General features: G+C 42.0%; 1 protein-coding gene across 2 annotated transcripts; it reads right to left on the bottom strand.

Annotated features, from left to right (window-relative positions):
* Positions 1 to 48,541: 48,541 nt before the first annotated feature.
* ST3GAL5 (ST3 beta-galactoside alpha-2,3-sialyltransferase 5) lies at positions 48,542 to 115,530 on the bottom strand. 2 transcript variants are annotated; one of them, XM_075194121.1, is made up of 8 exons: positions 114,900 to 115,530; positions 101,330 to 101,375; positions 79,942 to 80,075; positions 72,786 to 72,891; positions 57,182 to 57,525; positions 55,576 to 55,762; positions 54,264 to 54,422; positions 48,542 to 53,810 (listed from the first exon to the last, which is right to left on the bottom strand). In XM_075194121.1, exons 3-8 carry the CDS (start codon positions 79,989 to 79,991, stop codon positions 53,526 to 53,528), a joined length of 1,131 nt encoding a protein of 376 aa, XP_075050222.1. In that variant the 5' UTR covers positions 79,992 to 80,075; positions 101,330 to 101,375; positions 114,900 to 115,530; the 3' UTR covers positions 48,542 to 53,525. The 2 variants fall into 2 exon arrangements, with proteins under 2 accessions (XP_075050222.1, XP_075050223.1); XM_075194122.1 differs by lacking the exons at positions 101,330 to 101,375; positions 114,900 to 115,530 and adding an exon at positions 81,220 to 81,441.
* Positions 115,531 to 144,179: the final 28,649 nt, after the last annotated feature.

Below are 144,179 nucleotides of genomic sequence, written 5' to 3'. Positions count from 1 at the left end.
GTACTAAATAAATGATAGCTAGAATCTGATTGGTTTTTCAAACCCGCCGGAAAACTCTCAGCTTGATACATTTACCCCAAGATATAAGATACATTAATTAATACCAGCACATCATTGCTCTTTACACTATGTTATTAATAAACCAAATGTACCCAAAGAACGATGCCTTACATCTAAAAATATTTATTCTTCCTGAAGAAATATTTTCTAGAAATTGGACAAATTGTGTTTTTAATTAACAAAAACTTTTTTTTTTCATACATCCAATGGCTATCCCAATTAACCCAGGGTTAGGCGACCTGTCTCGCTCCATTTGTTGTTGAAATGCAACACCCAGCATGTGCATAATTTGCACGCTGGTTGTACTGTTAGAATTTTTAAGACATCTTCTGCTCCCAAACTGCCAGATCTGTGGGGTGGAGTCGACTCCACGCCAGAGACACACACAGTTCAGGAGAAATCACTGCGCTAGTGCTGTAACTACAGTGATATTGGAAGCCCAAATCGGGACAACTGCGCATACAATGGCCCCATGAATGGCTACATTTCTATTCTCAGGCACTCTGCACCCCCCACTCACTGCTTACATTGTGTGAAGTGGTGGCAAGGTCAGACTGTGAGTCTGGCACTAGGTGGTGACACCATAGCCCAGCGCCAAACATCTCATACTGTACTTGGCCTACACTTGCCCATCCCCGTTCCGTCTCTCCAGGCATAAGAAGATGAAAGTCAACGATACACAAAGAACTATGTATGAAGCATATTGTATGCATATTCATTTTTGGTACACAGAAATGCAAGTCCCTCCTTATTTGTCTTCCCAGAATCAGACTTTCACCCCTACAATCTATTTTGCACACAGCGGCTAGATTGATTTTCCTTGCAAATAGTTCTTTCTTTGCTGAGTCACTCTGTCAGTCTACATTGGCTGCCTGTTTCTCACCAAATCCAATATAAAATACTTCTACTAACGTATAAGGCCATCAACAAAATTGCACCAACATACGTCTCACTTGCCTCAAAATTTCTCCCAACTCGACACTTCCATTCTGCACAAGATCTGTGTCTCTCTTCCACTCTCATCACTTCCTCCCATTCCCGATTACAGGACTTTTTTTGGACTTTACCCTTTTTGTGAAATTCCCTCCCTTGCACAATAAGACTTTCCTCTAGTCTACAGACCTTCAAGGGTTCTCTGAAAACCCACCTCTTCAGGCAAGCTTATAATTAGAGATGGTCACTGAACCCCGTGTTTTGGTTTTGGATCTGGATTACCTTCGTGTTTTGGTTTTGGCAAAACCGCCCTTGCGTGTTTTGGTTTTGGTTTTGTTTTGCAATTTATTAAAAAAAAAAAAATTTTGGGGGGCTAAAATAACATAATTTAGGTATTATTTTGAACCTACATTATAATTAACCTCTCTGACACTAATTTCCAGTCATTTCCAGTCAATTTATGTTTGCACAGAAAAAAAAAGTGAATCCTGCCATATGACTTAGAAAGTCTATCCCACGTGACTAAACTGGATGAGTAAAAACAGCTATGATGTGTTAGAATTAATAGCACAACAAACTTTTTTCTTTTAATTTTTTATAATGTTTTTATATCAAATTTAAACAAAAGACATTAGAGCAAAGTAATGCCATCTTTGTGCAGTATCAACAAATTTAAAAAAAAAAAGTCAAGAAAAAAAAAGTCAAGATAACTGAGCTCCAAACACTGGGAGCCAAGCCCAAATGGTTGCGAGCCATGCACAATTACCTGCACTCAAAAAACAAATGGCTGAGAGTCAACAACATATCTTGTCAAGCTGTATATTAATATTAAAGGCATATCTTTAATCCACTAGTGTGTCACTGTCCTATGTGAAGTGGGAATTTTAAAATGAACACTGTGTTACGAGCCGCGGCGGTGCCCAGCCGTCGCTATGGTGACCGGGACATCACTTCCGGGGCCAGGCCGACCGTTGCCGTAGCAACGGCCGGACGCTGAGTAGTTCGGCGCCGCGTCCCGGCACTGTGGGCAGCCGGGCGCGTGCGCTTTTTTGCAAATAGCCTGTGGGCTAATTAATTTTACTAATTAATGTAAGTGGCACAGTCTGGGGGCAGTTTCAGAGCTAGGCGCTGATTGGTCACTCTGTATATTTCAGGCAGGGAGGGCTTAGCCTCCCTGCCGGTTATAGCTTCCAGATCCCTGTGTTGCTGCCTGCTGCTGTACTCCTGTACTCCTGGTGTTAGCCTTTGGATTGTTACCTACCGTGTATGACCCCAGCCTGTTTACTGGATTTGCCTTTTGCCTGTGCCCTTGACCTTTTGGCCTGTACCTCCGTTTCTGCTGATTTGCCCTTGACCTCGACCCTTGGCGTGCTTCCTGACGATTCTTCCTGGCAAGTGACCCCTGACCTTGGCCTGTTCGTTGGATTTGCTGTCTGCCATTACCCTCTGCTCCTGGGTTCCCCGCAGCTGGTACACGCCACACGACCCTCTGTAATCTGCAGCCAAGTCTGTCCCCACCACTAGGGGCTCCAGCGAACACCTGACTATCAGAGTAGACTCCGGGTGGTGTTGTACTGGTTGGAGGGGTTCCTGACACACTGTGGGACCTATTTATTGAACATTATTTTCCCAAAAATCATATGTAAATGGCTGTTTCTGCATATCTCAAATTTAGGCAACAGGGCTATTTAAGAAGAGTTTAACATAGAAGATATTGCAGATATCTTCTGTATTAAACAAAGTACAGCTGAATACTACCGTCCTCATAGTCCTCTATGGGAGCAGTGCTCTTGTCCAATTTAACAAGCTCTGAAAAGGCTAGCTCTTCACAGCTTGTCTCTAATAGTTAATGCCACCTGAGGAGGCCATCGGAGGGTGTAGCGGGATCTCCTACCCTCTTTACTATTCAGCGTTGGCACATGCACTGACTTATGGTTGCTCATGTCCAGTGGAAAGGTCACGGAAGTGGAATCTTTCAATGTTGTGATCAGCAGAAGAGTAGTTTTTTATTATTTGCCAGGACAGCTGCTTATTGGAAACATAGAAGTGCCAGCATAACTTGAATGAGTGATGAATGGCAGCAGATGCAGTCTTGGTGTGGTGGTAACCATTACACTTTATGTTATGATAATCCCCCACAATAGTCCTACAGTACTTACCCTTCAGCCGGCCGCGCCGGGTCCTAGTGCCGGGTCTAAAACTCGCGAGATCCGACGACGTTACAATGACGTTTTGCCTCGATTTTGATTCCGAATTGGCGCGAGAATACCGAGCCTGCTCAGCTCGGTACTCGGATAGGTGAGGTTCGGGCGGGTTCGGTTCTCGGGGAATCGAGCCTGCCCATCTCTACTTATAACATTCCTCAACCACCAACTTAATCTCCCTTGGTTACCCTATTACCACCCTTTACCCAGTTCACACAAGACTACAACCCTTTGAGCCCCTGACCAACATGACTATGTGACTGGATCATGTGCCCCACTAGGCACTGTTTAACTTTGCCCAAGATGCAATGGGTGGAACTTGACCTTATGTATCAGACTCCCATTGTCCTATAGAGTGTAAGCTTGCGAGCAAGGCCCTCTTACCTCTCTGTCCGTATTACCCAGTATTGTTTTATTACTGTGTTTGTCCCCAATTGTAAAGCATGATGGAATTGCTAAATAAATGTTGACGTTGATGATATCTTATACAAAAGAAATTGATGTATTTTTGCAATAAATTACAGAATCCGGCACATTACTGCTGCTATCCCGCATTCACCAATGAACACCTATGCTAAAATTCTGCTCCTAAAAATTGGCGCTATTGAGATCAAGCAGCCGCAGCACAGATTACAAATGTGCTTTTCGTTGTTGGCTCACATATTTCCGCCTTGGTGAATGACCTTTGTCAAGGTGGAGGTAATGCTGCAAATGCTGTACCCACCAGAGGGTCTTCTGACGATGTGTGGGCGCTGTCATGTACTTAGTTACAATAATGAATTCCCCTAGAGACAGCTCAGTTTTACAGTGCACAGTCTGTTTTCCGTTGGCTCTTGTGGTAGAGACCGTGCAGACCACACATTTCTGGAAGCAGTTCAAGCTCTCGCAGTCCTTCAAATTGGATCTGGAGCCGTAAAGGAAATACTAAGATTATTGCATATACACAAGCCCTGTCTGCATGAGATGCGGGTTCCATGGATATGAGACACAGCACAAAGCGAGAGTCAGTATTACATCTCTTTACCATCAGACAGCTCAAGGGCGATGGGAGGATGAAATATGAAGCCCGTTACATTTTATTTGTGATAGGGAAGTTGAAATATGCCATGTGCTATGTTTTATAATGTTGCCTAGATACAACAGAACACATGGGCATAGGACAAATACACAGAAATAGATTTTACCTTTCATCTATAGATATTTCATAAGTACACACAGCGAGAAAATGCATTAGACTTCCCCGCTAATTCATATTTTAAACAACATACAAAGTTAGCTGGCCAAAAATGGTATCCATTGTACAAGTTATATACATAAGGCCTGATCCATTAACAAACGCAAAAGGAACGCAATGTGCAGAACAGATCTGAAAATACATCTGTTGATGAATACGGGTCTAGGTACGCTCTGCTCTAACAGAAAAGACACAGCAGGATTTATCCAATACATGTGTAGAGTATAAAGTCACAAAAAAGAACGCACAGAAAAACAAAAAGTATTCCAATAATGTCACCTGTTAATAATATAGGGCCTGATTCATTAAGGATCTTAACTTGAGAAACGTCTTATTTCAGTCTCTTGGACAAAACCATGTTACACTGCAAGGGGTGCAAATTAGTATTCTGTTTTGCACATAAGTTAAATACTGACTGTTTTTTCATGTAGCACACAAATACTTGATAGCTTATTTGTACACTGAAATTTAAAGTTGATATTTGTGTGCTACATGAAAAAACAGACAGTACATAACTTATGTGCAAAACAGAATACTAATTTGCACCCCTTGCATTGTAACATGGTTTTGTCCAGGAGACTGAAATAAGACGTTTCTCAAGTTAAGATCCTTAATGAATCAGGCCCATAGTCATTAATGGCAAAACATTAAAAAATAAATGAAAGCGTTTTTCCTTTAATTTTATTTTCCATAGAACACATTTTTTAGGATGTACTTAATGTCTACTGTACATAAAATACATTTTTACAGTTGCCCCTGATTACAAACACATGTTCTAGCTGTATACACAGCCGTCATCACTAGTAATCGGCACTTACACCAGACCTGTAGCTGGTGCAAGTAATAGGACAGAAAATCCCGTACCTAGAGCTTGAATCAGATATTGCTGCATGGCACTTGAGCTTGGCACGCCCTTACTGTACAGTGACTACGTGCATACGCCCAGACCCCTCCCTGTTACGCCCATAAAATCGTAGGCTGTTGTAAGCGGCCTTTGCGCTCAAAGATTAATCGGAAGCTGCTGCGTTCTGTGGGGTATAGTCAAGTTCTGACCATGGGCAGAGTAATTACGCACATTATACGCAGTGTATCACCACCACGTAATGAATCAGGCCCATGATGTTTGATTCGTACTTTTGAAGAATTTTCATATAAGCAACAAAGAGAACAAACGACAAATTTTTCACAAATATAACGATACACAATGAACACTATAAACAGACGAAATAGATCCAATGGTGCTTTTTTGTGAGAATTAAGATAAATGGTAGTAAACTAAAATTATAAGCATTCAATATATGTTTTTTTATTCGGTTCATATGAAGATGAACTGGATAAAACATAATTGGCCTTTGTATGTTTTTTCTCAACAAAATGTTGTGTGACTGGTAAACCAGAGAGTTAATTTTTCTTTAAAGTTGAACGCAACCCTTTTTAGTGGATGACCAGAAGTCCTCTTTATAAACTTGCTGCTAGTTTTACCAACATAAAGTTTGGCACAAGTACATTGTGTTATATACACAACATACTCAAGCCTATATTTGATATGAATAGAGAATCTTGAGTTGGAGTCTATAAATGTTGACCCTGGGCTTGATTCATTAAGGAAAGTTAAGTGAAAAAATTGAGTAAGTAGTCCTCTGAACAAAACCTTGTTACAATGCAAGGGGTGCAAATTAGTTTTTTATTTTGCACATAAGTTAAATACTGTCAGTTTTTTCATGCAGCACACAAATACTTGATAGCTTATTTGTACACTGAAATTTAAAGTCGATATTTGTGTGCTACATGAAAAACAGACAGTATTTAACTTATATGCAAAATAAAAAAAATAATTTGCACCTCTTGTAATTGAGACTACTTACTCAATTTTTTTACTTAACTTTCCTTAATGAATCAGGCCCAACTGTCTTTAGGCCAAGTCAGGACACTGTCTGCCCTCTTGTTTGTGGCATTCTGTCAATATGTACAAGTTTATCCAGGATGGATTTCTGGACAAGCCTTTTTAAGATCCAAGAGTGACACCTAGAGGCCATCAACGAGTACCTGCTACACTTTTCCCGAACGAGCAGAGGACATACCGAGTCATTGGGCAGTACAACAAAGGATAAAGACTCAGCCAACTGCTCAGTCTCAACACTTGATACCTAGAAAGTTAAAATCTGGCACATCGGTAGATTTCAGGTCACCATTGACAGGACAAATCTGAAACACCTTGGGTGAAGCTTAGGTTTAAGTCTCCCGGAATATTCATTATGGAAATAAAAGGATTTGCTTCACCTGCAGCTAAACCACTCAGGTCTGCACGCATTATACCATCAACATGTGTTATAATACTGAGTGTCACAGCAAGAACCACCTGCATAAGCGTCATGTGAGTATGAAAGAGTTAAACAACACAAAACCACCAGGTCTGTCTAAAAATGACTAAAATTGCCCAAAATTATATTTCACACTCACTATGAAATACAAACTCCCGCCACCAATAAGATTTAGTTTAAGAGCTGACCCTCTTAGGAAGTCTTTGCCTTGAGAAAGCTAACATGAGCGAAACGCGTGGTAGAATTTGCTAGTTGTGTTGTATGTTTGGGTCCCATCCTAATATAGCAAATTGACTTAATAAATGTTTGCTGCTCTATAATAGTGAATAACAGGGTTTAGAATCTGCCCATACAGACAGAAGGGAAAGCATAGCTTATATGAATGAATGTGAAATGTGGATGATATGAATGGATCTCCAGCCACACTTAATATATAAACTGACTAATCTAAGACTAATCTTAGGTTCTTCTTGGGGAACCTTAGCCACATAAAGGGGTGTGGTCACACCAGGATGGTGGCTCCTCCTAAAACACAAAGGTCCGGGCCCCAGAACATTGTATCTGCTCCCCCCCTTAACACTCGGGGCCCCCACTCAGGCCTTTTTCTGTCTAATGAAGAAGGGGTCCCTTGGTAGACTCTGGGTTATTCAGTGTTATGTGACCCTATTAAGTATAAGTGAACTAGGCTGTCCTGTGACAGGGTCCCTATAGGGGGACATTAGTTACCTGTTCTCTATAAGTGTAGTGTAACGGGTGCTAGGGGAGACAGAGTCACACAAACTGCAATCCCCTTCCCGACACCCCAGGTACTCACCCGATCCTGAGGGACCACAATGAGATGAACCGTACCTTTCTTCTCTACGAACGGAAACCACCCCTCACGCCTGCTCACCTGTCCTAGGCCACCTGGTTCTGCCCGAACCCAACCGCTCCGCAGGCCTCCACCCGCAACCTGAACCCCAGCTGTTAAGCCTGATTTGTTTTAGGGCTCAGAACTTTAGGTGTCCTTTCGGACGGGTAGAAGTTCCTTATATGCCACGCTCAGCAACCTAAACATTTAACTATCAAGGGACCAAGTGTCCCCTGCACTACAAAGGGCCTAACGCGCTGCTAAACCAAGGCCTATCGCCCTGCTAACAACCGAGACCTACTGTCCCTCTAACCACAAGAGCCTAATACCCTTCTACATTATCAGGGTCTAGCGCCCCCCTAACAATACATGGCCTAGCGTCATCTACACTAAGGACCTTGCGCCCTAAAGTGACTAAGGGCTTTGTGTCCTGTGAACTATTTAAAGGGCCTTACGCCCTGAAACTAATGGGCCTTGTGCCCTGAGCTGACTAAGGGCCTTGTGCCCTAAACTGACTAAGGGCATTGTGCCCTGCCTCAATCTAAGGTCCTTGTGCCCAGTCTAACCTAATGGTCTTGTGCCCCCTTACCTAACTATGGCCTGAAAGCCCAGCTACTTATGGGGCCTAGTACCCGGATAATCCCTACTATGGTGCCACGGGCCCTGTGCTCAAATGGTGCCCACGGGCCTTGTGCCCAACCTAACAGAGTATTCTATACTCACCTGCTCCACACAGGATACTCCACTTACCCTGGCGTCTTCAGGTCTTCCAGACCTTCCAACCAGCAATGCCTCTTCTCCTCTTCGGCGCTGCTCCCCGCTGTCTTCTTGGTGGAGGTGCTCTTAGCCCTTACAATGGTTTCCTGCTGATGATCTCTTCTTTTCCTTGATCTCGGTGTCTTCTGACTTGTGTGCCATCTTCTTCTCTTGCAGCGCCGTCTTCTCCGTTATCTTCTCGTGGCAAGGTAGCTCCTATCTCTTAAAGTGCTGACGTCACTCTGCATCGCCTCGAGCCCTGATTGGCTTGTCCCGGAGGTTACCCAGGATTGGCTCACCTATCCGGCCGCCGATTGGCCAGCAGGGGAGGGTAAACCTGATTGGCTCTCTCGCCCTCTGCTGCCGGGACCTGCAGAGAAAGAAGAGGAGTACTCATCGCTGGAACGCAGGACTGGTGAGTAGTTTCCATCTCTTCTTTCTTTGCCCTTTTCACAGGAATTTTCTCAGGGTACGTCTTCTTCGCCCTCTTCCTGGGCACCACCGTGGCTGGGCACATCTCCACATTAGTTTGTTGAGTTAGATAATACCTGGAACTCTGAAAACTCTCTATATATGTATATGTATATTTAATCCCATTCTGAGAGCTCTCTGCTGCTACACTACAAATTATTCAGCACTAAAGTTTTGGACCTGAGACAGGACAATCCACACGCTCCCTCTCTCCTGTCTCCTAGTCAGAAAGTTCTCTGACATTGTGATACACTACCCCTCATTTCTTTTATGTAGTTGAAACACTTTCCTGAGTATAATATCTGCTGTCTGTCTTTCAGATGGAAGTCCAGGACAAGCCACAAAGTGGTCCACTTTGATGGTTGTAGACCCACAATGAAATCCTTGGAGAGGGAAGAGGACGTTGTATCAAATATTGCAAGATGACACAAACTTTTTAACATTCTCTCTGTATTTAGACCTCCAGAAATAACAAGACAAAAATTTGGAGGTCTTATTGATCTCCTTGTGGCCTGCCACTTTAGAGCCAGGAACAAATTTCAATACATTTAAAAAATGCTGCTGCCAGTACATATAAACAATGTCCAAACTTCCATATATTATTTTGGTAGACAATTCAGATTCGTTCTGTAACTTCTCTTGATGACAGACAGCGACTCACCTGTGCATACAGCTCTCAGAAAATCTCAATTGGATAGATAGATAGATAGATAGATAGATAGATAGATAGATAGATAGATAGATAGATAGATAGATACACTGTATGAACAAAAGCATTTGCCCACAACTGTTAATTATTGAATTGAGGTGTTTCAATCAGACCCGTTGTCAGAGGTGTATAAAGTCAAGCACCTAGCCATGCAGTCTCCATTTGCAAACATTTGTGATACAAAATGGGTCATTCTGAGGAGCTCAGTGACTTCAAGCATAGTAGCACTGTGATAGGATGCCACCTTTGCAATAAAACGGTTTGTGAAATTTCATCCCTGCTGGTATTCCATGGTCAACTGTAAGTGATATTATTAGAAAGGGGAAGCGTTTAGGAACAACAGCATCTCAAAAATCACAGAGCGGGGCCAACGACCGCTAAGGCACATGGTGATTCCATAGATGAAGAGTTCCAAACTGGCATTGATGTAAGCACAAAAACTGTGCGGCTTGAGCTTAATGGAATGGGTTTCTATGGCCAAGCAGCTGCATCGAAGCCTCACATCACCAAGACCAATGCCAGGCGTTGAATAGAGTTCTGTAAAGCACACCGACACTGAACTGTAGAGCAGTGGAATCATGTTCTGTGGAGTGACAAATCACGCTTCTCTGTTTGGCAGTCAGATGGGTGATTCTGGGTTTGGCGGATGCCGGCAGAACCTGTCTGATTGCTTTATGCCAACTGTGAAGTTTGGTGGAGGAGGAATAATGGTATGAGGCTGTTTTTCAGGGTTTGGGCTAGGGCCCTTATCTCCAGTGAAAGGCACTCATAATGCTTCAGCATACCAAGTCATTTTGGACAATGCTATGCTTCCAACTTTGTGGCAACAGTTTAGGGAAGGCCCTTTTCTTTTCTAACATGACTATGCCCCAGTACACAAAGCAAGGACTACAAAGACGTGGCTTGATGAGTTCGGTGTGTAAGGCTGGCCCACACAGAGCCGTGATCATCAACCCCATCGAACACCTTTGGGATGAACTGGAACGGAGATTACGAACCAGGCCTTCTCATCCAACATCAGTGCCTGACCTCATAAATGCTCTACAGAATGAATGGGCACAAATTCCCACAGAAACACTCCAACATCTTGTGAAAAGCCTTCCAAGAAGAGTGGAAGCTGTTATCGCTGAATTAGGGGAAGCAACTCTATATTAAAGTATATGTACTTGAATACAATATCATTACAGTCCCTGTTGGTGTAATGGTCAAGCCCCTGAATACTTTTGTCCATATAGTGTAGATAGATAGATAGATAGATAGATAGATAGATAGATAGATAGATAGATATAAGATAGATAGATAGATAGATAGATAGATAGATAGATAGATAAATATAAGATAGATATAAGATAGATAGATAAATATAAGATAGACAGATATGAGATAGATAGATAGATAGGTAGGTAGATAGATAGACAGACAGACATACATACATACCGACATACATACAGACAGACAGACAGGTAGGTAGATAGGTAGGTAGATAGATAGACACACAGACAGACAGACAGACAGATAGATAGATAGATAGATAGATAGATCGATAGATAGATAAGAGAGAGATAGATAGATAGATAGATAGATAGATAGATAGATAGATAGATAGATAGATAGATACATATGAGAGAAAGATAGATAGACAATATTTTTAGATATCTTTATTATATATTTGTAATCTTAATTTGATTTACTTATTTACTTACATAGCATGCCCTTAAATGTTGACATATTAAAGGTTTGTCTTTGTTTAATAGATAATTTTACACATAAAAGTACTGTCACATATATTTATTTTACGATGTAATTTTGAATGATTGAATTTAAATACCCTGGAGAGTTCCTGGAATCTGGACTTGTCATGTCTGATTTCCGTAAGTGTCTTCATCGATATATTAGGATGAATGTCTTCATTTATCAGTGTTGTTTAAATTGTGTTCATTTAATTATAGCCAGAATACTGAACTTGGCCCATGCCCAGAAACTGTGCATTTTACTTACAGCTTCAATTGTTTATGCAACTTTGTTTGTTGTGAATTTTAAATGTACTATACAGACTCAGGACTATAAGCATTCATTATCTCTAATACTATTAATATTAGCAGAGGTGTGGAGGAGGGGGGTCAGTTATAAAGTACATTTTTTGGCGGCATGGCAGTGGCAGGTTATGATGGGGATCCGCATCCGCAACCCCAGACAAGCCACATATAAGGCAGGGCAAAGTGACTGCCAGGCCAGCGTCCTATTGGTCTACACAGTCACACCCCTCCTAAGCTGTGTGCGTATCATTGGCTCCCCTCACCAGTCTGAGATGGGCCTGCAAGAAGCAGCTTTAGGACTTGAGAGTACTCTCAGCGCCCTGATAACCACCTTGATAGAAATGGTGTACTAATGTAATGCCTATGGGGGAACGGAACAGACACACAGGTGTCTTACCTTCTAAAGGATGACCGCCTACCGTCCACATCAGATTCACCCCAGCCGCTATCAGCCTCAGTGAAGGCTTCAGTGAAGGTCTGACTCCTGGACCCTGCAGCGGAATACACTAAAGGAGACAGGTGCATACAAATAGCAAACAGTTCGGTATGCTACTTGCCAGTGCTCACCTCACCAATGATGACCAGCTACTTACCTGGGAACAGACCGATACTGTTCCTACTTACCTGCTCTGGGCAACCCATGTCCGCCGGAACTCAGCCGCTGAGCAGGCCTCCACCCACGGCCTGAATTTCGACTGTTAAGCCCGCTTTGTCTTGGGGCTGAGAACTTTAGATGCCCTTTCAGACAGATGAGAGGGGCCTTATATGCCACTCTCAGCAATCTAAACATTTAACTATCAAGGGACCAAGTGTCCCCTACACTACCAAGGACCTAGCGTCCTGCTAAACCAAGGCCTATCACCTGCTATCAACTATAATTGCCTACTGCCCTGCTAACAACCGGGAGCTACTGTCCCTCTAACCAAAAGGGCTTAATGCCCTTCTAACAAGGACCTATCAACCTTCTTATAATCAGGGGCTGCTGCCCTGCTACCCAATCAGGAGCCTTGCGCCCCACTAAACTCAGAGGTCTGTGCCTTTCTACACCTATGGGCCTGGTGCCATGCCTCAACACTATGGACCTTGTGCCCAGCAAACTATAGGGGTCTAGTGCCTCAGCAACCTATAGGGCCTTGTGCTCTATCTAAACTTAAGGGCTCTTGCGCCCACTCTACCTCTAAGGGCCTTGTGCCCTGTCTCTGCCCAATTGAACCTTCTGCCCAAGTTCTACTTATTGGGCCTTGTGGCCAGAAGCTACTATTGGGGCCTTATGTTGCCTCCCTAACTATGGGGCCTAGTGCCCAGATAAAACCTTTCTATACCCTAACGGCACCAGGGCCTTATGCCCAATATGGTACCACGGGCCTAGTGCCCAAACTGTGCCCACAGGGCTTGTGCCCTACCTAATAGCAGGAAATATATTTACCTGCTCCGTGCTGGATTCTCAGCTTGTCCCAGTGTCTTCAGGTCTTCCCAACCCTCCACCCGCCGGTGCCTCTTCCTCTCTTTGGTGCATTGCTCCCCGCTGTCATCTTGGCGGGGGCGCTCTTAGCCCTTACAAGAGCTCCCCGCCGACTATCTCTTCTTTTCCTTGATCTCAGCATATTCTGACTTGCGCGCCGTCTTCTTCTCTTGCCGCGCTGTCTTCTCTGTCGCCTTCTCGTGGCAGGGCAGCTCCTAGCCCTTACAAGGGCTCCCTGCCACTTCCGCCAGGGTCCGTCTTTGCTTCTGCACGTCCCACGACGTCCTCTTCCGTCGACTCCGCCGCCACACTGCACTAACACTGGTGGCGCCCGGCAGCTTAAATAACTTTTAAGTTTGGCTCACTCGCCTTCTGCCTGCAAAAGAAGTTGGACACTTACCTGCGCTGGAATGCAGGTATGGTGAGTTGTCTTCTTTCTTCTTTAGTTTCAGCTTCACCCTCTTGACGGGCACCTCGGCGGCTGGGCACACCTCCCCACTAACAGTCAATCCATCCCCTGAAAAGCTACCTTGGCTACCTTTTCCAACCTTGAGACATATTAGGTCAAACATCATTTTACCGTGCAAACAATGTCCAATGTTAAAGAATAAATGAAGTCAAAACGAAAAAAGACGTTTACAATTATGGAACATAACCACTCTTGAAAAATTATTTACATAGACAAAAAGTATATACTGTAATTTATTTGACTGCTAAAATCATTTTAGGCCTATTGCGTTTAGTTTTCAAACATAGCTTTCACTGCAAATTGAGGGAGCGGACGAAACTTTAAACACTAACAGACATGCACCCAGTTATAAGCTCGCCACCGAAATAAGATATGGAAGCTTTAGACATTTGTTTGGCCGATAACAGCTCTTTAACCTTACTGCAGTAGTATAGTTGACTGCAGGTGCGATCACAGTCAACTAACAGGCATGGCTAAGAAGTCTTTGGTTACTCAGAAACCATCTAGTTTGGATTTGATAGAGCAGTTATTTTCAAGATCTTTGCCATGCTGGCACCTGGCCTTGACCCACCTACATTGTGCAGAATGGCTACGTAGTTTGTTGACGCTCCGGACTGCCCTAAATATTTTAGGAAATGGGAACTTCAAGATTACAGCTGGCAGTAAGTAGATCTCATCCAAACCATCCACGTCTTGGAACACGGTCTTGCATTATTGGAGCACCTAGGCCTAGACTGGTGTGTTTCCTTGAAGATGAAGCATCATTGTCCACAATGAAGAAAGACATTGCAGCAATGAATGTTGTTGGTATAATGGATTGGATAATTGAAGACTTGTGTTTAGGTGGTTTCGGTGTGAAGATGGACATCTTGGATGTTGCTAAGTTTCCAGGCTATGTGCACGACTCATTTCTTGTGCCAGTCAGGATTATATGACTGTTTGTTGGACACTTTGTGATGGCTTCTTGCTTGATAAGTGTTAAAAAACTGCACACCTGCTTTAACCCTTATGGCCCATTCCATAACCCATCCCTCTTTTTATGTCATAGATCTGATGGATTTTCAAGGGAATGTCTACTTCCATAACTGATGCTCCTTCTACCCCATCCCTATGGAGGAGTATGGTGGGTGACCCTTTTTTGCGGCCCATATGATATGTATTGAACAGGCCAGTAGTTCTTAATATAACCACTTGGTGGCAGTCTCTAGACTCTAAATCTCTGATAAAGGAGTAAGATCAGAACGACACTGAGACACATGAAAAATGTAAACACTAAATAAGAAAATGAACACCCTTTGTGTAAATTACATTTATCGGTCCCATAGCAAAAAAAATTATACTTGCCCTCTGTCCCAGAATGTTCGAAAGACTCCCGAATTCCTGGTAGGTCTCCCGGTATCCCGGGAGAACAGGCAGTTCTCCCACATCCTGCCCACTGTGCACTATGAAAGGTATTGTCATTATTAGATCCACTGGAAAAATATAAACCAGACTAAGGACACAAGAAATATCTATATTTCAATCCCTAAATATTAAGATAAATTCAGCTCTAATACAGCGGCAGAAATGCGAGCGTAGGGATGAATTTTCAAGTGTATGCAAAAATCACATTTTTGCATGTGCCTCTAAATCAGTGGTCAGGAAACATTTTTACCCCAAATGGGGTAAAAATTAAATTCCTGGGGGTAATGCGGCCGATTCACATGCTGTCAGTTGGATTGTAGACCCCTTTAAATGTGAAATTGCTGTTGTACCAGAAGAGCCTCAAGGGTTGGCAGAGGCACTTCTTGAGCTTCGATGCAATAATGAAGCACGTATTGCATTTGAAAACAAAGCAGATCTGTCATATTTTTGGATGTCAACAGCTGCAAAGGCATTCAAAATTGCACATGAGGAGGCAGTCAAAAAGTTGCTGCCTTTTGCAACAACCTACCTTTACGAACAAGGATTTTCCACTCTAATGAACATAAAAACAAAGCAGAGAAATCGTTTGGACGCTGAAGACTGTATCCAAATTGCTCTGACATCAAATTGCCCCAATATTGATGCTCTCGTATCAAAAATTAAGCAACATCATTTCTCCAAAACCTGAAGTTTTGAAGTTGAAGCTTTCAAAGAAATTTTGAATAGATTCAATAAAATTTACAATAATTAATAATATATGATTTCTATCCTTTCAAATCAAGGAGGTAACGTCGGCGTATCTAAATATATTTAGGGGTAAATGGTAAAAAAAAGTTTTTTGACCCCCTGCTCTAAATCATGCCCAATATGGATTATCTTGCATGCAGTTGCTACTGTGCACCAGAAGATGGCAATCTGAGCATGCTTATGCTTTGTGTAATACAGCAAACATTTAATAATATTATTTATATTATTATAATTTATTTACATATCTCTAAAATGCTCCATAACACTATATTAATTGAACATGAAACAAATACAGTAACAAAAAATTAAATAAAAAGGTGAATCGGTCCTGCTCACTAATATGCACTTGCAGGTTAAATTAAAGTAAATTAATCTTTAATCACATATAAAAAAGATCAGAAAATTCAAGAAATTTTAATGAAAAACAGTGAAAAGTGATGGAGAAGAGACAAGATTACGTGGCAGCATTCATTAAAAAACCACTATGCAAAACAGAGAACATTCTAGTGACCGCTATACAATACAGAGAAAATCTTAATGAACTCTGTATAATACAAAAAGCCTTTTAGTGACCAATATATATTACAGTGAGCATTCTATTGACCACTGTGCAACAATGAGATCATTCTAGTGACCACTATGCAAAACAGAGAACATTCTGAGGACCACTATACAATACAAAGAAAATTCTGACTTCTATATAATACAGCGAAAAATCTTGTGCCCTACATACAATGCAGAGAACACAATAGTGAACTCTATATAATACAAAAAGCATTTTAGTGCCCGATATATACTATATGGACAAAAGTATTCGGACGCTTGACCATTGCACCAACAGGAACTGTAATAACGTTGTATTAAAATACATATACTTTAATATGGAGTTTATCCCCCTTTTGTTGTGATAACAGCTTCCACTCTTCTTGGAAGGTTTTCCACAAGATGTTGGAGTGTCTCTGTAGGAATTTGTGCCCATTCATTCTGTAAAGCATTTATGAGGTCAGGCACTGATGTTGGACGAGAAGGCCTGGCTCGCAACCTCCGTTCCAGTTCGTCCCAAAGGTGTTCAATGGGGTTGAGGTCAGGGCTCTGTGTGGGACAGTCAAGTTCTTCCACACTGAACTCATCAAACCATGTCTTTGTAGTCCTTGCCCTGTGTACTGGGACACAGTCATGTTGGAATAGAAAAGGGCCTTCCCCAAACTGTTGCCACAAAGTTGGAAGCATAGCATTGTCCAAAATGACTTGGTATGCTGAAGCATTAAGATTGCCCTTCACTGGAGATAAGCCCCATACCATTATCCATCCTCCAGCAAACTTCACAGTTGGCATAATGCAGTCAGACAGGTAACGTTCTACCGGCATCCGCCAAATCCAGAATCGCCCATCTGACTGCCAAACAGAGCAGCGTGATTCGTCACTCCTCAGAACACGTTTCCACCGCTCCACAGTCCAGTGTCTGTGTCCATTTGAAGCTTGGCATTGGTCTTGGTGATGTGAGGTTTGCATGCAGCTGCTCGGCCATGGAAACCCATTCCATTAAGATCCCGCTGCACAGTTTATGTGCTTACATTAATGCCAGTGGAAGTTTGGAACTCTCCGTCTATGGAATCAGCAGAGCGTTGGTGACTTTTGCGCACCATGCACCTTAGCAGTCGTTGACCCCGCTCTGTGATTTTACCTGGTCTTCCACTTCGTGGCTTTCTTGCTGTTGTTCCTAAACACTTCCACTTTCTAATAATATCACTTACAATTGAGCATGGAATATCCAGTAGGGATGGAATTCCACAAACCGTCTTATTGCAAAGGTGGCATCCTATCACAGTACCACGGTTGAAGTCACTAAGCTCTTCAGAACAACCCATTTTGTACAAATGTTTGCAAATGGAGACTGCATGGCTAGGTGCTTGATTTCATACACCTCTGGCAACGGGTCTGATTGAAACACCTCAATTCAATAATTAACAGGTGTGGCCAAATACTTTTGTCCATACAGTGTATATTTCAGAGAGCAGTCACTAGTGATCAATTTACAACATAGCTTATCTTATTGAGCATTCCATAACCCCCTCAGGACCGGCTCTACCGTTAGGAGAACCTAGGCTGCTTCCTAGGGCGCTAATGGTTAACAGACATTTGTACGATTATCTAACTTTCCCGAATAATGTAACATTGTTGATGGAGTGTATTCAGTTCTTATTAGCACACAACTACTTCAAAGATTGTAATACTTTCTTTTAGTAACATCTCAGGGTTGATCATGGGAACTTCAGCAACACCGAGTTTGGCGAATCTCCTCATGGGATTTTGGGAACACTTATACACCTTGTCTATCTATAAGTGTAATAAATACGTTGATGATCTTATCTTCATTTGAACTAGTACCATGACTGATTATGAAAATGTTATTTATTATGTGAATAGTAATAATTTTACTCTAAGTCTCACACCTACAGTGAGTTATACATCTGTTGTTTTTGTAGATCGCTTTATTAAACCTTTGGATTCCATTTCACTTTCTTACATTTTAAGAAAGTGGATGTGGCTACTTATCTGAATACACAAAATAACAACCAAAAACACTTGGCTTATATCAATCCCTAAAATATAGCTTGTGAAGATTAAAATGAATTGTACTCTGGGATGAGACAACCAGACAGAATCCCTTGTCCTTATGGATAGGTTCTGGGAAAATGTCTATGACCTTCTTCTTTTATCTGAAATAAGAAATCAGGTTGATAAAGTAGATTCTTTGTTGACAACTGTCAGGGAAAAGCCCCTCTAGCTACTCCCTGATGAGATATCTTATCATATATTCCAACAGTCATACAATATATCACCTCTATTCTGTCAGGAAACCATTTCTGAACCCATATATCGGTCACAAACCGCCCTCTGCGCACTTGTGACTTGGAAGCTTACTATAAGGGAACACACAGGATTCCAACCCAAATCTCACACTCACCTCTCTCTAAGGCTACAGATTTTGCTGGTCCTTTTCCCAACACAGAGGCACTCTTCACACCTCTCAGCAACTGCCACCAGCTACGTATAAGGCCCGTAGCAAACCTATGACTTAATCACCCAATTGTGCACACTCTGTGCTCTGGTAGCTAAACAGTTAACCCTTCACACACTGGTTTCTAAAGAGTTAATCCAGCCAAGCAATCTGTCTCTTCTAAACAGGCAATGAATTAGTTTAGAGCAATAAGGACAGAACTATTAAAATGTTAGATTTAATATACAAAAAGTACAATGCTTACAGAGAATAAAAAAACAAGTAGATAAAGATTTGACATACAAGTAAAAAAATTGCAAACAGTTATAAAAACAAATGGGATGAAAGTACAGAGCATCACTTACATATAATAATCTGTATGCCTGGAGCAGGCAGAAAAGATGGACAGTCGTTCAATTAGATTGATCCCCAAGAAGCTGATCCCTTGTCCCTTCAAAACACATGTTTTTAAGCAAACTCAAATGGGACAGCATTCACAAAGGCAGTGTGGATGCTAATGTGGGGGCTGAAATGTCCCTTGGGTGTTACCTAAGGCTTGTTCAAAACTATTCCTAAGTTTTGACCTGTCAGCTTTTCTCAGATATCTCCCAGAGACATAACTTCCCCTTCAATAAACCGGTCATAACTTCCCGCACTTTTAAATACCAAATATGATGGGGTTACAACAATATCCGATCTCGTCCTGAAATACTTTGGCTGTGCCCTGTATAGTTGGTATCTATGTTTTAAAACCCTTGTGTGGTGTTTGCCCCTCAGTACAGAGTGGCAAACGGATTTCCCAAAATATGAAAAATTAAGGCATTTCCTTTCAAGTTCATATTTATATATACCTGCATGAAGAGTCTACAGGTTTTAGAGGAGTCTCCAAGATTCTCACCTAAGCATATGGCTCTCTAGTTTACATCTAGTGGTTAGTTTGTGTTTACAATATCTATTGGAAGGAAGTCAATTAGCCAGTGGAATACATGATCAACAACAATGGATGTCTGTGATCTGCATATCTTAAGCTGGTGTCCTCACAAAAGGTTTGCCTAACTTAATTACCTCCTACTGGGATAATTGTTTCCTTTTTAAAAACATTTGGTCACACATTTATCCGAGTTGAAAATCAGGTTCATTTATGTATCAATGTGATGTTTTATCTGGGCCCTGGCATTCAACATTCTATTTCATCATATCAGATTTATGCTCTCATCCTGACAACTCTAGAGAAAAACTCTGAGTATGATGTAGCTTTGTCGCTGGGATCACATGAAAATAGAATCAAAATAGATCCGATTCTTGAGTCAGTATTACTGGAAAAATACACATTGATATTTACTAGGGTCCCTAGTTTGAAGTCAAGGTTGTCCTGTCATTCCCAGGAGAGAAACAGACTACCAATGTTTTACATGAGTGGACGACACATGGGAGATGTAAAATGTGTATTTACTAAGTGAACATGTTTATATTCCATAATATAGGTTGTACCACTTAACATTACCAGTCCTCTTATATAATCTATTTATTACACAAAATGTAGGTAGGACTATTGGGTGTGTATATATGTTACATTAAAATGAAAAGCTCTATACATGCTATATATAAGCACTTTGCTGAAAGGCATAGTGCTGATCCAGTACATATTATTTTTTCGGGAATTGAGAACGTCCCTTTAAATGAGGAGGAAGGGGGATATTTTGGCCACCTTAAGAAAACATTAAGCCTACTGTATATACACACTTGATACCCTTATACTCTATGGGTTTGATGGTAATTTTGATTTTTATGTTTTCCAGGAGAGATAAAAAAACATGTTTATTTTACCGTTTTAAACAAATATTATTTCTTATGATATTTTTACATCAATATATCTTTTACTTGTTGGCTGGGATGTTTTTAACTTTGGAGTCATTTTGTAATATTTCCTGAAATCCTGGGAGTTTGTTAAACGCATGTTGTACGTTAAGATCTCATCCTGTTGATTGAATCACGTGTGGGGCTTCCATTTAAATTGTCCTTGCACTACTGGGCCAGTTATAGTGTTCTCCGTGTGCCTGCTGAAGGGGATCATCGGCAAAACGCGTAACACAGAGGGTTAACCCATTACATGCTTGCTTTATTACTGAGTTTTTGTTTTGTATTGCTGATGTGTATTTTTTATGGTTTTCAATAAATTGTGAACCCACTTGATCTATTGTAAGTTTTCTATCTAAAACAAGTACTCTGCTTTATCTACACATTACAAATCTCACTGTGGCAGTGAAAGGGTGTCCCCATCAACAAAAGCTGTGTTATCCGTCTGTAACTGAATGGTGTGACAGCGCCCCCTTGTGTTGGAGTTACCATAGCCCCCAGAAAGATGGAACAATCCCTTCTTTCCAACTGTTTCCCAATTATTATTTTTTTAATGAATTAATGAATAATCACTTTCCAGAAACTACTGTGCATTCTAGTCTTGGGTTATACATAGCTTAGGAAATGTGCAAGTGTAAATACAGGCACAGAGCCGTAGGCATACGGCAGCTTTTCTTGTGTGTACACAAATAGGGCAATTTGAATCCAATAATAAGGCTGCTGAATTAGCATTGTGTGTAAGATTCAATAACAAGTTTTTAAAACAGAATGCAAGAAGAAAAAATCTGCTTTAGACTTCACTCTAAGCCTGTAACCTACTCCATATGTCTGACACCTGTCTCAGGAAGAAATAACGTCTGCAAAATGGGAACACGTGATATTGTCCAGTTAGTATGTTGGAGGTGATAAGTAAGTTGACCTCCGGACCGGGTGGCAAAGGGGGTATCTGCCCCCCCGGCCCGGTCCCATAGTGGGGCTGGGTCACTAGGACACTTTCATTTTTTTCCTTTAAAATGTTTCTAATAGGCAGCTGAGTCGTGTCTTGCCCCCCCCGGGCTAAAATTTACCAGCCATCCCCTGGTTGTCGCAGCTGTTCTTATTTTGTTCTTATTTTGTGAGGAACCAATGAGAACATCATTGGGCAGGACTATGGTGTTTAAATGGACCCCGCTGTATGTGTCTGCCCGTTGCACATTTATTACTCCCTGAGGAAGCCCCATTGTGACAGGGGTGAAACGCGTTGAGATTTATCTTTCATTTGAAAACTTTCCTTAAGCACTGCACACCCTTACAGGAGGAAAGACCGGACAACTTCTTTTCACTATCCTATTTATCGGCGTACCCCTCTTGCGGAGTAAGAAGGCGAGCCAAACAGCCAGAAACCAGCGGGGACTCCAATTTCATTCTGCGCATGCGTCTACTACAGAGGAGACTCGTAAGCACCTTTTCACTATAGCACCTTCGGCTACAACTGCCCCCCCGTTCCAGGGGTGATAAGGAGGAATGGTTCCTGGAACCTAGCTTTCAAGTGCTCAGACTTTTCCTGGAATATCTGTAAGTACATATTTACAGCAATGTAAGTCCACTTTATCTATACCATATGACATCGTATTGCTGATCGTTTTTATGGACGTTTTTCTGAAATACCGTTACTGACACCAATGTCTGGGAGTTTGTTCAACACTGATGGCGCAGATACCTACATTTGTTTACATGAACCATTTTTTCTGGCGTGAACTGGATTATATTAAAGGGAAGTTATCTACGCAAAAGATGTTGACTATATATCTGGAGGTTTACAACAAACACGCCACACCTGGTATCAGGCTTTGGGACATCTGCTAGTTTATGTGGATTTGTAAGAACTGACATTCAGAGTTTGAGATTACAAAGGATATTGTTATTTGTTTTTGGAATACCATGTTTGGCTTCAGTTGATATAGAGCCATTTATTGTTGTATATATGTAGGACGTATTACATGCTTTTGGTTCTGGCCAGATCCTACTTATTTGATTATGTCTATACTTGTATGTTGTAGGATTGATTTTAATATTTTATTACCATTATAAAGTTACATTTGCATCCAACACTTCTTTATTTTTGCGCCTTGGGAATAGCAATATTATTGTTATATCTTTGGACTTTCTGGAATTCTCCCTCCCCCCCCCCCCCCTGTTCCCTCTTGGCAGCATATACACATCATCTGAGAGCTGCGCTGGTCTCTCTATCCACTGTATTTCATGCAGTGTGCACGCACTCACGATAACCATCTCCATAGAGTTTACAGTCATGGTCTTTTCAGCCGATGTTGGCAATGAACATGTCCCGGTGGCTAAATGTAGAGAGTGCTGTAGATGGAACAATGCGTTTGTTTGTTCTGAGACAGAATATTTAGTGTAGACTTAAAGGAGATCCCATAGAACAAATTACTGAGTTTCCCTCTGTTGAAGCAATCTATAAATTTTCTCTTAATAGAGATATGAGGGGTGCTATCTTGTAACTACAAAATACAAAGGCTGTATATTAAAGAGGAAAGAAAGTATGTGTTTTAAAGATGCACTTCAACTCGCCGGAGTCTTGGGATAATTTTATTCCAAGACTCCGGGAAGTTGAAGTGCATCTTTAAAACACATACTTTCTTTCCTCTTAAATATACAGAATATTTAGTTCCAGAGTCACAGGAATGAATGCACATTGTGCTGTCATTCTCTAAACGACAATATTACCAGATGAAGAGCTCAGATCTGAGAGTACATTGTGTGTATTGTGTACACATGAATCTCCCAATCGGTCGGACTTTCAGTCCTATGTACAATCATTGTAGATAACAGATTGGTTGGAAAATTCTCCAGTGTGTACGTAGTTTAATTCTCTTATCAGTGTTTCTAAATAATCACTAGTACAAGTCAGTACATGAAACATGAAAAACATAAACATATTAATCTCTTGCGAAACCTACTTCATAAAAAACAGGATCATAACGTACATTAATGGCTGCTGGACTCCATTTGGTAACCCCAAATGATTATTCACAAAATTCATAGTCCAGGGTGACACTTATGAGCAGTTTTACATAAAGCCACTTTTATTTAAAGTTTAGCAACACTCATAGATGCCATTTATTTTCTTAGTTTGGGCAAGGGTGGCCAGAAGGCAGCCTCAGGGGGCGTGACTGCTGATCTGGAAATGTTGACCTTTGAAAGCTTCTAATTCCATGGTTGATTTGTAAACAATGAAGAAAATGAGAACACAGTTTTTTGTTTGTTGTTGTAGGAAATCATCAGATTCATATTGACGTTTGCAGCAGAGCCTCCGATTCCATAGATGAATTAAGAATTGATATTTTCCCTAGCACATCATATTCCACCTACAGAGTCCTATATTGGGGTGAAGATGTCGCTATTTATTGATTGATTTCATAAGTGTACCTGACATGTCCTTTTAACCATGAGCTGGTAAATCAGGACTGGTGGGCTGTCCTGTGAGCTGTTAGAGGGGGACTCCACCTTCAGATAATTACTATTATTATGTGAATTCCTGTTTTGAGTGTCCTATTGGAGTCATTTTAATGGTTTATTGTTGTTTCAGCAGTGGGGTTCTGTTTGTTCATGGTTTGGAAAGCTTGTTGTAGACTAGACCAGATCCTCCGTTACTTATACAAACCTGTTTTAAGAGACCATGTCCGTCTACATGTGTGCTGTAATCAGTCTGCAGTGACTCTCACTCACCAGCACCAAACTGTGCTTGAAAGATCGGTGTCAGTGGAGGAATATTTATTATTATTATTATTACCATTTATTTATATCAGCGCTGTACAGAGAACTCACTCACATCAATCAGTCCCTGCCCCCATTGGAGCTTACAGTCTAAATTCCCTAACACACACACACAGACACACACAGACACACAGACAGACTATGGTCAATTTGTTAGCAGTCAATTTACTTACTAGTATGGTTTTGGAGTGTGGGAGGAAGCCGGAGCACCCGGAGGAAACCCACGCAAACACGGGGAGAACATACAAACTCCACACAGATAAGGCCATGGTAGGGAATTGAACTCATGTCCCCAGCGCTGTGAGGCAGAAGTGCTAACCACTTAGCCACCGTGCTGCCCCCAATATTGTCCTGTGATGTGTCACTTATCAGGTGACACATCAAGTCCCAGGGAGCCGCGTCTGGTGCAGAAACCCGTTAATGATGATGATGACGCTCGCCAGCACTAGCTCTGATTGGCTGAATGCAAATTCATCTCTGGAGCTTCTTTGAGCGTAAATTACGACCAACACAAGTCCAGGTCAGCATCAGGCCCTTAGTACCGGACAAAAACACAGGTGCATTTAAAAATGTCTATCAGGTGAGAAAAATAGTGACTTCAGTAGCATAAAATATGTAAAAAGAAAACAACAGGAAAGAAATAAAAGAGGAAAAAATAAAAAACATCACTTATATATAAAATATGAATACAGAACCACGACATTAAAGCTAACACTGGTATATATCCACTGATGAAAGATTATAGCAACCGACGTAACATATCATAATGTATTAAGTATAGAAAATAATATACAAGTAACATTAGAGTGTCTTAATAGGAAAAGCAACAGTACCGGATGTTAGGAACACACAGTGCTGCTCGCAGGGATAAAATACACGGATAGATACATAAGTAATGTAATTAACATCACAAAGAGACGCCCATGCAATGTAATCAGAGTCATAATTCTAGCAACTTGTGTACGCTACATATCCAACCAATACAATACATCAAAGCAACAAACAGTCCCAGGGGCGAACGGAGGATTGTCGGGGGGGGGGGGGGTTTCCCCCCGACCCCCCCAAAAAAACACCCCCCGCGGCGCTGTTCTATACAGCAGCCGCGGCGCTGTCTAAGAAGCGTCCGCGGCGGTGCTGTATACACTACAGCACCGCCGCGGACGCTTCTTTGACAGCGCCGCGTCTGCTGTATAGGACAGTGCAGCTATAGCGGCCACTTAGTTAGCGCAGGGGGGGGGGGTTTCTGGAGACTCAGAAACCCCCCCCTGCATGCGCCACTGAGTCCCCAGGGAGAACGCTCAGATAGAACAAAATGAAAACCTTAGCTACTTAATAATAAAAAAAAAAATTGAAATTGATAACCTCAAGAGATCAAAGACCTCAAGAAAAAAATACAGTGTATAATAAAACATAAATCGCAGAACAACAAAAAACAGAAATAACAAAGTAAGTGATCTGAAAAAAGCACCCAAACCAACAAAACAGAATTAAGAGAAATGGCATAATAATCAAAACATACCACACAAAATGATCTAATAAAAAAGAGGTGATATATGTACAATAATTGAAAAGCAAAAAACAAGACATATGTAATTCATCAACATCATCGTTTACAGATTCTGCAGCGCCGTGCAGTCGGCATACAATACATAAATACAACATAACAAATACATGAATTCCCTTAAGCATATAACAAATATGATCAAGCAGTTTACAGTATGAGTAATGCCCGAGCAATTTCAGGTGGAACAAAGACAAGTACGAATTCCTTGTGTATGAGTAAAGAATCATAAGACATCACAGAGGCAAACAAGGTAGATAGACAGACATGATACGTAGGGCAGAGAGGACACTGCTCTTATTTCTTCATTAAGATCTTTGCGGTCAAAGATACACAGTTGATGCGTTCATTAGGCGTCGTGTTGCAATAACAGTTGACATTAAACAATAATTAGCTAATGCTTAAGTATCACAGATGTTATGAAACTGGTAAAGCAGAGAGATAACCTTTGCTGTATAATTCAGTGCCTTTTTAATGGGTGACTTATTTAAAGTGATCTTTTCTTTGAGCATGTGGATGGATTCCCAACACAGATCTTGAAACAAGTACGTAGCGACATTCCCCATGTAAATCTATGTTTCATCAGAATAGACAATCCCAATTGGCATGTGTAAATGAATGTTGGTCCTGTCTGACAGTTCATGCATCCTATACATCCGCTAGGACCGGAAGCCAAGCCAAAATCCGGAATGCAATGTTGATTGTGGCATTCTGTCAGGATGAACAAGTTAGCCCTGCAGACATTGTCCTTTTATATAGGAGAACTGCTGACTTAGTCAGACTGTAATAAATGTATTCTGGACAAAATCATACAATGTTCAATAGGGAATTGAAACTCAACATTATTATTATTATCTTTAATTTATAAGGCGCCACAAAGGGTCCACAGAGGCGTACATGACATATACAGAAAACAGTGACCCATGATACAGAAAGAACAAAAAAACACAAAAACAAAAACACACACACACAGGTAACATGATAATGCAAATCAAATTATTTCTGGGACAATGTGTGAAAGTGATGGTAGAAATCAGCGAGAAGTAGGCCGAAGCTAAGAAAACAGGGCAAGGAAAGCAGCCAAGAGGTACAGGGGGTGATGGAATAGTAAGAAGGAGCACACAAGGAAAGAGGGCCCTGCTCCTGAGAGCTTACATCCTAAAGGAAAGGGGGAGACATAAATAGGATGGTACTAACTGGGGGAGAGACCCGGGACAAGGGAGTTAGGAGGAAGACTGATAGACTTGAATAAAGAAATGAGTCTTGAGGGCACACTTGAAGCCTTTGAGAGTAGGTGCTAATCTTATGGAACGTGGAGATCGTTCCACAGCTGGGGAGCAGCCCGGGCAAAGTCCTGGAGACAGGAGTAAGAAGAGTGAGGGTATTCTCTTTATAACGCTGGTCGTAACAATGCAGAATCTGAGTTACAATCCGCGGCGGATAAGAACGCTCTTGAAAATATTGTCAAAATAGGCAGGACCAAATCTGCAGCACACAAAGGGGTCAGCTATCTATTTAAACAATGCTAAGCTGCCCTTAAAGCTATCAATTAATTAATTTCATAAATAAACTTATTTACCCCCAACAAGCAACAGCATTAAATTAATTGAATTTCTGCTAAATAAATAAACCTGTTCTCCCCCAAACCACCCTGAAATTAAATAGCATTCACATTTAATAAATAAGTCTGTTTTCCTTCCAATGGCCCTGACATTAAATCAATAGAACCCACATTTAACAATGATGCCTTCTTTACCCCAAACATTATCCTTCCTCCCCCCAACCAGCCACAACATTAAATTAATAGAATTCACATTAAATAAATAGGCATATTTCCATCTAACCAGCCCCAAAATCAAATTAGTAGCATTCAAAAGTCCCATTTCCCCCCAATGATCCCTGACAATAAATTGGTAGCACACGCATTGAATACATATACTCCACATTGCATTAATAACCCCTACAATATATATCTAACTCCCATCAACTGCAAATTACATTATAGGCTCTACATGTTAAATAGCAACCACATAACATTAATACCCCTTCAACCCTCACATTTAATATAAAGCCATCAGAAAATATTAAGACCCCCGCCAGATCCACAAAACATTTATACCCCTGACCAGCCCCACATAATATTAATATTCTAACCAGTACCCATATTACACTAATACCCTCCACCAACCCCCACATAACATTAATATTCCCTACCCACCAACTCCCACATAACATTATTATTCCCCACATTATATTAATTCCTCCAAACACAATTGTTGAATTCCGTGGGAGGCAGACTTTGCACCAGCCATATGTGCGGAGTGGAAGGAAGGGGAGGTGTTGAGAAGGAATTAGAGGAAGTGGGAAAGAGGCAAGGGAAGGAAGGAAGGAACGGATTGCTGATCTATAACGCAGCACATAAAATAAGGTGGCTGGTTATTTGGGTGGGGCCAGACACCAGGAAGCACAGCAAAGGAGGGACTGGTTCCTTTTAAGCCACAGCCGTCCCGATAAGCCTAAAGCATCTGGATAAGGGCCCTACAGACCCTCCTTCAATAATGTATTTTCAAATGGGCAAAAGTAGAAAAAAATGATATCACAGGGGCTGCTGGGAAAACTCCCAAAGAGGTCTATGGTCATAACAGTCCTGATGACTATAATATTTTGAAATTGTGATCTCAGTGTTCCCCAATGGATATAACGGTCCAGTGGTGAAGATCCTTCCTCGTCCTTGGACGGATTTGGATTTCAATACTATCAGCGGGGTTGTTAACACCCCTCCTCTGTGAAGTTCCTTTTGGATTCAATGAGATATTTAAGGACTTTTCAAAAAGATTTCCGCTGCTGGACCGTTGTTATATTAGTGGACCCACCAAATATTGTGATCGCAGAGCACAGCACTTTATATATTAGCATATTGTATTTAATTCCACTCAAAAGTACATTTCTAGTTTTAGATAGGATTATCCTTTACATATGCAATAAACAAGGACTAAATAGGATTTTACATTTTTTTTATCAGTTTATATGAGAAAATGATTCCATGGTTTGCAACGTCATGTTACCAAATAACAGATGACCCCAATAAAGCTATAACGTAACAGTAAATGGACACCAAACAGGTATTATTAGAAGTCGCATGTAAATGACCGTGAGTAAAATTTTGTAACACTGGATCTCATGTAAAGTCCTAGCAATAAAAGAACTGTAATAAACATTCATATGTATAATGAAAAGTTATATAACCATATATAGGTTAATTAATATATTTACATTTTTCAGTTTCCTCTGTGCTTGTTGTTGGCACAGAAGGCAGCAATCTGACTATGAACAAGGCTGACCCGTCCCGTCCCCCCCCCGTCCCCCCCCCCCCATCAGCGAGATATCTGAGTGACAAAGACAAAGCCGTATATAGTAGACAGGGCAGGAAATGGTCATGGGTGAGGTGTGATAGTCAGGGAGAGAATATTTTAAAACAAAAAGATAGTAGACGGCCCACATTTGAAACCATTTTTTCTGCACCTGATGACTATAATAGGGTAAATAGGTGCAGACGCATACGAGTTAGTCTTGTTTCAGACGGTATTTGCAATGGTGTTTTGGGGACTTTTAGAGTTAGTATCTACAACATCTGGGGCGTTGAATTAAAATATGACAAGAAGGAGGATACAATTGTTTGTAAGAGCCACAAGTCAGAAACCGTCAGGGATAGGCAGGTGGGTAACGCTGAAGGCGAATGTGATCATATCGATATGCCTGAAAACAATACCTTTTTGTCTCTTGAGAATGCAATCACCAGTTTTAGACTACTTTTTAAGCAATGTATAAAAGCGTTGGACTAAAAGAACAGGAACTCATTATTTCACGATTGTGCCAGGAACGGCGCAATAGAGGCGGGCTGCTCCGAAAGATGTATAAAATGTTTTTTGTACATGGAAGTCTAGCAGTTATAAGGCATATATCAGAAAGGGTAAAATGTGATTAAAATTCTGTGTTTCCTGCGAGGACTGATCCAGGGTGAAAACCACTCTCCAACGTTGATTGTGGGGACAGGACAGGATTTTCTTATTTTTTCTTCTGTAAAAGGACCCAGATTTGCTGTTGGTCCTAAGGTTTCTGGGGGTGTTTTACCTTCCTCTGTATCCTCTCGTTGGTTCTCGGTGAGGTCACGCATTCTTTACAAATATATCATTTTATCACTGCAAAATCTCCAGTCTAAACCATTTGGGAAGGGGAGAGGAGGACTCCTGTCCCTGGTGCCCAGGGCATCGGGTGGAAGTCCACCAGGAAAAATAGAAAAAAATTCTTAACAATTTTTAAAATAATTTTAAATGGAAAAAAGGCCTTTTAATTAATCAGTGGATTGAAGCAGTTAATGTACTGCAGTGACCCCTCTTAAATAGGCTTCCCCATGCTTTACTGTCACAGGAGGCGACCAGAACAGTGATACCCACCGTTAGCTTTTTCCGACTTCGTGGCTTGGTAAACAGGGGAAGCCCTATTTTCACTGGATAAATAGACCCCTAATTACTAAAGGGAAGGTGTTTTTTTTTTGGCATTAAGAGGCAGGTAGAGGGAATCAACCTTTATGAGACATCACTATATTGCAAAGAATATGATAAGTACTTAAGCTGGGTGCACACTACAGGTTTTTCCCCCAATTATCTTGCCAATCACATGATAACGATCGTTAGGTCCTATATCGCATTAGTGTGTACGCTCGTATGATCATGTTTTATCGTGTCAAAGCTCATCTTATCGTTTGATTTAATTTTATAACCAGATTAAAAATCTCTATAAACCATATAACGATGTCAGACAGATTCTGCAGTGTGTACGTACTCACAGCCAGCATTGTGGGCAGATCTCCATAGAGTCTACAGTATCAATCTGTTCAGCCGATGGTTATGACAGATGAAGATCACAGATCTGAAGGTAAATCTTGTAATACGTGTACAGTGTGTACACATGAATCGTCATGCTGGTCGGGACTTTCAGTTGTTGGTAAAATTGCTAACGATATCGCATTGGGAGAAATTTACTGTAGTGTGTACCCAGCCATGGAATTATCACAAGTGAACTGATAGCCTTGTCTGTACAGTCTTGGGGGCACATTTATCAATATTCACATAAAGTGAAAAATAGTTTTCAATCATTATCGCAATGATAAGGATTGAACTATTTCTCATATTTATGTACAACCCTGCACAGAAACAGCAGTTCCGATAAACTGCTGTTTCTGTGATAAAAAAAAATTCATACTTATTCTGCCTCTTCGGAACACGCTGTCTCCAGATCTCCTCCTCGTCCTCTTCATACTTTTCTTCTTACAGCAATTGCGCATGTGCACAAACATCTCGCTGTGTCTCTGCAACTATAGTTGCAGAGAGCGAGCGGTGAGTGACAGGGAGGGATCATGTGATCCCTCCACACATGCGCTGTCCAGCTCTGCTCTTCGGAGCAGAGCTGACAGTACTGAAATCTTTCATTTATGATAATGTACGCCAGCTGAAAGCGTACATTATCATGACAAGTTTCCGAAAAAAACTATTTTTCGGAACTTGTTAGATTACGGTTGGGAGCAGTCACCATACTATTGAATGGTGACTGCTCCCAAAAACGAAGCAGAATGCAAAGCAGCAGATATCCACGATATCTGCTGCGATGCACCTTTCATAAATATGCGGGGGACACAGAGGGACATGGATTGTACGATAAGTGCACCATCACTATTTCTTAAATATGCCCCTTGGAAACCTGAGCCAAGTTACATGAGAGAGATGAACAAGAAACTTCCTAAAGCAAGACTCTACTGCAACGCAGTGATTTCAAATCATTACAAAAGAACTAAATCTTGACTTGAGATGTTATTAATGGAACATTAATAATAGGTTATTGCTGTGTTCTATTTTTAACAGCATAAAAAACTTTTTTCATTAAAATACATCTGTAAAGTGATCTGCAGACTGGTACAAAATGGCTGTTTGTCGCAACATTACTTAAGAACTTTGGGAAGAAATATAAAAAAAACTTTACAAAAGAGCGTTTTTTCAAAGTAATTAATGTGTGCTTTCCAGGGGAGGGCTGGCAAATTTTAGCCCTGGGGGCAAGACTCAACTCAGCAGCATATTTTAAAGTAAAGTTGCTGACCCCTGTGAACTGGTTTTGGTTTTTGATCTGGATTAGCTTCGTGTTTTTGGTTTTGGCAAAACCGCCCTGGTGCGTTTTGTTTTTTTTTAGAAAAAATCCTAAAATATGCTAAAATCACATAATTTTGCTCTTTTTTTTTTTGTTCCTACATTATTATTAACCTCAATAACACTAAATTCATGTAATTTGCAGTCAATTTTGACCACCTCAAAGATCACAATATTATTTTCATACACTTTCGTATAAATATTGCAGCAACCTGGCTGGATGGTAAGTGACAGAGCAATGACACAAACACACGTCAGTTCCTAGCACATCTAGGACACATTGGAACACAGCAGTAGCAGAAAAGAAAAACGGTGCAAGATGGAATTGTCGCACTCCCTCTCACCCACCGTCATGTTGGATCCTAAAAAGGAATCCAAAAATCGCGAGATCTGAGATCCGACGACGTCACAATGACGTTTTCCTCATTTTCAAATCCGAAACAGCACAAAAGTACCGAGCCAGCTTGGCTTGTTACTCGGATCTGCTAAGTTCGGGTATATTCGGTTCTTGGGAAACCGAGCCTGAGTATCTCTATTTTAAAGGAATAAAAAATACCAATGGCCCAGTGACACAGGTAGCCCACTATGGGACCAGCTGACCCCTGCCCCTGGTACTTTCCAACAATTCACTATTGTGAGTGAATTATCTCAGGCTCTCTATAGGTGCTCGCTGGTGTCATTTTACACTGTAACAGAACAGATGCAATATCGTTGTTTAGCAGTGATCTATTTCTGCTTAAAAATTTCATTTTTTATGTAGGTCACGGTAACATCTGCTATTGTCTTTGTAAACTTCTGCTTCCTGTGCTTGCTTCTACAGTACAGGTGTTAGAAACTAAAACTCTCAGTATTGAAGTACCTCAAATCCACCAGAGGTGCTGCTTTTCTGCCCCCGAACTTTACACCATGCCTGTAGGAGTTAATCTCCCTACCTGATTAGAACTGCACCTGTCTCACAGCTTCTAATACCTGCCTCAATCTGTGCTCTGGGCAGTTCATCATTTATACCTGGCTGCTGCTTGTCTCTTGTTTATCATTGTTCCAGTTTTGCTTTGCTGCTGATCTACCATTGTGACCCTCTGCCTGATTACCGGACCCTGCTTGTTAGCCTGTTGCCCTGACCTCTGCCTGATTACTGGATTATGCTTGTTTGCTTGTGACCCCGACCTCTGCCTGGCTACTGGATTCTGCTTGAACTCTTGTTGCCCTGACCTCTGCATGGTCACTAGACTCAGCTAGTCTGTCTACTTCCCTGGACTGCCTCGTGCCTCTGGCAATCTGGAATCCTGACCCCTGCCTCCTTAGTCTGGAGCCTCGTGCCTCCTGGCAATTGGGTAACTCATTATACTTGTCCCTGCATTTAAACTGTATTTGTCATTGCTTGGAACCTGTTGCTTCTGTGGACTATTCCTGCCATTCATCACACCTGTTCATAATTGTGTATCGCAGTATACCTGTTTATTCTGCTACCTGAAACCTGCATATTCCATGAACTCAAGCAGTACTAGCCAATCAGGGCAGGTGTCAGTTTGAGCTGCAGGTGAGTGGAGTTCATGTGATCACACCCCGAGTGACAACAACACTGCAGCAGCCAAAACAAAAACAGTAGGTACCTGCTATTCCTAACACCATCTGGGAGAATGGTCTCTTCGCGCAAAAGTATTTGCTCTTCTGGTTCATCATTGGGGTCAGCCAGAGATCAATTTCATGGCATTCCGTCCAGGGATCCCGGCGCGAGGTACACGGATACCATGATAATGCCGTGGCAGTATTGTCTGGTGTACTTGTTTCCTGCAATTATCAAGAGCTCAAGAAATTAAAAAGAGAACGGGTAGCCATTATTCCGGTGGCGGGGAGGGGCTGCAGATACTATACAAATACATATACATTGTCCTTAAAACGGCAATGAAGGGATTAATACCCCATACCTACATATAGCACAATGTTTGCCTTATAATTTAAACCTTTGTCAAATGCTTACAGTATGAACCACAGATCACACAAATACTGTACACCCAGAGAAGCACGTCACAATTGGGAGGCTTAGAGAGAAACCACCACACGTCTACCAGGCACATGCACCTCCGCAGGACACTCTGCTTGTGTTAATAATTTATAAGGTGATATAAAAATGATTGACACGTTGCTTTTTCAGTCATTAGTTCACTTACTAGAATGATGTAACGTCTTCTCTAAAAGGGCTTTTTTCAAGTGTTTTAGAGACATTCGGACTCAGGTAGAGTCGGATGCATTGGCGTTAGCAGCAATGGGCGCCCATATTAAAGTAATGCATTTATACACATATGTTCAGTTGGTACACAAGCAGGTTTATATCAAGAGCAACAAGTGAAGCGTAGAGAAAGCAGAGCTTTGGCTTGACCTTGTTAATAGTGTTACCCTATTTGACACATTATAATAATGAAGTATCACACACACAGAAAATATTGTCTATACAGTGTTATTAATAATTGCGAAATTCGCATTCACCATATAAAATATAACTAATTACCCATTTAAAAATTAAACATGAATCTTCTTCCTTGTGACTGGCCAAATGGAAATATTAATATTAATAAAGTAGGGTGAATAGACAGGTGCGACTTCATATAATATAATAACCATATTAATTAATTATGTACCATCTTCTAGCGAGGTCTGTCCACAATTGGCCAATCAGAAGCAACTAAATCGTGCTGGTGATTGTCATTATCATCATTACATTAACCCTCCAGCTCCCGTGAGAGATATGGTTCCTGACAGGTACATATGCCTCAGCGCCCTGGTCTATTTTCAACGCAATCGCCTTCAAGACTTTTGTCGTGCTGCCCCTAATCTTCGGAACTCCCTACCCCGTTTCACTCGACTCTCCCCCAACCTTCAGTCCTTCAAACGCTCACTCAAAGCTCACCTTTTCAAGCTCGCTTATTCTACCGCCTTCTAACCATTGTATACATCACCTCCTCTTCCTTCATGTGCCATTTCCATTTTCTCCCAGACGGTCCTATTGTCTCTCACCACCTCTCCCTCTAGAATGTAAGCTCTCGCTCTTCCTATTGACCCACGTCTGTCCGCTGTCTGACTCCCTTGTTTGTCCTGTCCTGTATTTTTAGTGAATCAGTCCCCTTTCGGGAACCACCCTGGCGCTTAGCAGATGATACAACTTTATCCACCTATAGGGAAAAAGGGGGGGGGCCTCCGTAAGCTTCCCTGCAGCTTAGACCACGGTACACCAGACCGTAACAGTAGCTACAACATACACAAAAGGACGTCTAGCGCTGGGAAGACCTTACTGAATATTGGATACTCAATTGGTAAATATAGTATGGCAACAGTTACAAACTGTGAACTTCATTTATTAAAATAACATTATCACACTGTATAATCCTTCTCTGAGGTCACACATTGATACCATAATATGTGGCAAAATCTAAAATTCAGAACAATACATCCCCATATACAAATTCTACTTTCCCAATCCAGAAAATGGACTGTGTATCTCGTGGCTACCGTGCCACTAAAGAGAGAGACGGCAATAAAAAATTGGTGAGGACAAAAATGACATAAAAAAATGTAGTACATGCATGTATCAGAACATATTAAAAACAGTAAAAAATATATATGTGTGTGTGTGTGGCACAACGTGGAAAGTCCAAAAATGAATCACCACTCAATTCCTATTCTCCTGAATCAAAAAGAGTGTTCCAAGTGGGAGTATGCATCCGTTGTAGAGACCGGTCATACATATGCAATATACACAGTTTCCTCATGTATTTTGGTCAGAAACCTGTATAATCCTCCGTGGCCATAAAGATTAACATGAATGTTCTTCGTAAATCAACTAGCGGAATACGATGATAAACAAATCTTACCGCATCCTAGAACGCCTTGAAAGAGTCATGGAAATAGAAAACATACACCTCTCCGATTTAGATCCTAGTCACAGGAGACGGTTAGTGCACCAAACAATTATTTCGTAGTGGTTCTCCAGAAGCGGGTATCGGAATGTCCCGGGCAACAGTCGTCTATGCTATTCGTTCCCCTTTGATGTAATAGAAAAGTGGGACAGAGACGAAAGCCGCGAGCATAAATAGCTCTTTCTTCTCACACAGCGCTGTGTTGGTTGATGTTTACACTTGCTGACGCGTTTCGTCCTATATCCAGTAGGACTTTCTCAAAGCTCTATTTCCCATACTCTTGGCTCCTATTTAAGCGGTTTTTGGGGGTGTGGTTTTCCTCCAGGTAATTAACTCTTTGGGGTCAGATCATCCACTTTAGACTTCTCCCTTCCAAATACATAGATAACCATATATCCATAGGTCTTTAAATTAGAAGAGAGGGAGGAACGGACCTCCAATTTTAAATACCGCTCTCAATTCTTCTTTGTCAAAAAACACGGACCCTTACAAACAGTTCACATTTTTATATTTTAATGTAGATTCCTTCAGATCAACTTATCCCTTATTCAATGTTTACTACCTATCTGGCACATAAATTATTTCCATAGTACAAACATTCTCATATACAGATTCTTTCTAATAAACCCCAAAAATATATATATAGGGATCTATTTATCCCTTATTCAATGTTTACTTCCTATCTGGCACATAAAATATTTCCATACTTCAAGCCTTCTCATATACAGATTTTGTCTAATATATCCAAAAAATATATATAGGGATAGTAATAATCATACCTTTATAATAGACTTCCACTTTTAATCCCTTTTCTCCATATTTTAAAATTTTTATTGCCATCTCTCTCTTTAGTGGCACGGTAGCCACGAGATACACAGTCCATTTTCTGGATTGGGAAAGTAGAATTTGTATATGGGGATGTATTGTTCTGAATTTTAGATTTTGCCACATATTATGGTATCAATGTGTGACCTCAGAGAAGGATTATACAGTGTGATAATGTTATTTTAATAAATGAAGTTCACAGTTTGTAACTGTTGCCATACTATATTTACCAATTGAGTATCCAATATTCAGTAAGGTCTTCCCAGCGCTAGACGTCCTTTTGTGTCTGTCCTGTATTTTGCAGCACTCCATGTGAGTCCCCATATCATTACTCACACCCACCTGTGCTACTTATGTGTAATCTATTTGTTACTTGCTCCTGTATCTGGCGCTACGGAATCTGTGGCGCCTTATAAATAAAGAAATAATAATAACTACGTCAACACACCCTTACTGCACATGGCCTATGGTTGCCTGCCCTGATCTCCTCTGATCTGCCACTCCAACCGTAAGGAGATGTAAGTGTAAAATGTATCAAAAGCTGTATACGCACGTGCTTACACATTTATGATGTGCATGCCCTGTATGGAAAATCATAATTTACCCCCCCCCCACATCCATTGCTTGTTGACTCTGTTGTCCCGTTAGAGTGATGCATAAATAGTGCAGTACATGTATAGTGTCGGATGTCATATCTTGTTCCATATTTCTTGTATTGTACTATAAAGTATGTCTGATTATGTTTCACGGTGTATTGTGCATTCAGCTGCTTAACCAGTACGCAATGTCTTATGTCTGTTTTTGTGGTATCTTTATGCAAAATAAAAGAATAATAAAAAGAAATGCATAACTTACGCAAATAAAACCAACATACATCCAACTCCACATTGTGTACAGTCTAAATGTTTAACTCAATAGGATTTAAAACAAAAGGTAGCAAAAAAAAAAGGTGTATGCAAAAATGCTGCTCCCCATATGAAAATGTTTATCTGTAAAAGAAAACAAAAAAGGGTATGTAAACCTTTATTTTCTTATATAAATACGCTTCTTACTAGTGTTTATATAAAAAATAAACCGGTGTTGCAGAAACGTTAGGCTACGCGCGGAGGTTTCATGTCTGCGAGGACAGTGACAAATTGTTTGCAAGACTTTTCACCATTTCTACACAGACGTGGAGCTTGGCACATCCGAGACAGCCCTCCTTATGGACTAGAACAGAGCAGGAGATATCACTGGTGAGTCCAGTACAGTGAGTCATCTCATTGGGTGCCCTCGCTGTTTCCCACAGGTGGGCATACTAATGTTATGCTAAGGATTAACAAGCACAAGAGCAGTGTTGGGACATTTGATCCGGAGGAAATCTTTAAATACAAACATGGAAACTGAGACGAGGTCAGAGCAGGGTTACTCCACTATTGTTCTTTGACTTTTTATGCATGCAAATAAATTGCAAAAGGTAAAAACAACAGAAGAGACTGTAAACATTTTATTTATGGCAGATTAGATGAATTAATCAGACATGGCAGGTTCTCTTTCATCATCATCATCATCTATTTATATATATAGCGCCACTAATTTCGCAGCACTGCACAGAGAACTCACTCACATCAGTCCCTGCCCCATTGGAGCTTACAGTCTAAATTCCCTAATATACAGACACAGACAGACTGAGAGAGACCAAGGTCAATTTAACAGAAGCCAAGTAATCTACTAGTATGTTTTTGGAGTGTGGGAGGAAACCGGAGCACCCGGAGGAACATACAAACTACACACAGATACGGCCATGGTTGGGAATCGAACTCATGACCCCAGCGCTGTGAGGCAGAAGTGCTAACCACTGCAGGGGCGAACGCAGGATTTAGAAGGGGGGGTTTCCGCCTCCCCTGAAAAAAAAAAAATAGAGCAGCTCCATTTCTGCGAGTCTGAATTCTACAGCAGCCGCGGCGTTGTCAAGAAGCATCCGCGGCAGTGCTGTATTATACTACAATACAGCACTGCCGCGGACGCTTCTTGACAGCACCGCGGACGCTCCTTGACAGCGCCGCGGCTGCCGTACAGTACCGTTGGTTCGAGGAGGGGAGGGGTTTCTGGAGAACCAGAAACCCCCCCTGCGTGCACCACTGCCACTGAGCCACAGTGCTTAAGGGTCTGCTCATAAAAATATGTGATAAATATAATTTTACCTGCATACTTCTATTGTTCCCATTTTTTTTGCAGCACTTTTATCATGGAGGATCGTTTCTGGCATACGTTTTAATTTAATCTTAACTTAATTAAACTACCACCTGGTATATACTTTTTATTAACTTGGTGTATCCCCTAGCCAGGAAGCACACTTCCTTTTTTTTCCCCAGGGTTCAGTGGTTCTTCTCTGAGAGACTCAGTTTGATTGGTCCTTTCACTCACACCTCTCCTCTGCCACCATTTTAAAATAGTGACTGTATTTTAGCATAATGATATAACAAAATTTTGACTGTATAATCATATTTTAAAAGAAGATACTATTGCGTTATGAGTCGGAGATTTTGAATTTTTATATGGAAGTAGAAATATCCTTCAATAACCTTATAAAACTGTGTTTTAATGGATACTGTTTCCTTAACATCAACAACATTGTGTATTGTCGAAGTCAAATAATTGGATATGGTCATTTCAATTAATATCTAATAACTTGATTGTCTTTGTCTGACTTTATGCGAATAGCACACTACGGCGTGGAGTAGCATAATCAACCACAACGCGTGGCAAACACATCTACACATATTTACACGAACACACACACTTGTAATTAGCTCATATTAATAGTAGCAACACATGGTTATTTGTACTGAAATGTAGCAGAGTGTATGGTGAAATATTATAATGTTAATTACACGTTAGTGAGATCTAAGGTTCAGGATACAAGAAACCTATCATGTCTAGAATCATTCTAATCCCCTATTTATCCGCAGACGTCCGATTCATTCGCCGTAAGATCGCACCTTACTGTCAGGATGAGAGCATAAATCTGATATGCTGAAATAGAATATTGAATGTCAGGGCCCAAATAAATTTTTGCATGAATACCTAAATTAACCTGATCTTCAACTCCAATCAATGTGTGACCAAATGAGCCCAGGAGGAGGTAATTGAGTTAGGCAAACCCTTTGTGCAGAGACCAGCTTAAGATATGCAGATCACAGACATCCATTGTATTTGATCTTGCATTTCCCTAGCTAATTGACTTCCTTTCAATAGGTAGTTTAAACACAAACTAACCCCTGGGTGTAAATTGGAGAACCATATGCCTAGGTGAGATCCTTGTAGACAAATATAGCGTTTGAATACTGCCTATAAAGATATATGGAAATATGGGTTTCAAAGGAAAATGTCTACATTGTTCACATTTGAAATCTGGATGCCACTCCGTACTGAGGGGCAAAAACCACACAAGGGTTTTGAAACATAGATACCAACTACACAGGGAACAGCCATAGGCACAGGTATTTCAGGATGAGATTGGATATTGTTGTAATCTCATCATATTGGGTATTTAAATGTGCGGAAAATTATGATCGGTTTATTGAAGGGAAAGTTATGTCTCTGGGAGGTATCTGAGGAAAGCCAAGACCAGTCAAAACTTAGGAATAGTTTAAACAAACCTGAGGTGACACCCAGGGGACATTTCCGCCTCCACATTAGCATTTACACTGCCCCTGTGAATGCCGTCCCATTTGACTTTGCTTAAAAATCTGTGTTCTGAAGGAAAAAACTGTCAGACTTTTGGGGAAATCAAGTTACATTGATAAGCTGTCCATCTTCTTAGCCAATTCCCCTTGGCCAGAATGCAATTCATGTAAGTGCAAATCTGAATGTAATCCTTTTTATTTTAAACTGTTTTTGCTTGTTATGTCAAATTTATTAATTGTTTATTCATTATTTTTCTTTATATCTGAATGTCCTTTACTTTTGGAAATTAAATCTATAATTTAATAAGTTGCGTCCTTGATACTCTAAAGAATCCATTGCCTGTTTGGAAGAGAGATTGCTCGACCAGGTTAACCCTTGGAATGCCAGTGTGTGATTTGTTGATACATTTGATTAACAAGCTGTGTGTGCTTGTATTTACATTTGTGTAACAGTCTGGAGGTGTGAAGAGTTAACCCTGTGTGTGCTGGTGTGGGTCTTGTTAGTTTGTGGATAACTAGAAGCCTGTGTGCCAGTGTGGGACAGTATATTGGGGTCCTATTGCCCGTACCCAATAGGTGGTGGCTGAACCTTTAAGTGTCTGGGGGGTGTGAGAGCGCTGTGTTTGGGGGCGATTCCGTAGGTCTAGAACCTGTGTGATAGGTGAGAGAGACTGCGGGCTGAAATCGTGTGTGACCTCATACAGCAAACACCCCAACGTCACGGCAGCTGGGAGCGTGTTCTTGACACTTACGTATGCTAGTTATGGATGACAGGGAATAAATGATTAGAATGATATTGTCTGTGTAATGCTAATAAACCAGTTCTTGGCGGGAAGATTAGTATGCATCTTCTGGAGAGTTGATCCCACCCCTGGATGGCATCGTTCGAACTGGCCAATGACCTGCATTGCACTGGACCTTCCTGGAGCCAGAACCTATGGAAGCAAGCCACATCATCTGTATTGTTTTCACTGACTGTATATAAGTGGGAGCTCTGAGACCAGTGTTCAGTCTACTTGACCACAGCCTTCAGACCTGAATGACTGTACACTGGATCCAGTGCTCCTGCTAAAAGTAATGGCTGTACTTATTTTATTCTGACTTGTTATTCTGCTACTTTTAGTTATTAAATTACATTGTGCTTTGGAACCACATCACTGGAAGGTGACAATCGTTATTGGATAGCAACTAGACGATCATAACAGTATATATTACGATGGGAAGTGAAAGCAGTTCCTTTAGTGGGTTTGTGTAGAACTAACTATGGATATATGGTAACTATTGGTGAAGGTTATAGGGTTGGATGTGTCATGACAAGTTCCTTAGGTGATTATGATACATTACAGGTCTTTGGATCTGGGTGGCTGGGGTATAAAAATAAAAAAAATCAGCCCCCCAATGAACCTGTTAAATAAATGGTTGTCCATTTTTGGACAATCACTCCTCATTCCAATTGGTGCTTTGGATGGAGACTTTCTTTCTTCAAAACTTTAGATAACTCTTTGATAGTATTGGATCTGTGATGTACACAGAGGAGACCTTCCTTAGAGGCAGGGAATACCCTTCTTTCTGTCCATAGATTGGCTCAGACCTTGTGTAAAGCACACATAGTTTATACGTCTGTACCTGGGGAACTAGAAGATTACATATTGTAATAAAAGTAATTATGGTAATAAATAAGGTAAAGAGGTTGGGGGGGCTTTGCCTGATAACTTTTATTTTTATTTTGTGGGCATCAGATATATGTTCTATTATGCTACTGAAAGTAATGATTTTAATCCCTCTCAAAAACAGAGTTGCATATGAAACTTGCTTGGCTTAATTAAGCAATGTGGTCATTACGGTACAGAAAACCTCCAGTCTAAAATGGGTTGAAGAGCCAAAATACTTAAGCAGTACTTAAATTAAAAATACAGTGTAAGCCCTTTTTGCTAAATAAAAAAATATATATTTTGCGTCTGAGGAGGGCATTTACAAAAACTATTGTCCCTACAATACATTTCTATTTGCAAAAAAAGTGCCTATTAGCCCCATAGGCAAACCAAAAGGGGGTTTCCTAGTGCCTGGAAACCCCCTCCAAGCCTGGGGCACTGTATACTTGAGGTGGCTGGGCCCTGCCCCCGGTTCATACGGCTCTGCTTGAAAAGGGAGAGCTGAGTGCACCTAATAGTAGTGTACGCAGCATTGCCCATGTATATTATAGGGATAGGAAGAGTTGGAGAGCAGCCAAGCACTGTCTAATATTATAGCCATGCTCCCATGCATGCTAGTCACACCCACTGGTGGCATGGTGTGGAAACCCCCCTCTACAAATCCTGCGTTTGCCCCTGAGCCCCCCATCTATTAAAGTGCATGCCCACAGGCTAGGCAAGCATAGCGATAGGTCAACAGGATATGACCACTGGACATACCCAAAACGTAGCTATATAGCAGTGTTGGCTAACCTGTGACACTCCAGGTGTTTGTGAAACTACAAGTCCCAGCATACCCTTCCAGCAATAAGCTGCTATATATTGGCAAAGCATGCTGGGGCTTGTAGTTTCACAACACCTGGAGTGTCAAGGGTTAGCCAACACGGTTATATAGGATTGTCAATACACGCCTTCAAAAAATATGACAGACGCATAACTTAACCAGTTGGCTCAGTTCCTGAATATGTAACAAAAAACAGAAAGAAGTCTACTACTTGTGAGAAGCACATCTATCAAAATAGGTTGAGTTCAACAGGTTCTGTCAATGCAGGAGAAAAAACAGGAGAATGGGGGAAGCATATCAAGAAAAACAATCACTCATTTATAAAAAAAAAATATTTTTATTAGTCATAATTAAAAACTAAAAGTGAAATATTAAAATATGAGGGATTACCAGGGGAAGAACAAATCCCTTAATTATATAGAAATTAGAGTGGTTTGAATGACAGGTTTTGTTCTCTATATATTTACTGCATATACATACATTAACCTATAGAGGGCGAAGTAGAGAGACTCAGATTATGCCATTTTCTGAATGCAAGTGCATGATAAAGAAGCAATATGAGAATTACAGTCAGAGAAAATCTGATAAGTGTATACGCACCACACATAGGTTCTATCTTCACAGCTTTGTAATTTTTTCCAATTGTTCATGTGGTTAGTTATTCCATTAAAGAAGAATATCTTTAATCAGATATTATGTAACACATGTTATTTTAATAGGTATAATCAAAGATTTCTTCTGTATATGTTCAGATAATTATGTTATCAGGCATATACACATCGCTCCACGTCGCCTGCATTAACTCCTAAGGAGATGTAGTGTAATGTCTTATAATTTACACTTATCCCTTTATAATTCACTAGCTGAATTATCCGGCGTTGCCCGGGTTTAAATCTTCAGGTTATTAAGTTAACATTGTGTTGGATGTAACTGTCAAAAGGTAAAAAATAATGACTAGCTTAGAAGCTCTTCCAACTCACCCATTAGGTGGCTGCCGAGTGTCATTTTTGTTTTTTATATTAAATGTCATCCAAATACATCCAGTGGAAGGCCCGGAACAGGCTCCTCGGGTCACAGTACTGCCCAGCGTACACCAACGGGAGGTCTGACCTGAACCTCAACCCCCTAATGTGTCTTCTGGGATCCACTGTTACCACACTGTGAAGTTTTCGTCCAAATTAATCCCGTGGAAGGCTCAGAACAGGCTCCCCGGGTCAAAGTTCTGCCCAGCGTACACTAACAGGAGGTCCGACCGGGAGCCTTACCCTCCTAAAAACCTGACCAGGACGCAACTGGACCACCTCGCGTTGGTCCATCCCAATCGGTGCAGGGGTGTGGAAGATATTTTCGCCAACAAACAAACTTCATTTTATATATATATATATATATATATATATATATATATAATGTAATCTCATTGTGGGGGGTTCTAAGGCCCCTAGTTATTACCCACTGAATTTTATACACAAGGTATTTTAATCCTCGGCGTAAATATAAGGACTGAAATTTTGTGCATATTTATTAAATGCAGAATAGAGCAGTCCACATAGACATCTAAGGGGACTGCTCTGCAATTCAAAGAGAAATGCAATGCAACAGATATCTATGATTAGTTCAATGTGCATTTGTCCCCCGAAAACAGCTGTTTTGGGGGGATTTACATGAAATAATGACAATCATAAATAGGCCCCTTAGTACTTTAGTATAGAGCAGAAGTTATTTGAAATAAAACCACAATCGTACATATGTCTGACCATTCACATAAAAGGTCGCCGGTTTTCTGTGTTAGGATTTATCAAATGCGCTGGATGTTCTTAAAGATATGTAGAGGAGACAGATCTGTGTGTGTCTCATTTATTACATCATTAACACCCTTTCATTCATTCACTCATGTTTTATTTACACTGCACCTATCTATAAAGTTGACCGATTCAAACTCTCATGTTCTATTAGAAATCATAGATCTACATAGGTGTATATATAATTTGGCAATCCTGTGCTAAATCAGTCTATAGTATGTTCGCTGAAGTACACACTTGGCCTGTCAGTTCAGCCGTGCTAGTAACTTTCAGCGTACTGAGTCAGTGGTGACGCTCAGCTGGATCCCGTCAATTAGCAGTGATTGTTAAGTATAATGCAGCCGCTATTTTTGTTATGGCTTCTGTTGCTATTTCTAAATAAATATTTGGGGCTAGATTTACTAAGCTGCGGGTTTGAAAAAGTGGGGATGTTGCCTATAGCAACCAATCAGATTCTAGCTATCATTTATTTAGTACCTTCTACTAAATGACAGCTAGAATCTGATTGGTTGCTATAGGCAACATCCCCACTTTTTCAAACCCGCAGCTTAGTAAATCTAGCCCTTGGTCTCATTATGTATCCAATTCACCTGCTTACTAGTTTGTTAGTGTACCTAAATCATCTAACAATTTGTTGCTTGCAAATAAGATGTAACAATCATGTGCATTACAGCTGTATTACAGGAATTCCTGAAAAGCCTGATCCATGAAATGTGGTCTGAATATGTTTTTAAACAGATTACATTGTGCGTGGGTAGTTTAAGCCTCTTGTTGACCACAACAAAGGCTATTGCCTGCTAGGAGGGCTGGCAAGGAGTACAGAAGGAAAACTGGCACCAGGATATTCTGGTTACAAATATATATTTATATATATATTTTTTTTGCTGGAGTTAATGTACTGACCCATACCAGCAGCCACAAAGAACATTTTCCCAAAAGGCTTCCAGAGAGGAGAAGTAGTCATCGGAATGTTTCTACTTCAGGAGGACACAACTATGAGTTTATCAAGGGTTTCCAAGTTGTTGTAGACATTGGATGGAGCGGTTGGCTTGTGGACAATTTCTCGCCAGCAATTGGAGAAATTTATATCAACGGAAAGTAAAACACTCTAAAAAGGAAGGAAAAGAAATAACCCATCACTACTGTCCCATCCAAAGTCTGCTGTCCGTGTCCTACCTTTGTCCAACAAGAGACAATCAATGGCCAGTCGCTGTAGGCTGTATGGGGTTAGCAATACAGAGCACTTTGATGCCAGGGCTCCCAGATGTCATAAAACTTGGGTAAATTATAATCCATCAGGCTCAGCAGGTCAATTGAAGAAGGTGGACCAAGTTGTCAGGGACAAGATCACATGTAATTTGCTATAAGGGTCTCTATTGCTACCACTGTCAGACAATACCACCGATTATGTTTTATACACCTACCTGGTGATAGCCTCAGAAGTACAGTAGTGAAGAACAAACTTCTGGATGCCGGTCAAGGTATAATACCAACAGGTTAGTACTTTATAGATGACCTCCTTTCAGTTAACACATTGGGACACTCTCTTTGGGAGCTTGGGATATTTTGTTCCACAAATGCGTAGGGCAGATGATAGTCTCCCAAACCTGTATATATGCGATTGGGCCCCAGATAGCTAATATTGACAATTTGAGAAGAGAAGGAGACCGACACCCTAGCAGTAACCATGAAGAATAACAACATGGGAAAGAAATTGCAATATGAAAAGGCAATGGTAACAGGTAGTCCCAACAAGAGTACATACGAAGAAGATAATGAGGTGGATAATATACAGTTCTGGTAGCAACTGAGGATTAATCACATACCAAGAAATAATGTCCATTTGGTGCTAAGCGTTATTAAATGCTAGGGATGAGGAGAGTAGTCCTGGCAGTGTACAAGACCACTGTCAGGTTACTTTCTGGCAGTGACAGACTCCCCTCTGGGATTGGCAGCTAGTTCTAACAATCAGGCAGCTTTTCTAGATAGCTTGGCAGCTCTTTGGATTTGACTGGCAGCTTTCTCTGTCTGCGAGGCTTGGGCTTGCAGCTATGCCTAAGGCAAAGATTGGTTACATGCTGGCCTCCAAATATTCACCTACTGCTCCCAGCTAAGTCCTGCTTTATGCATCATCTGTCCTTTTCTCAGCTTTATGCTGCACAGATGCCAGATCTTATTCTTTGCGTTTTGCTCTGCTGAGCTTAACCCCTGCTTCAGTTCTTAATGAAAGATGGAGCTGTGAGTGAAGATCTGCGAGTCATAAAACAGAGAATGAAACTGAACTTGATCTTATTTGCCCAGAGCATTCGTAGTACATGACCTCCTCCTCAACACAATTCCCAGCGATCACGCAGCCCTAAGAGCACATCTGTAATCAGAGGAAGGGGGACATGCTGGCTGCACCACACAGTTTCCCTTCTGCCTCCTTGGAAAAGAGCCGCTTGATCCCTTACTTCAGGGCAACTGTAATCTTTTGCTATATGAAGGACTCCTATATGATTGGTGCCAGACCAAAGACAATAGGAATAAACAAATGGAGGTGCACAACAGACAATGAAGAACAAAGGGAGACTGACAATTGTGAAGAAACACTAAGGGGCTGATATGACACAATGAGGGACAAAGAAAGGGAGGCAGAAAATATCATGGTGCCAATTAAAGGAGATGGACAAGACAACAGGGGACAAAAACATGAGGACAAACTAGAGGAAAAGAAAAGGGCGCAGACAGGACACGAGAGGGAGTAGACGACAGGAGGAGCACTAAAAATGGGATGAGACACGAGCTGGGCAGATGTTGGTAGCACTGAAGAGCCTCCACCATCAGGCGAAAGGTAGACATGTGGAGAAACATGGTGCATGTTTTATATTTTTCTCTGGTTTTGTCTCAAAATATTGCCTTATGTTGTCTTAGCAGCTGCCCATGAAGCCTATTTAAGGCACATTTGGATGTGGCTCACAAGCCAGCCTCTGCTAGATGTAAACCGCTATACCTGGGAGGTGAGTGCATCTGATTTTAACTGCATTTTAATAGTGTTTAAATCATATAGGTCAGTGTAGGACCTGCATATAATGAGGTGCCCTTGACGTTGGGATGCAGGCTTAAATGTTTTGATCAAAATATGAACTAATACCTCATGTTTTCATTTTGCTAGACACACACGGTTATGCAGTGGTAAGGATAAGTGCTGTCTTTTTGACATGTTTTATATGTGTCTGTTTTGTATGTGTGGTATGTATTCTAAGCCAGGGAAATTGGGGGCAATGACCAGGGCACCGAATGGGCGGATAGGGTACATAATTCCAACAGTGGAAATGTCGACCCTGCCGGCAGGCTAAATACCGACCCTTCCACTGTGCTGACAGGTGGACAATGTCGATAGTGTGATTGGAGACATTCACAACGTCACCAATCACAGTGCCCACATTAAAAGAACAATGTCCTCGGGTCCTGGGTATGTCGCCAATCACACTATCGACATTGTCCACCTGTCAGCACAATGGAAGTGTCAGCATATTGCCTGCCGACATGTTCATGTTGGCAGGTTAAGTGCCGACATTGCCACTGTCTGAATAATGACAGCCACCGGAATGGGGCCCATCTCAGTTTTTGCACCTGGCCGAAAGGTTTTTTAGGTAGGACACCGCTCACTCGCAGCCTCTGCTGAACCTAGCCACGGACTGAGCGTGCTAGAATCTTCACCTGCTCCAATCATACATAAATTTCATACATGCTATTTATAGAAGTTCAAAACAAACTAGAGAATGACAGCGCACTTCTGCATCCACACAGGGAACAGAAAAATAACCACTTCTCCTCGTCTTTGTTTTATTGAGATTGCACAAAAAAGAGCATTTGTATTGTATACATTTCAGTACAATTGTAGCTTAAACAATTAGCACAATGATACTTCCTGTTCAGCAAGGCACGGCATTGGAAAGGCACTAGAAAGTCAGCATTGTGTCTTACAGAACAAGCAATGTTCTCACAGTTTCAGCAGAGGAGACATGAAGTTGCCAGGAAGTCAAAGGTTATGGAAACTTCCATAGGACTGCAGGAAGCTTATCAGAGGGGGTCACATTGTATGAGGTATTGATCTGGAAAAGGTCATGAACAAATTAGAGAAGTTACTAGCCCTGCCGGAAGCTACTGCTCAGAGAGATAGGAGGCACCCCCCATAAAACACAAAATAACACACACACGTAGGGCAGACTAAATGAACCTGTGGTTTCTTGTCTGCCTCATATTCTATGTTTACCTGCCAGAGATTCCATTTTGTAGTGGAATGATCAAGTTACATTATAGTCAGGTAGCTAAGCGACAGTACAGTTAAGCGTGTTGGGTTTATGTATCCAGTCTGTACAAGGCTCTCTACTGAAAGGGTTATAACTAGTTATTGGATATAGATTTTTTATTATTTAGTTGCAGTATATACCTGCCAGGTAGGACGGTGTGATACAAAGAGGCAACTCTATTTCAGTTCTGATAAACGCTTGTGACTTCCACACTTGTGAATATTACAGGTAGTCAGTGTATATAAAATAAGTTACTTTTTAGGGTCACTGGACTTCGGTTAGAGAACACAACTCTTCTGGATAGGTAGAGACAAATAAAAGACAAAATCCTAGGCCCAATGGAAATCACTTTTTAAGTAGATTCTATTCCTGCCATTAGCCTATATTTATGAAAGTCCAAGTGAATGAACCCAGTACTTGACATAGGAATAAGTGCAGTAGTCATGTGTCTGAGCTTGTAAACTGCTAATAAAGACGAACACACAAAAAATATATTGTCATATAAAAATGGTGATGATTCGTTACAAATATTCTTTAAAAATACATTATGACATTTGACCAATTTACATTGTAGTCAGATATTTCCTTCACATGGCTGAGAGGTCTACACTTGAGTGGAAGTAGTCTTAACATTTTAATTTGTAAGTAAACTTCCTTCCTCCTGGGGAGAGGTCACGGCCTATTCGCCAGCTGTCCTAACCTCCTATCTGGGGTGACTGGGATTGGATCCTGATGACACCAATCGTGTCACTAAGCCCCGCCTCCGCAGGGATTCAGGAGGGTGACTACTTTTCCGGGAGGACTCTCCGAAATTCATGGAGAGCAGGGAAAGTATGGGTAAAGGGGCTGGGTAATAATAAAGTCAGGAGTTATATGCCAGTTCCTGTGCACACTCCTTGTTCCAAACAATCTGTACCTTACCAATGGCTCCACTATGACAGCCATTGTATAACATAGAAGATGGTGACACATTTATTTTATAATGTCCTTTTCCCATCAACAAACAAAAATGACAGCTATCGATTTGCTATCTACTGTCCAAGCATGCTGGGACTTGTAGTTTCACAACACCTGAAGATCCACAGGATGGTCAGGCCTTTCTTACAGTGACTGTTATAGCATCTGATTGTCTGGCAGACGGGTGGCCCCAAGCAGTTCTATACCTATATCTCAGGAACATGTTTATCAAGGTAAATACTCTGGGTCAGAGATTCCCAAACTCAGTCCTCAAGAGCTACAAACAGTTCATGTTTTCAGGATTTCTTTCATCATGCACAGGTCCGTTAATCGATTTTTCTGGGTCAGCAATTATCTCACCTGTTTCTACAGACAGAAATCCTGAAAACATGGCCTGATGATGACTGGGTTTGAGCAGCTCTGCTCTTGGTGTCCCCACGTGATACTGTGACCGTCGATACAAAAGGGGAGCGCTCCCAAAGTTCTAGTCACCTGTTTCTGAGGGTAGGATGGACCTGTTTATTGATGGAGCAGTAACTTAAGCTATTACCGTCTCCTTTCAGACGGGGTTTCTTCTGTTAAAATGATACTGATTTGAAGTTTATAGGCTTCACGTATCTACTGCGGAATAGAAGAGAAGGTACAACATTTGAAATGCCGTTGTGGCCTGCACGGTGGGGGCAGCCATTTGTGGCTCACCCAATAAGCATGAGAATGCTGCCTCTGGGCACACTAGGTGTCAGTGACTGAGGTAAGGAGATTGGCTCCAAAAGCTGACCGACGCACTGTAATATTTGTCAACTGAGGGGAATTTCAGCAAACATGGCGTCCAGGAGCAGAGTTTATGAAGCTCGGAGGGAGGCACCTGTGATAAAACTATACTTTCAGCACGTAACAGAGGTAAGAGTATTTGTGGGTCCATCTTTTCTAAACAACCGTAGAAGATCGACTATGTAACCTGGAATATTCTCTGTATTAAAGGCCATGCTTCAAAGTGCGATGGGGATCTGAATTATAGCATTATTTTTACTAATGATGCCTAGGATCAAAAATAGGGACTACACCAAAAAAAGGTGCTGTAGCCCATAGCAACCAGATATTGACTTTAATTTTACAATCAATACTTGAAAACTGACATACTGTGGTTGTTATGGGTTACAGAACCTCATTTCCCGCCAGTTACCTCTACACTAGTTTAGGTAACTGTGCTCCAGGTGTGAAAGTAATGTACAGGGTTACCAATTCAAACCTTTAATTACTGACGTGTAAAATATATAGCTAAGACAGACTCCAATGAGCCACAGAGCCTGTATAATATATACCTGTCAGTAATTAAAGGTATGCGCTAGTAATTAAATAATTAAAGACAATCATGCTCTACTCACAGCCATGCTTTGTAAGACGGTTTCTGCCTTTGTGCATAATATATAAACACATAATTATTCCTGAAAGACTCGTCTTCATAAACTACCCTGCTAGTAACGACATTGTAAATATGTAATCTACAACACTACATAATAAACGCCACCATCTTCCATAGAACATCAAAAATCAAGTAAAATATAATTTATACCTGTTTAGCACCAGGACCACAATCTACAATATATTTTAATTCATTTGTTTTAAGTGTGGCGGCATTTAAAGACCGACGTCAGGCAGCTATGGGGGTGGTTTTAGAGGCACCTCGAAGGTAATAGTTATCTATCAAAAATAAAGTATTCTGCAACAATTTACAGTCCATGATTACAAAAAAATAATAAATCAACATTCTTGAAAACACACACAAACAAAAGCAATGATGAAAGCAATGTTTAGAAACTGATCAATTAATATTATGGACACGGTTCCCCCCCCCCCCCAGTACTGTAAAGGAAGATGAATTCTAATACCTAATGCCATATGTGGAAAATGGGCTTGTGTACACTCAAATCCCACATTCAATAAAGCCACTTATTCAAACAAATGGATCTCTCACTAATAGCCAAGTGCTTAGTATGGGTTAATAATGAAATAACTCTCTATGCTAGCCAAGATTACCACAAGAGAGCCACGTTTGTGTAATGTGGTAACTGACTGAGTTCATTCAAGTACCACATTTACAATATACATACCAAAGGTTTCCATACACCCTAAATAGCAAGGTTTCGACAAAGGGTAAAATGTAAGTGGTTCAAATAATTGTGAAGATAGAGTGAAGGGGGGGGGCCAATTATACTGAAGCCAACATGAAACAATAAATAAAAATATTTGTGAACAGACGTGATGGATTATATTTAAAAAAGTGTTCAATTGATCGGCGACCGAGATATGCCATCATGTACTGGCTTTTATGGGAACTTCCTAATAAGCGGAGGGGAGAAAACATTTTGCTACACTTCAATACGTCTATACTAATTGCCCTGGAAAGCTAGCGACTTTCTGTAACCAAGCGGAGACCAGAGCTTAATACTGGTACAAAATAATGCTGAACACACCATTGCCAGCAATGGACTGCACATTAAGAAAATAAACATCTTACGTTTCAAATATTTTCTTCCTGAATTTTTTTTTTTTAAAAAAAAAAAAAGAGGCCTGCCGCAGGGTATAGCACTCTGAGACAGAACAACGCACTAAACTTGCAGTTCTAGGGATTGCATTTCCTGCAACAGCTACACATCTAGGCAGGCCAAGGCAGCAGTAATATACGACTCTACAAATAGGCACAGTTACAGTGTGAATCCCAGTCCTTCGGTATAAAAGTGGTTTCATCACATTTACAGTGTCTCTGGGAACGAGATATAGCAGCATCACATTCAAATAATAAAATGCAGCCCTTCTTAAAATGTTATTTTCCAATAGAGGAGGAACAAGCCACCAACGCAACGCATAATAAGACAAGGATTTGCGCAGCCCGTGACTCTGGGTCTCCAAAGATGTCACAGTGCACACAGAAGTCGGAGTTATTATGTCACCAGAGAGGGAGTGTGGCTTGTACCACATGACTTGACAATACAGGGGCTCTACCGGCCTCTTCACCATTTCGGTAGCTTATTTGGAGCAGATAATATCGTTACATTCTCATGATAGAGGCACAGCTCCGGGACACACAAATAGGTGAATTCATGATCCATGAAATAAAATCTGTCACATGTGAACATCAAGTGTAAGCATATCTATTGAGCTATGCAAGTGTTTATTTTGTCTGCACATAGTGGTGGCTTCCATTTTGTGGTCCGTAGCATCCATGTGCCTCATGTTCCCCTGGCATCTCTAAATCCAAGTGAATTCATAGGCTGGTTCACTCTGAATAGGAAACGGGTACACAAAGCAGGAATTAAGAAGAAAAAGTTGACTTTATGTTGGTTTTGCAGCATTTCCAGGTAGTACAATGTGTATTTCCTTCAACAGGTCAGCCATGTTTGTACAGCCTGACAGCTTGCAGATTACAATAGGAGCAGAGCAAGTTCTTGGATAGTTAGAATACAGTTCTGCGCGTATCACTAATACTCCGCAGGGGACTGGCTTCTCTTTTTGCGCTATATGGCAATCCGGAACAACAGAGTTTTATACATTGGTCACGATGTTATCATGATGGGAGGGACAGAAATCACAATGTATGCCTCCGCTGAGGTCTTTCACCACTCCTTCCCGCACCAGTGTCTGTAGCAGCTTCCTCTCCGAAGCGACATCGTGCATCGGCTGCCTGTTCATTGCGTTCATACAAAGGTTGTCGAAGTAATGCAAGGGTATATCTGGTTGACTCAGGTCGTACCCGAAGCCAGCCACGCTTACTTCATCGCATAAATGTGTAGCCAAGACCACCGCTATCACGCCGATCGTCGGCACATTCTACGGAGGCAAGACAAAGAACAAACAGCTTTTAGTGACTTTTACAGCTTTCCTGTAGGTAACAGAGGAAAAAAATGACCTTTGCACTATGGTCTGCAGTTAATTGGCAGTGTTTGTAAGATACCACAGCAGTGCTCCTTTTTGTATTTAGCTAATAAAGTTGTAGAATCAGAAAATACAAGTCTGATTGACATTTCCACTTTCCACAGAAGCTGCAGCCATTTTGATTTCCCTTAATACTAGCATCTGTCATAGAAATTCACCAACACTATTCAAGTCAGTGGTAAATAACTTTGTAAATTGTGGTTGCTGGGGTTAAAAAGAACCACAACACAATTTAGGAGTGAGTTATATTTTTAAGCTTGTATAATTAATCTATAGAACCAGTAGAACTGGGCATCAGAGAGATGTCAATATCCCCTATTAATTCCCACACATCCTCAGTGAGTATACCTTGTCCCAGCCCCACCACTTCTGGCTGGGTGGAGAAAACTGCAGGATATCCATTGCCGTCTCTTTGACAATGAGCGGATTCAGGATCCGGAACTGATGTGATTTCAGAGGTAGTTCTTCAGCCACACTCTTCCAGAAAAATAACCTGTTCCACACAGACTGCAAAGCAAAGTAAAACGGTTTAAATACAGAACTAATTCATCACAGTGCAAAACAATTGTGTGTTAATACATAGCAAGCAGGTGAATATTTGCTTTAGAGGGAACCAGTTGGCTGAATTCTCAAGAATATTGGTTCAGTCCAAAAATGTGTGAAGGTGACATATATACTATATTTCATTTAGATATTAACCCGCTTTGGGAGACCACTACTCATTGTATTAACAAACACAATTAATCACATAGGCGTTGTTGTGACACTGGCTGTATTCTTGCATTAAGCAGGGATAATTTTAGAAAATATTGTCTATATCCGTGGAAAAGGGCAGCAAAACATATGGACATACAGTAACTCTGAGCTGCTTACTCTTCCGGAATGTCCAGGACATTCCGGAATTATGGCGAGACCTCCTGGACTCCCAGGAGAGCAGGCAACTCTACTCTTGGGGACAGTTACCTGCCAGGAAGGTGGGTGAAGACATGCCACAATGATGCAACTAGCATCTTCAAGCCTTGCCCACCTCAGTCATGATGCATTTAGTGTCCTGACCACTCAGACATACAAGTGACAAAATCACGGAGTCTTCTGATTAGTCCTCTGTGGCCATTTTAAAGTGATGAACATAACTTTTCTGCCGCTTGGGCGGTAATGTAGCATAAGTATATAAACGTATATCTATGAGCGATTCTAACAAGTCGTTCCCCTATTGGGTAATCGTTTCCGCAACAGTGAATCAACTTAGAACAGACTATCAAATAAGACTACCAGCCAACACTAGTTTACAGAGCACGGTCTGACATGATTCTAGGAGTGCAGCAGGGGAGAAGTGTCTACACAATGATAGTGTCCTGATATTCATATTCTCCAAGGTTCCTTTACAAGTCTGTGATGAGAAGATCAGACTATAAAGGGTTGCATAGGTGTATTGTGGAACTGAGGGCTAGCATCCGATACATACAATGAGGCTTTCATTCTGTAGGACAAGGTGTTCTAATGAACGTCAAGGGGCGAACACTGCACATTTATGGAGACACTCTCAGTTTTCTAAGAGCCCGCACTTTTTTCAGGCTCATAGATGTCCCTTGCGGACTACACAGAGTTATATAATTTTGGAGACACCTTGCCATATCCAGAAGCCGCACTGCACACTCACCAGGGTCTCCTTCTTCAGCATGGCCTGGAGCCACAAGAAATCCACATGTTTGAAGAGGACAGTGACCAGCAGGCTGTTACTGAGATACTCCTCTTTGGAGACCGGCGCCCCTTCTGGATAGGTCATTCTAATGGTGGTTTTATTCCCAACGTCTCGCTCATAGCCGTGGACTGGGGCATTGTTCAACCTACAATACACACACATATAGTGAGCCAATTAATTCTCATATTTATGTACATGTTAGACGCAATGTAAATCCAGTGCAGGTGCTGAAATTGTGTGTTCTGCAATATCAGGGAGATTGGTCCAAACTAGTGTGGCTTTTTCTTTAAAAAAAAACAATGGTACATAAACATGGGAAAAACTTGCAACAGTACCCTCAGCAAAACCCTCTAGATCCCTGCGAAGCTTCTACAGACTACAACTTTATGCTGGAAATTCCTGTGCAATCACTATTGTTAAGCTGGGTACACACTACAGTGTTTTCAGCCGTTTATCGTGTCAATCGCACGATAAACGACTGTTCGGCCAGATATCACATTGGTGTGTACACTGAAACGATGAAAGATTATTGTTCAAAAGCACATCATATTGTTTGATCTTATTTTTAAACCGAACTAAAAATGATGTTTAATGATGGAACGATGTCGTTCCAATTCTGCAGTGTGTATGCACTCAGGACCTGCAGTGTCCATAGATCTCTATGGAGTGTGCAGAGTCACCATCTTTTCAGCCGATGGTTATGACAGATGAAGAGCACAGATCTGACGGTAAATCATGTAAAATGTGTTTAGTGTGTACACATGAATCGGCATTTAATTGTTGGTAAAATCGTTAAGGATCATTGAGGACATTTTGTATAGTGTGTACCCATGTATTACCGGTGCCAGAAATTGCAAAACTGGCAAAATAAACACACAAATGCAACAGAAAAAATATAAATGCTTGATTTTTCTGCCCTCCTTATGGAAATTTTGCTCAACATGAGACGATCCTACATCACGTGAGTGGCCTGCTCTCAGACTTTTACTGTGAGGCCTTTGGAGAATTTGTATGTGCACAGAAAATATTGAACTAAGGAGAAATAATCAAATTGCATAAACTACAGTTTAGATGCAAACACTCCTCGAGCTATTAAGATAGACTCAGAAGGGCCAAAAATACATCTAAGAATAGAAATGCAAGTTTTCCATATCCGTGGGCTTGCAGTTTAGATAACATGCATGTCTTAGGCACAGTATCCCCTGTACATTTTGATGTCATGTGGGAATTGTGCATGAGGGATCTTGATCAGGGATAATGCAACTCCTAATATCATGAAGATCAGCGCTGCCTTCTCATAGTTATAATCAATCACAACAGGGAGTTGTGTTGTTATTCTATAAAATACACAAATATTTTCCTACTGAACCCAGAAGTGATGTCAGATATTATTTACAGAAGTTACATAAATTAGAACAACATGTGTATTATATATGGGCTAATACACCCTTTCTGTAACGAGGACCAGCCATGGAAGACCAGACAAACTATACACAAATCAGTTGACTTCTAATATGTCCAATAAACAGCAGATGCGACGTAGAGACAGTCCTATCCCATGTACCTGATTGTAACATCAAACTGGTCCACCAGATGTCCTAGTTCCAGACCATGGAGGATCCCACCGCTCCCTAGGACAATGCAGCGCTTGCATTTTTTGGATCTTGGTTCCTCGGGGAGATCATCTTCAGGCATTATTTCCAAAACATCATTAAGTTCTTTAAGGTACTGGTGAAATCCAAATGGAGGACCATATTGGTACAACGATTCGTTGAGCTCTTTGGCTATTTTAACAAAGCTGGACAGGCCCAAGTTGTACCTATTTCGGAACAGTCGGTCCATTTTGGTCCTTGCGAATGCTGGTCTGCACTGCGCTTCGATAACATTCCTGGCAAACGCGTGAGCTCTCTGATGAAACAAACACAACTTTATTAGGACACAGTGGAACAGAGAGCATTCATTAAACCTCATCATTGGGATGGAATATATGCAAACTATGACTTAACAGGCACTGTGCAGATACAATACAACAATATAGTTGTAATTCTATCCGGTCACTAAAATATACTGGATATAACCCAAAATATTCAACTTTTAAAAACTAGACTAAACATTTAAGATGTTAGAATAAAACCTTGTGTAAACATCCATTACTTCACTTCCCCTAGATTTTCCGCACATAAAATAAAAACAAACAATATGAATAGTAATAGTAACATTCAAAAAGGAGTATAAAATAGGCGTTGTTTAAGTACTATAAATAATAATAGATCTGATTAGGTGCACTAAATGTTGGTTATTTATTCCCCCAGTTCCTGAAGAAAAATGGAGCTCAACGAGTGCTCCTTTGGTTGACGTTACTGCCACCACTGAATATCACAAGTTATTCAGCTTTGCTGTTTCCGGTAGCTGATAGGTACACTTTAAATGTTACATGCTTGTGTTTTGCTATACGTGAGAAGCATTAAAGTTGCATTTGTTGCATCGTGGGGGAGAAAATTTATGAAGATCGCCATTTATAAAGCGAGAATAGACCACTGAGTTATTTTACAGGTGTCCAACTACTCTGTTTTTCACAGTATTTCTGTGTGACATTGTTGGCAACACTTTGTGGGAGGTCTGTTTTATAAACATTACTGCCAGGGAAGGTGCACATTATTGTGCAGATCATGCTGGTGGTATGTACCAATAAATAACCTCGAGCAGAATCATCCAACACATGGCAAATGGACTAGTACATTGTGGGGAGACAGGAAAAATTGCATCGGAATATAGCATTCCAGCACCTTCCCTGCAGCCATGAAATAGGGAGACAGAGAAGGAGGGGGGAGAGCGCGCCAAAGAGAGAGACAGTGAGGGAGAGCGCGCCAAAGAGAGAGAGGGAGAGAGAGGGGGGGGGAGCGCGCCAAAGAGAGAGAGGGGGGGGAGAGCGCGCCAAAGAGAGAGAGGGGGGGAGAGCGCGCCAAAGAGAGAGAGAGGGGGAGAGCGCGCCAAAGAGAGAGAGGGGGGGAGAGCGCGCCAAAGAGAGAGAGAGAGAGAGAGAGAGGGGGGGGGAGAGCGCGCCAAAGAGAGAGAGAGAGAGAGAGAGAGGGGGGGGGGAGAGCGCGCCAAAGAGAGAGAGAGAGAGGGGGGGGGGGAGAGCGCGCCAAAGAGAGAGAGAGAGAGGGGGGGGGGGGGAGAGCGCGCCAAAGAGAGAGAGAGGGGGGGGAGAGCGCGCCAAAGAGAGAGAGAGGGGGGGGGAGAGCGCGCCAAAGAGAGAGAGAGGGGGGGGGGAGCGCGCCAAAGAGAGAGAGAGAGGGGGGGGAGAGCGCGCCAAAGAGAGAGAGAGAGGGGGGGGAGAGCGGGCCAAAGAGAGAGAGAGGGGGGGGGAGAGCGGGCCAAAGAGAGAGAGAGAGGGGGGGGAGAGCGGGCCAAAGAGAGAGAGAGAGAGGGGGGGAGAGCGGGCCAAAGAGAGAGAGAGAGAGGGGGGGAGAGCGGGCCAAAGAGAGAGAGAGAGAGGGGGGGAGAGCGGGCCAAAGAGAGAGAGAGAGAGAGAGGGGGGGAGAGCGCGCCAAAGAGAGAGAGAGAGAGGGGGGGGGAGAGCGCGCCAAAGAGAGAGAGAGAGAGAGAGAGGGGGGGAGAGCGCCAAAGAGAGAGAGAGAGAGAGCGCCAAAGAGAGAGAGAGAGAGAGAGCGCCAAAGAGAGAGAGAGAGAGAGAGAGAGAGAGGGGGGGGAGAGAGCGCCAAAGAGAGAGAGAGAGAGAGAGAGAGGGGGGAGAGAGCGCCAAAGAGAGAGAGGGGGGGAGCGCGCCAAAGAGAGAGAGAGGGGGGGAGAGCGCGCCAAAGAGAAAGAGAGAGGGGGGGGAGTGCGCCAAAGAGAGAGAGAGAGGGGGAGAGCGCGCCAAAGAGAGAGAAAGAGGGGGAGAGAGCGCCAAAGAGAGAGAGAGAGGGGGAGAGAGCGCCAAAGAGAGAGAGAGAGAGAGAGACAGAGAGGGGGAGAGAGCGCCAGAGAGAGAGAGAGAGAGGGGGAGAGAGCGCCAAAGAGAGAGAGAGAGAGAGAGAGAGGGGGAGAGAGCGCCAAAGAGAGAGAGAGAGAGAGAGAGGGGGGGGGAGAGAGCGCCAAAGAGAGAGAGAGAGAGAGAGGGGGGAGAGAGCGCCATAGAGAGAGAGAGAGAGGGGGGGAGAGCGCCATAGAGAGAGAGAGAGAGAGGGGGAGAGAGCGCCAAAGAGAGAGAGAGAGCCAAAGAGAGAGCCAGAGAGAGAGAGAGAGAGAGAGAGAGAGAGAGGGGGGGGAGAGCGCGCCAAAGAGAGAGAGAGAGAGAGAGGGGGGAGAGCGCGCCAAAGAGAGAGAGAGAGAGAGAGGGGGGGGAGAGCGCGCCAAAGAGGGAGAGAGAGAGGGGGGAGAGCGCGCCAAAGAGAGAGAGAGAGGGGGGGAAGAGCGCGCCAAAGAGAGAGAGAGAGAGGGGGGGGAAGAGCGCGCCAAAGAGAGAGAGAGAGCCAAAGAGAGAGCCAGAGAGAGAGAGAGAGAGAGAGAGGGGGGGGGAGAGCGCGCCAAAGAGAGAGAGAGAGAGAGGGGGGGGGGGAGAGCGCGCCAAAGAGGGAGAGAGAGAGGGGGGGAGAGCGCGCCAAAGAGAGAGAGAGGGGGGAGAGCGCGCCAAAGAGAGAGAGAGAGAGGGGGGGAAGAGCGCGCCAAAGAGAGAGAGAGAGCCAAAGAGAGAGCCAGAGAGAGAGAGAGAGAGAGAGAGGGGGGGAGAGCGCGCCAAAGAGAGAGAGAGAGAGAGAGAGAGGGGGGGGGAGAGCGCGCCAAAGAGGGAGAGAGAGAGGGGGGGAGAGCGCGCCAAAGAGAGAGAGAGGGGGGAGAGCGCGCCAAAGAGAGAGAGGGGGGGAGAGCGCGCCAAAGAGAGAGAGGGGGGAGAGCGCGCCAAAGAGAGAGAGAGAGAGAGAGAGGGGGGGAGGGAGAGCAAGAGCGAGGGGGGGGGGGGTGTTTGATATCACCAAGATGCCTGAGATGTGTACAGACTGGGCGCAACAAGTAGATAAGTGTGAAAGCGGGACAGGGAGGGGGAGAGAGAAGGCAATTAGGAGTTAGAGAAGCACAAGACATTGAGCAATAATGTACAGATATATAATAAAGCTTAATAATCTATTAGTTTATACTGTTTTAGCAATGTGATGAATGATAACATTGTGTGGCTAGCACTGAATTCCAGTTAATTCCATTTAAGTATATCATATGTTCTATCTTGTTTCTGATCCCTTAAGTTGTGTTTAGGTGACAGGCTGGTAACACCTCAGTTGTAGATTGATCTAGTTTATTCCTGTTGTATGACTGGATTAAAGGGGAAATCCGCATGAACTTTTTTTACGCACTAAACATCTCTGTCCCATTACTAACTCTACAGAAATGGAATTTGCTCAGTCAACTTCAGTTTCACAGCAGGTGTGTGAAAGGGTCGGGGTTATCCAGAGAGGAAAACATGTGGAGAATAACCCCGCAGTAAAAGAGCTGCTATTGTACTTGAACATAAATCTCATAAAACAGAAATCTCAGTTACACACAAATATATGATAAGCCGGTATACAGGGACTCTCACCGTTTTGAGTTAGGCCTGTCATGGCGCTTCTGCTAATAGGGTGGTCCTAACTCTAAACAGTGAGAGCCCCTATATACCAGGCCATACATATATGCATTTTTAAATTGAGAGACAACTAATCAAGAGGTACCCAGGGAACCTCCAAATGGCAGAAGAGGACCAAAGCCCCAGCTCCCCCCATCAGCTACTGATACCAAACATGCGCTCAAACAATACAGAAATGGAAGTCACTCAATCAACTCATAGCTCACAGCAGGTGCTTGAAGCGCAACTTGCTTACTGGTTCGCAGCAGTGTGATGGGGGAATTTTCCCTGTATTTGTGCCCACCATTATTAGAACAGCAAGGGGCTCACTCCCGCAGATGGCTCTCACAGTTACACCCCCAAAGCGGACACCTGTAGGCACTGGTTAGTTGTTTACGCTGCTGATTTTTTTATGTCAGCACCTGTCCGATAAGGTGGTGGGGAGTTATTGGGCAACACAGTGACCTTATCTGTGGGGAGTTTGTATGTTTTCCCCGTGTTTACATGGGTTTCCTCCGGGTGCTCTGGTTTCCTCCCACACTCGAAAAACATACTGGTAGGTTAATTGGCTGCTATCAAATTGACTCGTGTGTGTGTGTGTGTGTGTGTGTGTTAGGGAATTTAGATTGTAAGCTCCAATGGGGCAGGGACTGATGTGAGTGAGTTCTCTGTACAGCGCTGCAGAATCAGTGGTGCTATATAAATAAATGGTGATGGTGACGATGATATTAGAAAAAGAGAAGTTAGAAACGGTCTTCTTTTAATCTTTTAACATTGTAGCCTTTTCTGTATGTCACTAAAGTAGACCTGACATCCACAGACAGCGGAGGCAGCCATTTTGTGTGTCGGACTAATCTTCATGAGAATGCACGAAGAACCAGTACCTCATGAATAAGAGTCCGGAGTTATGGTTAGTCAGGCAGTGCCACAGCATACAGGTTATGTCCACAAGATGGATGCCTCCACCATAATTGACAAGTGTTCCTAATTTCCAGGGACAGTTCCAGGTTTTAAAGATGTGTCCTGAAAAATATTTTTATGTTTTAACATTGACCAACTGAACAATACAACGCCTCAAACTGTATGTAGGTTGCAGTTTTCAGTACTTATTATTCTTGGGGCTTATTATTCAATGGAGTGGAGTATTTAAAAAACAATTCAGTCAACATATCATGATAGGGATTGTACTACTAGAAGACCACAGAGACCACCTGCTCAGCAACTGCTCTTGGAAATTAAACAAAAAAATAAATTATATATATATATATATATATATATATATATATATATATATGTGGCCCCCACGCTGTGTAGGCAGGGCCACTGAGAGGTGTGTGTGGGGGTACTAATTACCCAGGCATGCCAGGGGGCCCGGTCAGGGCCCTCACTGCTGAGTTGTTGTTTTTTTAAACCTATTTTCTTTTTCTTTTTTTTCTGCAGGGCAGGGGACGACTCTGCCCCCTTTCATTGGTGGGGGAGCAGGGTACTGAAAATAAAAAATAAATGTAAAAAAAATACTCACATGATCGCGACGCTGTCGTCCCTCTTCCTTCCGCTCAGCTCCATTTGCACTGAATGTCGGGCGTGACGCCATCACGTCACGCCCTATATTAAGTAAGGAGCGGCGCAGAGAGGACCCAGCAAGAAAACAGAAGAGAGAAGAGAAGAGATAAAAGAAGCCAATACAAAGGTAAGTAAAGGAACGGAGGTAAGGGATGGAAAACAAAGGCATTGAGTGATGAAGGAGATGGGGGAGACAGGATGGCACAGTGTAATGAAGGGGGGGGGGCAGCATGGCATAGTGATGGAGGGGGGAGCAGCATGGCATAGTGATGAAGGAGGGGGGGCAGCATGGCTCAGTGTGATGAAGGGAGGGGCAGGTGAAGGGGGGGAAAAGCAGCATGGAGGGGGCAGTGTGATCATAAGGGGGCACAGCATGTTGATGATGAAGGGGCACAGTAACATGTGTGTGATGGCACAGGGGGCTTGTGGAAATGTGTGTGCAATGGCACAGGGGACTCGTGGTAATGTGTGTGTGATGGCACAGCGGGCTTGTGGCAATGTAGTGTGACGTAGGTGGTGGCTAATTAATGTGTGCAGTTTTGTTTGCGGGGTGATGGTGGGTCAATTTAATAGTGGAGACTATTAATTTAAAACGGGGTGGTTTGGGGGCTATTGAATGTGAAGCTGTGTTTGGGGAGAATTAGGTCTCTTTATTAAATGTGACTATGAATTATTATTTAATGGCAGTAATGGTTGTGGGAAATATTATATATTTATGAAATGTAAATACAATTAATAGTTATTCATTTATTGCTGAGGCTGTTTGAAGGGAGGGAAATACTTTTATTTATTAAATGGGAATACTAATTTTTTAATGTTGGGGCTGAAGGAAGGCCTAATTATTATTCATGGGTACTATTGATTTAATGCCAGGGCTGGTTGGAATTTTCTAAATGTACCCATTTTTTCCCCCCAAATAGGGCCCCCAACATTCCAGGATCCAGAAAAGCCGCAACTAAAGACACCAGCAGCCACAGGTGGTGAAAGTGACCAGAACAGGTTAAGAGAGAGCAGGACAGTCTGTGAAATGTTGTGATTCTAGTGGGACAACCCCAATTTTTGGTGACTGTTCTTTCTGCCCAATGTAAGGGGCAGGCCAAGACTGTGAACTCTTTATGTACACACTGCATTCTTTATTTACTACACTGTGGTGCTAGATGTCCTGAAAGTCAGGAGTGCTGGGACATATGTCACACTCCGGCGTGTGGGCACTGCACCCTTGTGCCAATGATGTACACAACAATGCAGGATTTTTTCTGTAGGTGGGTGGTCTTGTGCTTTTCACCTGTTAGCCACGCCCCAATGATGCATAGACACGCCCCTAATTGTATGAAGACACCCATTACTACTTTTGCAGCGGCACAAATTTTTTGCTCAACTATAAGGGGGGCCCCATGAAGTTGTTGTACCAGGGCCCTGAATTCCTCTTGGCAGCCCTGTTTGGAGGCGAGAGGTCCTCTTCAATGGTCTTGCTGAAAAAATGATTTAAATGTTCACATATGAACCATGAAGGTAAAATACACCGTTCAGTGTTACTCTGACACTCCATTGGAGTTCTGTTAAAAAGTAAAGTATTATCCCACCCCCTCTTTTACCGATATCGAAAGCGCCTCCAACATCATTAGTAAAGTGTCCCAATGCATAACTCCCAGCAATGGAGGTGTGGAAATCAGGAGAGTACTTGAAACACTGCGTCTGTGATAACTGAGATATAATGCATTATAGCATTAATAACATGATGCCTTGCAAATCTACTCTGCAGCTGGTTATCTGATACAGTAATAATATAACTCCGTGACACAGTCATATGTACAATTTTGAGCACAACATGTGTTTGTATTAAAACGCACATAAAATCGGCTCTGTGCCCTCCCAAACAAGGAAAAGATCTGAAGATACATGCTCTTCGGGTGACAAGACACTGCAGTTTACGTCCAATACCTGAAGGAATATACAGCTGCAAAGGAACACGTAGAAAAAACTAACTATAGAATTAATGTCACCTGGTAATAATATAGGCATTAATGAGAAAACAGTCAATAAAATGTATTATTCCCATGAAATACATTAATTAGGTTGTTCTTAATGTCTACTGAACATAAAATAGATTTTTAGAGTTGCTCCTGATTGCAAACACATGTTATAGTATACATATGAGACTGTCGTCGGTACTGATCAGGACTTAGACTAGACCTGTAGCTGGAGCAAGAGATACGGCAGAAACACAAGTAACTTTGCCCAGCCTAAAGCTGGATTCGGGCACAGCAGGAAGCACTTGAATTTGGCACGTCCTGACTGTACATTTACTATGACTGAGCACCTCTTCCCTGCCCAGTTCCCTCCCCGAACTCGTAGGCTGTCTTAGGTGTCATTTGTGCTCTAAATTAGAGCGGACATTGCCGCATTTACGACCTTACGTCCCGACTGTGAGTATGTGCAGAGTCATTCTGCGCACAATATGCTCACAATTACCAGATACGGCCTTGAAGGATCAGGCCCACAGACTGCATTACTGGAGAAAGCAAAGTTTATTTTGAGGTAAAAGTGAGCACAAGTTACCACCACAGCTAAATCTTACACCCGGCTGTAGTGTGAAACTAAAAACAAAAATAAAGTGGGCAGTTAAAGCGCAGAAACTGTGATGCCCTGATCTGCCCATCACCAGGTGCAAGAAACAGCACAGAGGACGTGCAGTGATAACACACACAGCACGGAGGACGTGCAGTGATAACACACACAGCACGGAGGACGTGCAGTGATAACACACACAGCACGGAGGACGTGCAGTGATAACACACACAGCACGGAGGACGTGCAGTGATAACACACACAGCACGGAGGACGTGCAGTGATAACACACACAGCACGGAGGACGTGCAGTGAGAACACACAGCACGGAGGACGTGCAGTGAGAACACACAGCACGGAGGACGTGCAGTGAGAACACACAGCACGGAGGACGTGCAGTGAGAACACACAGCACGGAGGACGTGCAGTGAGAACACACAGCACGGAGGACGTGCAGTGATAACACAGTGGCGCCTCTGTTGCACTCTGACTTAATATGAAACAAACGCTTAAATAATTTCAATAAAATATATCAGTAATTGAAATTGACGAAGGCTAAGTGGTGGCTAAGTTTGGGTTTCATGTGGCTGGGGAGTCATGATAGGTCTGTAGGGGTCTGTGATGTGGCTGGGAGGGGGATATCATGTGGTTGGGGGGGGAGATATCATGTGGCGGGGGGGGGGGGGGGAGAGATATCATGTGGTTGGGGGGGGGGGGGAGATATCATGTGGCGGGGGGGGGGGGGGGAGAGATATCATGTGGCTGGGGGGGGGGGATATCATGGGGCTGGGGGGGGGGGGATATCATGGGGCTGGGGGGGGGATATCATGGGGCTGGGCAGTGGTGTTTTTGAGCTGAGGGTTGTCGTGATGTGCCTGGAGGGGTGGCCACGCCCTTACTGTACCTGGCCTACGTTAATCTGTCCCTTCCAATCCCCGTACCGCCTCTCAAGATGTAGGCAGTCCTAAGTTTCATTTGCGTTCAGACATGAATTGCGTGCAATTATGCTCACTGGCGTAATGCCAGATACGGAGCGTGCGCAGAGCTATTTCACGCAAGATACGGCAAGTGAACGAACTTACATCCAAACATGAATCAGGTCCAGCCTTTGCAGTTAGTCTTCCTCCCACATGAGATTATTATGATGTATACAAACAGTGCCGATTCGCTTGAAATAAAAGTCAGCTAACCCCTGAGCCAGAATTTTCAGTCTCCTCTCTTAGCCTCAGACCGGCACCTGGCCGAGCTGTGGCGGCTGTAATTATACACCGTGTTACGTTAGCCTGAGAAAGCAGCAGATCTCTTTACACATACTCAAACACTACCATCATACTGAAGCATTTACAGGCAAATAATATGTGATTACATGAACAGAGACACAAAAGACAGACGCAGGTACAGCACATGTCCACTTTCCATGTTGATCTTTCTACCTGTAACTAGATAAATAAAACACATTTTGTGGCTTATTAATATTAAAGCTTGAATTGCTTCTTGTGATATATGTATTGCCAAATATGCATTTGTAAATGCCATAATTATGAACAATATGTTTCTACATCAAAAGGATGATCAACTTCTATATAGCCCGCATCCGGCCCTTCCTTTCTCAGGATGCCACCAAAGCCATTATCCGCGAACTCATCATTTCTAGTCTTGATTACTGCAACCTTCTCCTCACCATTGTCCCCCTATCCTATCTTGCCCACTTCAGGTCTATTCTTAACGCTGCTGCGAGACTCCTCTTTCTCTCCCTACGCTCTACTTCTGCCTTGCATTACACTGGCTTTCTTTCCTCTACAGAGTCCTTTTCAAACTCCTCACCCGTACCTACAAGACCCTCTCCCACTCCACTGCCCGTTACATCTCCAACCTCCTCTCTACTCACACCCCCATCACGTTCGCTGCGTTTGGCCAATGACCGTTGCCTCTCGTCTACTCTGATCACCTCGTCCCACTCCAGAATTCAAGATTTCTCCCGGGCTGCTCCACGACATCCTACTCTCCATCAGACTGTCCCCTAATTTGTGCACCTTCAAACGGGCACTTAAAACTCACCTCTTCCTCAAAGTCTACCAGCCATCCACCTAACCTGCTCTCCATGCCTGACTCCATCACCTCTCTTCCTCTACCCAGCCACTCGCTTTCTCGTATGATTGTTCCCCTCCTAACTCCCATTTGTGCCTCCTGTCTGTTGACCCTCCCTCTAGTATGTAAGCTCTTACAAGCAGGGCCCTCTTCCCTTTTGTCTCTCTACCAATTCTTCTGCTCCATCCTCAATGTGTAGGCTATGTTGGGAGCTTTGAAGTTCTGGTATTTTTGTTCATTGTTCTGTATAGGTCTACCCTGTATGGCCCACTGTCTGTACTCTGTAAGGCGCTGCAGCTACCCTATAAATAAAGATGAATAATGATAACCTCTGGCATATCCGTATTGCGATGACAGTATGCCATCATAGACATATCCATTTTGTTCATGAGAATAAATAATCTCTGATCAACTTGCACCCAAATTCCTTTTAAGCGACATTTACTCGACCCCTGCCTTAATTAAAGTAGACCTGTAATTTTCCAGATCAAGGTCGTTTTACAAAGTGCCTTGTCCACCGTGTATAACCTAAATAGGACTAAGTCACCCATGGTCCCTTCACCCAGCAGAGAGTATCACACATCCCCGTCCCTGAAAGAAAGAAAGAGGTGATCCAGGCCATATAGGAAAGAGGTCAACATCCTAAACTGAGTGAGTGTGTGTGTGTGTGTGTGTGTGTGTGTGTCAGCAGCATATGGGAGGGGTGCTCCGAGGTGTTAAGGGAGTTTAGTGAGCGAGGAGGGTCCTCTAAGAGGAAGGTGAGATGAGACAGGAACAAGTAAACATCGGAGTCTTTAAATTCCAGCCAATTCAACCAAATTGCCATGATCTCTTAGGTTTGTTCTGTGGCTGAGAGGATGATGTCATCCACAGACATATAAAAGTCTGTGTCTACACCATTCTATCATGGAAGGTGGGGAGGGCGATCTCCAGTGTACAGGGATCTACGATAAAGCTGCGTTGAGATGTCTGAGAAGGGACTTTCATAGGTCGATAAAGGAATGTTTGAGGTTCTTAGGTGCCAGAAACCAGGGTCAACCGGCACTTCTGTCCTTGTAATAGTTTTGGAGATGTATAATCTTTGTGACAGGATGGACCTCCTAAGCTACCCTGTCTGATGTGTTGGGGACCGGCTGGGCTCGCCCCTTTCTTTCTCCCAAATGCGCCCCTCCTGTTGCAGTAGGAGGAGCCTACTGCCACCACTAGGCTCCTACACCGGCACCTAAAACCGCTTCCTTCTGAGTAACTTTCGCTGCTGGTGTACCCCTCACGGTGCACCTGGGCTGGTACCCCCAACCTCTTCCTTTAGATCAGGCTTGCTGTGGATGGTTTCCTCTGCCTATCACACTGGCCAAAGCCACAATCTCATTTCAGTAAAAGGAGATATTGGGGCAACTCCATCAGATATATAGCAGAGAACCAATGGCAGAATTACATCTCCAACACAGAGGGGACACCAGTGGACAGATCTTACTTAGCATCTCCGGGAACCTATACCATCGCCTGGTTAAGATCTTATATTGTGCTTCAACTATTGAGGTGTTCAGAGATCATGCATTTTGCACTTTTAAAAACAGACGTGAAAAGTAAAAAGGGAAGAAAAATCCCACTGACCTACATTGACTGCAGTTCTGTCTAAAGACACATGAAAGACATAAATAACCGCCAGTATGCACAGCCCTCAGGCAGGATGGTGAAATGACCAGTTCAATAGAAGTCTGCATCACTGATGTGGAACACGTTTCCTCAGAGCTCCTTTCACAGTGTGACACATACAGCTGCGCGGGCTCCTAAATACACCTTAATATAGAAGCAGCAGGTATACAGCTACAGTTTTATAGTCTCAATATGAATATATCTGTTATGCCTTAAACCTGACCTGGATCTCAAGGCATTTACAAAGCAGCAGCAAGACCACAGCACTGTACAACAACAATACAGACATTTGGACGTCATAGGGCGCGCTACAAAGTGTGACCACTTCATTTTATTTTAGATCTTTGAACTTTGCTTTTAAAATAAAAAAATGTCCTAATTACATGTTATTACGGGTAAAGAAAGTACATAGATTTTGTTTTACTGATTTTACAACTCTCTAGCCATTGATTTCTGGTAATTAATTAACACTTCATCAAGGTCAACACGTTGTTATGGCCCTGTCCCGCCTGGTGCGCACATGTAACATACACACGGCTGACACCAGACTCTCTCCAGGATTACACACAACACAGACGCCTGGTTATATTTCTCCATGTAGCACAATGACTCGTTTGTTGCACTGTGATAAAAGATACCAGGGGAGCACCTGTTCTGTTTGTAGTCGATACAAACACGATGCATTCTATCTCTTTTAGAATACCGCTGGTCTTGCTTTTTGTTCTGTGAAGGTGCGTTTGTGTAGTGACCGCTATAAATATTGGCAGCAGGCCCACGGTGACATTTGTAAAAAAAATAAATGGCAAAATAATAATTTTGCAATGTGCCACCAGACTTATAGAGAGGGCGAACAGGAAGTTTTCATTTCCTGCAAAATATAATTTGATCCAAATTTGTTTGAAAAATGTTTTCAAATAAAAACAAGAAATAAAAGAAAATGTAGAGTGTGCGGGTAATGAGACAACGCTCACAAATATGAACCAGCGATGTGCATCATTGCACCAATCACTACCCCCCAAACCTCCAGAACATTTTCATCTCAAATTATCTGTAATAAGCGGCTCATTTTCTTACGGCTAACTGAATAAACCATTATTTTCTGTATTTCAAGTGTAGGAAAGCCATGTGGAGGAAGCCAAGTGGAGGAAGCCAAGTGGAGGAAGCCAAGTGGAGGAAGCCAAGTGGAGGAAGCCATGAGAATACAGCCTATCAATTTACAAAGTGCCTTAGTGATGTCACTGGTTCCTAGTGGTTTTCATAGGCTGCATTGTCAAACCCATAGGTTCAGCATACAAAAAGGCTGCCTGCTGGCTATAAACATTGCATAACAACTTTAATGTGAATCTGAAGGTGACAGATCCACATCAAGATTTTGGGAATGTTTTCAGCACTATGTTATTCATGTCAGTTCAGGCAGTAGTGCCAATAAGTAGGGCCATTAATCCAACAATGAGCATCTTTATATAAGAAGCATTAAGGTTAAAGTACACAGTTCAGTGTTAAGTTGACTCTCCACGGAAACTCTACTAAATTACATTACTGATGTAGCCCCTCCCACAGATTTAGGATTTGTCATCATCATCACCATTTATTTATATAGCGCCACTGATTCCGCAGCGCTGTACAGAGTACTCACTCATATCAGTCCCTGCCCCTTTGGGGCTTACAGTCTAAATTCCCTAATATACACAGACAGACAGACAGACACACAGACTAGGGTCAATTTGATAGCAGCCAATTAACCTACGAGTATGTTTTTGGAGTGTGGGAGGTAACCGGAGCACCCGGAGGAAACCCACGCAAACACGGGAATGGGATACAGTTCAAAAAGTTGACACTGAGTTGAGCTGCTGTGACATCACTTGGTAAGTAAGAATCTACTAATCCAAACATTATTTCTGCAGAGCAACTCTACAGTCATTATGTGCATATTCAGACAATGAACAACTCTTGCCCGTCATGGCAACTTGCTGCAGAGAGGTGAAAGAGTGTGAAGGACATATTTAGCCAGGTTTAAACACACCAGTTACACACAGCCTTTGAGATATATCTCTCGCTCTCTCTCTCGCTCTCTCTCTCTCTCTATACACACATATATACATACATACATACAGAGAGAGAGAGATTATTTCTCTGTTAAAAACAGAACCCATTTATATAAAGTCCTTATGTAAATTGAGAGCTGCTCTTATCATTTGAGAACGCAGATCTGATTTCAGCTGTTGTTTAAACGTCGAGACACGTATGAAACGTTCCTCTAAATTAAGTCGGTCAGCGGATAAGTTTACTCTAATATGTTTCTCTCTTTCATTTTCAACTTGAGTGCATCTATTGTGCTCAGCCTGCAGATCCCAGGGGAATGAATGCTAAGGTCTTAATTATATATGGCATAACAACAAAGCGGTTACTGTTACACATAAGACCGTCTCCTCGGGTTCTCCTTAATGCGTCATGTGCTCAGGACGGCATCTGGGGGATAAAACAAATAATCCCCAATGTCGGAGAGGAGATATTTTTTTCACAGAGGAAACAAAATAACTCTTCCTGCCTGGAAGTAAATGAACTATCCCCAATCATATTATACTACACGGTGGCCAGGGGCGGGCTGGGCCGGGGCGCAGAGGGGCAGCATTGCGTGTCAGGTGATGCGGCCGCCTGTGCACCCGTCAGGCTGAAATTTGCCAGCCCGCGCCTGACGGTGGCCTTCCACGGGCACACATGTACGGATGTAATCATCTTCCTCTAACTAAAGCACCCTTCTCCGCTGCTCTGGCCACCAGAATGGACTCAACCAAATTCAGAGTTGTTCCTTTAGCAATTTCTTTCACCGTAGTTATGATTCTCTCTAAAATGACACACATTGATCTGATCATTATGGAGAATGTGACCGACAAACAATCACGCTGGACAATATGCAGGCTGTAAGGTAGACCATGAAAGAGCTAGATGACCGGATTATGCATACATGGGACAATGCAGCTAGTTTTTTTAATACTATCTACATCTGGGGGTAAATGTATCAAGCTGAGAGTTTTCCGGCGGCTTTGAAATGTGGAGATGTTGCCTATAGCAACCAATCAGATTCTAGCTGTCATTTTGTAGAATGTACTAAATAAATGATAGCTAGAATCTGATTGGTTTTTCAAACCCGCCGGAAATCTACTCTCAGCTTCATACATTTAACCCCTGGAGAGACCTTACACATTATTATTATTAATTATTATTATTATTGTGTACTTCTACAATTCCAATAATATAACGGAGCGATAATCATTCACAGCCGTTCCTGACCCATTGGAGCTTACATTCTAAACTAGAGTAATGTACAGTACTCCCTGACTGCAAAAACTCTACAATATCTTGTTTTTTCAGCTTAGTTGGAGTTTAACACCAGCTCGCACGCTCTGCAGACTCCCCGTTACACCACAGGAAACCCTAATCCCCCTCACCCAACCCCAGATGCCTCTTCCTCCCTGTATTCTATGCCTATAAATCAGATAACATAGTTGTTGACTATATTGTTATTCCTATGATAACCTGATTTTAGTCTGTTGGAGAATAAGCTGAAAACGACCTTCTAGCATTTTCACCATTAAACTTGCAGCACAGAATGTATATTAGGATTTCTGTAACTGATGCCATTTGCGGGACAGACATAGCACTATTTAGTGACAACGTAAGATGAATAGTATACAACCTTTATGTGGATGGAGTCCACAGCTCGGAGGTCGCATGTCTGGGCGTCCAGTCCCACCTTACAGATGTAAAGGATGCATAATATGAATCCAAAGAATAAAATACACCTAGAGAGAGAAACAAAGTGTCAGATATAGCACCAATATTCATAAGAATGAAGATATATAAAGAAACATAAAATCTAGAGACCCTCACAAATAGGAAGTTCAAGAGAGACTTTTTGTGTGTGTGTGTGTGTGTGTGTGTGTGTGTGTGTGTCTGTGTGTGTGTGTGTGTTAAGGAATTTAGACTGTAAGCCCCAATGGGGCAGGAACTGATGTGAATGAGTTCTCTGTACAGCGCTGCGGAATCAGTGGAGCTATATAAATAAATGGTGATGATGATGATGATGTAGGTCGGATTGTATGGCAGAGGACTGTAGTTTGCAGTCACCTACATAATATGTTTGGACAAAATGTCAAATATCTATTCCGATTCTTTCTTGTTGTCTTTTCCTTCTGAGTCACCTTGCAATTTAGGATGAATAAACATTTATTACATGCTGGTGTAGTCTCCTTAGCGCAGCAGCGCCCCGTCTGCACAACTTGTATTCTATCAAAATTTATGATTCTCTGGCCAGACTATAAAATTAAATGATGTTTCCCCAGAGAAGCGTGTTCTGTTGTCAAACAATACACTGCGAACAAAAACGCTGCAACAGAGAAAACACTTCTGCAATCTTATCCTTGAAGGTGCCATGTATTTTCCCCATAAAGTCATTTAATTTATTACTAGACAGTAAATTACTCATCTAAGCTGATAAAGACAAGGCAAGTTTAAAACAACGAAAATGTAGCAAAACATGTTGCTTTTGTGTGCAGCAGAAAGCTTAATAAATTTGCAAATTGTCCTATTACCGGTTGAGGACTACATAACCAATGCCACCACCCATATTTAGGTACAATTATAGGATATTAGGCTTGTAGTATCAGTAAGAATAATTCAGCACCACTTACAAGAGCTGCATTACCTAGAATTATGGAGCGACTTCTTTTATCTCTTAAGAAGAACATAAAAGGTTCAGTTTTATTACCCGCTTTTTATCATTAACCTCTGTTTTTATATAACATAATCATATATAATGCAGAAAATGTTTAATCATTCACGTCTCAGCCCCAGCCTAAGTTCTCTACCTGGGAAACTGCATATAACAGATCACACTCTCACTGTCAGGGAAACATTGTTATCCTTTGAGCCACAAATGCATTGTTCTATAAGAGTAAATTCACTTTCTTTCCTCCCTCAGAACAATAGGCTATAATTCACATTACAGAAAAAACAAGGGTCATCTGATCTTGATTTACTAGTTAGTTTGTTATTGTCCCCATGGCAATAAATGGTATCCAACAGCCCTATTCCAGTTCCTCCTCAGTTTCCTGCTGGTACTTACTGCCAGTTTCAGTAGAATTACGGCAGTGTGGAAAGAAAGATGGCGGCTTCCACGGTACTTTGGGAAGTGGATACGTGCTTACATGACAATTCAAGGACAACTGTGTTGGTTTAAATAAATAATAATAAAAAAAGACAGATGCATTTAAGGCTCCACTATAATCTCCAATGCATGCCATTTTTGTTTGTTCTTAGGAGGGAAAAAACAGTCTTTAAAGGGGCCGATTCAATTCGGCCACATTAGTCTAAGAATATCGCGGCTCTAATAGGATTATCGTTAATACAGTAATTTTAAACTGGATTTTTGCTTGCGTTCCTATATGAAAATCAGTGTTAAAATGACCGCACTAGCTGTAATACTGCGCACTTTTACCGTAAATATTGTGCAGGCCGTGTTACTCCTAGAATAACGTGGCTGAATTGAATTGGCCCCAAAGAATAAGATAACCTGATAATTATATAATTTGATAAAACATACCTAATACCCAATAAGGTTAATGTTATTATTTCCCCAAAAATTAAAACCCTAACTTTGCCCCTTGAAATAAATTAGCAGTATTAGCCTATTAATATGAAGGATGTATTCTATAATTTTTCATAGATTTATTTTTGAAGGAGAAGAGGGGAGGTAGTAGGGCTGTCAGAGATATGACACTAGGGGGCATATTCAATTAGCTACGCGCCTCCGTCTCGATACCGCTACACCACAGAATTCCCTTCGCACCCCATAGGGTTGCGCAGGAAAATTTCCGATGTGCCGGTACCGTTAATGCACTTTATACGCGCGGCCACATGTCGCCGCGATCCCGGAATCTAATTGAATATGCCCAGACACACAATTCAAGATTAAAGCAGCTGAAATCATCCAGGAAATGCTGTTCCAGCATGCCACAGATAAGCATAGAAAAACAAGACTAGCGTGTCTTCCAGAGGCTCCATCCATTTCCTGCATCCCTTGCTACTAGAATTGCATCAGTTAAAAATGTCTTTTAGAGATTTTGGCGAACACGAACATGCATGCATATAAAGTCTATAGCGGTGTATTCAATTGTTGCTTTTAACGCGCTAAAACAAAAAAAAACGAGCGCTCGAAAAATATATCAGTTTATACGGTAATATGCGCGTAAATACCGCTAATACGGTAGTTTACTCGCTGAATTTCATCTCGCAGCTCCCTGATGAAATTTAGCGAGTAATTACCGTATTAACGCTAATATTTTTAGAGCGCTCGTTTGAGAGCGTTAACGGCAACAATTGAAAACCCCCATTAGGACAGGTCTGGTGGGGCACTAATTATCAGAGCTGATAACACAGACGACGACTTCATAGACAAAAATATGCCAGTCGGAAAGTTCTCTTGTAACTAAAGACTTACCTCTTTAATGACAAGCGAAGTATCCGACTGTGTTCTCAAAGATCCCAATCAGAAGTAATAACGGCACTGCGTTTTTACGTCATTGAAAATGGGGAACGCCATATTAGAAATTTTTAAAGCGGCAATTCCGGCTGACAATCCCTAACCCTAACCCAATACCTAATCATAACTAGATGCCCAACTATTAAAAAAACACTTTAAACTCCTGGGGCCTGATTCATTAAGGATCTTAACTTGAGAAACTTCTTATTTCAGTCTCCTGGACAAAACCATGTTATAATGCAAGGGGTGCAAATTAGTATTCTGTTTTGTACATAAGTTAAATACTGACTGTTTTTTTCATGTAGCACACAAATATCAACTTTAAATTTCAGTGTACAAATAAGCTATCAAGTATTTTTGTGCTACATGAAAAAACAGTCAGTATTTAACTTATGTGCAAAACAGAATACTAATTTGCACCCCTTGCATTGTAACATGGTTTTGTCCAGGAGACTGAAATAAGAAGTTTCTCAAGTTAAGATCCTTAATGAATCAGGCCTTTGATCTTAACCTTCAAACTCCGATACAGAGCTGACTAACTGCCATAACCATATCTACCCGAATGTTCTCTGCACGACATTTCCATCTGCCGTCTGAATGATAGCTTAGTGTAGCGCAAAATTATAGATAGTACAAAGTTGTGAGTCAGCAAAACTCACATAATTATATTATATCTTTGAGTGGATTTTTTTTTTTTATTGGTAAATAAAACTCGGTTTAGCATATCCACACCTGCACACATAAAACCTTTCAACAAAAACCTTTAAAAAAAAATGAAAGAATGTCCTACCGCGCTACGGAACAATGATGTTGCTGCTGACATCCAACAATTAATTGGCAAAGTCTAATATTTGCATTTACAAACCCCGATATAGATCTGTGAGTCAGAATGGGATGGGTCTAATTGATCCCTGTGTGATTCTGCAGCTAATATCGGGACGTGGAGCATGTGTAAACAGTACAACTGCCAAATAAGGGCTCAATATATTTCAATATGAATTGATGTGGAGTCACCAATATTTACATGAACCCTCAAGCAGAGACCATTTGTTGAAAGATGTATATTACATGAAATTGTGGCTGGTAACCGAGCAATGAAGGGAAATTTTATATATTAAATATGCAGGATAAATAAACATATCAAGTGATATAACCAATGTCTATGTATGAACACACTATTTTAGGGGATGGAAAAGGAAAACTATTTACAAATATTACCAAGAACAAGAAAATATCTTTAAATTTAAACAAAATTACATGATGCAGGTTTAACAGTAATGATTCAGTTTAATAGTATCTGGTCAGCCTTATGGGGGGGACATAGTTCATTTTTATTTAAAATTATTCATATTCCCTGTTTTTCTTCAATTCTTTTACACTGAATTCTCATATTTTAATAATACTAGAGAGGGGGATTTGTTTGTGTATGAATTAATTTTTAATGAACAATCCAAGAAAGAGTAAAAGCAGTAATAATATTTTATCATTTATTAGAGGTTTCAAAAGAGTGGGTTTTTCAAAACATTAGCTGTAGGGCAATTTAATACTATAAGACTGGACTGCATGAAAACAGAAGCGCTCCTGGGGGTAAATGTATAAAGCTGCGAGTTTCCTGCAGGTTTGACATGTGGAGATGTTGCCTATAGCAACCAATCAGATTCTAGCTGTAATTTTGTAGAATGTACTAAATAAACGATAACTAGAATCTGATTGGTTGCTATAGGCAACATCTCCACTTTTCAAACCAGCAGCTTGATAAATTTACCCCTAGGAGTGCTCCTGTTTTCAAACATTCCAATCTTATAGCATTAAATTGGCCCAAAGCTAATGTTTTTTAAGCACCCTCTCTTTTGACAAAATGGTACAAAGGATGATATTGAAAATTAATTAGTGGGGAAAAAAAGAAGTTAATCTATTTCTGCAGTGAATTAACTTAGAAGCCAACACAGGGAAGAATATCATTAATTAACTTAGTAACTTGCAGTTCCCCAACATGGCGATAGGTTCGCTTTAATTTTTAGGAGTTTGTCATTAACTTGAAAGTGGCTTAATATTTGGAGAGTTTCAGTTGTCGTCAGAATGGCAAGCAGCATTTTTTCTCATTTAACCCCTTGAGTACTAAGGACGAGTTAGATTCGTCCTCTACATGATCCCTTAAAGTGCCGAGGGCGAGTCCCACTTTTGAAAACCTATGAGAAATGCCAGGGATAGGGTCTTTTAGAACCTCCATCTCCCTATCCCCAGCACTTAGAAAGCGAGGGTTCCCCTTGTTTGAAGGAGGGAAGCCCCCTCTTTCAAATATCAGTATCCCTGTTTAAGTATTGCCTGCTGTTGTTTTTGCTTGTCGGGCAATACGTCAACAAGTTGAGCCTAAACAGACTCAGCACAGTGACCAAAGCTGTGGGGGGGGGTTATACACAATGCGTTTTCTAAATATGCTGACATTGACTAGTATCCTATCCTGTTTTTACATAAGACAGGAGGACACTATCTCATGTCTTGTACGCTGTATAACTCCCAGTGTCCTCTATTAATACGTCTGTATATTAGACACACTTCTAGGCCCGTATAATGGGTGTAACTGCCAGTATCTGTCCTTATTCTATATATACTGACAATTGCACAGTAAGTGATGAAGGGTGTGGGAGAGGGAGAAGATGAAGGGGGGAGTGGGGAATAGCAATATAAGCGGTACAGACAATAAACTTAAGTGCTAGTGAATTTAGTAGATGATTATAGCTTTTTTTGCGGTTTTAAATGTTATAGCACTTTTGCTTTATGTTCATAGCTCTGACGCGATGTATATAGTGCGTGGTTTTGTGTACCGCTGACGGCTAATATCACTAGTTTATAGCTCTGGTTGTTATTGGTAACGTTTATAGCTCTGTGTTTATATCCTTGCTGTTGGGGTAATAACAAAATCGTTCTAGTTTTTAGCTCTGAGAATATATGGTATTGGTGGTAACGTGTATAGCTCTGTGTTTATAGTCCCTGTAAATAGGGTTATAGCATATATTTTAAGGCTGAAAGGGTTGTTGTCCTGGGGAATATGCAGTGAGAATTTCTAGTCTGAAGGGATAATTGTAAATGTAGTTGCTTTTGTTTATAGCTCAGGGCATAAGTGGGAGGAAAATTAGAATTCCTCTATTAAATAATGTTGGCAAGATTATTCGTATGTAATGTGCAATAAGTGTCTATTATTGGGCAATACGGATCTCTGTAATTTCTAACTATGTCCCCGTGTTATGGGTGGGATGTTGTGTTAGCGGGTTTGGGGGGTGCTAAGGGTGCTCTTATAGTTGCTCTTATAAGAGCAGTTTTGTTAGATGCATTAGTAGGCTGGTGCTGGTGAAGTGCGGGGAGATTCAGTCCTCTGCCTCCTTCCGAGAGTAGAGGAAGGAGACGCAGTAGCTTGGCCGAGCAGTTTCCTGGTTAGGCAGTTGGAACGCGCTATGCGTTCCAAATGCCGAACTTCCGGTTTTTGAGTGGAACGCACAGGGGCCGGTGCGTTCTACTGCTAGATCTATTCGCCGCTGTGTCTCCTGCTTTGTCTTGGTAGCTTTGGTCTAGTGAGAGAGTCGGTGTAGGAGGGGTGGTAGCTTGAGGGGTCTTCTGGTCCTCTACTCAGAGTGCTGCTTGCTGTTACCCAACGCATTTCGTCCGTGGACTTCGTCAGGGATATGGTGGATATGTAAGTATGCTGTTCCTTTTATTCCTGGGCTCTGTTGTTCCATCCAATCGGGATGCAGGAGGGGAGGGGAATCGGGAATGGGGATGGATTGGCATTTGTAAGTTTAATATTATAAGTGGGGATTAATGTGTCGCTACTATTGAGATTTTAAAGGTGCTGTGTGAGGAGGTGGCACTCTGGACAGGGGGACATGATTGGGGCTAAGATGCATGTTACGAGTTTAAGAAGGAGGGTTAACGTAATGCTTGTGTGGGGATATATTATAATGGGTTATATTGAAAGATATTATGCTGCGGATAGGGCGAGTGTTAATGGAGGAGGGGGGGGGGGTTTGATGTATGATGTGAGTTATTGGTGATTTGGTTTAGAATAGGGTGATTTTGTGATGCCACCAATGTTATGCTAAATTAACTTTAAATTTCAGTGTAAAAATAAAACTATCATGAACTTGTGTGTGACATAAAAAAAAAAACAGCAAGTTTAAAACTTATGTGCAAAATAATAAACTAATTTGCACCTCTTGCATTGTAACATGGTTTGTCCCAGAGGACATTTACTTGACTCAGGCTCACAGTGTTTAATTCCAGCCTGTAACCCACGCAGCACTGCTGAATAACTAACCTGAATAGGACCCTGCAGCAAAATTTATAGGTTGGCCTTTGTATCTTCATCTTCCCGTCCTATGGTGGGCATCACAAGCAGACTCCAAGGCACAGTACTGAGGATAGTGTACACTCGTCTCTTACACAGCAGACCTGTGGAGAAGGCAGACAACAGCTGCAATTACACCAGCTCACAGGAGAAGGATGTGAAATACAAGGCATTTTGAGAAGCAAAGCAGCCCTGAAAGGGTTAAAGTCAGGGTAGGAACTCTCTCCCTCTCTGTCTGTCTCTACTTGGGTCCTGCAGAGAAACCACACGGGCTATACCAGTGAAATATTCTGCATTGCGATCATTTCTGAATCCGCATTAAATTTATGGTAGATCACTGCCGCTGCAGACAGAATACACACAGCACTGGCCCCGTCTATAGACCCATCCTTTATCTGTCATCTACATACTGCCACTATCACGGCTGGAGAGATGCCGTGCACTTAACACGTGTGTGCGATATGTACTTGCTGTGGTATGTAGACTAGAACACAAGAAAGCTAAACTCCTACAATAAAGGTATTTCTAGTAAGAGACAGCTGCATCCAGTCCAGGATCTCACCCTCCTGTACAACATTTTAGACCTGAAGGAGATTAGTTGAACTATTGTGCAGAAGCCCACCAGGAATGGGTGACAAATTGCTGGCCGACAACCAAGCAGATGTACAAGAAGAAAGAGAAGAAGTATATATTGAGGCACTCCGGGCTGTTTAGATCAATTAAAAACATCTATTTTATTGGTATGCATTAAAAGAATTTTTCAACAGTTTCACACAAGGTTGCGAAATAAAAAAGAAAAAGAAAAATTGAACAATAGTAATCAACTGTGTCTTGACATAACATTGCAGACCAGCTGCAATGGCTTTGCTATTTCACATGTTCCTTCTTATTAAACACCTTTATTACATGTTTCTTCTTATTAAACACCTTTATTACATGTTTCTTCTTATTAAACACCTTTATTAATGAGTAAGATTTGTCTCTGCAAAGAATGACAGTAAGCCCAGCAGATGTCTCTCAGTACTTTCCCACGAGCTATCGATTCGTTCTGGGTGTCTCAGTCAGAGACTGCACAGTCACAGTCACACTATTAATGGTCAGTTTTGTTTAATACTTGCGTCCAGGCATCACACAACATCAGCTTTAACGTACAGATGGTTGTGGCATTATGAGTACCTTATATTCCTCCTGCACAGTTATATTGTAGACACATTAAAGAGAACACATGCTACTATTAAAGAATGTTACCTTATCTGAAATGATGCCATGGGTCCATAGTATATTTAGCAGGCAAAATTTCTGGGATGAATGAAAACAATGGCACAGTGTATTCGCCGAACAATTCTTCATATTGTGTAAATCCTGAACACAGCCAGATAAAGTTTCACCTGTCTCACACTTTTTCAGAGAGACGCTGCAGTAAGTCAGGGCTGATCCCACCCAGCCCCAGACTGTGCCGGAGGATCAGATGATTGAAAAATGAGCTGAGAGGTGGGGAGACGAGACTCAGAAGTGGGCAGGACACAATCTCAAATCTGTCTCACCACCAGTCCTGCCTTACTGCTCTGCCAGCAGTGTTAGTGCACTTTTCAATGAACTGAACATACTATTGGGATCTCTGTGCTCTTCAGAATATCAGTGAGCTGTTATTAGTATCATATATTTATATAGCGCCAGCATATTCCGTGGCGCTTTACAATTGGGAGCAAACACAGTAATAAAATGATACTGGGTATTACAGACAGACAGAGAGGTACGAGGACCCTGTTAGCAAGCTTACAATCTATAGGGCAGTAGGAGTTTGGTACATGTATATGCCGTTTTCTTACTCTACATGCTAACAAAACTCTTATCCATTCTCTCAATCTCCCATCCTGACTATTGCAACCTCCTGCTATCTGTCATTCACTTCAATCCATCCTAAATGCTGCTTCAAGACTGATCTCCCTCTCTCTCTGCTCCACATCTGCTGCACCACTTTGCAAATCCCTACACTGGCTCCCTGTGTCCTCCAGAATCCAATTCAAATGACTCACCCTTATCTACAAAGCCCTCAACAACAACACTGCTTCATACATCTCAAATCTCATATCAAAATACTCTCCCTCCCGCCCTCTTAGTTCTACCTCTGACCTGTGCCTTGACTCGTCTCTGGCAACCACCTCTCACTCCTGCCTACAAGACTTCTCCCGTGCTGCTCCCCACTTATGGAATTCCCTACCGTGCCCAATCAGACTTTCCCACAGCCTTCAAATCTTTAGACGCTCTTTGAGAACCCATCTCTTTTTTTTTTTTTTTTTTAGAGGTGACCTTATCCCCGATGACACTATACACACTAATACACCCTCACAACTGTCCCAATCTCCACTCTAAGCAACACTTGCTCCTCGTTTCAGCTGTGGCCTCTACCACTTAGACTGTAAGCTCTCTAGTGAGCTGGGTCCTTCATACCCTTTGTTTTCATGTCTGCATTTATTTTGTCTGCCTTATATGTCCTTGTTTTATGTATGTCCTGTTTTCCCTACTGTACGGGGCTGCAAAGCACTGTAGTGCCTTACAAATCTATAATAATAATAATAATAATAATAATAATAATAATAATAAATGAGGGTAAGTTCTACATATTGCATATTGTTGTAGATTGATTGTAAAGGTAAAATATACTTAGTGGTCTGTATGCTCCAGACACACAGCAATGTTAGTCAGGGGGGTAAGAAGGTTGTTTGAGTATGGAAAGAAATCTAGAAAGACGTTTTGTGTGGACTGTGTAGAGGGGGGTAAAAGGGAAATAAAAGTTGTGGTTGATGAATTTTATAAGCTTGCCCGAAGGATTTTCAGAGAACATTAGAATGTTTTAGAAGAATGTCTTATTGTGTGAGGGAGGGAATTCCAGAAGAGGATGCCGTCCAAAAAAGTCCTGTACCCGGGAATGGGGGCAGGTAATAAATGTGGATGAGACGCAGACCTTGTGCAGAAACGAGATAATATTAGTCATTTTGTGTTAGATGGTAACTTGCACATATTCAGACTTTTTTTTTTTATAATAATAATAATAATGTCTTGGTGACCGGATCACTTAAAAATAACGTATAGTATACATTAATTTCTATTAGTGGCATCATCTATTGATTTCTGGAGGTATTATGCCATTTCAGAGGCAACAAGTTTCTGTAAAAAATTCTGAAGAAAGGAAAGGAAATCCCATGTTAATTAAGCATATGATCTGATAATGACCAGCACATCCTTTTAGCTTGAATGCACAGCAGGGGGTCATTATCCTTTACTCCTGTGTGTCATGTGCTTTAGAGAGATAGGAAATACTATCAGGATAATGAAACAGCAAGTAATTTGGGAACTCACAAATAGATGTAAATTGTGTTAACTTTAAATGACGTTAAATACAATTTTAGACAGTGCTTTGCACCCGGATGCTAAATTTAAAGGTAATAACTCAGACTTGGTGGTGCCAGGTACTGGCTGGGGGCTGAAATACACCCTGCCAACAAGTCCCCTTAGTGGAACCTTTACTTCCTAAGGACAGGGTCAGATTAACACAGCATTCCAAGCCAGTCTTCATTAGTTTATTACGCGGACTGAAATACAGCAGGCATAGAAACAGAGTGTCTGGCTATAATGTGATTTAAATGCCATTTTACCTCTGCGTTTAATAAGTAACAGAGACAGTAAGTGGCTTATAGTATCTGAATTACTTAGAAACTGTTTGTTTGGAGTCAAAATAGCGTTGACTGAACTGTGTAAAAAGTATTGTATATCATCAAACAATGCACCAAATACAACCGAATGTCATATATTACACATACCTCCCAACATTTATAATCACAAAAGCAAAGAGGAAATAAACAATATCATGTAAGCCCCCTTTTTTTTTCCTTTCCAAATGATACCTAAAATTTAGTGACTTAAAATATATATTAAAAAAAAAAAGTCAATATAACATGCAAAATAAGTTGGATATATGAACTGCATTTGATATACAGGTACATCAGTGTGACCGGAGCCTAATATATCCCTACCCCGTGCTGTCAGGACTGCCGCCCATCCAATTTCTAACTCCCTGTGGCCTACACTGGCTATACGTTACAGTGTAGGAAGAAACTGTTTACAAGAGTCACCCGCTAACAGTCGCTTGTGGGAAGCTTATAATAACGTATCCCTGAGTTTGTTACACGGTTCAACTTGAAGCTGGATTTAACATGCAACCCGCTCAGAGTCTGGCTTCAATAATACTGTGCAAACCACCTTCAGAAAAGGGCGGGATGTAAAACTCATCTTCAATTAGACTAGAGGGTCGTCCTATTAGCATCAGCAGCCCTGCATGGTCAGCTGGCACCAACTGGCACCCACTTTTCACCAAATTGCGGGGCAAGTAAGGAGGCGAGTAACGCGTCTTCATCATATACTGTCCAAAAGCAATACATAGCTAAACAACCCCACCCAAAATAAATAATGATAATAATCATCCACCTATGAGACAGCACTGGGGAAACCCTTAGTTGACGGAAACAGTTACTGTCCAGGTTACACTGAATCCATTAGTGCTGGTAAAGTAGAGGCCCATAAGAGTGGGCCTCTACTTTACTCATCAGGGTCTTGTCTGGGTGACAAGAAAATAATAGTATACTAGATATATTATTATACCCCGCCCATGGCCTCGTATTGTTTTAGCAGTAATTTCCACTAAACTGAAGAAAATCTCTATACACTGCGGGCCCGATTCATTAAGGATCTTAAATGAAGAGGTATCTTATTTCAGTCTCCTGGACAAAACCATGTTACAATGCAAGGGGTGCAAACTAGTTTTCTGTTTTGCACATAAGTTAAATACTGACTGTTTTTTCATGAAGCACACAAATACTTGATAGCTTATTTGTACACTGAAATTTAAAGTTGATGTTTGTGTGCTACATGGAAAAACAGTCAGTATTTAACTTATGTGCAAAACAGAATACTAGTTTGCACCCCTTGCATTGTAGCATGGTTTTGTCCAGGAGACTGAAATAAGATACCTCTTCATTTAAGATCCTTAATGAATCAGGCCCTGCATATGTAGGTTAGTGTTAGCTCCTCATCCTGGAGCCACTCCCATACACATCCATTTAAAGAGACACTAACCCTATATTTTTTCATTTTTCCTGTGTATTTGTCTAATGCAAATATCAAGGAATGAATGTATGAAAATATGACAGGTCTTTACCCAGTTTCTATAATAGAGCTACTCAGCTTGGTTGCAAAGATGACCATTTAGTAGACATTGTTTCACCATCCCTTCATCTCCTCCCACATCTCTTCTGCCAATTAAACTGTAATGTGATAATCTTCTTCCAAGACAATAGCCTGGGGAAGGGATGTGTGACCACAACAGATGTAAGCAAAGGGCTATGAGTGAACGCATGCCTATTCCCCTGTGCCAAGTATGCTTAAGCAAAGAAAATCTTTGAGGTTAGAGTGCTTTTAATGTAACTAAGACAATTTGTTATCCGCCTCTAACAAATCTAATCCTGGAATCTAACAAGCACATAGGGATATACAGGCAAATTAAATGAGCGACAGGACAGATCTACATTGTCAAATCTAACTCTAATAGGCCTGTTTTCAGCAGAGATCAGACATTAGACTTTTTAGAGAACAGTAAGGTACCAGCCAGTATAACAGATACAAGAACAATTTTGTACCTTGCAAATCAATCTTAAAAAAAAAAGCAATATATTCCTATTGGTACCAAGACAATCATCACTACTAGGGGGTAAATGTATCAATCTGCGATTTTTGCAAGGCAAAAAACTTAGCTTTAAAAGATATTGCCATTTAAATTTTTCCCCACAAAATCGCCAGTTATCGGCGACATACAAAAACCGCAGATTGATGAATTTACCCCTAGGAGTTGGAGTAACATTTAAAAATGGACATGTGGATCAAAATTAAATATATCATTTAAATTTACCTTGAAACAACTTTTAGAAGCTCGTTTGACAGCTACGTTGTGTGATTAAAATTGGACATAAAATCAAATTTTTAGTTGAGGAGACACTGAGTATTTTCCCTCTTTGATATTCCTAATGATATTCACATTACTGACATTCACACAGTCTATGTAGAGGGTTCGATAGTTTATAGATAGTGAGTTAATACCCCTATTTCTCACAGGAAGAAACATCAATACCCCTGTTTGTGGTGGAACAATATAAAAAGAACAGAGAAAAAACTTACATCTGATGATGGATTAAATACCCTAGTTGTTATGAATGTGGTTATTGCTTAATTCGCCTTTTGTACTTTATCTGTTATTAGTGTTTTTGAATTGCAGTGGCAATTTTTTGTGTATTTAGGCTGCTTTGAAGCTAGGGAGCGCTGTTTTTGGGATTCCTTTATTGTTGTATAGTGAGTTAAATCTCATTCGTTTAACTCACCAGCCATATATTAAACTAAAGTTGGTCTGCATTCTAATGTGAACTAATGGTTCTCTAAGACCCATGTGTAGGACTAAGCGCCACCTCTGAGGCCCCCCGAGAATAAATCATGCTGCCCACCACCGGTCTATAGTGTATACAGCCTGAGACACGTTATATGGGAAGATGGAACAAGTGCTATCACAATGTGAGACCTGACGCCTTTAGACAGACCGGGGATCTTCGCAGTGATTACAATCAGAAATTACTGCTGTTTAAACACCGATAACAATATATTTCAACGTTGCAACAATATTTTCCATGACTGTGTGCCTAGAAGACGTTAAACGTTTATTAAATATGTTCTGTAACAGCCACTTTCCACTTATCAGTTAAAATTTGTTTCTTTACAAAGGTCCAATAAAACATTCCGGGGGGCGGTATTAAAGAAAAACACTTTGTGGATGTATATGTATAATAGCACCCACGGCATGCATAAGCATTCATAGACCCCTAAACATACCACGCGTGCAAGAAAAAACAAAAATACATGGTACAACTATGGTCTTTCTGGCACTAACATGAATGCTTGCGTGACACTGCTTACAGGTATCAATGATTCGCTCATCACCATCATCACCATTTATATAGCGCCACTGATTCCGCAGCGCTGTACAAAGAACTCTCACATCCGTCCCTGCCCCATTGGGGCTTACAGCCTAAATTCACTAACACACACACACACACACACACACACACACACACACACACACACAGAGAGCGACTAGGGTCAATTTTTGATAGAAGCCAATTAACCTACTAGTATGGTTTATTTTGGAATGTGGGAGGAAATCGGAACACCCGGAGGAAGCCCACACAAACACGGGGAGAACAAACAAACTGCACACAGATAAGTCCATGGTCGGGAATTGAAATCCTGACCCCTGCGCTGTAAGGCAGAAGTGCTAACCACTGAGCCACCGTGCTGCCATTCTCTGAGATGCATTCAAGCTGATCTTGCTGTGTAATGGAATGCAACTGAAACAAAGGACCACTATATACAGAGCAATTATTGTACAGACTCAGAAATACCTTTAATGATCTAATGTGACATGCTTGGCCCAGATCAAGTACATAACGCATTGTAGTGGAGCGGCTATTGTTACCTAGAAACTGGGTTTATGCTCCAAACATTCCTTTAACAATGCTGAACTGTGAGTTAGATATGCAGGAAATGGTCGTGACAAATGGAGCGTAAAAGAGGTAAAAAATAGTTTATACTTAGAAACATATTTATTAAACTCTGGGTGTAAAAAAGTGGAGCTGTTGCCTATAGCAACCAGATTCTAGTTACTGTTTATTTAGTACATTCTACAAAATGACAGCTAGAATCTGATTGGTTGCTATAGGCAACATCTCCACTTTTTCAAACCCGCAGTTTAGTAAATATACTGCTTAGAGTTCAGTGTGCTGGATAAGAACATTTAAAGCACATTCAGACCATAGAAAAGTACTTCCTGCTCTTTTTCAAAAGATATCCAACAGACCCAGGTCATACAGAAGTACACTGTAGCTAATGAATAGTTATTGAGTTAACGATTGTGAGAGTTTGTGCTAGTCAACATGTTAAAGAATAACTGCAAGATACCTCCGTCCCACTCCGGTATACACATCACAAAGCACCCTTGGTCCCCATACTGTTATTCTATGATGTCTAGGGGCTAGATTTACCAAGCTGCGGGTATGAAAAAGTGGGGATGTTGCCTATAGCAACCAATCAGATTCTAGCTGTCATTTTGTAGAAAGCACTAAATAAATGAAAGCTAGAATCTGATTGGTTGCTATAGGCAACATCCCCACTTTTTCAAACCCGCAGCTTAGTAAATCTAGCCCTAGGTCACTTTTGCTGATGCCCTATATAAAATGGACAGCTTGTGAATATAGATCCCTTTATAGAAAATAAATAATCCATAGTCCTCACAAACACAAAATGAGAATAACCTATTTTTCTGCTATGTCTCACTGATTAAATTATTATTTTATGTGTAAACAAGATTCTATTTCTGTTTATGAGGCTAAACAGCCTTGTTCTCCGAGTATTTCATTGCTTAATCAAAGCTACAAGGCTCAAAACGTATTATGCCTTTGGAAAGTACATGCAGCATGTTTTTTTTCTATCAACATAAAACTGAGAACCAATCGGTAGCAGAAGGACAGGAGTAAAAAAAAATAGTTTACAAGTTTCAATCTGAACTTTAAAGAGACACTATTTTATAGACAATTGTAGTCCTCCAATGGGGAAGATGGTTTGTAAATATTGTTATTTATTTTTCTTAAGTCTTTGTTGCAAAAGTAAGATTTAAAACCAGCAGTAGCACTAGATGAAAGGGACTGCGGTCAGCTGCTCATTAGTAACTATAGTGCAGTATGTGGTCTATGTAGCTGTGCGAAGATATTTGCATGTAGTGCATGCTGGGGGGAGAGTGGGGGATGATAAAACAAATATCTCACAAGGCACCGTGTAAAAATGACCTCTCTCAAGTGACAGGTTCTCTTAACAGTTTTGTTTACGAGAAGTCACATTGTTGCAAAAGAGTAAAATACAGCAGCAGATGTTTTTAAACAATGTTTAATTTTTTTTTTGCCATAAAGCAGCATGCAAGTTAATAGACTTATTGATTATTCAACATTTTGAAAGCTTTGCTCTTATTTCTGCAGACCCACTACAGAAACCTTCAATCTCCCTCCAGTCACTCATGTAGACTGTTATGTTACTGATAATGATGGTGATTATGATGTTGGTAGGGCATCCTAATTAGGGACAGTAAAGATACCTGTGGCTAAGAGGTTAGCACTTCTGCCTCACAGCGCTGGGATCATGAGTTCAATTCCCGACCATGGCCTTATCTGTGTGGAGTTTGTATGTTCTCCCTGTGTTTGCGTGGGTTTCCTCCGGGTGCTTCGGTTTCCTCCCACACTCCAAAAACATACTAGTAGGTTAATTGGCTGCTATCAAAATTGACCATAGTCTGTCTGTGTCTGTCTGTGTGTGTGTGTTAGGGAACATAGACTGTAATCCCCAATGGGGCAGGGACTGATGTGAATGAGTTCTCTGTACAGCGCTGCGGAATCAGTGGCGCTATATAAATGGTGATGATAATGATGATACCTATCATGTGCAGGACAGTGATAATTGACAAGTCATTGAGACTGAAGGAAAAAATCTGCAGGTAGCAACTACAAAACGCCAAAGTGGGTCAAAGAGTTCCAGTCGTAAAGAAACCTGCTCATGAAAACAGCAACCTTTACAAACCAGGACTCATCAAATCGTGCAAAAAAACAAAGATAGAAAATACAATGAGCGCTGGGTACAGCCTGTACTTAATTAATTGGCAAAAACAATTATGGCCAAATCATAGACATATATCGGAACTGCATCCATTATGATGTAACACTCAATATTCTAAATATTGACAAATAGATCCTATAGTATTAATACAATAAATGACGATTTATTTATATAACATAGGAACCAGATAAACACAGAATAAATAAAATATAGGTAATATCACAAATAGTGTGATTGCAACCGTGTGTAAAAACAACCATGCAGTTTATGTGGTATCGCGCTGTTTTAAACATGAGCCCACATATAGATGAGATAATACGAATACATAATATTGAAACATGCCCGGGCAACAAATTTATCAATATGGATCCAAACAAAACCCTAAGATCATGGCCAAATATAAAAAAAAATTATACGATGAAAAGAGGATTTATGTCAATATATCCTTGGCAAAAAATTAACGATCAAAAATATCCTCCTGAATACAGAACAATAATCCTGACTGTGAAGCACAAGATATTTCCCAATAACGATCTCATCTTTTGAGAAGCAAACGGCAAATAATGTGATCTCCTTGCTACTAATTGTAGCCGACATGTAGCCTGTTTTAAATGGCAGTTGTCTCCACTGACTTGTGGATAACGTATGTTATACAATCCAAATGTGTCTTACCACTTTGATGACCCTCCGGAGGGATATTCCTTACGGCTCTTCCGGCTATCTCCAGCCGTCCCGTAGGTACCGTGGACTATGTCACTCCACTTGCGCTGAAGGTATCCTGTGTGACATTTCTTCCGTCGACGGTAGGACGCAAAAGTTGATGTCATTTAGTTCCGCCAGCCGAGGAATGAATGAATGGGACAGGTATGGAAAATCTTTTGCCTCTGAGAAATTGTTAAAAAAGGAATAAGAGGCTCCACAACAGACGGCACTCAACTCAAAAGGATGACAGCCGACGGGTTTCCTCCCGTATGCACTGGGACTTTTTCAAAGCTGATATCCGGACAGTCTTTGCTTCTATTTATAAGCCCAAATAGAGAATAATCAAAAATATAACGAGAACAGTCTTGAATGGGCATTTACACCCTACTATAATTAGATGGAAGTAATCGCTCTTAAAGTGCACAAACCGGCTCATTATTTTGTCAAGATATAATTATCCATGTACTATAATAAATAAATAATTAATTCATGGCCATTTTATGCTGGTCAATCTATTAAAAAAAAACAACAAGCAAATATAAAAATAAAAATAATGAAAATAAATATAAACATGAAGGTAGATATAAATAAAAATACCACAACTAATAAAATTAAACAAAGATAAACGTATTACTTTATAAAGAACACAATGAAAGATTGTCAGTATAATGCATTAATATATATTATACCCAAAATCATACATGCATCTATGTTACAGTCATGCTAAGGTCACACTTAGAATAACATTATCCATAACACTGATGGACTCCAAAGTGTTAATATTACAATAAAATCCTATACATAGAAAACAACTGTACCAGTCTATTCTTTTTACATAAAACATCTTATTGGGCAGAAAACGGATATCAAGCCTAAGCTAAACATATGTATATGTTTTTTTATTTCTCACAGAATAGGCTACTCCACACAGTTAAAATCCAAAGCTTCATTCAATCCCTTTGGGGAAAGCGTTCCTAATTTGAATATCCATGAGGACTCACTCCTACATATTTTCTTGAATGCATTATACTGACAATATTTCACTGTGTTCTTTATAAAGTAATATAGTTTAATAGTTGTGGTATTTTTATTTTTTCTTTATATCTACCTGTCATGTTTATATTTATTTTCATTATTTTTATATTTATATTTTTATATATTTACTTGTTATTTTTTAATAGATTGACAAGCATAAAATGGCCATTAATTATTTATTTATTATAGTACATGGATAAATTATATCTTGACAAAATAATGTGCCTGTTTGGGCACTTTAAGAGCGATTACTTCCATCGAAATATTGTAGGGTGTAAACGCCCATTCAAAAGACACATTTGGATTGTAGAACATACGTTATCCACAAGTCAGTGGAGACAACTGCCATTTCAAACAGGCTACATATCGGCTACAATTAGTAGCAAGGAGATCACATTATTTGCCATTTCCGTCTCAAAAGACGAGATCATTATTGGAAAATATCTTGTGCTTCACAGTCAGGATTATTGTTCTGTATTCAGGAGGATATTTTTGATTGATAATTGTTTGCTAAGGATATATTGATATAAATCATTTTTTCATCGTATAATTTTTTATATTTGGCCATAATCTTAGGGTTTTGTTTGGATCCATATTGATACATTTGTTGCCCGGGCATGTTTCAATATTGTTATGTATTCGTATTATCTCATCTATATGTGGGCTCATGTTTAAAACAGCGCGATACCACATAAACTGCATGGTTGTTTTTACACACGGTTGCAATCATACTATTTGTGATATTACCTATATTTTATTTATTCTGTGTCTTATCTGGTTCCTATGTTATATAAATAAATCGTCATTTATTGTATTAATACTATAGGATCTATTTGTCAATATTTAGAATATTGAGTGTTACATCATAATGGATGCAGTTCCGATATATGTCTATGCTTTGGCCATAATTGTTTTTGCCAATTAATTAAGTACAGGCTGTACCCAGCGCTCATTGTATTTTCTATCATTACAGAATGATGAAAGGTAGAGAAGCATCACAGCTTTTCCAAAAATAAGGCAAACCCCCAACAAACGAGGCTTGCGTTTCAAGGAACATTTGAGGTTACAAAGGATTGCATACAATTAGAAAATAAATTGGTTTCAGTTATAAATCTTGATTAAAAGATAAAAAAAAGACATTAGATCTATAAGAAAATAGAGATCTAGAATTGTGCCTGAACTGCAGATATGTCAACCACAGAAATTGCAACATGATCAAAATGAAGAGAAACGAGGAACTGTGATTTGAAGTTGTAACTCATCTACAGAATTAGATACAGTCGCAGTAAAGCACAAATAGATAAAGATACAACTCCAGACACACACCCACAAAAATTATGTTAGCGTCATGAATTTACTTGTTATGAGAGAGCTGCTTATCATCCAGAAACAGGTTAGATCTCATTCACAACAATGCGCATAAAAGTGCGCGGTTTTGAAATTCAGCTTTTACATGTGTTTTCACAGAATCTGTAATGTGTTGACGTGGCTTATTAACTCAGCTAAAACGAGTTTCTAAACGTGCCCATGGTCTCCTGTCAAAACAAGGAATGGCCTTTTACATATCATCATCATCATCATCATCATCAATTTATATAGCTCCACTGATTCCGCAGCGCTGTACAGAGAACTCACATCAGTCCCTGCCACAATGGAGCTTACAGGTTAAATCCCCAACATACACACACACAGACACACAGACAGAGAGACTAAGGGCAATTTAATAGCAGCCAATTTACCTACCAGTATGTTTTTGGAGTGTGGGAGGAAACCGGAGCACCCGGAGGAAACCCACGCAAACACGGGGAGAACATACAAACTCCACACAGATAAGGCCATGGTCGGGAATCAAACTCATGACCCCAACGCTGTGAGGCAGAAGTGCTAACCACTTAGCCACCATGGTGCCCACATGTATGTAATTATAATATGGAGTGAAAAATGTCTAGGCACCCAGTTGCCTAGAATTGGGGCCCCTGTATCCCTTTTCTAAAATTGCCTGATTTGTGACTGATACAGGGATATTTCATTACAGACACATTGTCTTTGCCATGTAGCATCCAGTACATAGGAGTGAATATGCTACACACACAGTCATACCTGAGTCAATAAGATTATTATCTCCACTGACATCAGACAGCGAGAGATGACCAGAGGACCAGTAGGAGAAGATGTTTATATGTGAGAATCTCATATGATTCAAAGATGTTCCACAAAAAACATATTTTTCAGTATAACAACGAGCGGGAATAGTCTTTTTGGAAAACAGAAAACATTAGTTTTTACCAACTTCTTCCCATTATATTTATCTGGGGAACTATAGCTGACAGCTGCACATACAACGTGCCTGATGAGCATGCAGAAAGCTCACCCCCCCTCTATCCTCATTCTATAGACTAGCTTCCGCATGATCTCCTGCAGCCCCCCCTCCAACTGCATGTTATTGCTGGGAGCAGGAATCGGAGCAAATTTATCAGAAACTCCTAGTGGAAAGCACATAACACTACTTATCACAATAAGTAGGTTGAGGGGGTTTAGGGATTTTGCCTTTACACAAGATTGCTATGGGAGGAGATAAGAAGATTCCGAGCACAATGGATGTGATGAATGATAAATTTTGCCAGCAAACTTCGTAATACCTTAATACAGAGGCAAAAAATCATGCAACATGGAAATACATCGATCAGCTGCAACACTAAAACCACTGACAAGTGAGGAGAATAACAATGATTATCTTGTTACAATGACATCAGTCAAGGGGTGGGATATAGCCCAGCAAGTGAGCAGTCAGTTCTTGTAGTTGATGTGTTGGCAGCAGGAAAAATGGGCAAACGTAAGGATCTGAGCAACTTTGACAAGGGCCAAATTGTGATGGCTAGACGACTGGGTCAGAGCATCTCCAAAACGGCAGGTCTTGTGGGGTGTTCCTGGTATCTAGTGATTAGTACCTACCAAAAGTGGTCCAACGAAGGACAACCGGTGAACCAGGGGGGCCCTGATGAAAGCAAAGGGAATTGAAAGGATCATTGGACAGGAAATGTTTTGCAATGTATTTTTCTGGACTCTTTTGTATCTATTTCTTTATTAAAATTATTTTGTATTTTCGTACTTTGGGTTGTTGGTGCTGGTGTGTTCATTTTATTTGAACAATTAAGGAAAAATACATTTTCTTGAGTCATATTATCGCACTTAACATCTTCCTTCCAAACTTGGCATCTGCTGAAGCTTGGACATATATTACAGTGTTTGGTGAAAGTATGTTCAGAGGACCTGACTGTGGTCTTATATAACTCTTCCATAGAGGAAGATTCCTTCTCTGTCCATGAAGAGGCCATAGCTCTCGTTGAACGTCCTCCTATACTTTGAGGAACATCCATCTTTTCACTATGTATGCCTCTCCCCCTGCAAGATTGTATCCATCTTGCCACTTATGCCTTTGAGACTAGTTCATCCATTTTATTGCCGCTGATTAAAACAAATACCTTTGTTTTCCTAAACTCCTGGGTTCACCTCAAAAAAAAAATTCAATGACACTGGCCAAGTCCAAACAACGAAATCTTCTTTCTTTTGAGTTCTTTGGCTTTGGACATAGTGCGGGCAGAACAATTTCTTGATTGATGTGGAACCCTGAGAATAATTTTAGGAATTTTTAATTGGTTCTTAGCACAACCTTAAATAGAAAAGTCTCTTCTGCCCAGAGAGCTTGCAGCTCTACTTCTCCTCGCTGAGGTATTTGCTACTAGAAAATTCCCTTCATTGTTAAGTATTTCATGGGAAAGCTTCAAAAGACGATCTCCGTTAGGTTCTTCAATACCAGGTGCAACTTCCATGGAGCCAAAGGAGAGCGATTAAAGAGCCTTTTTTTTCTTTGCATAAACTTTATTAAATACTTATTTTCAGCCAACCTTCTGTGTAATAGTGCTCCAAGAGCAGATGTGTGGACCTTTAGTGGAAACGCTAATCCTTTGTCAAGCCTATCTTGCAGTAATTCAAGTACAGTAACTATAGATGAACTTTTTGGTCAGAGCACTATTTACAAAAAATGTCCCAGATTCTATAATAGGCCGTGGTGGATATTGGCTATTTCCATGCATTTAAAAGTACGGATTACCCTATTAGACAAATCCTTGCCATTTCAAGTGTCTCCCCTAAGGAGCCACAGATGGGGTACGTGATTCCGACGACAAGAAAGCAGACAACAGTTATACAGACACAAAGATGCCGATCAGTACAATCGCGACATGTACAAAATACACACTTACTTAAAGACTGACAGCCAACATCTCAGACATGTGTGCTATAAACCCCAACAGCAGAAAATACCGGCAGTACGATTGTCGTCTCTTAAAACTGCGACACTGACAGTGCCAGCATTAAGAGGGCAATGCCAGGACCTGCTGGCTGGATAATGTAGAACCTTAACCCTATCCCTAATTGCTTTGTATTTGATGGTTTTTAGTAACGGTTTTACACAATACAGCCGTCAGGTCCTCTCATTGCCTTCTTAATGCCGGCAATGTCACTCTCAAGTGACGTCAATCACACTGGCTGCGTTTTCTGTCAAGCGTTGTCCAATACTGATTATACGTATCCTAACTAAGCATGGAGTTCATACCCAGCAGAACAGAGAGCTTTCTGTATCCAGTCTCATCACAGCTCACAGGCGGGGGGAGAAGAGACAACTCACCAGTCCTGAGCACAATATCCCATGCAAGTTACAGCTTTCCACATAGATTGCCAAGGTTACTAATGACCTCCTATCGGCCAAATCCAAGGGTCACTTCTCCCTACTAATCCTCCTTGACCTCTCTGCAGCCTTCGACACCGTGGACCACCCCCTCCTGCTGCAAACCCTTCTCTCTTTCGGCTTCTCCGGATCTGTCAACGCATGGTTCACCTCATACCTTGCTAACCGCTCCTTCTCTGTATCCACGTCCGGCTCTTCCTCCTCCCCCTGCACTCTCCCTGTAGGAGTCCCGCAGAGCTTTGTCCTCGGCCCTCTTCTCGCTCTACACTTCCTCCCTTGGTGCTCTAATCTCCTCCTTCGGTCTTCAATATCACCTGTATGCTGACGACATTTAACTCTACACCTCTTCTCCTGATCTTTCTTCTACCCTCCTCTCTCGTATATCTGACTGCCTCTCCGCCATCTCCTCCTGGATGTCCGAGCGTTTTCTCAAAATTAATATCCCGAAGACGGAACTCATTGTCTTTCCTCCGTCCAGACTCCCATCCCACCACGGCCTCTCTATTGTCGTCAACTACTCCACCATATCCTCTGTCACCCAACTCCGCTGCCTGGGTGTCACCCTGGACTCCTCTCTCTCTTTTGCCCCCCATATTCATGCCCTTGCCCAAGCCTGTCGTTTCCAACTACGCAACATCGCCCGCATTCGTCCCTTTCTCTCTCAGGATGCCACTAAGACTATCATCCACGCACTCATCATCTCCCGCCTGGATTACTGCAACCTCCTCCTCACTGGCCTCCGCTCTATACTCAATGCTGCCGCGAGACTCATCTTCCTCTCACGCCGCTCCTCCTCGGCCTCCCCTCTCTGCCTCGCTTTACACTGGCTCCCCTTCCCCTACAGAATCCTTTTCAAACTCCTCACCACCACTTACAAGGCTCTCTCCAACTCTACTGCCCCTTATATCTCTAGCCTCCTCTCCATTCACACTCCTGCCCGCTCCCTGCGCTCTGCCAACGATCGACGCCTCTCCTCAACTCTTATCACCTCTTCCCACTCCAGAATCCAAGACTTTTCCCGCGCTGCCCCCCTTCACTGGAATGAACTCCCTCGTTCCATCCGTCTCTCTTCTACTCTGTGCTCCTTCAAACGTGCGCTGAAAACCCACCTCTTCCTCAAAGCATACCAACCATCCACATAACCCCGCCACCCGCTCTCAACTCGCTTTCCCCCTTACCTTTCTGGCTCCCCCTGTGCCTGTTCTGTTCTCCCTCCCTTAGGATGTAAGCTCACTTGAGCAGGGCCCTCTTCCCTCATGTCTCCCTAACTGTTCTTCTGCTCCGTTTTTTGCATAAACCTGCCTTGAGTTTCTGAAGTATTGGTATTTTGTTTATTGTTTTGTACTGCTTCACCCTGTATAGTCGACTGTTTTGTACTGTGTACGGCGCCTCGGAAACCTTGTGGCGCCTAACAAATAAAGGATAATAATAATAATAATAATTGCTGCAATTTAGGCAACTTGTGTGCCAACAACCGTTTCAGTCTGACTAACCAAAGCTAAAATATTGTAATACAAATGTGACACAACACCTGGTGTAATAGTGAGGTAGGCAACATATAGAGAGTGATAGACATTTTAATGCAGGCCTGTCCAACCTGCGGCCCTCCAGGTGTTGTGAAACTACAAACCCCAGCATGCTTTGCCAGTAGACAACCTGTTGATAGCTGGAAGGGCATGCTGGGACTTGTAGTTTCACAAACATCTGGAGGGCCGCAGGTTGGACAGGCCTGTTTTAATGCATGTTTGTGCTGAGCGAGGGAGCGCTGTATATAAAACCAGAATAAATGGTTTAAAATATAGTTTAATATTAAACATTGAATATTTTCAAAGTGCCATGTGCAGCACAATATGGGATTTTAATTTGATTTTTGATCTGCATTACAACCCACTGAATGTTGAGAAGCAGAGGTTCTGACCAGTACTACGGAAAAGGTATACTGGACTCAAATTTGCTAAGGTTACCAGTTAAAATATGGTGTCATTACATTAAAGGGACTATAAAAAATAGTGACACTATCAACATTCTATTTCAGAAAATCTGCAAAACTCACTGTAGTTCTACTTTAAATAAGGATTAGTTATAGGCTTCATGTGAATGGAAGACAAAATATGCAGAAGTCATCATCGTTTATTTGTAAGGCACCAAAAAACTCAGGCAATTATTGACAGAGGTTTTCTCCCTCAGCCTCAATGACTGGACACTTTCAGCTAATAATTTATTACAAGATTAGAATGTTAGAAGAAATAATCTCTCCTAATACAGGAATGTAAACACAATGGACTAAAAATTATAAATTCTGTATTATGTCAATTATTAGAAAAGCATATTCACAATCACATCATATTGATAGTTTAGTTGATTGTCATTTTTTAAAAATAATATATTACAGCATCTTAAATTAACTTGAAAATGTGAAGAAAAGGACAGGGGTGAATATTGTGAATTAAAGGGAATATAAAATTAAAATGAACTACAGCCCATAAGATTGAGGAAATAAATCCAGTCAATTTCGCTCAAATTAAATATCATTGGTCTTAATCATTGTATAAATTTTTTAAAAATAAATTATTCACATCCATTCAATGATTATATATATATAAGAGATAGAGATATATATATATATATATATATATATATATATTTATAGCATAGAAAGAAGTGATCTTACAGTTCTTTCTTTGATTTAATTTAATTTAATTGCATGTTTACATCTATGATATAACGTTAAGCCTGCAATTTATCTCAAAATTTGACACACCTAAATAATCTCATCAAATCTTATTATGTAGTATGTAAAAGAACACAAACAATCTATATACATTCACAATGGCTTCACATCTTATGAAAGAGCCTATCACAGACTGGGATGTAGTAGACATTCACATCGGCGTGCCCCCCCACAGCTTAACCAACCCTAGTGCTGCCAGCATAGGCTGGTATTACCAAAATCTGGGGGACAAAAAACGTGGGGTACCTCCTCCTTGCCAGCCTGAGCCGGAGGCGTTCTAGCAGGAAAGGGCGTAGAGTAGGGGGTTCCCCTGCCTTAATGCCAAGCCAACCCCATCCTGGACAACACAGAGCTGGATTCCCTAGGGAGATGGGGTCTGCCAAAAAAATTCTGCCTCCTTCCCCTTAGGTTTAACCAGCCCCATGAAGACATTTCATACTTAACTCTTAAGTTTAAACAAAGACTGTTCTGCTAAGGTTTATGAAATTGAACCTTAACTTTATATCGTACACAAAATGTTATAAAGAATCTCATTTGAAGAATTAGTTACGTTATAGTGTCTGATTTACAGCGCTATGAGACTAAATGGGTATATTTACTAAACTGCGGGTTCGAAAAAGTGGAGATGTTGCCTATAGCAACCAATCAGATTCAAGTTATCATTTATTTAGAACATTCTACAAATTGACAGCTAGAATCTGATTGCTTGCTATAGGCAACATCTCCACTTTTTCAAACCCGCAGTTTAGTAAATATACTATAGTGTCTTTGTTCAAAACGGTGTTATTCAGAGATTAGGTGCATTAGGCTAGAGGTAGCTTACTACCTGCAGCCTAATAGAACAACTCAATGTTTATTCCTTCATACGTTTGGCTATATTATTATACAATTCTTTAATAAGTGTCATGTTCTGTCTGCTGTATACCTAGTTCACAAAGAGAGCCTGTATGGACTATATCAGGCATAGAACATTGTAGAACAAATATCAACTTTAAATTTCAGTGTACAAATAAGCTATCAAGTATTTGTGTGCTACATAAAAAAACAGTCAGTATTTAACTTATGTGCAAAACAGAATACTAATTTGCACCCCTTGCATTGTAACATGGTTTTGTCCAGGAGACTGAAATAAGAAGTTTCTTAAGTTAAGATCCTTAATGAATCAGGCCCCTGGTTATCATTTATTTAGTACATTCTACAAAATTACAGCTATAATCTGATTAGTAGCTATAAGCAACATCTCCACTTTTTCAAATCCGCAGTTTAGTAAATATACCCCTAAACCTCTGACAAAGGTATGGCTTATTCTAAAGTGTTTAAATTTAGTAATAATCCCTTATCATAGTAGCAGGACTTAATCATGGTGTATAGTACAATGTGCGATATAAAATGCTTCAAAAAGTATTGTAAGTATTTCAGTTGTCTATATTTTTCACTTAAAGTGTAAGAATATTCATGACTCAGAGTTCCACGTGTGACAGAACGTTCTATCTTTCATTAGAGTGAAAACGTATATAGTATTTCAGTAGTGGATAGATCCCACTGCTGTACCGGTCTCTGTATGTTTCATCTATTGGGCTTGATCACGGGTAAACGTTGCTAAAGGTCTTACTAGCTATTTAAGGATATATTTATGGCCACGTTCAGTACAACAGCTGATCTTAATAGGAGATTGATTCTAACTTCCCAGAGCAATTAGAGGGTATTGATAGCAGAGGAAGGAATTGGTCAGAAGATCTTAACACATTCACAACATTATTACAACAACAGAGCAGAACATGGGGGAATTTAACCAAGAATACATTGATCCCTAATCGAGTCCTTGGTTCACACACTTGTGGCACATGTAAATGATGTCTTTATATGAGCGAAACTTTTGAAATTAACAACAGATGTGATGCAACTCACAAGAAAGCAGATTTCAACAAATGCGATACACATTAAATAATCTGGGATCTAAAATGTCCATGTGAAAATATATATGTAGGAATGCCCACGAGACCTTTAATCACCAACTACTAGAAGACATTGAGACCATTAGGAATGTCGTCTCAGACAAGAAGGAAACAGCTCACGTCAGTGGTCGGACACTTCGTTGGGAAACACAATGGTTATAGAAGGGGTTTCAAAGCTTTTGCAATTAAAAAAATAAGGCGTCGAGGACGAGACTTAACTGAACTTTTGAGAGTAAATGGATTTTTCTCTTAGATTAAATTTGATCAAATATACATTGATCTTGGAATTAGCAACTTTTATTAATAAGTTATGGGAATATCAAAGTACTTGTCAAAATCATAAATATAATCTTATTTAATTGTACATACTTAAAAAAATAGATGATACAAAACTATTATAGACTTTCATCAAACAAATATTATGGGACTTACCTCGAGATTCTGTCTGACTTGTGACCTTTTTTCCTTTGGGGATTATCTGTAAAATAGAGATGATAAATTCATATTAATAACGTAAAATCAACTTTAAACATTTTTTTTTCTAATAATGAGTTTAAAAACTAATGTAGGAATAACATAATACATCAAATAATAATTTCTTGGAAATGAATTCAATTTTTTAATATTTAGTTATTATATTTATAGAATCATTTTCACATTAATCAAATACTAATGTTACACAAATGAGTATTATATTCACTATTGCTTGGGTCTGGATAGGCTATACCTATGATATCTCTTAACTATAAATTACAAACAAAGATTTCTGGGTGATCAAACAAAATACAACTATAAAACTACTGATTTTCACATCAATTCACAATATTATCAACACATTTCCTCACATCAGTGTTACTCACAGACCTAATAATTTAACCTACTTTCACTTAATTATTATTCACAATCTTACACCTTAATCACTTTACTTTCTATTCTTAATAAAACGGATATACACTGTTATAAAGTGTGTTTACTTACACTTAATGAATATATATTCAGCCGTTTTATTAAAATTTGCCTGCAGCTTAATGAGGGGTAAATTTATCAATCTGTGGATTTCAAACGGGTTTGAAAAGTGGAGATCCCCTATAGCAACCAATCAGACTCTAGTTACCATTTATTTAGTTAATTCTACAAAATGACAGCTAGAATCTGATTGGCTGCTATAGGCAACATCTTCACTTTCAAACCCGCCGTAAACTCAGCTTTATACATTTACTCCAGGGGATAATTCAATTAGCCACGATTTTCTGCGCACTTTTACCGTTACTACCGTAAAAATATCTGCTCAGATCTCCTTGCACTTCTATGGGGCACAAGGAAAATTAAGCAGAGATTTCTGTTAAAACCGCCTCCTGGAAGTGTCTTTGAAATACCCGCTACACACTTCGCAGCTAACTGAATTCCCTCCCTAATGTCTGAATAACACACTTTTAGTTGGGCTTAGGACAAGAATCATGTGCCATCGTAGCCCCACCCCCTGCTGTAATTGGCCAGAAACAGTGGTGTATGGTTTGGGGGGCGGCGCCAAATGACGTGACCCAACACGCCCACCACCCCTTGATCTCCCAGAGGAGTCCTTGTCAATGTAGGCAAGTATGACAAATACTTTAGAAGGATATATATCGCACCAGGTAGACAGATCCTCTTTTCACCATAACCATCTCATTCATATAATGATTTAATAAGTCTATGTTGTTATGGTTTGGATCAGGGCCGGAACTAGGGCTGTGCGAAAGGGGCGACCGCCCAGGGCACAACGCTAAAGGGGGGCGCAATTTAGGAATATTTTAGGTTAATTTGGTTAAAATTGAGGGCTAGGGGGCGGCATTTGTCTTTCTCGCCCAGGGCGCTAGAATTCTGAGTTACGGCTCTGGTTTGGAGGACAGGTGCACCCACACTTTGTGTCAACTTTTAATTGTGGAAGTGAGATAATAAATAAGAGATAAATATTTCGCTATTTTTCAATTGTATTTAGCAATTAGGAGTGCTCCATATATAAGGACACCTTTTAATGTATATTAATAAAGATTTGTAAATTTTATTTAGACAAAGAGTGCCCCTTTATCACTATTCTTATCTCTCTTCCACAATTAAAAGTATGAAATAAAGCAAACAACAGAGAAAGCATGCAGGAATCACAATAGATCAATACAGGCAACAACCCAATATACCCCTCTAAATAAATCAGGGTTAAAGACACTTTACGCACAAACCACATCCTCTCCATGCCGCCATTTCTGTCTAGACAACACACATGACAAACAGGCCACACCCCTTTGACCACCATTAATCAGAGCAGTTGGCAGGTATGAATTAGCAGCAGAATTATTAAATTCCATTCAATTAACTTGTCGCTAGAAACTAATTTAAAAAAAGATGACTGCTGAGATAATCTGTCAGAACAGGGCTGGGGTGGGCAGTTTATCGCATGCAGGAGCCAGGGCAGATGCGCCAGCATTTAAATCCATACAAGTTACTCTCAAAAGTTAGTTGGCGACAGAACATTCCTAAAAAATGTGACTGCCCGGCTGCGGGGAACAGTGTAGCCCGCCAAGGACCGGTGTTCACTAAAACCATTCATATTCTCATCAGAAGTCTGGAAACGGGAAAAGCCAAATTAAATTTGTGCAGTTGTACTTTAAACTATCGTGAGAAACTGAATCGGTATTGTGTGACTTCTGTTCACAGGAAGGACTAACAAAAGCCACACAACAAACCATCAGCACAATAGCACAGTGTGAACCTGTATCTTTTCTCTAGAAGGTGGAAACAGGTAGTGAAAGACTAATGTTTCGTTGTTATGGTGCTGGTTAAATTATAAACACTAATTTTAGCATAGGATAGATTTGTGTTTTGTTTCACTTTTGCAAAACAATAGTTAATCTAATTACGCAGCTCAATGCCGCACTACTACTCTTTCCAAGGCTGGCCCAGAGTTCTAGGACAAAAGCATGCCCTCAGGCAGTGAGACGGCTCACAAAGCTGGATTTACTTTTGCAGAAACAAGCTACAGTCAACCACGGTACAGATCGCAATCGTATTCTATGCAGCTACTTTTTATTTTTTTAAACTGTTCGTGTTTCTTAAGCTGGGTACACACTACAGGTTTGTCACCCGATTATCGTGCCAATCACATGATAAACCACCGTTGGGTCCAATATCGCATTAATGTGCACGCTCCCGTGATCATGTTGTATCGCGTCAAAGCTCATCGTGTCGTTTTATTTCATTTTTAAACTGAACTAAAAATGTCATTCAACTATGTTGCTCCAATTTTGCAGTGTCCATAGATCAGTCATTGGTAAAATCATTAAAGTTATTTTCCTAATGGGCATATTCAATTGTTGGCGCTACTGCCTAAAGTAACGCGGCACGCACACTATTACCGTAATGACGGTAATAGTGCGCGTAAAAACCGTTATTACGGTACCTTTCTCGCTGGATTTCAGCTCGCGGCTCAGGGAGCTGCGAGCTGAAATCCGGCTTAGTATTACCGTAATAACGGTAATACTTTTAACGCCGGGGGAATATTCAACAATTGAATATGCCCCTAAGACTCTTTCATTGTTATTTTTTTTAAATCATCCTAAGCCGATACTATTAAATTACATTCTGTCCCTATCAGGTAAAATGTATAATTCATGTTAAAAGAGGACCCATTACCTACACATCAGCAGCAGCAAAGGCATCTAATGATCCAAACTAAATGACATGAAATTATTATTTTTGATGAACATTAACAGAAGTCCTGAATAAAACAGTCTTTTGCAATAGAGGTGACATGTCCATTATTATAAATGCAGAAAACAATCAATTATACAAATATTCTGTAGTTTGCTTAAAAGGTACTTGAATAATATATTTTCTTTACTTCCCATTAAAATATATTTACTAGTTTTATTTTGTGGGCACGTACAAATGTGACACCAGTTGCACGTCACTGTTGGCTTTGATGAGATGGTATTAAATAAAATGAACAGGTAACTTAGAAGGCTTGGGGCTTTGTCTATACAATGGCAAGGACAGAAAACAACTTGCAGTAGGAATTGTTTGCATTATAAAGTTGAGTGCACTGGATGTGACATTTTTTCTTATCTTAAGGTTACATGAACAGAGCAGCTCGTACTTTTACAGACCGGCAGAAACTGAAAGAGATACAAACAAAACAGAAAACTTCTCTACAAAAGAGAAATGTTCACACGACAGGATACAATGTTGAAGCTGGTGGAGTACAAGCTGGTTGTCTCCTGGAGTGATGAGCTGTCACTCAGGTTACAGAGGTCTAACATTTATAGAAGAATCCAGTGAAATGAGCATTAGATGATCTGTACAGCATTTTTGGTCACCTTTACTATAAATACTGACATGCAATGCATGGAGATCAGCAGAGCTCAGCAATGTACAGACTCCCTATCTGCTCTGCTTGTAGAGATCTTATCCAGAACACTGGCTGCACGTTACTGTTTCCACAAGTAAGCACTTTCAGTTTTAGGACAGGCATCTCTGCACTTTCTAGATGGAGTTTTAGGAGATAACAAGCAGGGTTCCCCGACGTTGCGTGGGTCCGACTTGTAGTGTGCAGCAGTTTTTATAGCTTAGCAAAATATTTGGTAATTAGACCAAAAATGCTATTTAGAAAATAAGATTTGTTGCTTTGCCGTTATGTCGTGTTGTTGCGAGGTTTCCCTCCAGCAACCCAAAAATTATGTTTTGAATATTTGTCGCTTCTGTTGTCTAACAGGTTACTTTTTCGATACTAAATAACTATATAAGATTTTGGCAGCTTTACCTTGAGAGCTGTGGAAGATATTCACCAACAAGTAAGTGTAATATATATATATATATATATATATATATATATATATATATATATATACACACATACACACAAAACAGACATAGGTCCCCTGCACTCACCATGTACAGACTGGGGTGCAAGAGGGGGTTGCCCACATTGTATAGACAAGAAAACAGGGATACTCTGCACTCTCCAAACACATAACCAATGCTATATCAAGTACTGTTCTATATTAACAACAGGGAATGTTAGTTCCACATATTGCAATATATGTTTAAGCTGACCAACTCACGCCAAAGTCTTCCCATTCTGGTCAGTCCTAACACGATCAAATGCTATGCTATTTATCTGGGCTTAAGGCTTACCTGCACACAGCTTTTAAAGGCAAGTCTTTCCCTAGCACTAGCAGCCATGGGAGACCTGGGACTCACCTGACACAAGTTGGAATTAATTAATGTAAAGAATGGGGTGCAAGAGTCATGGGACTTACAGTGTATAAACAAAACAGACATAGGTCCTCTGCACTCACCATGTATGTATGTATGTATGTATATATGTATATATATATATATATATATAGGAGGAGGCGCACAATAGTGTAGTATGGTATTGTATTGGAGCCAAACATGAATCCAGAAAAAGGAACCTAATCACCAGAGTAGAGTGAGCCAAAACTTTCCACCATGTATATACCCACAATAACTGAGGTAGATAAAAATATAGCATATAGGGTGAGGAGTCACACAGAGCCACGTATCACTCAAATTTGTCCCATTAAACAATGTGCAAAAAAAAAAAAAAAGGGACACACAGGTCACACATATTTTTATCTACCTCAGTTATTGTGGGTATTTACATGGTGGAAAGATTTGGCTCACTCTACTCTGGTGATTAGGTTCCTTTTTCTGGATTCATGTTTGGCTCTAATACAATACCGTACTACACTATTGTGCGCCTCCTCCTCCATTTTTTCTAGATTTTTTCCTGCCACACCGCTTGGTTCAGAGGATTGGCAGCCGCCCGCACAGGGGAAGTGTGATATAAGAAGGAACCAGTTCAAGATATTGGACTATATAACATTTCTGTACTGGCATTGTGTCATAGCGCCATTTGTATCTTTTCTGTCATATATATATATATATATCTATCTATCTCATACTTGCCAACTCTCCCGGAATGTCCGAGAGACTCCCGGATTCCGGGTGGGTCTCTCAGACTTTCGGGAGAGTATGGCAGCCTCCCGCATCTGCCCATTTCCAAGTGAAGTGGGCAGAATTAAATCCAAAATGCAGGGATTCCCCAAGAATTTTTAAAAACGACAGGGAGAGAAAAATCTGGGAATTTAAGCTGATAAGAACATCCCAGTCATTGACTCAAGGACTCAACCTAACACCTGGATCTATGACCCACTACATGAACACACTTCACACCCCACAGCAGAGTGACTCCAGATCTCTGAATTCCTAGGACTTTCACTCTTCCATTTGTAACAAGAAACTCTTAATGATGTATTCTCCCCCCCCCCGTACAAATTTCTTGATGTAACAAAATGTTCTGCCCTTTTCTCAGTCATTCATTTGTAAACCCGCCTGATGAAGGAGCCTCTGTGCTCTGAAAACTAGCAAATATAAAAATGTATTTTGGTTAGCCAATAAAAGTATCACTCCTATAATACTTTTGTCGTTTTTGACACAAAAGTATTCAACATCACAGATTTTTCTGGCTGACACGGTAATGCAATAAAAAAATTCTTTTGCTACTCATTCTAACTCGGAAGTATGAAACTCTTTGGAGAGTACAGAAACTTGATTCTGGTCATAAGACAGCTGCTCGCACGACAAGTTGGATGTATGAACTTTGTTTCACATAAAGGAGTGCTAGACTACACAATCATCAGTGTGACAACAGCCATGCACACTGTTCAGATGGAAACTCCTGCTCCCTCCACTAGTCCTTAATTCTATTCCAGTCCTCAGATCATGACACTAAAGGCAATTTCTGAACTTGCACAAACATGCCAAATGCAATACATTTCCATACGAGCGAAGCGCTTATTTCTTTTTAAAATTTTAATTTTATTGGGTTTTTCACACATATACAGGTTATACATGTACAACCAACAAGATGGCATGGTACAATATTGACACTGAAAAAAATGACATCCTGGCACCAGTCCAAAATGCACTCAGAAATCTGTAAAGGAGATATGTCAACCCTTACACATACCTGCTAAATAACCATATAAACAATAACATATAGACAAAGACAAAGGAAAAGAAGGGAGGGGAAGGGGGGACCACATTAGGGGGGGGGGGGGTCTAGCAAAATTCCTCATTTAAGCTTCAGTTTAGTTTAAAGCTCTGTCAACCCAGAAGGTTATGTATCTGCCGGGCACACGACGCTCCCAAGTGGTCCATATAACCAAGCCAGCCCTCGGGTGCAAAAATGGGGAGGAACAAAACTACTCAATCAGTCAAATTTGAAATCGGGGACTCTGGGGAGTCCAGAAGTTTTAACCATGGAACCCAAGTAGCATAATACAATTCAAACGAGTCTTTGGTTGACAGCTGCATCTCATCCATGATCCTATAGTGTTACAATCTATTAGACCAGTCCCGAATACTCGGAGGCGTGGTTGATCTCCATTTCGCGAAGCGCTTATTTATCCACACCACACATACATAGGTGCAAATCCCAAAATCTACCTTTGGCAACTACTGGGCAGAAATGTGCACGTTTGATTAAAGCGATCAACTTGAAATCCTGCCTATAACCAGCTTAGAACCACCCCATTCACTAAACTGTTCAATTTCTTTAATAAAATACTTCTTAATTTATGTCTTTTGTGTGTGCATATATACATACATAAAATCCACCAAAATGATATAAAAGCCACCCCAATGAATGCAAAAGAATGACTGTCGATTACCGGCACTTCCTAAACAACCAGTCCTTCTGCAGAGACAAAGGTTCTGCCTCCCACAAGATCAGCACATACATGTACTGAAATACTCTGTGCTGTATTCCAATGATCAGATTAGCTACAGATTGTTCTATTATCACCCACTGGAAAACCAGTGACACAGACATGCATTAATAACACTGTGCTCTGACCCGACGTACATTTATAATATAACACACTCACAGACGAAGAATAAAATATAACAGAACGCATAATTATACTGTGTTTAAGTACATAAAGCAGATTTGTACAGCCTTGTGATCCTATGCCAACATAGTGAGCTAATGAAATCAGTTACTGTACCACTAAGCCCCACAATTTACATTTTGACATATGAATCATGAAGATAAAATACATTGGTCAGTATTACCCCAACATTAAAATGCAGATCTGTAAAAATATAAACTATCCCCTTACCATGCCAATACAGAGAGTGGAGGTTCCCAATATGTTCAGGACGGTGTCCTAATGCGCTATGATATTAAAGGTAAGATTGCAGTCATTTGAGCTACTTGGACATCAATGACCCCCTCTCAGCAGATGACTCAATCAGTCTGCACACAACATTTATGCAAATCACTCATTGTCTGCTCTATTAGAGAATATACCTCCTAAACATGGCAACCTGCTGAAGAGGATTGAGAGAGCATGGTGGACTTATTTCGGATAGACACTCCAGCTATATCATGTATATTATTCACCTCGGGTATAAATACCATTAATGTGAAATAGTGGTTTTACTTGTTCTTTAAAAGAGAATATCAAATCGCCCAGTCCTGGAAACTACTTCAACCACCCCCTTTGCAAAAAGTAGTGGGTAAGGTTCAATATAGTATTGAAATGGAAGCAGTGGGGGATGCATTACTCCCCTGCGCCATTATCCCTGCTAATAAAATGGTTCAGTCTGCATGTGTATGTTAGTGAGGTAGAGTGGGCTCCCCCTGCCAGAACAGAGTCTACTCTACTGCACCTAATACCTTCACTCATCGAGTCTCCCCAATCGTCTCAGAAGACACCTCTTAGTAATCACTGGCTGTGGTGCTCTCTTCTGAGATCAGCTGTGACTTGCTGGTAAATTATTGCTACTGTATAGTTGTGTTCCTCCCCAAAGTGTACCCCTTTACCCTCCTTTATTCTGTTCTTCCCTTAGCCCCCCACCCTTTTTTTTTTGCTTTCTGTATCCCAATATTTCTTGAAATATCAATAAAAATACTATTGAAGATAAAAGATAATATCAACGGAAATAAGAGAAAATGTGGGGTTAATGACAGATATGTACAGCAAAAGAAAGACCCACAAATTTGTACATCAATGTTTCCATACCATAAGTTGGACATTGTATTACACCAACTATTATGTTGGCCAAATATAATGCAATTTTGCCGTTAATTTTGTAGTATTCACAATCAATGTCTAGGAAAGAGACGGATAGAATGTATGGAAACCCTGAAGCTTATCTGGTGTTTACGAAGGCTAGCCCTCCGATTCAATCTTCTGCCACTGCAAGAGCCAGAACCTAGCAAATTGAGTTGGTGCCATTTACATTGTCCCTAAAAGTGAGATTATGGAGGAGACAACTTAATCTGTACTTGTATTGTGGAGAAGACATAGCTTGAAAAGTTTCTCCATGCACCCGGCTTCCAAACTCCAACTATCCTTGATTCTACGGCCAGCAACAGTTTCATAGATAGGATCGGCGGATGGCTCACCCATTTGCTTTGCATGCTACATCATACACTATGTCCATGCACAGATTATGATCTCAACAATATCACTGTCATGAACCAATACTTTCGTCCACTCATTCCAGAACTCTTCCAAAGACTGCTAAATGAATGCGTTTTGAAAACTGTATCTCAGAAGAGCTTACAATAGTTTTCACATTAGGAGAGCAATAAATAAAAAAATTAAAAGACCCAAGCTAGTATGGACATTATGAATACCCTGTTATATCTTATGGACTTTGTAATGCACCTGCCCATTTTTCCACACTCTTTCAATAAACTATTTTGGGATATTCTATGTATTTGTAGAGCTATACACAGATAAGCTGCTATCAGGAAATACTGTTGCCATGAAGGGATGTAGTTGGTCTGCAACAATGTTTAGGTAGGTGATACGTGTCAAAGTAACATCCACATGAATGACGGACCCAAGGTTTCCCAGCATAATATTTTGCCCTAGGGCATCCATCACACTGTCTCCGCTGGCTGCCTTCTTCCCATAGTGCATCCTGGTACCATCTCTTCCCCAGGTAAATGATGCACATACACCCGGCCGTCCACATGATGTAAAAGAAAAGATGATTCATCAGACCAGGCCACCTTCTTCCGTTGCTGCATGGTCCAGTTCTAGCGCCCACATGCCCATTATAGGTGCTTTCAGGAGATGCTCTTACCCAGACGTCTAGCCATCACAATCTGGCCCTTGTCAGAGTCGCTCAGATCCTAATGCCCTCCCATTCTTCCTGCTTCCAACACATCAACTTCAAGAACTGACTGTTCACTTGCTGCCTAATATATCCCACCCCTTGACATGGACCATTGTGGCAAGATAATTAACGCTATTCCCTTCACTTGGCAGTGGGTTTAATGTTGTGGCTGTATCTTTGGTGCATCTTCATAACATTGCTCTCTTTTTCTTCTTCCAACCTAAAACATTACAAGCATATGCGAAAGACCTCTCTCATCTACGCACACATCAGCTTTATGTTAAGACTGAGAAATGTTAGTTTGAAAAGCATACCATAGAATTTCTGGTATGTATCATTTAAATGAGTCCTCCAACGTCTTACAGTGGCCTTCCCCAGGTAAATGTAAGACAGTACAGACATCTGTTGGATTTACCAATATTAAAAAAAATAAAATAAACAGCAACTTCCCTCATAAAATAAAGCCTCTTATGGGGCTCTACCACGAATATAGACACCTTATTTGGCTCCAATTCCCATACATCTAGATCAATTTTCACACTTTATTCTGGATGTGGACGACTCTGAATGAGCCATTGGGGATGTTTTTCCCCCCAACAAGTAGTTCAATAAAGTTCAATAAAGGATCTTTAGGATCGCTCTCCACTAATAGGCCAGCATTAGTTTGGGATTTATCAAAACCATATTTTTACCCTTCAGACCTGCAAAAGTGGCATCCTAACGAGCAGCCATGACACAGAACTAGCCATCCACAGTTAGATATGAAACTATGTAGAAACTGGTGGCCCAGATTAACTAAGGACTGCAAAATGTTTCTAAATTCTCGTTTACTTTGTGCCCACGCCAACTCCAGGTACATACATGACACTGCAACATGTTATTTTTAGCATGAAAAAAAAAATAATAAATGTCTGCCCAGCAAGTATATATATTTTTTTGTGTAATCTGTTTTTTTGAGGAGAAAATGCAACAAACGTAACAAAATATAACAATAACATGTGAAACAAGTGACATCGTCCTGCGAGTGTATATTTTGTTGCTTTTAATGGATGCCAAGTTCCAAAAAGTTGTCATCTTTTACAAAACACCTAAAAGTTTATTTCTTGGTAGCATGAAATCAACTGACCAATATATAACCACATAGGGCTAGATTTACTAAACTGCGGATTTGAAAAAGTGGAGATATTGCCTATAGCAACCAAATAATAGCTTTCATTTATTTAGTGCATTCTACAAAATGACAGCTAGAATCTGATTGGTTGCTATGGGCAACATCTCCACTTTTTCAAACCCGCAGTTTAGTAAATATACCCCATAGCCTCATAGTTTCACATTTGTAGCATATTCCTTACTAGCCAGTATTTGTGGACAGCACAGTGGCTCAGTAGTTAGCACTTCTGCCTCACAGCACTGGGGTCATGAGCTTGATTCCCGACCATGGCCTTATCTGTGTGAAGTTTGTATGTTCTCCCCATGTTTGCGTGAGCTTTCTCCGGGTTTCCTCCCACACTTCAAAAACATACTGGTAGGTTAATTGGCAGCTCACAAAATTCTCATTAGGTGTATCTGTCTGTCTATCTGTTTTAGGGGCAGAGACTGATGTGAGAGATTAATCATTCTCTGAACCCTGTGGAATTGGCGATACGTATGTTGGTTACTGAACAATTTTCAAACATTTGCTACAAAACATACACAAAACCTTGCACTGATAAAATTAGAAGCGTCCCAGCATAGTGTATTATGCACTCAATAAGCTTTCCTATAGTACTCCATAATACAGCAGATTCCAAACCGTAATCTCACAGGGGTGTCGAGGCCAGGGCCGTTGGTGAGCCGGGCAAGCAAGGAGGCGTGGGACTACTTGGTAATTATTTTGGCTTAGGGGTGCTTTGAAAAAATATTATGGAGACCCTAAGGGTGCCACGAAACTAAAAGTTTGGGATCTGCTGCCATAATAAGTTACCAGTTACTCTTGTAAACGTGCATAAAATATTGAAATCGACACAAGATGTGTGTAAAGGGGCACTTTCCTTAAATTATTTCTTCAACTATCAGCACTAAAGTGGCTTTAAGAAACATGTGTTGAACTTGTAAAATTAATGCCAGTCTGCCCAATCCTGAACATGTCACAAACTGGACAAAATTAACAAAAATTTACAAGTATCTGTACTTACATAAAGAGCGATGCCATGTTAGCCATAAAATAGAGACATAACAAAGATAATCTAAAGGCGATTAATTTAATAACTAAATATATTGGAAAGCGCTGCAGTGTTTCAAGGTTTGAAGGCTCCTTTGTCTGTCAGGTCACAAATGACGTTTCTGTATCCACATATATACGTATATATCCCAAGGCACATATAATACAAGAAGCATTTGGTGAGGGACACAAATGAGTAAATCAGTGTTACGTACCAGATTGTCAGCTGATACAGACATGCCAGTCCTCATATTTAACATAATAACTGTTAACTCAGACTTTATCATTATCACCATTTATTTATATAGCGCCACTGATTCTGCAGCGCTGTACAGAGAACTCACTCACATCAGTCTCTGCCCAATTGGAGCTTACAGTCTAAATTCTCTAACATACATACACAGACAGAGAGAGAGAGAGACACTGGGGTCAATTTTTGATAGCAGCCAATTAACCTACTAGTATGTTTTTGGCGTGTGGGAGGAAACCGGAGCAACCGGAGGAAACCCACGCAAACACGGGGAGAACATACAAACTCCACACAGATAAGGCCATGGCCGGGAATTGAACAAGACCCCAGCGCTGTGAGGCAGAAGTGCTGACCACTTTATGGCTGATTGTTAGTCAAAAATCCTGGGCTCCAATTTATACCTATATTTACAGTTTAGAATGTTTTCAAAAATGTAAATACACTGATTTTTCTTCCGCTTCAATATTACAACTTTTATATCCTTAAAAAGTAACTGGGTTTGTATGTCTGTGTTCCAAAGTTGAACAATGCATATTCAGCCGATCCTGAGAAACTGTCCTCGTCCCTCTATGTCCAGACCTCCATCTGGGCATTTCCTTAGTTACTAAGCTGGGCAATGCACAGGTGTACGAGCCCTGAATAATACATTGCTCTGATGAATTGGGGATTGTTACTTTGTACACAAGGATCTATAGACTCGTTTCATTCTTTGCACCCATGAGGGGGATGTTCCACTTATATCAGGCTCTGAAAGGGTGTAGAGAACCAGCACTCCTTCACTAATTCAGAAAGCCCCTGTGTGTAATCCTGAACACAGAAACATTACAGGACTCATGAGGAATGGCTGCTTCTCTATTCATCTACATTGTGTCGACGTTGTGCTGGAAGAATACATTATGCAGGGAAAGGGAATGTAAAAGCAGACTGTCTATACACCATGGGCGGGTGTACCGTGTATAGTCTAAAAGTAATGGTCCCAGCATGATTTACAGTCACCTCTCAGACACATATGTGGATAAACATATGAAAATACTACATGCTTGTACAGAAAGTGCAACAGAAACTAATGCAAATTCACTAGATGATCAATATACACAAGGTGCTTCTGTACAACGTGCCAAAAGAAACCATTTGATTAAAGTACATCTGTTTAATGTGCATTTAGAATACATATATGTTTCATAAATGCAGAGTGAACTAAATCCCCTTTACCAAGATGTGACACTAATCACAGACTATAATACTTTTTAAAACTCTGCACATGGTTTCTTAGACATTCATATTACAGCACAGTGCACACACAAATCCAGTCATTATCCATCTATAATAACACATGGGAAGACCACAAAACAACTTACATGGGTTAGGGGAGACTGTGAGGGTAATGCAGAGATCCTTACATCCAGGTACAGAGGTAAAGCTGCAGAGGGGATGAATGGTTGTAGAGGTCACAGAGTACACACATCCCAGTCACAAGGTAGAAGAGGCAGGAGGGACACATCTGTGGCCATCTTGTTGAGTATTGCCCTGGCAGGAGGGACACCCGGGTGTCATGTCACAGGGTGCATGTTGCTCTAGTCACAGCATAACAAGCAGTGTGGGGGGTGGTGTCTAGAAGTGTTATTACTGAGGATGCGGGGACAGGAGCACAGTAATCACGTGTGGAAGCAATAAGAAGTGTAAGAGCAAAGTAATGTACAGAGGAGGGGGTAGGGTGTTGCTGGGGATGCCTAGAAGCGTCAGAATGGAGGGTGTCACAGCACTGGGGGGACACCTAGACTGGGGAGGGGGTCACAGCACTGGGGGTACACCTAGACTGGGGAGGGGGTCACACCACTGGGGGGTACACCTAGACTGGGGAGAGGGTCACACCACTGGGGGGTACACCTAGACTGGGGAGGGGGTCACAGCACTGGGGGGTACACCTAGACTGGGGAGGGGGTCACAGCACTAGGGGGTACACCTAGACTGGGGTGGGGGTCACACCACTGGGGGTACACAGCACTGGGGGGGGACACCTAGACTGGGGAGGGGGTCACACCCCTGGGGGGGTACACCTAGACTGGGGTGGGGGTCACACCACTGGGGGGTAAACCTAGACTGGGGAGGGGGTCACACCACTGGGGGGTACACCTAGACTGGGGAGGGGGGTCACACCACTGGGGGGTACACCTAGACTGGGGAGGGGGGTCACACCACTGGGGGGTACATCTAGACTGGGGTGGGGGGTCACACCACTGGGGGGTACACCTAGACTGGGGTGGGGGGGGTCACACCACTGGGGGGTACACCTAGACTGGGGTGGGGGTCACACCACTGGGGGGTACACCTAGACTGGGGTGGGGGGTCACACCACTGGGGGGTACACCTAGACTGGGGTGGGGGTCACACCACTGGGGGACACCTAGACTGGGGTGGGGGTCACAGCAATGGGGGTACACACCACTGGGGTTACACCTAGACTGGGGTGGGGGGTCACACCACTGGGGGGACACCTAGACTGGGGAGGGGGTCACACCACTGGGGGGTATACCTAGACTGGGGAGGGGGTCACACCACTGGGGGACGGGTCACAGCAATGGGGGTACACACCACTGGGGTTACACCTAGACTGGGGTGGGGGGTCACACCACTGGGGGGGGACCTAGACTGGGGAGGGGGTCACAGCACTGGGGGGACACCTAGACTGGGGAGGGGGTCACACCACTGGGGGGGGACCTAGACTGGGGTGGGGGGTCACACCACTGGGGGGGGACCTAGACTGGGGAGGGGGTCACACCACTGGGGGGGGACCTAGACTGGGGAGGGGGTCACAGCACTGGGGGGGGACCTAGACTGGGGAGGGTATCACACCACTGGGGGGACACCTAGACTGGGCAGGGGGACACAGAGTGGACAGCAGGTGTGGGGTCCAGTGATCAGGACAGCGGGTGTGAAGTGCTGGATCCAGTGATCCGTGGAAGGAGGGTGTAACACGTGGGGTCCCGGTAAGGCAGCAGCAGACGACACAGGGATCGGGTCACCAGGGCTCCGGGATGATACAGGAGGAGACAGAAGTCACGGGAAGTTTGTGCAGCATCAGCTACGAGCCCAGAACAGCAGCCCCGGTCCCCTCTCAGTAGATGCCCGGTCCCCTCTCAGCGGATCCCCGGTCCCTGCAGGACGTCAGTGTCACCGTCTCTCACTCTCCAGGTAACGGATCTGTGCAGGGGGGCGTGGCGGCACGGCACGGTACAGTGGGGATCAGCCAATCACGGCACGACCCCCACAGCGCGGACCAGTAAGATCGGCGCACTGGATTCCCATGGGAATGCGAGATGGAGGGCAGCGGCCAATCGGAAACTTCTCCTTAGTCCCGCCCACTGCCGCCGCTAACTTTGCGGTTGTGTTTGGCTGCGGACTCTCCGCCTCCGGCGCTCACTGCACACCCCTGGGGGGCCCGGGGAGGGGAGGTGTGTGCTGTTACTGCTGCACGGGAGCCCCGGGTGCCTCTCTCTAAGTGATACTAAGTGAGCTCATTATGGGGAGGATCATCAACCATCAGCCTTATATACATACAGACATACACAGTTACTGTATATATATATATATATATATATATGTTAACCCGTGCATGATACTCATGCATTCTAGTCAAATCATTGTCATGCATTTGGGCCTAGCCCAGGCCTCCTCAGGGGAAGAGCGTTAGTTCCCGACGCAAGCGGCCTTTTTAATGTGTGGTCATGAGGTAAAATTACCTCACGAAAATGAGTTTGACCCCTCAACTCGTAAATTTAGCCTTTACTACCCCTCCCACGGGGGGAAGTGGGGATGATGGAAGTTAACTGACTTGACTATTCTAATTTTTTGGTCAAATAATGTCAGTATACCAAATTTCAGGTCAATTGGATGAGCCCTTTATGAGAAAATAGTTTTTTATTTACACACACACACACACACACACTAACGCACGCCTCTACACATGTGTGTTCATGAGGTAAAATTACCTCACGAAAATGAGTTTGAGCCCTACCAAATTTCAGCCCTTTTTGATTTTTTTTTTCCCACACACACTAAGGAGCATATTCAATTAGCTTTTAGATTCGCGGTAACGCGCCGGAACAGCCGCGAAACGTAATACACGGTACCGCAATAACGTGGATTTTCGTTCGCAGCCCATAGGGTTGCGAACGAAAATCCGCGTTAATGCGGTACCGTAATACCCGCAAGAACGCGCACTTTTCGCGGCAACGCGCGTTACCGCGAATCAAAAAGCTAATTGAATATGCCCCTAAGAATTTAGTAGGTCAGTGTATAACTCTGCCCAGCAGGTGGCGCTGCAACTTGGGTTTTTTTTTCACACAGACAGACAGACGCCACTAAGCATTTATATATTAGATATATAGATAAGATATATATATATATATATATAATACAAGTTAACCCGTGCATGATACTCATGCATTCTAGTCAAATTAAGCTACTTAAGGTGTTAAAAAGGTTCTTGTCATGCATTTGGGCCATAGCCCAGGCCTCCTCAGGGGAAGAGCGTTACTTCCCGACGTAAGCGCCCTTTTTTAACGTGGTTTTGTCCACATGTCACCACCTCATCATTCTTCTCCATCACCTCATCCATCAGCTTTATCGCCACATCTATCCAGATGTCTATCCAGACACAGGGATCTCTCTCAGCGGTCCTGAGTATCACACTCCTCTCGCTCTGTCACCCCCGGCAACCACCAACCACTCCCCACTGTCACCCCCGGCAACCACCAACCACTCCCCACTGTCACCCCCGGCAACCACCAACCACTCCCAACTGTCACTTCTCCTTAAAGAAATATATATATTTTTTTTTTAAATCTTTATAAACACTTAACAATTAACAAATTAAATTAACAAATTAAAAACATCTTAGTATACCAAATTTCAGCCCTTTCTGAATTTTTTTTTACACACACACTAAGGGGGGTATTCAATTGTTTCTTTTAACGCGCTAAAACAAAAAAAAACGAGAGCTCGAAAAAAACTTCATATTGTACGGTAATTTTGCGCGCGTAAACAGTTAATACGGTACTTACTCGCTGCCAACGAGCTGAATTTTAGCTCGCTGCTCAGGGAGCTGCGAGATGAAATCTAGCGAGTAATTACCGTATTAACGGTAATATTTTTAGAGCGCTTGGTTTTTTTTGTTTTAGCGCGTTAAAAGAAACAATTAAATACCCCCCTAAGAATTTAGTAGGTCAGTGTATAATTCCGCCCAGCAGGTGGCGCTGCAGCTTGGTTTTATTTTTTCCACACACACACACAGACTAACACACGCCACTAGACATTTATATTATAGATATCTCTGTGTACAAATACAGTTATTATATATACCTAATTATAAGCTTCCGGCTGTGGAGGAGGACGGACGTGCCGCGCGAGCTCTCCACTGGGGTCTAATACCTGGCTCCCTATTCCCGTGAGTAGCCCGGCGCTTCTCCGTTGTCCTTCCCTCCTCCACCCGCCTCACTTACCTCCACTCACTCCTGTGTCGGAGAAAATCCCGCTCCCTGGCGGACTTCCTCCACTTTAAATTCATTCTTTCATCCTACAGCTCTGCCCTCTCACTCGCCAAATAATCTTTCTTTAAATCCCTCATCTCCTCCCAGTCCTCTAACCCCCGCTGCCTCTTCGCCACCTTCAGCACTCTCCTGGTCCCCTCCCCTCCCCCACCCCCCTCCTCCCTGACTGCCTCCGACTTCGCCTCTTTCTTCTCTAAAATCGAGGCCATCCGACTCGAAATCTCCTCCTCCACTCTCCCTTCCACCCCTCCCACTCTTCCGTCCTCCCCCCCCAACCACCTTCCCCTCCACTCCTTCCGCCCCACCACGGGTGAGGAAGTCCACTCTCTCATTTCATCCTCCCCCCCCACTACCTGTCCCCTGGATCCTATCCCCTCCCACCTTCTTCGCTCCCTTTCCCCCACCACCTGCTCCCACCTCGCTCACCTATTTAATCTCTCCCTCTCCACTGGCATCTTCCCCTCCTCCTTCAAACATGCTCTCGTATCCCCCATTCTTAAGAAACCTAATCTCGATCCCACTTCTCTCTCGAACTATCGCCCCATATCTCTTCTCCCTTTTGCCTCCAAAATTCTCGAAAGGCTTGTCTGCAGCCGTCTCACCTCCTACCTTTCTGAACACTCCCTCCTTGATCCTCTCCAGTCTGGCTTCCGCCCCCTTCACTCCACTGAAACTGCCCTGGCTAAAGTCACCAATGACCTCCTCTCTGCTAAAGCCAGCGGCCACTTCTCCCTTCTCATCCTCCTTGACCTCTCTGCAGCCTTCGACACCGTTGACCACCTCCTCCTCCTCCACACCCTCCAGTCTCTCGGCTTCTCCGGCCCAGTCCTGTCCTGGTTCACCTCTTACCTTGCTGACCGATCCTTCTCTGTCACCACCTCTGGGTCTCTCTCCCCCCCGTCCACCCTTCCTGTCGGGGTCCCTCAGGGCTCTGTTCTCGGACCATTACTCTTCTCTCTATACACCTCTTCCCTGGGTCAACTCATCAGCTCCTTCGGCTTTAACTACCACCTTTACGCTGAGGACACTCAACTATACCTCTCCTCTCCTGATCTCTCTCCCTCCCTCCTCTCTAGAGTGTCCGCCTGCCTCTCTGCCATCTCCTCCTGGATGTCCTCCCGATTCCTCAAACTTAACCTCGCCAAAACTGAGCTCATAGTTTTTCCTCCCTCTCATACCTGATCCCCTTCTGACCTCTCCATCACTGTCGACAACTCCTCTATCTTCCCTGTCCCCCAACTTCGCTGCCTTGGTGTCATCCTCGACTCCTCTCTCTCCTTTTGCCCCCACATCCTCTCTCTTGCTAAATCCTGCCGCTTCCAGCTGCGTAACATCGCTCGCATTCGGCCCTTCCTCTCCCAAGATGCCACCAAATGTCTCATCCACTCTCTGATCATCTCCCGCCTAGACTACTGCAACCTCCTCCTCACTGGCCTCCCTCACTCTCATCTTGCTCCCCTTCGATCTGTTCTTAACGCTGCTGCAAGACTTATTTTCCTTTCTCGCTGCACCTCTTCTGTCTCCCCCCTCTATCTAGCCCTTCACTGGCTCCCATTCCCCTTCAGAATCCTCTTTAAACTCCTCACACTCACATACAAGGCCCTCGCCAACTCCACTGCGCCCTACATCTCCACCCTCCTCTCTATTCACACTCCATCCCGCCCTCTCCGTTCTACCTCTGATCGTCGCCTCTCTTCCCCCCTTATTACCTCCTCCCACGCGCGTATCCAAGACTTCGCCCGCGCTGTCCTCCTCCACTGGAACAAGCTCCCTCCCTCCATCAGAACTTCCCCTAATCTGTCCAGTTTTAAACGGGCTTTAAAAACCCACCTTTTTCTTAAAGCCTTTCAGTCTCCCACTTAACTCCCTACCTTTTCTGCTGCCTCTCCTACTTCTTTCCCCTTCCCCGCCCCTGTCCCCCTATTCTCCCTCTCTCCCCTGCGTCTCTTTGTCTGTCCACCCCTTCCCTTAGATTGTACACTCCTCTGAGCAGGGCCATCTCTCCTCCTGTTTCCACCACTTCTAACTCTGCTCTCCAGCTACTTTGCCCTTCTCCTCGACGACCCTCCTCCCCCCGTCCCCTCTGGGGGTCTCACTGTCTTCCACGCCCTCCTTCTTGGGCTCCGTTGTTTGCCAATCCTCCCTCCCCCTTTCCCCACCCTCTCTAGCTGTGCATTGAGCTTACTGAGTTACCGTGCTTACTGTTTACTGTACTGTGCTGTCTCACCTTGTATTGTAATTCGTTTTGTCCCTGTACGGCGCCACGGACACCTTGTGGCGCCCTATAAATAAAAATTAATAATAATAATAATAATATTTATATATATAAAATCATCATCATTTATTTATATAGCGCCAGCAAATTCCGTAGCGCTTTACAATTGGGAACAAACATTTATAAGACAATACTGGGTAATACATACAGGCAGAGAGGTAAGAGAACCCTGCTCGCAAGCTTACAATCTATAGGATATTTATATACATACATATACACACACATACATTCAGTTGCACTATATATATATATATATATATATATATATATATTACACACAGTTACTTTACACATATATATATATTTACACACACACATTCAGTCTATATATATGTACACACACATACATTCAGTTACACTATATATATATATATATATATTATACACACAGTTACTATATATATATATTTACACACACACACATTCAGTCTATCTATAATATAAATGCTTAGTGGCGTGTGTTAGTCAGTCTGTCTGTGTGTGTGTGTGTGTGTGTGGAAAAAATAAAACCAAGCTGCAGCGCCACGTGCTGGGCGGAGTTATACACTGACCTACTAAATTCTTAGTGTGTGTGGGGAAAAAAAATCAGAAAGGGCTGAAATTTGGTATACTAAGGTGTTTTTAATTTGTTAATTTAATTTGTTAATTGTTAAAAGTGTTTATAAAGATTTAAAAAAAATATATATATATTTCTTGAAGGAGAAGTGACAGTTGGGAGAGGTTGGTGGTTGCCGGGGGTGACAGTGGGGAGTGGTTGGTGGTTGCCGGGGGTGACAGTGGGGAGTGGTTGGTGGTTGCCGGGGGTGACAGAGTGAGAGGAGTGTGATACTCAGGACCGCTGAGAGAGATCCCTGTGTCTGGATAGACATCTGGATAGATGTGGCGATGAAAATGAAGGATGAGGTGATGGAGAAGAATGATGAGGTGGTGACATGTGGACAAAACCACGTTAAAAAAGGGCGCTTACGTCGGGAAGTAACGCTCTTCCCCTGAGGAGGCCTGGGCTATGGCCCAAATGCATGACAAGAACGTTTTTAACACCTTAAGTAGCTTGATTTGACTAGAATGCATGAGTATCATGCACGGGTTAACTTGTATGTATATATATATATATATATATATATGTACACACATACATTCAGTTACACTATATATATATATATATATATATATATATATTATACACACAGTTACTATATATATATATATACACACACATTCAATGTCCCCCACCTCTCTTGTGGCCAAGTTTACACTAATCTTATGCCCTGTACATGCTTTTTAATACTATTTAGTAGAATACAAAGAGCTGTTGATGGTAAAAATATCCATTCTGTGTCCCCCACATCTCCCATTTCTTGCACAGATAACTGGGCACATATACAGACTCACACACATAACAGGGATCTGACTCTATCATTAAAGTAGTAAGATGTTGTCCTGCCTGTATAATATCAAATATTCCGTGCCCAAATACAACAGGAAAGGGGATTATACTTTACTGGGACACTCCTATAATTATGGTTCAAATGAAAAAAAAAAAAATGAATTATATCCAATACGCCAATTTAAAAGAAATCTGGCATGTTAAAATTCTAAATCTGTATTAATATGAAATTAAAATGGCATTGAAGAGCAAGGGTGAAAAGCAAAATATTAGAATGTGCGATGTTAAATGGTGAATGTTTGTAAAACTTTAAAGGGCAGCTGGTAATTGTAAAATTTATTATTAAGATGTTTTTACAGGATGGTACATGAACAATATTTGTCAAATAATAATCAGTTGTGTTTGTCAACTCCAATTTTAACTAGGGATGTGCACCGGCGACTTTTGGTGTCTTGTGTTTTGGATTCGGATTTGCTTGAGGTTTTGGGTTTGAATTTGTTTCGCAAAACACCTGCCGAAAGGTTTTGGTTCGGATTTAAGGTTTTGGATTCGGATTTTTTTTGAAAAAAGCATAAAAAGTTCAAAAATCAAGTTTTTGGGCTTATTTTCACTCCTACGCTATTATTAACCTCAATAACATTCAATAACAATCATTTCCACTAATTTACAGTGTATTCTGAACACCTCACAATATTGTTATTAGTCCAAAACTTTGCAACGAGGTATCTTTCTGGACTGCGTAGTGGAGTGGTCCCCACAATATAATAAGAAAACCATCAACTGGTCTGAATCGCACCAAAAAATGTACCTGGACTGCGTAGAGGAGTGGTCACCACAATCTAATTTAAAAACCCTGAACTGGTCTTAATAGCACCAAAAAATGTATCTGGACTGCGTAGAGGAGTGGTCACCACAATATAATAAGAAAACCATCAACTGTTCTGAAACGCACCAAAAAATGTACCTGGACTGCGTAGAGGAGTGGTCACCACAATATAATTTAAAAACCCTGAACTGGTCTGAATCGCACCAAAAAATGTACCTGGACTGCGTAGAGGAGTGGTCACCACAATATAATTTAAAAACCCTGAACTGGTCTTAATTGCACCAAAAAATGTACCTGGACTGCGTAGAGGAGTGGTCACCACAATATAATTTAAAAACCCTGAACTGGTCTTAATCGCACCAAAAAATGTATTTGGACTGCGTAGAGGAGTGGTCACCACAATATAATTTAAAAACCCTGAACTGGTCTTAATCGCACCAAAAAATGTATCTGGACTGCGTAGAGTAGTGGTCACCACAATATAATAAGAAAACCGGCATCAACTGGTCTTAATTACACCAAAAATTGTATCTGGACTGCGTAGAGGAGTGGTCCCTACAATATAATAAGAAAACCATCAACTGCTCTTCATTACACCAAAAATTGTACCTGGACTGCGTAGAGGAGTGGTCACCACAATATACCGTATTTCCCCATGTATAAGACGCACCTTTTTCCCCCAAATTTTGGGTCTAAAAAAAGGGTGCGTCTTATACACTGCAAGTCTTACTTACCTGAATGAAGAAGTCGGCACCTGGATGTGAGAGGAGAGAGGAGTCCCCGCTGGCTGTATGAACTGCATGTCCCCGCCGGAAGTCCCGCCGCGTAACCGGAAGTAGCGGGTCCGCCGGGCTGTTCCAACTCCAGCCCCTGGTCGCCACCGGAAACAGGCCTCAATTGCTGTGATAGGCGCTCCGAGAGGTAGAGGTAAGGCACTCAGCTAGAAGCCACCAGGGCCAGGGGGGAATGTCAGAAGGCGGGGGCACATGGGAATCTGGAAACCGCCAGGAGGGCAGCATGCTCAGAGCATGAGACGGCGCAGGAAAACCAGCCGGCAGTGGAAGACCCCAGTTGTCTCAGGAAGCTTTTTATTTTCATTTTGGGCCCCAAAATTAAGGTGCGTCTTATTCATGGGTGCGTCATATACTTGGGGAAATACGGTAATTTTAAAACCCTCAAATGGTCTGAATCCCACCAAAAATTGTACCTGGACTGCGTAGAGGAGTGGTCCCTACAATATAATAAGAAAACCATCAACTGGTCTTAATTACACCAAAAATTGTATCTGGACTGCGTAGAGGAGTGGTCCCTACAATATAATTAAAAAACCCTCCACAGGGCTGAATTCCAAAAAAAAAAGTTTCTTGACTGCGTAGTGGGGTGGCCCCGGTAAACATTTTTTTACCGGGGCCACAATATAATTAAAAAACCCTCCACGGGTCTGAATTCTACCAAAAAAGTTTATGGACTGCATAGTGTAGTGTTCCCCACAATATTATTTAAAAAATTTTGCAGCAACAGTCAACGTTGTTTAATATCTGATACACCTCTATCTGGACTGCATAGTGGAGTGACCCCAGTACTAAATTTGGTACCGGGGCCACAATACCTCCTCCAACTTCCAAGTGTAGTGTTTATAACATATAAACACTACAGTAGTTCTAGCACGTCAATACCTCTTGTTTTAAATTATGACAGGGCATTTTACTTTTGGTTTAATTTTTTGAATTTGTTGTCATTTTGTTTTACTTTTTGAACATGGCAAACGACTGTTGAATGGTCACATAATGCCAAAAAAAGAGTTGCAAGATGGAATTGTCCTTGGGTCCTCCCACCCACCCTTATGTTGTTGAAATAGGACATGCACACTTTAACAAACCAATCATTTCAGCGACAGGGCCTACCAAACAACCGTGGCTGAAATTATTGGTTTGTTTGGGCCCCCACACCAAAAAAACAATTCATCTCTCCCTGTACAAACTAAACAGGCTCTACTGAGGAAAGATGTCGTCCTCATCCTCAACCTCTGATTCCTCTCCCCCTACAGTGTGTACTTCCTCCTCCTCACACATTATCAATTCGTCCCCGCTGGACTCCACAACCACAGTCCCTCTATACTATCTGGAGGGCAGTGCTGTAGTTCATTGAGGAATTGATTATTCATTTTTATAAACATCATTTTTTCAACGTTGTGAGGAAGCAACCTCCTTCGCCGCTCACTGACCAGGTTCCCCGCTGCACTAAAAACTCTTTCCGAGTACACACTGGAGGGGGGACAACTCAGGTAAAATAGAGCCAGTTTGTACAGGGGCTTCCAAACTGCCTTTTTTTCCTGCCAGTAACAATATGGACTGTCTGACATGTCTATTTGGATGGTGTCAGCAAAATAATCCTCCACCATTTTTTCAATTGTGACAGCATCCAATGCAGCAACAGTAGACATGTCTGCAATGGTTGGCAGGTCCTTCAGTCCGGACCAGATGTTCTCAGCATCCCCGCCAGCGGGTCTTTTAGGAAAACTGAGCTTTTTCCTCGCAGCCATAGATGTGGAAGAAAATGAGGGTGGAGCTGTTGGCATGTCACGGTCATCTTCAGAGGACAATATCCTGACCAGCAGGTCTTTGCACCGCTGTAGACTTGTGTCCGCCGGAAACAGAGACACAACATACGCTTTAAACCGAGGATCGAGCACGGTGGCCAGAATGTATTCCTCTGACTTTAAAAGAGTGACCACCCTCGGATCCTGGCAAAGCGTACGAAGGGCTACATCCACAAGAGCTACATGCTTGGTGGAATCGCAATGGTTTACCAGCTCCTCCCTCACTTTCTCCAGCTGCTTCTGCAACAGCCTGATATGGGGAATGACCTGACTCAAGCGGGCAGTTTCGGAACTGACTTCTCGTGTGGCAAGTTCAAACGGCTGGAGAACCTTGCACAACACGGAAATCAGTCTCCACTGTGCTTGACTCAGGCGCATACCCACTCCTTTGCCTATGTCGTAGGTGGCTGTGTAGGCCTGAATGGCCTTTTGCTGCTCCTCCATCCTCTGCAGCATATAGAGGGTGGAGTTCCAGCGCGTCACAATCTCTTGTTTGAGGTGATGGCAGGGCAGGTTCATGGTTTTTTGATGTGCCTCTAGTCTGCGGTAGGTACTGGCTGAATGCCGAAAGTGTCCAGCAATTTTGCGCGCCACCGCAAGCATCTCCTGCACACCCCTGTCACTCTTGAGGTAATGCTGCACCACCAAATTAATGGTGTGGGCAAAACATGGGACGTGCTGGAAATTGCCCATATTTAATGCCCGCACAATGTTACTGGCATTGTCTGACACCACAAATCCCCATGAGAGTCTAAGTGGGGTAAGCCACTGGGAGATATTTTCCCTCAGTTTCTCTAATATGTTGTGCCTGTAATACACAATGTTGCCTGCCTTTGCACGAGCAGCCGTTTTGTAGATGCTGCTACTGATGTAGCTGTTGCTGTTGCTGCGGAAGGGGATGCATCTACCCAGTGGGCTGTCACAGTCATATAGTCCTTCGTTTGCCCAGAACCACTTGTCCACATGTCCGTGGTTAAGTGGACAGTGGGTACAACCGCATTTTTTAGAGCACTGAGGACACTTGATCGTACTTCTCTGTACATTTTTGGTATCGCATGCCTAGTGAAGTGGAATCTCCACGGGATTTGGTACCGGGGACACAATACCTCCATAAACTCTCTAAATCCCACTCCACTGATGGCGGACACCGGGCGCACGTCTAACACCAACATAGCAGTTACAGCCGCAGTTATACGCTTTGCAATAGGGTGACTACTATCGTATTTTGTGGTCATGGCAAACGACTGTTAGACGGTCAATTGTTTTGTGAAAGACTTAGCGGTCTTACGACTTCCCCTCTGGGAAGATGACCGACTAACAGCAGCAACAGCAGCAGTGGCAGTAGTAGGCGTACCGCTGCAGGATTCCTCGGATGAATCCCGTATTGAAGAGGACTCAGTCTGGCTGCTGACTTGGGCTGCAGGACTGAATCTGATGGAGATCGTGGAGGAAGTTGACAAGGAGGGTGTTGCTGGTGTGTATCCAACTGGACCACGGGATTTAGGTGTCCCTGTACCGATGATGGTCCTAGCCCCAGTTCCTGAACTAACCACTGAACTATAAAGGTTATTCAGGTGACGTATAAGGGAGGATGTCCCTAGGTGGGCAAGATCCTTACCCCTGCTTATTTGAGCTTTACATAAGCTACATATGGCCATACATTGGTTGTCCGGATTTGGATAAAAATGACTCCAGACCGAAGAGGTGCATTTTTTGGTCTTCTGACCAGGCATGACGATGGGCTTTTTCATCCCATGGACATCAGCTGTTTCCCCCCCTGGTGCCTCATTTTCAATAATCACATCACCATCCTCATCATCAAGTTCCTCCACAGCGTCAGCTACATCATCAATAGCCTCCTCCCGAGCCACCTCTTCCCGTACAGTGATGGGAAGGTCAGGCTTGACAACCACCAACACTCTTGGACTCGCCTTGGGGATTTGTGATAATTTCTCTTTAGAAGGCAGAGTTGTTTGCTGTTTTGTTGCTGACAGCATAACTCTCTTTAATTTTTTGTAGGGGGGGGGGAGGAGGAGGGCTAAGATCCTTAGGTGAAGCTGAACCACTAGTCATGAACACGGGCCAGGGCCTAAGCCGTTCCTTGCCACTCCGTGTCGTAAATGGCATATTGGCAACTTTACGTTTCTCCGCAGATGATTTTAAGTTTCTCTTTTTGCTACTTTTACTTAACTTGGGCTTTTTGGATTTTACATGCCCTGTACTAGGAGATTGGGCATCGGGCTTAGAAGACGACATTGATGGCATTTCATTGTCTATGTCATGACTAGTGGCAGCAGCTTCAGCATTAGGAGGAAGTGGGTCTTGATCTTTCCCTACTTTATCCTCCAAATTTTTGGTCTCCATTATATGTAGCACAAGATACTGCAGAATGTGTGAACTTGGTAATATTGCAGACAGTACCAATGGACTTATACTGCTGGATTGGTTTTGCAAATTTTGTTGTAATTCCTTTTTTTTTTTTTAAAAAAAAAAAAAAAAATTTATAATTTTTTTTACATTTTTTTAAACACTTGGGAATAATGGAGAAATAACTATGCCCTTAGAAGCACAGAGCACAGCACACAGCACCACTGGACTGATACTGCAGAACACAGCACAGCACAGCACAGCACAGCACGAGATCTACCAGAACAGAGGACCACCTAACACACCCTCCCTCTACCCTGATCAATGCCCGAGTGAAGATGGCGGCAACTAGCGGGGAATTTATAGGATCCGAGTATCGCGAGATCCGACAGCGGGATTATGACTCCGAGCCTCGGTTTCAGGTTTTCATTTGGCGCCAATACCCGGATCTGTCTCGGATCCGACTCGGATCGGAAACGTTCGGGTGGGCTCGGATTCAGGAAATCCGAGTGCGCTCATCTCTAATTTTAACAAAAATTCTATTGCTTGTAGGTCCTCTTCCAATAGATTCTCTAACATATGATCGATCATCTCATTAATTTCTTATATATTAGTTCCTAACAATTATATGAAAATCAAGACTAGCTATCAACATGCTCTTCAAATACAATAGGAAAATATTATATTCCTTTCTTAAGTTTTAATAGCTACAGAAGCAGCAAGACTTGTTATTCATTTACTATATTAATATATAGTACATCGCATTATTAAGAGGTATAAATCTTAATTAATGGGGACACTTTATATTGTAGTGTGCAGCATGCTTGTGAGGTTAACTTCTAGACTTTACATTCATTAGTGTGTAATTGTGTTTTACTGTCATCCGGTTAGATAGTATCAATCTGTACTTTACTGAAGGATGGTAGTGGGCTTATAAACGTAATGGGGTAGATTCAATTCCCCGCGGGCCGCTCATCATTACCGTTACTACCAGGGCCAGACTGGGACTAAATATCAGCCCTGGCATTTAAAGCACACAGGCCCACGTGTTGTGGGCTCCATGCACTATATTGTTGCACACTGATGCTGGCGCAGTACAACATGATGTAGTATGAGTGTGTTTGTGGGGGGGGGGTATTTATTTCTCCTAATGACCCTCAACATTACATTATTAGCACCCCAATTGCATCAATAAACACCATGACAATACATTATTAGTACCGAAATGACAGCAATAAATAACCCCCCACACACACTCATACTACATCAATCACCCCCCACATTACAACAACCGGCATCACCCCCCACATTACAGCGTCCAGCATGACCCCCCACATTACAGCATCCAGCATCACCCCCCACATTACAGCGTCCAGCATCATCCCCCACATTACAGCAACCGGCATCACCCCCCACATTACAGCGTCCAGCATCACCCCCCACATTACAGCAACCAGCATCACCCCCCACATTACAGCGACCAGCATCACCCCCCACATTACAGCGTCCAGCATCACCCCCCACATTACAGCGTCCAGCATGACCCCCCACATTACAGCGTCCAGCATCACCCCCCACATTACAGCGTCCAGCATGACCCCCCACATTACAGCGTCCAGCATCACCCCCCACATTACAGCGTCCAGCATGACCCCCCACATTACAGCATCCAGCATCACCCCCCACATTACAGCAACCAGCATCACCCCCCACATTACAGCAACCGGCATCACCCCCCACATTACAGCGTCCAGCATGACCCCCCACATTACAGCATCCAGCATCACCCCCCACATTACAGCAACCAGCATCACCCCCCACATTACAGCAACCGGCATCACCCCCCACATTACAGCGTCCAGCGTCACCCCCCACATTATAGCAATACCCTCTCCTACTTATTAGCAATACTAAGCACTAAACACACTACAACATTGCCACCAGCACACCACCCCATACTACAGCAATACCACCAATTATACAGACGCAACTGTAGGAAACAATGTTTTGCTTTTTTCAAATCTCCCACAAAATAGCAACAACGAACAGAGTACTTACACACACATATAGGTAACAGGTACCCTTTTCCCTCAATTAAATAGTAATGGCAGAATTTTCATGAATCATTCCACATGAAATAAAACTAACATATATCTAAAAAAAACATAACTATTGAATGATCAGTTGAACCCACACGGCCGCATTAAAAGTATTTCCATCTACAGCAAAATGTCAGAGAAAAATATTTTTGTTTTACTACAGTAAGTGGATATGCGTCTTTTCTATTCATTTTAAATAACACAGTATATAAATTAAGGGGGATAGAGGAGGTGGGTGAGAAATAATTGGATGTGATCCAACAGTTTGATTAGATAGGAAACATTTAGATTATTTACCTGGAGGCGTCTACCCCCTTGACTCACAGGCAGGGCTGACAAGAGGAATTTTGGGCCCGATACAGCAACTTCTTTGGGCTCCCATCATATTCAACAATGAAAGACTTGCCTTTGGCAGAAGTTCATATTATGCCACATCGTAGTGCCCCAAGGTCATATTATGCCACATCGTAGTGCCCCAAGGTCATATTATGCCACATAGTATTACCCTCAATTCATATTTGGTCATGCAGAAGTGCCCACAAATCATATTATGGCATAGTAGTGCCCCCAAATCATTAGTAAAGCTCAGATAAAAACTCATTCACAAATAAAAATTGCTACAGCATATCAGATACTGAGTGTGAGTCCCAAGAACAGCTTAATACATAATTTACAATGCAAACAAAAATAGATATATTGACACAATTACAGATAAAATTTATGACAAGCAATATTTTTTCCTCTTAATTAAAAATCTCTGTACAGATAAATATGCAAAAAACATTACAGCGCAATAATGAGCAATACATAGTGTTAAACATTATTGGATACGCTGTAGTGTCCCCAGTTCAAGAAAGGATGATTAAAAACATATTGCATACGAGAAAATATATGAACTTACCTGATTATAGCATCCTGTGTTCTGTTCTCCTAGTGGGCGCGCTGGGCGAGGAGGGATCAGCAGCTGTCAGCTCACACAGGCAGTCGGGAGCAGGAATAGAGGGCAGTGGTCGAAGCAGAAATTTAGGAGTGGGGGTATAGAAAATAGAAGTGAATGGAGTATGAAGGCTTGATTTTTTTATTTTTTTTAACACTTGTCCCCTCTGTGCATTTCCATTCTTCATTACTACTTGTGTTTTATGATGGCTGCATCCCTGACATTCCCATTCTTAAGATGTCTCGCCCTTTACACTTTCTTTTACCTATGCCCCTGCACCATCTTCTCCTTTGTCCCTCTCACTTAACCCCCTGCACCACCTTCTCCGCTGGCTCTCACACATCTTCCTGTACTACCTAGTCCCCTGGCTCTCTTACACGTCTTCCTGCACCCTCTACCCCCGGCTCTCTCACCCCCTTCCCCAGCACCCCCTTTGGCTCTCTCACCTCCTTTCCCAGCACCCCCTTTGGCTCTCTCACCCCCTCTCCCAGCACCCCCTGGCTCTCACCCCCTTTCCCAGCACCCCCTTCCGCTCTCTCACCCCCTCTCCCAGCACCCCCTTCAGCTCTCTCACCCCCTTTGGCTCTCTCACCCCCTCTCCCAGCACCCCCTGGCTCTCACCGTCTTTGGCTCTCTCACCCCCTCTCCCAGCACCCCCTGGCTCTCACCCCCTTCCGCTCTCTCACCCCCTCTCCCAGCACCCCCTTCAGCTCTCTCACCCCCTCTCCCAGCACCCCCTTCAGCTCTCTCACCCCCTCTCCCAGCACCCCCTTCAGCTCTCTCACCCCCTTTCCCAGCACCCCCTTCGGCTCTCACTCCCTCTCTCAGCACCCCCTGGCTCTCTCACCCCCTCTCCCAGCACCTCCTTCGGCTCTCTCACCCCCTCTCCCAGCACCCCCTTCCGCTCTCACACCCCCTGGCTCTCACCCTATTTCCCAGCACCCCCTTCCGCTCTCTCACCCCCTTTCCCAGCACCCCCTTTGGCTCTCTCACCCCCTCTCCCAGCACCCCCTGGCTCTCACCCCCTTTCCCAGCACCCCCTTCGGCTCTCTCACCCCCTTTCCCAGCACCCCCTTCGGCTCTCTCACCTCCTTTCCCAGCACCCCCTTCGGCTCTCACCCCCTTTCCCAGCACCCCCTTCGGCTCTCTCACCTCCTTTCCCAGCACCCCCTCCGGCTCTCTCACCCCCTCTCCAAGCACCCCCTGGCTCTCACCCCCTTTCCCAGCACCCCCTGGCTCTCACCCCCGAAAATAGCGGCAACCCCGACCCCCCCCCGAGAATCGCGGCACCCGCGCGACTCCCCCACCTGAAAATCGCGGGCACCCCACCCAAAAATCGCGGCACCCCCGCTCCCCCCCGCGCCCCCCCCCCCCTCAAAATTGCGGGCACCCCCGCCACCCCCCCGAGAATAGCGCCACCCTCCCTCTTCAGTAAAAAAAAAAAAATAAATAAAAAAAAACAGTAAACTCACCAGTGTAACTGGCTGCACAGCATAACGGGGGAGGGAGCTGGGGAGCGCGCAGCAGAGAACCAGCCACTAAGAAGACAGGGGGAGTCGAGCCGGCCCATATAGCCATCGGCCCTTCTGGCATTTGCCAGAAGTGCCAGATGGCCAGTCCGGCCCTGGTTACTACGGTAGTTGGTGTGAATTATTACCGTTAGTTCGTTAATTTCAACGCTGATGTTTGGTCGCAGCTCCCAGAGCCGCGAGCAGAAATCTGTGTTAAAAAAAATACCATACTAATGGTCAGGGGCGCACGCAGGGGGATTTCTGGGTCTCCAGAAACCCCTCCCCTTAGCTAAAGAAATGGCCCTACATAGCGGAACTGTACTATACAGCAGCCGCGGCGCTGTCACAGAATCGTCCGCGGACGCTTCTTTGACAGCGCCGCGGCTGCTGTATAGTACAGTGCTGCCGAAACGGAGCTGCTGCTTAAAAATCCCGCCCCTGATGGTAGTGATGCCATTAGTTTGTTTTGTTTTATCACGAGCAGTTCCGAACAGTATTTCTGACACTTTCATTCATGTACCATATTTTGCGCCCTGGGTTACTTCTTTACATTCTAAAATGTATAATGTTGCCAGTCACTACCAAGTGAAACTACATATTTACCTTTTTACATGCATTTAACTTGTGTTGCGCTGCTTATCCTATTTCAGTGAGTTTGACGCGTTTCAGCGCAGTTGAAAACTACCTTCACCTCCAAAACGCATGTTAAAGCAGAAGTAGAGACATGCCCTTGCAGAGCTGGATTAAGGCTTCGGGGGGCCCGGGGTACTTAAGACAGGGGGGCCCCTAAAATCTAAAATTAAGGGCATAGGGACACATCCTGCATTACATCACCTACAGCCCACAGTATGACACTTACAGCTCTCCCAGAGGGCTCGCTTAGGTTGTCTGCATAAGAAAAATCATTGCTTCCACAAACTAAAATACTGTGCATTAAAACAATCACCAAAACACCACATTAAAATGGGTATTGACACCACACATTAAAACTAGCAATGATATCACACATTAAAAATACCATTGATAACGTACACTAAAACTAGCAATGATACCGCACGCTAAAACTAGCAATGATACCGCACTTTTAAAATAAAATTTATAATGCACATTAAAACTAGCAATGATACCGCACTTTAAAAATAAAATTTATAATGCACATTAAAACTAGCAATGATACTGCAAATTAAAATACCATTGATAATGCATCATTGGGCATGGCCAGGCCACTCTCCTACAGACAAAAAAAAAACTGCATTGTTGTGTACACCATTGAACGGTCACCAAAAATTGGGATTGTCCCACTAGAATCACAACATTTCACAGACGTTGCTGCTCTCTCCTACCTGTTCTTCTCACTTTCACCACCTGTGCTGCAGGTTTCTTTAGTGGCTTATCTAGATCCTGGAATGTTAGGGGCCCTATTTGGAAAAAAAAATGGGTACATTTAGAAAATGACAGCCACCCCGGCGTTAAATCAGTACCACCCATGATTAATAGTTAGGCCTTCCTCCAGCCCCAACATTAAAATAATAGCATTCACATTTAATAAATAAACCTATTTCCCTCCCTACAAACAGCCCCAGCAATAAATTAATAGTATTTACATTTCAGAAATATACCTATTTCCCGCAACCGTCACTGCCATTAAATAATTCATAGGCACATTTAATAAAGGGACCTCATTCTCCCCAAACTCACCCCCACATTCAGTAGCGCCCAAGCCACCTCATCTTAAATTAATTAATTGTCCCCACTATTGTGCCTCTCTCCCCCCCCTTTTTCCTCATGCTGTGTCTCTCACCCTTTTTTCTTATACTGTGCCTTTCTCTCCCCTTTTTTCTCATGCTGTGCCTCTCACCCTTTTTCCTTACTGTGCCTCTTCTCCCCCTTTTTTCCTTACTGTGCCTCTCTTCTCCCCCTTTTTCCTTACTGTGCCTCTCTTCTCCCCCTTTTTCCTACATGGTGTGCTTTTCTTCTCCCCCTTTTTCCTCCATAGTGTGCCTCTCTTCTCCCCCTTTTTCCTTACTGTGCCTCTCTTCTCCCCCTTTTTCCTTACTGTGCCTCTCTTCTCCCCCTTTTTCCTACATGGTGTGCTTTTCTTCTCCCCCTTTTTCCTCCATTGTGTGCCTTTCTTCTCCCCCTTTTTCCTCCATAGTGTGCCTTTCTTCTACCCCTTTTTCCTCCATAGTGTGCCTCTCTTCTCCCCCTTTTTCCTTACTGTGCCTCTCTTCTCCCCCTTTTTCCTCAGTAGTGTGCCTTTCTTCTACCCCTTTTTCCTCCATAGTGTGCCTCTCTTCTCCCCCTTTTTCCTTACTGTGCCTCTCTTCTCCCCCTTTTTTCTCCATAGTGTGCCTTTCTTCTTCCCCTTTTTCCTCCATAGTGTGCCTTTCTTCTCCTCCTTTTTCCTCCATAGTGTGCCTCTCTTCTCCCCCTTTTTCCTCCATACTGTGCCTCTCTTCTCCCCCTTTTTCCTCAATAGTGTGCCTCTCTTCTCCCCCTTTTTCCTCCATTGTGTGCCTTTCTTCTCCCCCTTTTTCCTCCATAGTGTGCCTTTCTTCTACCCCTTTTTCCTCCATAGTGTGCCTCTCTTCTCCCCCTTTTTCCTTACTGTGCCTCTCTTCTCCCCCTTTTTCCTCAGTAATGTGCCTTTCTTCTACCCCTTTTTCCTCCATAGTGTGCCTCTCTTCTCCCCCTTTTTCCTTACTGTGCCTCTCTTCTCCCCCTTTTTCCTCAGTAATGTGCCTTTCTTCTACCCCTTTTTCCTCCATAGTGTGCCTCTCTTCTCCCCCTTTTTTCTCACTGTGCCTCTCTTCTCCCCCTTTTTTCTCCATAGTGTGCCTTTCTTCTTCCCCTTTTTCCTCCATAGTGTGCCTTTCTTCTCCCCCTTTTTCCTCCATAGTGTGCCTCTCTTCTCCCCCTTTTTCCTCCATTGTGTGCCTTTCTTCTCCCCCTTTTTCCTGCATTGTGTGCCTTTCTTCTCCCCCTTTTTCCTCCATAGTGTGCCTCTCTTCTCCCCCTTTTTCCTTACTGTGCCTCTCTTCTCCCCCTTTTTCCTACATGGTGTGCTTTTCTTCTCCCCCTTTTTCCTCCATAGTGTGCCTCTCTTCTCCCCCTTTTTCCTTACTGTGCCTCTCTTCTCCCCCTTTTATCCTCAGTAGTGTGCCTCTCTTCTACCCCTTTTTCCTCCATACTGTGCCTTTCTGCGTTATTCCCTTTTCTTTTTTTTTACTTACCTTTCTTTTAGCTTCTTTCTTCTCTTCTGTCTTCTTGGTCCTCTGCGCGCTGCTCCTCACTGAATGACAGGCGTGCCTTGATGACATCACGCCTGTCATTCAGTGTTAACAGTGCAGAGAGGAGGGAGGAGGAGGGACGCCGGCGCAGCGATCAGGTGAGTATATCTTTTTTTTTTTCTTTTTATTTTTGCTTCCCTGCTCCCCCCACCAACGAAGGGAGCCCCGAACCTGGCCGACCGCAACCCCCCCCCCCTCCCCCGCCACCGACGCCGCCATTAAAAAAAAAAAAAAAAAAAAGAGGAAGAAAAAAAAAAAATCATCAGAGGTTATGCGCGCAGCGGCGGGGGGCCCTCGGAGAGAGGGGGGCCCGGGGCACATGCCCCCTGTGCCTTCCCCCTTAATCCGGCTATGTGCCCTTGATATACATTTTTACTTGTGTTTTAACATGCTTTAAAAAAAAATGCGTCCAAACGCCATTGGGTGCGTAACCTCAGGAAGAGTCCACCCTACAGTCACTCGCTGCTGGAATTTCCATACCAAGTTACATGTTTAACACGATTATTTCCAGATTGCTCAGCATAGAGCTGGTGCCACGGCCTTATCTGTGTGGAGTTTGTATGTTCTCCCCGTGTTTGCGTGGGTTTCCTCCGGGTGCTCCGGTTTCCTCCCATACTCCAAAAACATACTGGTAGGTTAATTGGCTGCTATCAAAATTGACCCTAGTCTGTGTGTGTGTGACAGTCTCTCTGTCTGTCTGTCTCTGTCTGTCTGTCTGTCTGTCTGTGTGTGTGTGTGAGTGTATCTATGTTAGGGAATTTAGACTGTAAGCTCCAATGGGGCAGGGACTGATGTGAATGAGTTCTCTGTACAGCGCTGCGGAATTAGTGGCGCTATATAAATAAATGATGATGATCGTGTCATAAACCACCTGAAACTCCGAAGCTTGTACTGAGCCTTTCTTCACCACTTATAATAAGGACAATTTGGTCACCAGCCACAACCAGTAATATTTTGATGTGTTTGACAATAAATTTTCCACAGTATAGGACATATAAAATCAAAATAATTGTTGCCAAAACTAGATATATTTATCCTCCATCAGAACTCAAATGATCAGACCTTTACATACTTGTGTAAAATGCCATGTAGCTTATTAAGATCACTTGATAAGAACAAGTACGTACCAAACTTTCTCTGGTTTCCTGAATTGTTCCTGAGATCTGATCTGAAATCTAGATTATCTGAGGGCTTCTAAAGACTTCCTTGTAGTCCGGCTTGCTGTCTAAAAGTGCTAAGTAACCTTTCAGGTCTAGGGTGTGTGGAATTCTTTAGTCTAATCCTTTACACCATTCCATACACCCTAGACCTGAAAAGTTACGTAGATTCACTTACTAGAGTGTTCTGTCAGGAAATATACCAATAGTCAATATCTAACAATATCTTCAAGCAATCTAAATACTTACACAAGCTGCCTACATTTCTTTACAGTATGATTTAAATTATTTAACCCTCCGTTATTGTTGCCTTTGTGAACCCCGCTTTTGTTGGAACACATTATATTTCCTTTTTGTAGCATATTGAGATAAATATCTTTTTTTTTTTGTGTTGTGCTATATATAAATGGTTTGGGTGTGGGTGCTGTTTTATATCTTTTTTTTTTTGTTTGTTTTTTAAACATTTTATTGTTTTGTAAATCCCTTGTGAGGAGATGTTTTATTGCTGAAGGAATCAGCCTGTGTATATCTGTTAGTTGTCAGATACTACCGATGTTTGAAAAGGAAGAGGCTATGTATAGAAGCTCTTCCTTCTTTACGGGAACCACGTTTATGACATTATTGAGGTTCCCCATGAGAGGTAAACAGGGGAACGCAGCTTCCCATACATAGCATTCCATATTGCTGTGTAGGAGTAAGATAATGCCTGGGAACTGCTTGCTATGCTTCCTGGCTGTTACACAGGGACCAGCGGTTATCAGTGACGGCACAGTCCCCTCTGCACAGCAAGATGTACAATCTGTCACGTGCTGTTGTACAAAGAAGTTAAATAGCGATAAAGGGGAGATCTGTTTTCATTTATCTGTGACATCTGATTTGCTTCACCAACTACAACTTGCAGACATATTCCAGGTGTGATGGTTCAGGTCCATCTCTAAACATCTAACAACTGTGGGAAGAAGCAGTGTATCATAAGATCTACATAATTAGAGCAGAACAGCAGCTCATCTCTTCACAGGAGTTTAGTTGAAGAGGATTGTTCTTTGGTGGTTTTATTTGCGGTTTGGAAATCCTGACACTGACTTAAACCCACATAAAAGAACAGGTTTTGAAACCGTGCGGTTTGAAGCGGTCATCCCCCAAATTTTTTTTAAAGGAAAGCATGCAAACTGCCTGATTTATTAAGCTGTGGTTTGCCTAACCTTTTCTAGAGATGGTTTCCACAGACGAAGTAGCTTAAACTGATGATTGAGCTATCTGGTCTGTCAGGACTTGGGAAAAATTAAGATTTTAAAAGAAAGACTCTCTTACATTATTTTCCAGACCGGCATACTCCACATCGGGCCCAATCCGGTAGGGGGACTCGAAGGACACAGGGATTGGTCCCAAATAAATACTTTCCTGTCATCTTATTCTGTTCTTGATCCGATGTAGTCAATGTGAGTTAAAAGAAAAAAAGAAGCACTCATAATCTCTTTTCAACGCCAAATGAACTAATTTCGGGTGAGCCCGCCTATTTACTAGCAAGGCAGCCAATCAAAAGCGCTCTTACACAGCATAGCCAATCACAGATGTCTTCAGGAAAGTTACACGTTTATTAAGAAGGCCTTTGGGGTAGTACTAAGTAAAAGTTTTACATTTTGACCACTTACACCAGGGCCAACCTAACACCACTGGGGGTGGGTGTCCTCAGTAGGCTTAGTCCTCATTGTGCCTAATATTTATTTATGTATATTGTGTATTTAAACTGTATTCTATTATAATCTTTTGGTGAAGGTGCTATTTTATTAGAAATCGCCTGTTGTGTTTATTCCTAGATCTAGGTGTAAAAACATAATGTTGAATTGAAGAGCAAGTCCGTCAGATCTTGGAGCCTGTATAACCTTCAAAGGAGGCAAGCTTGGAAAATGTGCACCCTTTTACCTTAATAAAAATAGGTGAAGGTGTGCCAAATTATATAAAACCTCAGGTCTTCCAATCAGACTTGAGCAAATTGATCTTTCTGAAGTTGAAATTTGTATGACTTTCTTGCATTCGGTTCCATCAAATAATTCATTAAATGGAAAGGACAAGATTCAGATGATAAAGAAAACACCTCTCAGAAATCACTGGTGTGCAAATCAGAAGGAACCAATCACAATGCAGAAGTCACCATCACATGACCAGTTTCAAACTCATTCTGATTGTATGAAGAGAGAATGCAGCGGAACGAACCATGTTGCGCTGCAAAGTGTGGAGATGCAAACATTTTCTTGCATGCAAGGCGAATAGCTGCACACCCGTACTGGACTGTTCTATTTTACGTTGTATCTCAGAGTGTGCCAATCACAACTTGTGCATTTTACATTAACCTCCCCACCCCTCGCATACAAAATGGATTTTGCAGGTACTGATGTTGCATCCAGCAGGATTTGCTTCTAACTTTATTCTAATTGAAACATTAAATTGTCTGCAAAACCCTTTTTTTCACTCAATTAAAGATGGCAGTAGCTGTGGTTAGGATTATTTGAATATAAATTAAGCTAACTGCAGCACTAAATTGTCTGCTTTATAAAAAAAAATTCACTCAAATTAGTATTGCAGTAGATGTGGTTAAAATTATATTAACTTAACCAATATACTCAATATAATGAAACTTGACATATAAACTACAGGTAGTGGGAAAAATATACCATTTGGGTAAAGGAGAGACACCAAGCATATTGAAAGCAAGGCCTTCCACAATGGAATAGTTTTGGTGCAGTCATTCCCTTAGATGTCAAGTTCAATGCTACAAACAAATGAACATATCAGGGCAAAACTTGAAAGGTAATTGCACCTTTGACACAAAGGATTACAAAGTTCAGGTTAAATTACACTAATCCTGAGACTGAACAGAAAGCAAATGACAATGGAGAGAAAAAACTGGTCTACCCAGATGGGCAAATTGATGTTTCCTATAAGCACAAACCTACTTTTTTTTAACTCTAGAGTAAAGTATTAGTTTATCATCATACAAATATTAAACCATGAACAGCAATATATACATATTGACTGTATATTAGACTTCACTTACTATTAGTCCTTTGTTTTCAGCTGTTACTTGTTGTTCTGTAGTGTTTGTGACTGTTCCTGACTCCGGCTGCCCTGACCTTGACCTGGAATTTGGAGTATTTTCTGGATACTGATTTTGGTGCTACATCAATGTATTGGTGAATGTGCCCTGAATTTGGCTTTCCTTTCTGTGTCTCTGAATTAGATCCTACTTTACCCTGCAGATTGTTAGGTCTGGTACCCTGCATCCCTTGCTATTGTGTTCAAGGGCAGCACGGTGGCTCAGTGGTTAGCACCTCTGCCTCACAGCACTGGGGTTATGAGTTTGATTCCTGACCAGGTACTTATCTGTGTGGAATTTGGCGTAGATACTACTGATTTTGAGTTGTACAAGTTTTAACATATGTCCGACTCAATATAAACTCATAATTACACTTTTTTTTGCCTATCTCTTTCCCTGCATATGTTCAGTGTGCAAATGTCTCCAAATCTTAATGAGGTCCATTAATGTACAATAGTGGTTTTACTCGCTCTTTAAAGTAAATGAAGATAAATAACCTAGTTGGTGGTGAGGTATTAATATGGGTGGCGAGGCATTAATAGAATATACAATCCCTAATTACGAGAGGAATTCTTAAGAACTTTGCTTTTAAAATGTTCCTTAGCCAATTGGATTCCTAGAGTGTCTCCTCCAGCATTTTATGACTTACTCATTCAAAGGAACCCATAGCCAAACCATTTTCTGTCTGCTAATAATTAATGACCCATGGATAGTGGCTCAGTGAACCAGTCCCAGGAGAGATGTTAGGTGAGAGTGTATCAGATAAGGAGTGCAGCATTGTGATCACATGATACAACTCACTAAAACCTTTTAGAGCAACTTTACAAGCTGTTTTATGACAGCATTGGAAGTTTATTATGCAAACATGTAAGAGAGTTTAAGAAAAGTATTTCATGTCATTGTTTGCTATGTTATTTAAGTGAGGATCTATATGGGAGTAGCCAGTGAGAAGCTGTTTTTTTATGCTCCGGACAGCCAGAGGCAAATTGTTCTAATTAGAGTCGGATTAAGGCAATGGGGGGTTCTAAGGAAGATACTAGTTTGGGGCCCCTCTGGCATCCTTGAGTAAATTAGACTCATCAATAAAAAAAACAAGAACATTAAAACAGGGTAGAGCAGGGTTTCCCAAACCCAGTCCTCAGGGCTCCCTAACAGTGCAGGTTTTCCATATCTCCTTGCTGGAGCACATGTGTATTCATTACTGACTGACACATTGTAACAGATCCACAAGTGGTCCTAATTATGTCACATGTGATCCGGAAAACCTGCACTGTTGGGGAGCCCTGAGGACTGGGTTTGGAAAACCCTGGGGTAGAGTAATCAGGGCCTAGGTTGCCTAATGGATGGTTCGGTTCTAGTTCTGATATATGGGAGGGAGATTGGGGATCATATGTGTTAAGGAGTAAAAGGGTGATAAGGGGATCATATATGACAAGAGAAGAGTGTGGGGGGCATGTGGGACTAGGGGAGAGAGGGACTAGGACAAGAGGAGAAGGGGGGAGGCATAATGTGACCAAGAATCAGGAGAGAGGGGTACGGCAGGACCATGCAAGTCTGAACTACATGTCAAATGTACATTACGCAGCACATAATGTATATTTGACATGTACTCACCTATGGGGTGGGGGCCCCTGGAGAACACACAGCCCAGGGTCCCAGATAATCTTAATCCGCCAGACATATGCCATGTGCTCAGAGGTCCTCTGGCTCCACCTCCTCAGCATGCTGGTGATAACCTCTGCGCGTATGGTACGCTCGCTTCAACGGCGCACTTTGGTTCTGGAGAAGGGACAGGTGCCAAGGCTCCATGCTACACCCCTGGTGGCAGATGCTGCGTATGTCCTGCGTCGTTTCAAAGGCGCACATCCTCACTGGATTCCTCTTGGGTTATAGCGGGACAGAAAACCTGAATAAAAAGCAGTGTATTTAGCAGTACAAGAAATTGGGGGGGTTTGGATAGTGTTTATTTGTCATAAAGTATTAATGTTAAATATAATCTGTTAGTTTTCTGTGTGGAATTACAGGTATCAGCAGACACTGCCAGCAAACAGCATGCTGGTACTTGTAGTGTCAGCACGACCAAGCAGTTAATGGCTTGCTGGGACTTGTAGTTAGACACAATAAACTAATATTTTTCTAACTTTAGTACTTTACCCCGACCTCCACTGGCCAGGGGGTTGCGAGAAACCTCACTGCTATTCAACAATTTAGCGCAGAGCTATTTTTTTTGTGTGTGAGGGGGAAGGCTGCATTTTTTCTCTAGGGAATTCAACCCGACCAGCGGTAACCAGCCCAGGCTTTGAGCGTTGGTGCTGATTTCAATTTGGGAATTGTTTTAAAAAAATAATTGTTTACTATTTTACAGTCTTTAATCGCCAGTTATTGTCATCAAGATGATTATAATATCTGGCGCATGTAGTGTTCATCCGCATTGAAGCATATCAAAGCCATTGACTAGTGCGTGTCATGGGGGACCTGATGATTGGATTCCCATTGTCTTAGAGCATTTTTTTTTTTACTATGCCGAGCTTCTTGGATTGGCCTTTACGGCTGCACTTGGTGGAGGAGAAAAGTTCTTATGATGAGGACAGGTGACAGACTGGGTGTGCTGGTGGTGAGGATACAGCACGAAAATACATTTAGAACACAGGAGGAGAAGCGAATAGATCTGCTGACAGCTGGGTCATGTGCAGCTGACAGCCTGGAGGCAAGTGTGTGTGTGTTTGTGGAAATGTGTTAGTCTCAGTTTTGTCATTATCCTTTCACTATTGATATGAGCAATACTTTGTGACTCAATTTTACTGCAAAAAAAAGTTACGTTTGCAGGCCTATTGTGGAAAGTTTTTTGGTTTTGTTCCAAAATCAAGCATTTGGAAACCACCCCTCTAAAAATCCTGCATTTTCCCCTGGTTGTGGGTAATATTCTGCAGACTTATGAATGTTTACAAGGGGGTGATTGGATACAATTTTGCAGCCTTATGCTTGCAGACTTAGGTTATGTTTTGTGGTCTTGTTACTGTTAAAAGAGATGGGTCATTTGATTAACTTGCCTATCTGTGGCTTACCTTGTTCTGAGTCATCTAAATAAAATTAAGCGTTCCTTGGCGCCTGAAATCTTAAACAATTTAATAGTAAAAAGAGGGTGCATATGCATCCTAAACAGTACCCAGCTAACACATCTTGATTAAAATCAAAGTTTTATTTCATTCAAGAATAAAAATAGGAAAGGATTGTTTAGCTGTCATGCATTGTGATTAATGTACAAAGTGAGATTAGCAAATAATGCAGTAATGTGGCAAAAGGAAATATCCTCTCTCCTCACTATAGGAAGCTGCAGAAAGTCAGATATACAGTTTAACATAAACTTAGAGGTGTAGAGGTGCAGGAACTAAAATAGGAAAGGAATGTGTAGCTGTCATGCAGTGTTATTGATGTTTACAGCAAGAAACTGTGCTGAGAGAACTGCAGGTGGCATAAATAGACAGACACAGTCTGTGAATTCTCCGATGGGTTAAATATCTTGGTAGGGAGAGGAAACACACTACAC

The sequence above is a fragment of the Mixophyes fleayi genome, chromosome 1 (assembly GCF_038048845.1).
Source record: "Mixophyes fleayi isolate aMixFle1 chromosome 1, aMixFle1.hap1, whole genome shotgun sequence".
Taxonomy (NCBI): domain Eukaryota; kingdom Metazoa; phylum Chordata; class Amphibia; order Anura; family Limnodynastidae; genus Mixophyes; species Mixophyes fleayi.
The sequence above is the reverse complement of the archived record's forward strand: the minus strand, read 5'-3'. Positions and strand labels throughout refer to the sequence as shown.

Coding starts and splice junctions, on each gene's coding strand:
- ST3GAL5 (XM_075194121.1), bottom strand. CDS start 79,991: ATGAAGATACAAAGGCCAACCTATAAATTTTGCTGCAGGGTCCTATTC. Junction 72,892..79,941: donor TGCTGCAGGGTCCTATTCAG/GTTAGTTATTCA, acceptor TTCTCTCTCTAG/GTGTATTTTATTCTTTGGAT. Junction 57,526..72,785: donor TGGACTCCATCCACATAAAG/GTTGTATACTAT, acceptor TTGTTTCATCAG/AGAGCTCACGCGTTTGCCAG.